The sequence below is a fragment of the Dermacentor variabilis genome, chromosome 10 (genome assembly GCF_050947875.1).
Source record: "Dermacentor variabilis isolate Ectoservices chromosome 10, ASM5094787v1, whole genome shotgun sequence".
Classification (NCBI taxonomy): domain Eukaryota; kingdom Metazoa; phylum Arthropoda; class Arachnida; order Ixodida; family Ixodidae; genus Dermacentor; species Dermacentor variabilis.
This window is the reverse complement of record NC_134577.1, coordinates 31,175,218-31,319,396: the sequence shown is the minus strand read 5'-3', so window position 1 is coordinate 31,319,396 and position 144,179 is coordinate 31,175,218. Positions and strand designations below refer to the sequence as shown.

At 48.6% G+C, this 144,179-nt stretch overlaps 1 protein-coding gene across 2 annotated transcripts; it reads right to left on the bottom strand.

Annotated features, from left to right (window-relative positions):
* Positions 1 to 81,037: 81,037 nt before the first annotated feature.
* On the bottom strand, positions 81,038 to 141,670 carry LOC142559474 (uncharacterized). Of its 2 annotated transcripts, XM_075671070.1 has the most exons (4): positions 141,332 to 141,670; positions 101,908 to 102,030; positions 89,238 to 89,448; positions 81,038 to 81,145 (listed from the first exon to the last, which is right to left on the bottom strand). In XM_075671070.1, the coding sequence occupies exons 2-4, from the start codon at positions 102,006 to 102,008 to the stop codon at positions 81,128 to 81,130; spliced, it is 330 nt and encodes a 109-aa protein (XP_075527185.1). In that variant the 5' UTR covers positions 102,009 to 102,030; positions 141,332 to 141,670; the 3' UTR covers positions 81,038 to 81,127. The 2 variants fall into 2 exon arrangements, with proteins under 2 accessions (XP_075527185.1, XP_075527186.1); XM_075671071.1 differs by lacking the exon at positions 81,038 to 81,145 and having other exon boundaries at positions 88,841 to 89,448; positions 101,818 to 102,030.
* Between the last annotated feature and the right edge of the window lie 2,509 nt (positions 141,671 to 144,179).

The window sequence follows — 144,179 nt, the reverse complement described above, 5'->3', positions numbered from 1 at the left end:
ACGACAACTGTATGGAAATGCTCGTACGGGGACAATGTAATGCTTACGATGGAACCACGACGGCCTAGTAGCCGTGGCATGAAGACGACAGAATGACCACAGCTGCACGACGACGACAGCAAGATGTCGATTGCCTGTTACGAAGGCACCACGACTCCGTGCTAACGGTGTGAAGACAAGATGGTAATGATGACATGGCGATGGATAAGTGACGGCGAAGGAATGACAATGGTAGGATAACGATGATGCAGTGGCGGCGACAGAGTGGCGACGGTGGTGTGTTCCTCAGGTATGTTCCTGAGGACCACGTAGAGACGACGACGGAATGACGAAAGCTGCATGACGATGGCAGCACGCCGGCGACTGCGTAATTACGAGGGCGTGACGACTACAAAAGGCGTGAAGGCGTGGGAATAATTAGGGCGGCATGACTACGACGACGAAGTGATCACAACGGCATGTGATGAATGAACCACAACAAAGAAATGACGACGACGAAATAACGATGGTGGAGTGGTGACCACGGAATGGCGACGAAACAGTGACGACAGTATGATGACGGTGGTAAGTTCCTAGGCACCACGGCACGCCGACGACTAAATAATTACGCTGGCGTGACGATTGCACGACGGCATCACGATGGCAGAATGGTAATGTTGACAGTGTGATGTGATCTGTGTTGACATGATGTGAGGAGATACGATGGCATGTGTCGAAACTAACGACTGCATAATTACGACCGCGTGATTACCGCACGAGGACGTGAAGATGAAGGAATGATCATGATGCGGGGACGATGACAAAGATATGACGATGGTGGAATGAAGATGATGAGTGACGACGACCGAATGTGACGATGGAACAATGAGAACAGTATAGCAACGAACGCACGACGACGAGAACGGCAAAATTATCCCTGGAATGAAGGCGAAGACGTAAGGGACGAAAGTGTATTCGTGTTGGAGCTCACGCCTACACTTGCAAAGATCATCATCGGCAACGGGCCTCCTCACGTTGCACTATGTGCGGTAGCCATCTGCAGAATGCCCGAGTGCCAAATGAATGACAGCGACGACGTGACGATGAAAGTGCGTTGATATGGTGGCTCACATCAGCGCTTGCGCAGATCGTCTGGTGCCCCGGGCCGCCGTGGTTCGCGCGATATCCGGTACATGACCGTGCCGTATACCCCGGGACGGCAATCGCCCAGGACAGCAGACAACACCCGACATATACCCAGCGGGACCTACACAGCACCCCAAGCTGTATGTTTAGCAAGGCATCAGCAGCCAGTGCCCGAAAAGTGGGTGGAAGGAGCTAAGAAAGCTTTGCTCTAAAGGACTGTCACCCGCGCTGCAAGGATGGACGGATGCTCCAAGAAAGCGCTGCATATTTTGACTCAAAAGCACAATATTCGAGTGCTCAGTGGCTATGCCGTTGGGCTGCTGAGCACGAGGTCGCGGGATCGGATCCCGGCCACGGCGGCCGCATATCGATGGGGGCGAGAACAACCGTGCGCTTAGATTTAGGTGCACATTAAAGAAACCGAGGTGGTCGAAATTTCCGAGGTCCTCCACTACGCGTGCCCCATAATCAGAAAGTTGTTTTGGCACATAAAACAGCAGAATTTAATGTTAAGGGATGACCTACAGCGCAGCCTGTGACAACTCTGCACACATGGAGAATATCGGCCAAATCTCGTGCCAGCGCATAAAGTTCTGTCTGCAGAAATCACCACTTCACTATTCGCTTTGCTTAGCCCATTTAACGGCTGACGTCGGTGGGAAGAAAACTCTGCGATATGGATGGGACTCGCTATCGCACAAACGGCAAACATAAGTTATCATTTTGCGATCTAGTGGCACAAGCGAAAGCTCATGATGCGAACGTTCTCGCTCCTCTCGCCGTCGGCGCCATCGTGATGTCCTCCTATCGACGGCGCACGTGTGGCGCACGTGAGGAAGCTTATGCTCACTGGCAACTATCTGTGGCTGTGAAGGGAAAGCTATGGAGGCAAAGGGGGCACAAGTGAGAGCGCTTCTGAAAAGAGTCCCTCTTTTTATTCCACCTTAAGTCAGAACGGGGAAGAGAAAACATAAACACATTACTAGCAACAGCTGGGTAAGACAGAACATATCACTGAGTGTAAATATTTGCTTATTTTCCGGCTTCTCCCTTCCGCGTCTGGGGTAACGCGAGAGCGCCGCACATGGAACCTGCGTCGATTCGGCGTCTATTCCCGAAGCACTATCAAAAGCTACCGGACTACTTGGTGCGGTAACACATGAGCAGCAGCCACGCGCTGTTGCGTTTCGCCTGCGACACGCGGTTTTGCCGGCGCGACTGCGGCGGGGCGGCAGACATTTTGGCCCGTTCGGCGTCGCCGCAACGCTCCCCGCCAGGCGTTTCCAGGCGTTTCCAGGCATGTTCCGATGCCACGTGTCTTCATGTGCGTGTGTGAGTGTATGTGCCATTGTGCCCGAACCAGGCGATGCGACAGCAGGGATCACCCTCTCATTCCAGTCATTGTGCCCGACCGGCAGCGCTACGACAGTGTGCGTCACCATTAGCCCATTGTACATTCACGTGCTCGTCTATTGAGGGGTTCCTTCTTGCCCTCAACTGCGAGAGTATAAAAACAGCTGCCCCCGGACGCCAATGGAGGGCTCCGATTTCTTCTGTTGAGTAAAGTGCTCTCCCGTCTCTCTACTTCGGTCAACCTGACCGCCAACTCTTTGCGATGTTAAAATAAACAAGTTGTTTTGTTGTTACCAGTCGACTCATGCTTTGCCGGGACCTTCGGATGCTTCCAGTTGTACCCCAGGCCGCCAGGCCAACGCTACCCTTGGGGCTTGCGACCCAAGTACAACCACGGGCGTCAGCGCCGAGTTCCCAACAACCGATGCCATCGGTGGGATCAAAACATCTGGTTGGCAGCGGTGAGATCGCCTCCGACTTCAAACAACTGTCTGCCAGCGGTGAGATCGCGACAACGGAGGCCAGCAGCGAAGAGATGCAGTTGACTGTATGCTGAGCAGCTCATCGACGATCCGGGAGCAGTGCAACGAGCCCTGTGTGATGACTGGTTGCCTGCAGCGGAACGACTGCGCTGGACTCTTGGCTGCGAGGTTTGGTGAGTGCGGGACTTTCTTCTTCTGAGCTTTGCCAGGCTTTTGTTAGTGTCAGAAACAGAGCTGGTAATTGTGGTTGTCGTTGCTGCCGGGTTAGTTTGCGGCAAGACAATAGTAAGCAGTAGAGAAAGCAGCATTGAGAGCAGCCATGGATTTGAAGTCGTTGCGCAAACCGAAATTGTTGGAGCTTGCAAGAGAGTTGGGTCTGGATGTCTCAGACAAACTCAGAAAACCAGAACTGCTAAAGGCTATTCTTGAGTTAGAGGCTGAGGATGACGAGCTGTCGGAATGCCTTGAGACCATTGAAGAGAGGGAGACTGCAAAAGAAAAAGAAGAGCGTGAACGTAAAGAACAGAAAGAGCGAGAGCAACAAGAGCGTGACCGTCAACACGCTTTGGAAATGAAGCGTCTTGAGGTAGAGATGGAACGCGCTCGTAATGGAAGTCAGGCACACGGTGCAGGAGAACGCGTATTGTTCAAAATGACTGACCTGATGCGGCCGTTTAAGCTTGGAGAGGACATTGGTTTGTTCCTGGTTAACTTTGAGCGAACGTGCGAGAAGCAGGGGTTCTCTCGGGAAACGTGGCCACAGCGCTTGCTCACTTTGTTACCCGGCGAGTCGGCCGACGTAGTCGCTCGCTTGGATAGAGAGGAGGCAGAGGATTTCGACAAAGTAAAATCGAGTCTGCTAAAAAAGTACCGGCTGTCTGCGGAAGCGTTCCGTCGGAAGTTTCGGGAAAATGAGAAAGGCAAAAGTGAGTCATATACAGAGTTTGCGTATAGGCTTATGTCAAACATGCAGGAGTGGCTCAAAGAAGAGAAAGCGTTTGGTGACCACGATAAAGTTCTGCAGTGTTTCGGGCTAGAACAGTTTTATAGTCGGTTACCTGAGAACGTGAGGTACTGGGTCTTGGATAGGCCAGACGTTTGTACGGTGGCTAAAGCCGCTGAGCTAGCCGAGGAGTTTGTGACGCGTCGGGCTCGCGGAGCTAAGGACGGTCAAAAGGGTGAATTTGGCTCGAAGTTTGAGAGGCCGAAGTTCACGCCCATGAGATTAAAGGGGGACACGCGTAGTGAGGATGCGAGTGAAAGCAGTCCGACCAAACGTAAAGAGACGGCGGCAGCCAAACGCAGAAAGCGGTTCGAGATGAGGCAAGCGCGCGTTTGTTATACGTGCCAGAAGCCGGGTCACTTTTCGGCGCAGTGTCCGGAAACAACACCAAAAGTTGTGTTTTTTTCAATAGGCAGCACTGACGAGAACATGAAGCTTCTCGAGCCTTACATGCGAGACCTCCTCGTGAACGGGAAAGAGTGCCGAGTGCTTCGCGATTCCGTAGCTACGATGGATGTAGTTCACCCGTCTTACGTAGAACCCCATATGTTCACGGGCGAGTGCGCATGGATCAAGCAAGCCGTGGAAGCTCATAGCGTGTGTCTGCCGGTAGCAAAGGTGCTTATTGAAGGACCTTTCGGAGCGCTTGAGACAGAGGCGGCAGTGTCATCTATGCTGCCCCCCCAGTACCCGTACCTATTTTCAAACAGGTCCGATCACCTCCTGCGCGAGAAGGGGCTTTTGTTTGGTGAAGCTAGTGTTCAGGCCTTAACCAGATCGAAGGTTCGGGAGCTCGCTGCAAAGGCGGTAGTTGCGGGGCCGACGTTATCAAACAACGAAAAAGGGTCAGAGGCGCAGCAAGCTGATATTCAGAGCACGCCCGAACTGAATAAACTTGAGTCTGTAACGTTAAAGGCGCCAGATACTGGAGAGGAAACGCCCGACACGGGAAAGTTAGAAGAGCTATCTACTGATTTGCTCATCGCGCCTACGTCAGACGGACTTGATAGGTTGCTAAAAGTCAGCCGGTCGGCTTTGATAGCCGAGCAAAAAAGGATGGCAGCCTGGAACACGTGCGCTGCAATGTCAAAGAAGGTATCGCCAGGAAAACTGCGCGTTTTGTGGAAAGAGGTGGAGTCCTGTACCAGAAGTATCTAGACCGCCGAGGAGTGGAGTTCGATCAGCTGATCGTGCCTCAATGCTATCGTCAGGATCTGTTGCGCTTGTCACACGGGGGTTCGTGGTCCGGACACCTAGGAGTTAAGAAAACTAAGGACCGTCTCTTGCAAGAGTACTATTGGCCAGGGTGTTTTCGGGACGCAGACCATTTCGTGAGGACATGTGACACTTGTCAGCGGGTGGGCAAACCAGGGGACAAATCAAGGGCGCCGTTGAAATTGGTACCTATCATAACGGAGCCTTTTAGACGGCTCGTTATTGATACAGTGGGACCTCTGCCGGTAACAGTCACGGGGTACAGACACATTTTGACTGTGATCTGCCCAGCGACAAAGTTCCCTGAAGCAGTGCCGCTTAAAGAACTCAGCTCAGTTGAGATAGTTAATGCACTACTGTCCATATTTGCGCGAGTTGGTTTCCCTGCGGAAATCCAATCAGATCAGGGCACAGTGTTTACTAGCGCTTTGACGACAACTTTTCTCGAAAGGTGTGGGGTAAAGCTGTTACACAGCTCAGTGTACCACCCACAGTCGAATTCCGTTGAGAAGCTCCACTCCGTCATGAAGCGCGTGTTGAGAGCGTTGTGTTTTGAACATCGAACTGACTGGGAGCTGTGTCTGCCTGGGGTGATGTTTGCTTTAAGGACCGCGCCGCATGCGGCTACGGGGTTTTCGCCAGCTGAACTGGTGTACGGTCGCTCGCTTCGATCTCCGCTTCGCATGCTTCGAGAATCATGGGAAGGTAGGGGCGACGACCCAGTCGTGGTGGAGTACGTACTTAAGCTCCTCGAACGCTTAAGAAGGGCACAGGAGTTGTCAGGTGAAGCAATGACAAAGGCCCAGCAGAGGGCCAAGGTTTATTATGATCGGACAGCCAGGGCCCGTCGTTTTGAGGTGGGCGATGAGGTCATGATATTGCGCACATCGCTAAACAACAAACCAGACGTGCAGTGGGAGGGCCCAGCACGAATTGTTCAGAAACTGTCGGACGTTAACTACGTGGTAAGTCTGCCAGGAAAGCGGAAAGCACAGCAAGTTTACCACTGTAATCTGCTCAAACCTTATAGACAAAGGGAAGCAGTGGTGTGCATGATGGTAAACGTTCCTGAAGAGCTTCCGGTCGAGCTTCCGGGACTAGGCTCAGTGACGAACAGGGAAGACACCGGTCAAGTCATTAGTGACCTTATCAGTAAAGCACCGCTGTCGCCCGAGCAGAAAACCGAACTACACCGGCTATTACAAGAGTTTCAAGGTCTGTTCTCTGAGAGGCCTGGTAGGACTTCTGTACTTACTCATGATATAGAACTTACCTCCCCAGAGCCAGTACGATCCAAGGCGTATCGGGTGTCACCCCGCCAGAGCGATATTATGGAGGCTGAGGTAAAGAAAATGCTACAGCTCGGTGTTATTGAGGCAGGTGAGAGTGATTATACCTCCCCTTTGATTTTAGTTGAGGTACCGGGCAAGGAACCTCGTCCTTGCGTCGACTACCGCAGGCTTAATTCCATCACTAAGGATCAAATTTATCCGATCCCTAACATCGAAGAGCGCCTTGAGAAAGTTAGTAGCGCTCAGTTTATTTCCACCCTAGATCTTGTCAGGGGTTATTGGCAGGTTCCACTTACAGAAGAGGCTAGTAGGTATGCGGCGTTCATTTCACCAATGGGAACATTCCGTCCTAAAGTGTTGAGTTTTGGTTTGAGGAACGCGCCATACTGTTTTTCAAGCCTCATGGATAAAGTGTTGCGGGGACAGCAAGAATTCGCTTTACCGTATCTAGACGACGTAGCGATATTCTCCGCATCCTGGTCTGAGCATATGGCACACTTGCGGGCAGTGCTAACCCGCCTGCGCGAAGCGGGCTTGACAGTCAAGGCTCCTAAGTGCCAGTTAGCACAGGCCGAGGTTGTCTACCTCGGTCACGTGATTGGTCAGGGTCGTCGCCGCCCCTCTGAAATAAAAGTGGCCGCTGTGCGAGACTTTCCGCAACCGCGCACGAAGACCGATATTCGGTCGTTCTTAGGTGTCGCCGGCTACTATCAGAGGTACATCCCCAGGTACTCTGATATCGCGGCTCCCCTGACGGATGCTCTAAGAAAGTCAGAGCCTCAAACAGTCGTCTGGGACGAGACAAAGGAAAGAGCTTTTAGCGCCCTAAAGAGTGCCCTAACAAGCCAGCCTGTGCTACGATCGCCAGACTATACAAAAGGGTTCGTTGTTCAGTGCGATGCTAGTGAGCGAGGCATGGGCGTTGTACTGTGCCAACGGGAAAATGGAGAAGTAGAACACCCCGTCCTGTATGCTAGTCGTAAGCTGACCAGTCGTGAGCAGGCGTATAGCGCCACCGAGAAAGAGTGTGCATGTCTCGTGTGGGCCGTTCAGAAATTGTCATGCTATCTAGCCGGCTCGAGGTTTATCATTGAGACGGATCACTGCCCTCTCCAATGGCTGCAGACCATCTCTCCCAAAAATGGCCGCCTCCTGCGCTGGAGCCTCGCTTTACAACAATATTCCTTTGAGGTGCGTTACAAAAAGGGGAGTCTCAACGGTAACACCGATGGCTTAAGTCGAAGCCCCTAACGTAGGAATCAGCCTAAAAATTGTTTGTTACTGATGTTTTTCTTCCTGAGGCAGGATTTTTTTTTAACATATTGCTTTTGTTTAGTGTTTCAAAGTGATGATATGCTTTCTAGTGCAATTTTTCAATTTATGGACGCGTTCTGAGTGATGCTAGACTACTGTAAGGAACTAGGCAGTGGTATAAAAAGGGGAAAGAGCCTGGCAGGGCTTAGTGAGGGTTGTGCCGTACTTGCTGACTGAGCGGTTGAGTTTCAGCGTAGTTCTAACGCTTGCCGGGAACGAGAGCAAAAATGTGAACTCTCCCGAAGTCACTTTGCAGTGTCCCGTGCGAACCTGAACGAGAGAACGAGGCCTTCTCTGTGCGCTGCGCTCAAGAAACGTCGAGGGACGCCCGACTTCGGTTATGAGCATCATCGAGCGACATCCCTCCGGACAGCGGATGCAGTCCCCTGTCCATCGGGATCTCCTTCCCCCGGCGGGGCGGTCTGTTGCGTTTCGCTTGCGACACGCGGTTTTGCCGGCGCGACTGCGGCGGGGCGGCAGACATTTTGGCCCGTTCGGCGTCGCCGCAACGCTCCCCGCCAGGCGTTTCCAGGCGTTTCCAGGCATGTTCCGATGCCACGTGTCTTCATGTGCGTGTGTGAGTGTATGTGCCATTGTGCCCGAACCAGGCGATGCGACAGCAGGGATCACCCTCTCATTCCAGTCATTGTGCCCGACCGGCAGCGCTACGACAGTGTGCGTCACCATTAGCCCATTGTACATTCACGTGCTCGTCTATTGAGGGGTTCCTTCTTGCCCTCAACTGCGAGAGTATAAAAACAGCTGCCCCCGGACGCCAATGGAGGGCTCCGATTTCTTCTGTTGAGTAAAGTGCTCTCCCGTCTCTCTACTTCGGTCAACCTGACCGCCAACTCTTTGCGATGTTAAAATAAACAAGTTGTTTTGTTGTTACCAGTCGACTCATGCTTTGCCGGGACCTTCGGATGCTTCCAGTTGTACCCCAGGCCGCCAGGCCAACGCTACCCTTGGGGCTTGCGACCCAAGTACAACCACGGGCGTCAGCGCCGAGTTCCCAACAACCGATGCCATCGGTGGGATCAAAACAGCGCTCATAGCTTTCGCTTCATAGCCACTGAAAGTTGTCCACGAGTAGAGTGGTTCTCCACAGAAGTGCAGAGCGTTTGGCCGCAAGTGCGGCAAATCCATAAAAGATGGGCAGTCACTTTAGTATCATTACGAGGTTTGAATGCGAAAACAATTGACTTTTCTAAATAATTGGCTACGTCTATGATACGTGACGTCATACATTGTCCCGTGCCCTTCACAACCATGCCTTAATATACCTTGCCTTCATTGCAACACTTGAAGCTTGCTATCGCTGTCGTTGTTTGGCCTTATTCAGGCGGATCGAAAGGTCAATCAATGGGAAGAATTCTTCGCTCCATTCTTGGGACTTTGCGGAAGGTAAGTACCTGTCCGGCTTCACCTTAGTGATGAAATACTACGGTTTCGCTATAGGGCCAAGCAATGAATGCGACAGCAACATGTTAGAATATTGCACGAAATGTAAGTGTCCTAGCTCTAGCGGCAGTATGAAATAAAGTAAGTGTAAGCTGACTGAGTAAAAACGAGCTGTTGTGCTAGGAGTCCTCGCCGGAATCCTGCCATCGCACAATTCCATTTATGTTTATTAAATAAAGCCAATGTCTATTAGCAATTTTGACATCACCTTCCCGTATCGGCCATGTTTCAAGCCTCTTTTTCAGGCTCAAACATATAGAGGTTCTGGCATGCAAAGCTCACAAATTTAATTCATTTCTCATGTTGGTGGCATGTTTCGGGAGCGTTTCGTGAGTGACATTCTGTGTTACATTACATCTTTCATCCTTTTTGCGAACTTATACCCTGTTTTTGAGTTATGTGACACTGAAGTAGAAGTAGACATTTCTTGAAATGTCCGAATAAAAGCGACAACGAGAACGAGAACTAACGTAGAAGCCACGAATTACGTCATTCGATCAGAAGCGCCACCAGGCGAACGCTCGAGGCCAAGACCCGCGTGGCCCCTTTTCGCACCATTCCAGAGCCACGTATACAATATTGTTGATTTGATTGTGAAATAATGCTTTGATCAACCTGAATTTGCGAGAATTTGAATTTTTATAATCACAGTTCATAAGGACGCTTAGGGAGAGAGGATGTTACAAATATAAGTATATCAAACATTTACCTGAATTGGGAACGACTGTGCACGGCAGAGTATGTTTGCGAGGCTCCCAAGGTATTTTCTCCAGCAACAATTTCGTTCATGAATGCTACTCGAAGTTCACTTTCCTGGCACGTGCTGAAATAAATATGCGTTCCCTGTCGCACTTTCTCCATACAGCCGGTCCCGAGCGTGTCAATGTCGTTCGAATGACACTTGTCAAGAACTCTAGCGAGTGGCTTCGACACCGTTTGGGCTGTTTCATTCTCGAGCATTTCAAAGGCATGATCTGAAACGCAAGGAGCGAAGGTTCCTTCGTACAAATTCTTTAACAACTGCTCTGTTGTCAGGATCTCGCCCATAAGCCCTGGTAAGCTCCTGGAAGCAGTGATGCTGCTCTGCAAGTAGTTTCCGACAAAGAACGTCGCTAGCAACCAGGCCACAACACCCAGCCTTGCCGCTGGGGTACCAACGTTTAAACCGTGTGGACTACGGCCCAGAAATGTGCTCACAAAGAACATGATAACACTAGACAACCGAATGTGTTCCATCGGGCAACGGAGGCCTTGGGCGTGAAAAATAGAAATAATTACGAAGCAGAAAGGCGTCAAGCAAACGAAATAAAGGAAGAAAGAGAGCCACACATCAGAAAAAGACGGCGGGACAGACACACGAACACGGACGTAGAAACAAAGCGACAAAGGGTGATAGAGTGCATATCTGTACTCGGCGAAAGAAGTCGGCTTCTTGTGCAGCGTTGAGTGGAGGATAAAATCGATGCGCCTTTCTCTGAGAAGAGCTTCACCGGAGTTCCGATCAGCGCAACGCAAATTAAGAGTAGAGTTGATAGTGGAATAGGCCCCTAAGAGAGCAAATGCTTCGGGAAGCCTCAACGGGAAATGGACATATGTTCTTACCCTTAAAGCCCCAGGTGTCAGATAGTGGCAGTCATGCGTAGTTTTCTTACTGTCGAGCGTGTACGCAAAGCTGCCATCCCTTGGGTATGTTCCTCTGGGTTTAATGGGTTCCACCAAGGTTTTCCATTCCAGGGTAGAAGTCATCACTCGATTGTTGCAAGACTTGTACCCGTTCGCAGCGATGCTGACGTCTTTCGCAGTCACTGTGACGACCTGACAGGAGTGATTTGGAAGCAACCCTAACACGTCCGAGTGTTGATCGACAGCGAAGATCCAGTACACGTTTGGGTCGAGATTGTCGAGCCGTCGAACCTCCTCGACGATGCCTGCAGGCAAGCCGCCGTGCCACGGTACGATGACGAACCTGGGCCTCGGAAAACGATCAGACTGCGTGATGTAGCGAAGAAAGGATTGGTAGCACGAACTGTTCACGCCATTACATGTCCACATCGTTAAGGAAATGGGAAAGCTGTGCTGAACATCGATGGAGAGGCTGTCTCCTTGTGCGATGAGAGCAACCGGCGAGTCTGGGAACTCCTGGATCGACTTCATCGCGTGGAGCAGGCCCTCCCTAACCGTTGCTGTGACTGAAAGGAGGCGAGGCAGGCATGTAAGGAATAAAACGGCGAAGAGACCTCTCTTGCCAACAGTTGTCGACATAGCTGCGTGGACTCCACTGCGGTGAGCCCCGTTCTGAGGTTCGAATTCGCCGTAAAGTGTGCTTTATGGTAAAATAGCGCAGCACCCTGTGTTTTCGTCGCCGTCGTGCTACAGGTCAATATTGTCAAGCAGCATTAAACGAAACGGACTTCTGAGAGTCTTGTGTATTGATTGCGATAGTGCTGTTTGCTTGGCACTCATTGACGACACATATCTCCGTGGCAATGTCGTGTTCAATTCGAAGCGATGAACTCGAATGCATACAAAGTGAGCTCTGAAAAAAAAAAAAAAAGAAACAGGTCTGCCATAGATTTCACGCCTAGGTTCGTGATTGTAGAAACGTCGGTTGTGCAAAGTGTGCTGCGATGGTGCAAGTGGTGTTATGAGTTCGCAGAAGCACCTAGCGCGTCAGTCGTTTTACATCGCGATAACGTATCGACTACACGAGGCCCACTGCGTGAACTGATACTCTCATTCTTAATGTAGGCTCTTTGTTTACTAGGCGCTACTCACACTCCGTACGGCTGTCGATAAGAGATGGAATAAGACATACAGCTTTTACTGTTTCCGGACGTTTTGATCGTTCTGTGGACGATTTGTACAATACCACGCTTAGAACGCCCCAAAGCCCCGCGATTGGATAAAGCTATGGTATCTCTGCCACTTTGAATTCTTGTTATGCATTAGGTCGGCGAGTAAAAGAATGAGAAGAAATGCACTCTGGGAAATGGCCACCATTTCACGCTTATCTTGCTCCCCCGAACCTTGCCAGCATTTTTCTTTAGTTCGATTTAATCAGGAAGCCTGCCTTTAGGCGAAGTACTACCAAGCTGTGTTTACACGTACAACAACCGATCTGCTTTGTACAGGAAGTCTATAGACAATGAGAGGGGCTTACGAATCAAGTCTTTGAGGCCCCTGGGGCGCCTTGTGGGAGGCATGGCGCACGGTTTCGCCAAATACTGGGTTGTTGGAATCAGCACCAATCCATAACAATTGGTATCATGCTTTAAATAGCGCGGTGTTACAAAACGGTGACCGATGATGGGCTCACTGCACTTCCCTGTCACAAACCGCGTGCCTTTATCAGCGTGACATGGCGTTCCGTGGAGTAAAATAACGAGGGTGCGGTGTTAAAAGTCAGAACTTGCAATAATGCCGTATTGTTTCGGGAGACGAAAAGCCTCAAAGGATGAAAATGTTATAAGGCCCCCGTGCCGCAAGAAATCCTGTATCGGTATCGGCGCCAGCGGCGACCACATATTCCGCATTAAAGAAAGAAAATATTCTGAACCCCACATCCCTATCCACGCAGGCCATCCGCGCGGCGCAGAGGGGTTAGTGAAATAATTTGAATTTCTCAACGTAAAATGCGCCCGAAAATTCGCAAAGTTTGACTTGCTCACAACCTACAGACACGATAGCGTCGGATTGTAATTTGAATATACGAGAAAACATAACACCGTTGCTCGGAAACACAAACCCAATTTACAGCGGTCGTTTGAGGGCTGTCTTACTAAGAGCGGTCGCCTCGCTCAATTCCTTGCAACACCATCAAGACGGTGTTCACTCGCCTTCGTGCGTAGCGCTCGTCGCCGGCGTTTCTAGAAAAAAAAAATAATTATGGTTACTTAAGCGCCAGTTGGCCTGGAAGCGCTGTGTCCTCGTCTCGCCACTGTCTTTCGTCCCTTCTCGTGCGCTGAAAAACCTCAGTTATGGCATACCAACACGCTCTAACCTACGCTCTTTCACGTTAGAGAAAGTCAGGGATCTTTGAATGCTATCGCGTTCTGCTCCATAAGGCGAAGCTTATAAAGCGTCCTGCCATTTGCGCCAAGAGCGGAGCTGCATGTGTCGAAGCAGTGTGTTTCCAGGAGGAGTGCATTAAGAAAAAGTGCTGCAAAAACAGCGACAAGCATTTTAGCGCAGACATCTCGGAATCGATGACGACCAAATAACTTTGCCGTGGTGATTTTTATACTGCGATGTTATAATGTATTTGTGTGTGAAAAACTTTTTTTTTTTGCGTTAGCTGGTTCGAACCAGCGGTTGCTAGTTTCCTGATTTCATCATCCCGCCTAATTTCCTGCCATGCACATCTGCGCTTCCCTTCCCTTGGCTCCCACATCCTGTAACTCTGATGGCCTAACGGATATCTGCCCTACGCAGGACCTTCCAGCTCCATATAAAAGCGAAGCTTTCTTGCTGAGTTCGAGGCACATTTTCGCACTTATCTCGCCTCTAACACCGAACGCGTTTAACGGGATGGTGGCGCCATCTGGAACGGCAGAGCGAAGTAATTTACGAGTTAACAGTTTCATGCATGGAGTTTCATTCAATAAATAGTCCAGGAAAATGGCGCTAGTGTCTATGAGAACTGCAAGCAGGGCGATTCAGCCAGCACAGGTATGATGGTTTGTACATGGAGTTGTCTCTACACTTCGTCCCTTTCGCTTCAAACGGCTTTCTGACGTTACAGACCAGCCAGTAGCGCGATATAATTAACTAAACAAGCAGTAATAAGATTGTCCGATGGCAGGTTTCGAACCCAAGACTTCTAAGTACACAAGGCTGTTATTGAACCTATTATGCCCCGGACACATGTATCGACAATCGACATGTATCGACGCACGGTGCGCCCTCCTCGCGCTTGCGCAGTGCCGCGTGGCGCCGCAATCGTAAAGGCGCCTTATCGTTATCGTTATCGGCGCGCGGGCGAGCGTCGTTAGACGCCGTGGGCGTCGGAGCGCGTGGGCCTGGTTGGCCGCGTCTGCTTACGTTGGCGGCGCCAGTGCGTCGAACCATGGGTCGAACTATAGGCACTGTTGTTCTCCCCAAAGTGACGTAACGAGTGCGCGCGTTCACGCTACGTCAGACTATATTTAGGCCTTAAATGCAGCAGCGGACGCACACGGCGGCGGCGCGTCTGCGGAGACTGCGACGTCACACCTCTGGAAAGCGACGCAGTCGGCGGCGGCGAAGGTGAGGCATGCGCAGTATGGAAGGCGCACACGCACGCGAAGCTCGGCTCCAACCCGCGTAGTGTAGCTTTAGCTACAAAAACAATTGGAGGACGCTTAAGCTTCGCCTTCAAGAGTGGAACGCGACAGCGTTCCCGTCGACCCGCCAAGGGGTGTAAGACAATGGGCTACGGCGCAGCGACTACGCGCCCCACATCGGACGCGGTGAGCGTCGAGCAACGCAGCGTTCGGCGCGACAACGAAATGTGCGCCTGAGCAAGCGACGCACGCCTGAGCCGTAGAAACAACTCGTTTCTAAGGCAACACCGCGTTCACTAGAGGCGCTTTTGTACCGCTTTGAAGCATCGAACTCGTGGCTCAGTATTCTCCATTTAAGAAAAAAAAAAAAACTCGTGGCTCAGTGGTAACGTCTCCGTCTCACACTCCGGAGACCCTGGTTCGATTCCCACCCAGCCCACCTTGGAAGTTGCTTTTTATTTATGAAGTGCCTGCCGTGATTTATCGCTCACGGCCAACGCCGCGGACGCCGACGACACCGGCTTTTCTTGGACACGAGCTCCTTAACGCTATCGCGTTAAAACCCAGCGGTTGCCGCATGGAGTGTTGGGAAACGGACCGTATAGGTCAATGCCGACGCGGTCGAACGCGCGCGCGGGGCATGGTAAAGGTTGCAAGGGGCCGGTCGCATGCTGAAGTAGCGTCTTGCGTCGTTGGCATATGCGGCATGACCGGACATACTGGCGAATGAAACGGTACATACCGCGCCAGTAGTACCGAAGCTGGAGGCGAGAGTATGTCTTTAGTACGCCAGCATGGCCGCATTGTGGGTCGTCGTGGAACGTGGCGCAGATGTCGGAGCGGAGGTGTCGGGGTATACAAGCAACCACTTGCGGTCGCTTGAATTGTAGTTGCGGCGGTACAGGAGGTTATCCCGAATGAAAGTGCGCGGCTTGACGAAGGAGCGTCCGAGAGATCGGCGCTTGCGACTGGCTAGACAGGAAGTCAATAAGCGAAGAGATCCATGGGTCTTTGCGCTGCTCTGATGGCATGGCGGAAATGTTGAGCTCCGTAGGTGGAAAAAGACGAGCGGACAGGACCAGAGGGCAGGGGTGACCGGGATAGAGTGTCAGTGCCTGAATGCTTTCGGCCCTAGCGATAAACAACGCGGATGTCGTACTCTTGTAGGCGCAATGCCTAACGGGCGAGCCGACCAGTTTGATCTTTTAGTGAAGATAACCAGCATAGGGCATGATGGTGGGTCACGATGTCAAATGGGCGCCCGTACACATAAGGTCGAAATTTTCCGATAGCCCAAATGATGGCCAGACATTAATTCTCAGTAACCTAGTAGTTCGCCTCGGCTTTGGTAAGGGTGCGGCTGGCATACGCGATGACGTACTCTTCGAAGCCATCCTTGCGTTGTGCGCGTCCGCATGGATCTCAGTTGGAGCAGAGGGATCGAAGTGTCGCAGTACTAGAGAGGTGAGAACGCGTCGCAGTTCTTGGAATGCGTCGTCGCACGCCGGGGGCCAGGATGATATGTCAGAACTGCCGGTGAGAAGCTGCGTCAAGGGGGCGATGATAGAGGCAAAGTTATGGATGAAGTGTCGGAAATGCGAGCACAGGCCGATGAAGCTGCGAAGCTCTTTCATGGAGGTTGGTTAAGGGAACTCAGATACGGCGCTATGTTTCGCGGGGTCCGGGAGGGTATCGTCTTTTGAAACTACATGGCCGAGAATAGTAAGCGTGCGAGCGCCGAAGTGGCATTTCTTCAAATCTAGTTGCAGTCCTGCAGTGGAGAGGCACGCAAGGACTTGCTCGACGCGGCTGAGGTGCGACGCACTGTCTGTGGAAAAAAAAAAACGCAATGTCATCTAAATAACAGATGCACGTTTTCCACTTTAGCCCTCGAAGAATGGTGTCTATCATTCGCTCGAAAGTGGCAGGCGCGTTGCAGAGGCCGAATGCCATGACGGTAAATTCATATAGCCCATCAGGCGTTACAAAGGCTGTCTTTTGGCGATCAGTCTCTGCCAATGGCACTTGCCAGTACCCGGAGCGTAGATCCAGCGAGGAAAAGAATTCCGCTCTCTGCAGACAGTCCAAGCCATTGTCGATGCGCGGCAGAGGATATACATCTTTGCGCGTTATTCGGTTAAGGCGGCGATAGTCGACGCAGAACCAAATGAGGCCATCTTTTTTTAACGAGGACAACCGGAGATGCCTAGGGACTGTTAGAAGGCTGGATGATGCCACGTTCCATCGTGTCGTCAACGTGCTGGTCGATGATACGGTGTTGAGCGGCCAACACACGATACGGACGCTGGCGCAATGGTGTTTGTTGACCGGTGTCCGGAGTTTGTTGACCGGTAAATGACTGCGGACGCTTGGCCCAAGGATGTTTGGTCAATGTGAAATGAGGAACGAAAACGTTGGAGGAGCTTGATGATTTCTGTGTGCTGCGCAGGTGCGAGTTCTGCGCCGACGGCACAAGCGAAGACGTATACAGGGGCATCGGTTGCGGCGGCAGGAGTGACGGCAAAACTCGGAAGTGATGCCGCATCACCAAACATGATGGTTGGGAGAACGCAATCGAAAGCTACAGAGGTGCCCAGGCACTGGCCGCGGAGTAGTAATGATGGGCAGGCGGACGGATTGCACACGTAAAGGGCAGCAGAACCTTCGCAAAAAGTGACGACAGCAAACGGAAGCAGAAAGGTCCGGCGGAGCGCACAAGTTGCCGACGGCGTAAACAGAACATATGAGTTCGCAGCAGATTTACATGGCACAGGAACCAGAGCGGCGGAGAAAGGTAAGATATCGATGTCAGAGGCGGCACCTTTAGGAGAATTATGGTTATCAGGGTCAAAGCACGGCACTGATAATGTAAGTTCGGCACGAGCTCAATCGATAAGAGCTTTATTGACAGATAGCAAATTCCATCCAATAACAACGTCGTGCGAGGAACGAGGTAGGACGACAAATTCGATAACATACATAACGCTTTGAATGACGACCCGGGCTGTGCACGACGCTGAAGGCTGAATGCGACGCGAAGTTACCGTACGCAGAGAAAGGGAGGTAAGGGGAATGATCACTTTGTTCAAATTGCGGCTCCTCACTAATAATAGAAACGGCGGCTCCGGTGTCGGTAAGTGCGTGTACGGTGACGCCGTCTACGGACAGTTCAATTTCGTTCGCCGGGACAGAATGAGAGCTTGAGATGTTCGACGTTCAAGATGGTTGCCTCGGGAACTGCAACTGTTAGTTTTCCTGTCGGGCTGGGCTGGGTCCGCGAACCATCGGGGAAATGGATCGGCGACGTGGGGAAGGGGACCGGCGTGAATCGAAGGGGAGGCTAGTGTAACACGAGTCCGGAAGGAAGGTTAGATGGGCCCTGATGCGGAAGTCGAGCAGGCCTGTATAGCTTGAGGCGCCCCCACTGTCAAGTAAACGGGGGCTGCGACGGCGGCAGAATCGTGATACGTGGCCCGCAAAATGGCAGGAATAGCATATTGGCCGGTTATCAGGCGTACGCCACGGGATGACGACAGGGGCTCCCGCGGCAGAGTAAGGGACGACAATCGGACGCGACAATCGGGCACATGGAAGATGCCGGTGGGCCGATAGGCATCACGAGCCGGAGGAGTGCAAGGCCAGGCAACAACGTCAGCGTAAGTTAGCGGTCCAGCTGCAGGCTGCGGAGGTGGGGCAGATGGCAGCGCCGCGGCAACTTGCGTCTGAATGGCGTGACGAAGCGAAGGAGCCAAGGTTCTCGACGGCTCGGGTGTACTATTCGCCAGAGAGAGTTGGCTCGCGACTTCCTGACGGATGAACTGCTTTATCTCCGGCATTAAAGCAGGGATGTCGGCAGCGTAGCGGCCGAAATCCAACGGAGATAGATCCGCGGTGTCCTGCTGAGCAGCGCGACTTGACGCGCGCTGCTTGGGCAGCTCGTCGTATACTGCTGACAAAGCTGTATGACCTCGGAAATTCTCCGGGGACTCTTCGCGACGAGCATCTGGAAGGCATGGTCATCGATACCTTTCATGACGTGCTTGATCTTGTCTGCTTCGTTCATAGATGAGTTGACGCGCTTGCAGAGCGAGAGCACGTCCTCACTATAAATGATGAAGGTCTCGTCCTGGTGTTGAGCTCGACCACGCAAGCGCTGCTCAGCGCGAAGCCGGCGACCGGCGGCAAGGCCGTGGACCTCAGCCAAAGTTGTCGTGAAAGCCGACCAGGTGGTAAAATCGGCTTCATGATTGCGGAGCCATGGTTTGCCGCATCAGTCAAGTAAAACGTGACATTTGAGAGCTTGGCGCGGTTGTCCCACTAACTATAGGCGCTAACGCGGTCATATTCGGCGAGTCAGTCTTGCACGTCGTGGTCGTCTGTGCCGCTAAATATAGCCCGATCACGCTGCCGGATGACGCCAGAGCAGACGATGGCCGGGGGCACGGGAGCAGCAGTCTGGGACGGTCCTGTTTCATCCATTGCAACAGCTGGTGGTAGTTGTCCGACTGCGGAGTTCCAGGATGTCGAAGAGAAACCCAGCTGCTCCACGAAATGCAACGGGAGTCTCACCTAGGAGCACTCGTTCTAGGCTGTAGCGGTAGGCTTAAACAGGTCGGCGCTATTGTTGTTGTTGTTGTTGTGGCCTGTGATGCATGTGGCTCCTACCCACGATGGGGGATTGGCCAAGAGATGGGTGGATTATTCGAAATTATTATGGAGCATAAATTTCCTAATAGTTATTGAAATAGCATTGAATAGCGCAGAAATATATCGAAATGGCGAAGCAAGCACTTCTCGTTGTCTTCTTCTCTTTCACCAGCACCATGCCCACTGCCCATTGCCTTCAGTACAGTATATATGTATATCTGTGCGTGTGCGGCAATGTTACCTGCAAATATATTTAGGTTTTTCAATGTAGATTTGCTTAAATCATAAATATATATCCACACATCCTGTGCGATCTAACTATTATTGGACTATAGGCACAGCAAAAGGGAGCTATGTCTATCTTCCACCATCCGTAGCATCCGTCGCACGTGGCCCTATGTGGGGAGAAGCAAACACAATCGGAATGTGTGTGAGCATCCCTTTGACAATCCGGTTGAAGTGTTCACGGTAAAGGTGTCCTCCTCACCCACCACTGAGAGTCCCGGGGAGAATGGTGGTGTGCAGATTCCACTCGCAGGCGGGTTTTTATCGATGCCCTATATCGACTGAGCGTAACCCCGTACTGTGAGGGGTGCATTTAATTCTGCTGATACCAAATATTTTCTCACTATATTACCTAGAGGGAAATACGGCGCTGCTGCGCTATGGTATGCATGCGAATGCCGCCATATTGTGACTTCGGACTGGCACCATTCTCGGAGGGCCAGGACACCTTGAAGACCCGCCTGGCAAGCACCGTTCCGTCTTTCTCAATGATTCATTTTCTACTAATGCAGCATGTAAAAAGCTCCTTTAGCTTTATTGTTACACAAAGACATGTTTTGTTTAACTATGAAAACTTGTTATTGCATGTACAATTATATGATACGTAAAAAGTATCAGCGGGCCGCTAAAGTAGGAGGACACACGACAAGATTCGCGCTCGGTTTAAAGCAGTTTGTGGTTTGTTCTTGCTTTTCCTCGCTTGGTCATGCATTTAGATGAGTAAAGATGGGATACGCTTGAATGGAAACATTATATGAAGGTTTTACTTTAAGAACGCGGTATTTGTGTAGCCATATCCACGTTTTAGGCGAAGCCTCTTACAACACCAGCCAACACAAGCCTCGCAGATACATATACCGTCATTCCAATGACGGCACAGCGCCCCTTAGGAAACTCGCATAGACGGTGGCGCCAGATTTCCCTCTAGGTCTTATAGTGAGAAACTGTATGGCGGAAACAGTATATGACCGGGCAGCCAGGATAGTGCTGCCGCACGGGCGGAAGCCTGCCTAGAAATAATTTAGACAGGCTTGGCTGCTCTTTAGAAGAAACAACATGGGAGATTTGCATCGCCACTCTGACTTTTTTATTTGTCCCAAACGTGCATCAAACAATGTGACTCCAGTTGAATATTGGTGGAAAGAGATAGAAATAGCCGAAATATTTTCCAGTTGCTCAGAAGAAAAACAATGTGACACACAAGAAGGAAAACCCGGGGGTCGGTTTTGTTAATGACGATCATATAAGGCCAACAGACAATAAAGCCAAGAAACCCACCAGGGAAATTAACCGTTGTAGAAATATGAAATGAAAAAAATAATATAGAAAAGGGAAATGCAAGTGGACGAAATGATAACGTATCGCAGGTAGGAGCCGAACCCACAACTTCCGCGTAATGCGTACGTTGCACTACCAATTGTGCTACGGCGACGGGTATCAATACGTCCACTAACTTGGGTGTCTTTATGTTTACTATAGTCAGTTTCATACATCAGGTGCAACGTTGCGGAATCTACACAAGAAGTCCGGTCACCAAAATTTGTTACTCCGCGCGTTTCCGTCTATGCTTCGCAGCGTGCCAGCGGCGTTTCCTCGTGCGAGCATGCACATGAAGCTGCCGCGACGGGCTGCAATTAAAAAATAACGAAAAGCAAATTCATTTAAAACAACGTGTTAGCAGCAGTATAAGTACATGGATTGTTTCTTCGAGTAAATTTCCTCTTTTATTCAGAACAGAGCTTGTATAAAGAAAATTTTCGCAAAAATCGGGTCAAGAAACACCGAAATCTTTCTAAGGGCGAACGCAGCCACTGCCAAAAGTATCTCTCGTCCACAGCGTTGCACCTCATCTATGAAACGGAGTATATATATATATAGCTATGGGAATGTTAGCCATTGACACTCCGAGCCAAACCTGCAGCTGTGATGCCTTCCCGTAGCACATGCAGCTTTATTGACCAGTTGCCTTCACCAAGAAAGTTCACGTAGACGTGACACCTGCGGCAGAAAGGATGTTCCACATCCGCCGCCTCCGAGGCCATGAGTGGTGGCGCTGGCTAACACTCCCTGAGTTAGTTGTAGTAGACAAGCATAGATACTCCAGAACGCGAAGGGAAAACGTCGTCGCGTTAGCTCAATCGCTAAAAGCATCACATGAGTAATGCGAATACGTGCGTTCGTATCCCACCTTCGGCCCCTCGGTTTCCTTTCTTCTCGTTCATATAAGTCACGTAGAGCCAGTCCATGGCTGTTGACTAGCTCTGAATAGACTCCAATTATGTTGAAATGTTATTTCGCGGAGAATCACAAAAATGTTACTGACACGAAAAAATCATTCCGACATTATAGTGCAATAAAACTGACACCAGAAATAGTACACAGGAATATCCACAAAGCATTATTAGGTCAATGTCTACAACGAAATCGCGCATGGCTTCTGCAGTTTCTCTTCATTGATTGTGATATGATCAGGGTCTAAGCCGTCTCTTTATAGAAGACACCCATATCAGGCGTTGAGGTGTTGGTGTAATGGTCAAATTTTTGTGGGTATTCGCCGATGACGTGCTCTGCAGAAATGTCTACAAGAACGTGCGACACCTCCGGGGCCTCTATTCCGCATGCGAAAAGGAAAGAGGGGAATGTCAACATCGCTTTGGTAGGTGAACACTTTGACCATCCTGTATACCTATTGGCTGTGACACTGGTGTAGGAGGATCTCCAGCGCTAATGCCGCCAAAGAAAGCGGGAGTCCAACATAAAGGACAGCTAGATACTCCTGCCAAGGAATATCGAAAGACACTTTGTCCGGCTTCGCTGGTCGTAAGCTGTTCGTGACGGGGGAATGCAACCAGATTCCAGATTCGGAGACCGCCATTAGGAGTCGTCTGTGCTGGTACCTGCAGAAAGGCACGAAACCAGACGCCAATTAGGGATCACGTAAACACGAATCTCAGAGACGCAAATCAGAGAGAGAAACAGAGAGAGAGAGAGAGAGAGAGAGAGAGAGAGAGAGAGAGAGAGACAGAGTGAGATAGACGATGAAAGTCAGCGAGGTTAGCAACACGACCTTCGCGCGTACTCGGCAAAGAATAGGCATGCTTCTTACCTGCGCTTGTAAAATAATCATCTATGAGATGGCGTAGTCGAGGACTCCTGATAAAATCTGAACACATGAGTTTATGCGACTCGAAGGCGGCCCTTCAGCGCTCAATGTCAGAAATGACACGAGGTTCGCATGAGCAATTAGAGTTTGACATCACTGAGAACGTACGCCCCTTGGATGATTAGGGACCCCGGATCATAATTCCGTGAATTTCGGAATATGTCCTTGTGGCATTAGGGGTGTTGAACGTTGCGATGGAGAAAGAGAGAGAGAGAGAGAGAGAGAGAGAGAGAGAGAGAGAGAGAGAGAGAGAGAGAGAGAGAGAGATGAAAGATAGATAAAGCGGAAAGTCAACCTGACGAGTCCACGGTTTGTTACCCTACACCGGGGTAAAGGGAAAAGAGGAAAAGTAAGTGGTGTGTAGGGACAGAGCGAACCAGACGTGCACGCGGAAGGATGCACAGGGCTGTAAACAGTCACAGAAGACGTTAAAATTAAATTATGGGGTTTTACGTGCCAAAACCACTTTCTGATTATGAGGCATGCCGTAGTGGAGGACTCCGGAAATTTCGACCACCTGGGGTTCTTTAACGTGCACCTAAATCTAAATACACGGGTGTTTTCGCATTTCGACCCCATCGAAATGCGGCCGCCGTGGCCGGGATTCGATCCCGCGACCTCGTGCTCAGCAGCCCAACAGCATAGCCACTGGCGGGTACAGAGGACGTTGCACTTGAAGAGCAGCACTCGAACCCAAATGCTTTATTGTGCCAGGGACGGATGTGCGCAAGCTCGCAGCATTTTTGACCCAGCAAATTGTAGGGCCTCCCGCTGCTTTAAAGCTGTCTCAAGAGAGAGGACGTTGGAGGCGGATCGGAGTAGAGGTGCAAAACAGGTGCTCGTGACGATGAACCTGCTCTATCGGTTCACGGTCTATCCCGCGCTTATGTAGGAATTGGAGTTATGCGAATAGTTGCTTGATGTTCGCGCAAATTTGAAAGCAAACGCTATGCAACATCACGCTCATCACCGCAACGTTTGCACTAAGTGGCGCAACTGAAGTTTTTCTTTTACGCAAAGGCAATGGTAAAGAGACTAAAGACGCAAGTGCAATGATACGTTTAACCAAACTTAATGCAGTAAGGCAAGTAAAACCTAAGCGTGCAAATGTTACCAAGTTATTTAATGTTTGACTCTGGCAATGTTTAATGGATAATGAGCTTGTGCATATTCAGCAAGACGCCAATAGCCGGACCATCCGACCGGGTGGGACCTATATTCCCCTATGCTGGCGGTATTACAACGATATCATGACGACGACAGCATGACGACAATTGAATGGAAATGCGCGTATGTGGACAACATAATGATTATGATTGAACCACGACTGCCTAATAGCCATGGGATGACGATGACGGGATGACTGCAGCTGCGTGACGACGATAGCAAGCTGTCGACTGCCTGTTACAAAGGCACCACGACTCCATGCTAAAGGTGTGAAGACGACAAGGTGGTAATGATGACATGGCGATGGCAAAGTGACAGCGAAGGAATGACAATGATAGGATAACGACAACGGAGTATACCTTACAACGACGATGCGTCGTTGCTGGAGTGTTTTGAAGGGCCGTGCATGCCGGTTTCCGTGGCGTTAGAGTGAACCGCTTTATTACATCTGGTCGCTGCTCACATGGCCGCATTGCGCGACCTAATGCCTGCGGGAGCCGTTTGTCTATGGCGTAACCGGTACGATGCAGTTGTCACGGGACATCGTCGCCGAGCTCTGTTTCCGATTCTGGAGAGGCTCTACTTTGAGCTGCTGTCGTTTCTCTCAGAGTTGTTCTTTCTTGGGGAAGAGGAGTTCCTTCGAGGGTGGTCATGCCGTTTCCTGTCAGGGGCTGACGGGAGCGTATTGCTTAATTTCCGACCAGCCTGGTTCTTGTAGCGAGGCAATCAAAAGTATTCACTGAATATGCATGTATGTAGGTTCCCGTGATTTACGTGTGCTACAAAACTATGTAAAGTCACATCATCATTGTACGTAACCATTGTGTACACTGCATATATTGAACAATATTATGTGTAATGTGACGATTAGTTCATGTGTAACTGTGCGTTTCCGCGGGTCAATGCGGTTATACGTTAGTGAGTGTGGACTCGGTCACTACTTTCAGAACGTGTCATGTATACAATGCTTCGTATTTTGTAGATGTTATCGTCCTGGTGGAATTGTCCCATCATTGTGACTCAGTGTTTGTATCACCTTTTGTTAAAATAAACTTTTTCTATACACCTCACTGCAACGCCGACGGCGACTTATACAATGCTTCGTATTTTGTAGATGTTATCGTCCTGGTGGAATCGCCCCATCACTGTGACTCAGTGTTCGTATCACCTTTTGTTAAAATAAACTTTTTCTATATACCTCACTGCAACACCGACGGCGACTTATACAATGCTTCGTATTTTGTAGATGTTATCGTCCTGGTGGAATCGCCCTATCATTGTGACTCAGTGTTCGTATCAACTTTTGTTAAAATAAACTTTTTCTATACACCTCACTGCAACGCCGACGGCGACTTGTACAATGCTTCGTATTTTGTAGATGTTATCGTCCTGGTGGAATCGCCCTATCATTGTGACTCAGTGTTCGTATCACCTTTTGTTAAAATAAACTTTTTCTATACACCTCACTGCAACGCCGATGGCGACGGCAGACATTAGCTAGCAGTGTCCATATAATTGCTATCTCAATAAGATAAAATAATGTGTTACCGTTATGGTGGAATCGAACCTCTACCATCAAGAACAGCAGCCCGGTGCTTTCACCACACGATCACAAGCATACTTCTCTCGTTCCGAAGGCAACTATCTCTTTGGAACACTCGACTTTCTCGTCGTCTTTCCTTGCGACAACTCGCACTTTGAGGAACCGTGTTAGACTGAGCAACCTCCGGGACTGGCCCATTTCTCTCCCGTAATTTCCTGTTCCCCAGTGTTTCCCTGTCTGACGTTGTACCAACTTCATGATCACCCATGTTCGTCATTTATTATATTTCTTTAGCGGAATACAAATGCCCTCGTCGTTTTAACATAGTCCACATGACCTAGCCATAGGTACGCATGATTGTGTAACATGTAGTTGCTCAGCACATCACAATGCGCGTTCATCTAGCTCACGCTTTTCTACAATCTATTTAGAACCCAACAGTCGTCATGCCGTATGCTCGCGTCGATCGGCGGGCGTAGAAATGAAGCCTTCTATGCCGTACCATCGGCTTCGACACGGTGCTGCTGTCGTAACACGCGCATACTCTCGGGACCGGCGCACACAACTACTCAATTTATACAAACACGCTGATTAACCTCGCAATGGTTTTCAGAACACCAAACATAGCTGGATAGCCAGGTACCTGCAGAATGCTTCACATAATATCGATTCCCACAATGCCGTCAGACCTGCACAATTTCTCTCTCTCTCTCTCTCTATTACTGAACCATTTTCGCTCATACTTAGGCAGGGCAGCAAACCGCTTCCAACATTTCTTTTCTTTCTCACTCTGTCTGTTTTGATCCCATAATGTTCAGTACCATGCTCTGAAGTAAAAGTTCACAGGCGCTTTTTCTATCCAAAGGCAGCTATCGAACGCTATAGTGATCCAGCCGCTTAAGCCAGCTGCGCACGAGGTCGTGGGATCAAACCCGGCCACGGAGACCGCATTTTGATGGGGGCTGAACGCGAAAACACCCGTTTACTTAGATTTAGGTGCACGTTAAAGCACCCCAGGTGGTCCAACTTTCCGGAGTCCCCCGCTACGGCATCTCTCATGATCAGATCGTGGTTTTGGCACGTAAAACACCTTAACTTATATTATTCAGCCGCTTAAGCCAGCAATCTAGCCTATGCCTCGTGGCTTTTAAGCGAAGAAGTCGCACTCATTATTATCTCGTGGCACTCTACAAGGTGGCGTAGTGGCTTTGCTGTGGCGCTGCTAAATCCGAGGGCACGGCATAAAATTCCTGCCGCGGTGGCCGCATTTCTATGGCGCTGAAGTGCAAAAACGCCCGAGCACCATGCATTGGGTAAAATTTGAAAAACCCCAAGAGGCTAAAATTATTCGGCAGTCGCCCACTATATACAGCCTGACTGAAACATATCGTGGTTCTGGCAAGTAAAGCCAAGGAATTTAATTTATTTCTCGTGTTGGCGGCATGTTTCGTGAGCATTTCGTGAGCGGCATTCTGTCAGCATTGCATCTTTCAACCTTTTTGCGAACTAATACCCTGTTTTTGAATTATGTGACACTAAAGTGGCAGCCACGAGTTACGTCATTCGACCAGAAGCGCCACCAGGCGAACGCTCAAGGTCCGGTGCCGCGTGGACCCTCTTCGCACCATTCGAGTGCCACGTTTACAATGATGTTGACTTGATTGTGAAGTAATGCCTATCAAACTGAATTAGCGAGAAATTGTACTTTTATACTGAGAGTTTATAAGGGCGCTTAGAGAGAGAGGATATTCCAAATATAAGTATATCAAACATTTACCTGAATTGGGAACGACTGTGCACTGCAGAGTACGCTTGCCAGACTCCCAAAGTATCTTCCGCGGCAACAATTTTCAGCATGAATGCCAGTCGACGTTCGCTTTCCTGGCACGAGCTGAAATAAACATGCGTTCTGCGATGTACTTTCGAGAAACAGTTACGCCCGAACGCGTCAATGTCGCTCGGCTGACACTTGTCAAGAACTCTAGCGAGCGGCTTCGACACCGGTTGGGCTGTTTCATCGTCGAGCATCTGAAAGACATGCGCTGAAACGCAAGGAGCAAGGGTCCCTTCGTACAAATGTTTCAACAACTGCTCTGTGGTCAGGATCTCGCCCGTAAATTCTGGCACGCTCCTGGAAGCAGTGATGCTGCTCTGCAAGTAGTTTCCGACAAAGAAAGTCGCCAGCAACCAGGTCATAACACCCAGCCTTGGTGCTGGGGCACCGACGTTCAAGTCTTGTGGACTCCGGCATAGAAATGTGCTCGCAAAGAACATGATAACATTAGACAACCGAATGTGTTCCATCGGGCAAACGAGGCCTTGGGCGTGAAAAATGGAAATAATTACGAAGCAGAAAAGCGTCAAACAAACGAAACAAAGGAAGAAAAAGAGCCACGCATCGGAAAAAGAAGGCGCGGCAGAGACACGAACACGGACGTAGAAACAAAGTGACGAAGGGTGATAGAGTGCATATCTGTACTCGGAGAAAGAAGTCGACTTCTTGTGGAGCGTTGAGTGCAGGATAAAATCGATGCGGCGTTCTCTCAGAAGGACTTCACCTGAGTTCCGATTGGCGCAATACAAATTAAGAGTAGTGTTGACGGCGAAATAGGCGCCTAAAAGAGCCAGTGCTTCGGGAAGCCTCATCCGGAGAATACTGTGTGCTCCCGTCCCAAGAGCCATATAAGTCTGATCGACGCATTTAGTCTGAGTTTCCTTACTGTCGAGCGTGTACGTAAAGCTACTGTCCCTTGGGTATGCTCCTCTGGGTCTCATGGGTTCCACCAAAGTTTTCCATTCCACGGTAGAACTCATCGCTCGTTTGTTGCAAGACTTGTGCCCGTCTGCAGCGATGCTGACGTCTTTCGCAGTCACTGTGACGACCTGACAGGAGTGATTTGGAAGCAACCCTAACACATCGGAGTGTTCATCGACAGCGAAGATCCAGTACACATTTGGGTCGAGAATGTCCAGCCGTCGAACCTCCTCGACGATGCCTGCAGGCAAGCCGCCGTGCCACGGTACGATGACGAACCTGGGCCTCGGAAAACGATCAGACTGCGTGATGTAGCGAAGAAAGGATTGGTAGCACGAACTGTTCACGCCATTACATGTCCACATCGTTAAGGAAATGGGAAAAGTGCGATGAACATCGATCGAGAGGCTGTCTCCTTGCGCGATGAGAGCGACCGGAGAGACTGGGAACTCCTGGATCGACTTCATCGCGTGGAGCAGGCCCTCGCTAACAGTTGCTGTGACGGAAAGAAGGCGAAGCAGGCATGTAAGGAATAAAACAGCGAAGAGACCTCTCTTGCCAACTGTTGCCGACATAGCTGTGTGGACTGCACTGCGGTTTTCGTTTCCGTCGTACGACAGCTCAATATTCTCAAGCAGTACTAAACGAAGGAGGCTTCTAAGAGACCTGTATATTGATTGTGAGAGTGCTGTTTGCTTGTCACTGATTGACTACGTACATTTCCGAGGACAGTCGTGTTCAATTCGAAGCAATCAACTCGAACGGATACAAAGCGAGTTCTAAAAAAAAGTTCTCCCATAGATTTCGTGCCCAGTTCCTCAGTGGAGAAAGATTGGTTGTTTAAAGTGTTTTGGGGTGGTACATATGGCGGTATGAGTGCGCAGAAGCACCTAGCGTGTCAGTAGTTTTACATCACCACGTACGACTACACGATGTCCACTGCTCGAAATCATACTGTCATTCCTAATGTAGGTTCTTTGTTTACTATGCGCTACTCCCACGCCTTACGGCTTTTGATAAGACAGGGAAACGACACGCATATTTTAAGACATACAGCTTTTACTGTTCCGGACATTTTTATCGTTCTTTGGACGATTTGCTATGCATTAGATCGGTGAGTAAAAGATTGAGTAGAATTGCACTCGAAGAAAATGCCACCATTTCACGCTTATCTAGTTCGATTTAATCAGGAAGCCTTCCTTTAGCGAAGTACGCAGATGTGTTTGCACGTACACAAACTGAGCTGTTTTGTACAGGAGAGCGATAGAGATGAAGAGGAAAGGCAGGGAGGTTAACCAGATATCAGTCTCTGGTTTGCTACCATAGACGGGGATAATATATAGGGGTTAGAAAGATGGCAGAGAGGAAAGTGCTAAAAAAAAACAAAAAAAACACGCACACATGGCGACACACACGCACACACACACACACACACGCACACACGCACACACACACACACACACACACACACACACACACACACACACACACACACACACACACACACACACGCACACACGCGCACGCACGCACGCACACACACACACACACACACACACACACACACACACACACACACACACACACACACACACACACACACACACACACACACACACACACACACACACACACACACACACACACACACACACACACACACACACACACACACACACACACACACACAGGCCGTTCCAGTTAAAGACTTTCGCAAAGGACGGTAGATCGCAGAAAGCGCAATAGCACTTGCACGGCCTTCTTCTGTGACGTTAGGTCCCTTCGGTGGTGTAGAATTCTTTTCCGATAGCAGTTGGCCGTCCAGTTGGTCAAGTTCGTGGCGAAGGCATTCCCTCTGTGGACTGTACTGCGGGCAAGCGCACAAAATATGGTCAATTGATTCGTCATGGCCGCAGTGGTCACAGGTTGCGGTGTCGGTCATCCCTATGCGGAATGCATAGGGTTTGGTGAAGGCAACGCCCAACCACAGTCGATACAAGAGCGTGGCGTCTCCACGGCGAAGCTGTGATGGCGCTCGGCGACTTAATGTCGGATCAAGGGAGTACAGTCGAGTATTTCCTAAATGTGGCTCATTCCATTGCGACGTGGTGCACTGCCGAGCAAGCAGGCGGAGCTTCCGTGCTGCGTCAGTTCTAGAAAGTGGAATTGGCACGTTGTGCTCCTCAATATGGGCTGAGCGGGCAGCTTGATCGGCCCGTTAATTGCCGATAATCCCGCAGTGACTTGGAAGCCAGTATAAGGTTATTTCATGGCCTGCATCATTTATATGGTGTAACGTTTCTGTAATGTGAAATATTAGCTGCTCGTGCGGTCCACGTCGTAAAGGTGACAGTAGAGACTGCAATACCACCTTCGAATCGCAGAATACCGTCCACTTGTGTGGCTGTTCATTAGCGATGTAATGAAGAGCAGTAAAGAGCGCTGCGAGCTCTGCTGCCGTCGACGTTGTCGCGTGAGTCGTCTTAAATTTGATTGTTGTGGCTGTCGTTGGTATCACGATTGCAGCCACGAAGCTGTTTGGCAAGACAGATCCATCAGTGTAGATATGTGTAGAGTCACGGTAGCTCTCGTACAAAAATGGTAGTGTGAGCTGTTTAAGGGCTGGTGATGATAGATCAGCTTTTTTCGTGATGCCAGGTATTGTGAGGTTGACTTTTGGCTGAATGAGACACCATGAAGGAATCGAAGGTCTCGCAGCCGGAGTGAAACAAGGTTCATCAGGCAGTGATTCATCATGTGCGGTAAACGTTTGGCTGAAAGATGTTCGACATCTGTCCGCTGGTAGAGAGGCTAAGTGGTGAGGAGGAGTCCTGGTTAGATGCCTTATATGGGTCCTGAGCACTTCAAAGTCAATGTGGGTATTGACAAGGTGGTCTCTAGCGATTGCTATCGTAGTCACTGTTGATGCACTCCGAGGCAGGCCTAGACAGATCCGGAGCGCTTGAGCCTGAACACTTTGTATTGTGCGTAGATTCGTTTTACCTGTGTTTGTTTTTGCTGGCAAGCTGTATCGCAGAAAGCCCAGAAAGAACACCCTGTACAGTTGTAACATGGCACTTGTCGACATTCCCGAAGCCTTGCCAGTGAAAAACTTGAACAGGTGGCAGATGCCTATCAACCGTTTTTTCACATACCATACGTGAGGGCTCCATGACAAGTCCCTGTCAATTATGACGCCTAGAAACTTGTGCGATCGAACACGTGGTATTATTTGGCCATTTATCATTACGCTGTAGTTTGTCGTGGGTTTTCGTGTAAATGGCACGAGTGTACATTTCTCGGAGGAAATTTGCAGGCCTCGATTACGGAGGTAGACAGCAGTTTGGGTGGCGGCTCTCTGAATTCTCGCTGGCAACTGTAGGCGTGTTACTGCAGGCGTCCATATGCAGATGTCATTCGCGTACATTGATAACCAACCTGACTGTGCTTGGCACGTGCTTAAGGAGAGCAATTAAAGTTAGATTAAATAACGCAGGCCTAAGTACACCGCCCTGGGGGACGCCGCGGCAGCTATAATGTAGTGAAATATGGCCTTCCTCGGTGCTTACAAAAAAGGATCGCATGGAGAGATAGCACCGTATCCATTGAAACATCCGACCACCCACTCCTACGTCTGCGAGAGCAGAGAGGATGGCTTCATGCGTAACGTTGTCATACGCCGTTTTGACGTCGAGGAACAAAGAAGCGCAGAGACGCTTACGGCATTTCTCATGCTGAATGTCGGTGAACAGGTCGACGACGTTATCGATCGAACATCGATCACGTCGAAAGCCCGCCATGGCATCCGGGTAGGTGTTGTGGTACTCCAAGTACCACTCCAGGCGTCCTAGGACCATCCTCTCCATTACTTTGCCAGCACAGCTCGCCAAAGCGATCGGGCGATATGACGAGAGTTCCAACGGCGACTTGCCAGGCTTCAGCAGTGAAACAAGGCGACTTGTTTTCCAGCTGGTTCGTAGCGCACCATCTGTCCAAGATTCACTGTACAACTCAAGAAGAGCACCTCTCGCTCGCTCGCCCAGATGACACAAGCTCCGTAGTAAATTCCATCAGGTCCTCGCCCTGATGCACGGCCACACAAAGCTAATGCTGCCTTAAGTTCGTGAATTGAGAATGGTAAATCCATACGGTGATCACGTGGTGGCGGACAACTCCTCGAAGGCGTTGGAATGTTGGGAGCTGTGAGTTGGCCGGATAACGTGGCGCGAAATCTTTTGCCACGTCAATCTCCGGTCTCTTTTGAGAGAGGGCAAGAGCCTTGAATGGGAACCGCAGTACGGGGATTGTCCGGAGACCGCGCACCGTTCTCCATAGTTGCGATAAAAGCTTGCGTGGATCTAGCGACTCACAGAATGCACTCCAATGTTGAGATTCGAGCTGGCCTAACCGGCGCTGGATCTTCTTTTGCGTGCGTCTGGCGGTCCGTAAATCGTCCACTGTACAGGAAGTCTACAGAGAATGAAAGGGGCTCACGAATGGAGTCTTTGAGGCCGCTGGGGCGCCTTGGAGGGAGGCATAGCGCACGGCTTCGCCGAATACGGGGTTTATGGAATCCGTACAAATCAACAACAAGTCGTGTCATACTTTAAATAGCGCGGTGTTACAAAACGGTCACCGATGACCTGCTCACAGCGCTTTCCAGTCACGAACCGCGTGCTTTTATCAGCGCGACATGAGATTCCCGAGGGGAATCTAGCGAGGGTTCCACGTTAAAAGCCAGTACTCGCAAGAAGAATGCCGTATATTGCTTAGGGAAACAACAAGCCCCAATGGTTGAACATTTTAGCAGGACCCCGTGTCGCAAAAAGTCCTGTGTCGGGGTCCAGCGGAGCGGTATGAGTCGAAGTAGTGTGTTTCCAGGACGAGTGCATTAAGATAAGATGCTGCAAGGGCAGTGACAAGCATTTTAGCGCAGACATGTCGGAATCGATGACGACAAAATAAAAAATTTCGCTGTGTTTTTATACTGTCATGTTGTAATGTATTTGTGCGTGCAAAACTATTTTTCTTGCGTTTTCTCGTTCCAAACCGCTGCTGCAAAATTCCTAATTTCACCACCCCGCCTAATTTTCTGCCATGCACGACTGCGCTTCCCTTCCCTTGGCTCCCACGTTCCATAACTCTGATGGCCTAAAGGATATCTGCCCTACGCAGTACATGGCCCTTCCAGCTCCACTTAAAAGCGAAGCATTCTTGTCGAGTTCGAGGCACAGTTTCGTAGTTATCTCGCCTCTAACGCCGAACGCGTTTAGCGGGATGGTGGCGCCATCTGAAACGGCAGAGCGAAGTAATTTACGAGTTTACCGTTTCATGCATAGTTTCATTCAATAAATACTTCAGGAAACTTTGGCGCTAGTGCCTACGGGAACTGCAAGCAGGGCGATTCAGCCTGCACAGGTATGATGGTTTGTACATGGAGTTGTCCCTAAACTTTGTCCCTACAGCTTCAGACGGCCTTGCGACTTTACAACCTAATCAGTAGCGCGTTATGAATAATTAAACAGGCAGTAATAAGATTGTCGCATGGCAGGTTTCAAACACAAGACTTCTAGGACACACGCCTGTTATTGAACCTATTATGCCCCGGACACATGTATCGACAAGCGGCATAGAACACCGTTTTGCGTGGACAAGTCAGAGCAATGAGGTCCTTGGCGCGTACCGATTTGGCCACCTCTACATGGGCTATTGGGGGCGAGCTCCAGCAATGGAAAAGCTGGCGCCACCGTCGGCGTGACGTGCATGAGGGATCACGTGGGCACAGTGGCCGCGTCGGCTGCTTCTGAAGCGCCGAGGCAAGCTGAAAACGAAAGTTTGAAGTCCCACCTGCGCCGCGGCTCTGATTAAGTGGTGAGGCTTTACCGCCTTGGGTGTGTGCTTGACAACATTTGAAAGTACTATAATAGGTAGCGGCTGCCTTTGGAGGCGTGCAGCATGGTAGGCTACTGCTCGGTGCCGCAGTGCCGGACGTACGCAACTGAGCCCGGTGTCCGCCTTATTCACACGTTGCCGCACGGCAAGGAGCTGCGTGAAGCTTGGCTGGCGAAACTTAGAACCGGCAGACAGCCATCGGCTACAACTCGGGTATGCAGCAAGCACAAACGCGAGGGAGATGTTTGGTGAGTAGCAGAAAACGCGCACTGAGACGCTCGCCCGCGCCCGGCCAATGTCATGATGGTTTGGTGTATGAACTTGTTGATGCTAGATACTGGCAAGTTCAGTGGAACGGAAAGGGAGCGGTAAGACGCACATTAAAAAAGGCATGGCATATAGTCATGTATGTGTTATGAATTAATGCACTGGATTACGAAAAAGAAGCAGGGGGAAATCGCGCGCTGAGAAGACCGATAAGCATACAGTGCGACGCAACTTGAGGAATAATATTGAAATGTCCAAGAATTTAGATGACAAAAGAAGATTGAATCGTCGCGAACGCACATCACAGTCGCCGTAGGCGTCGAAGTCTCTGTAACGAAATTATTTTTTGAACACTTCTGATAGCGTCCACGCAACAGTGGTTGCTAGTGTGTTGTCAAATGCTCATATGCTACGGCCTAAAGCTCACGGCTTTGCATTGTGCGCGGATATGCATGCAGACGCGCAGTCGGTCGCTACGAACCCGTGCGATCGCTACATTGAGGCTTCATTCTGTTATGCCTCATTGGGTTATACAGACAGCCCACTATAAGAACATATTTCACATAGCTTACTTTTAGCATTTGCGTACCTTTCAAGCAAGAAGCCGGTTCGGGAGACACCATCGCGGCGACCTCGCGCAGTGGCGTTCACTGTACGTATTCGGTAAAGAGATAGCGTCTGTAAACGATTCTTTGCTTTCAGTTTGCCCAAGATTATTATATCGACAGTCAAAAACTTTCCTCGTATTGAGAGTAGCTACATAAATGTCCAGGAGGGCTGCCGCATGGTGTTTTTATTGAGCGCCGTAAGAGAAACCTATGAGGGGCACGCAGCGTGATCCCTCACACTACGCAAGGAGGCGCTTCCGACAGATGGCGACTCCGTAACTCCTCGCGCCCATTGGCACTGCAGTCTGCAGCGATTATGAACGTTCGCAGTATTATATTGCCGTGCGTATTTAGAAAAGCATATGTGGCTTCGAAATCAAAACCAATTACGGCAGATAAAGCATAGCAAACAAGCATGCTGCTTTTTAATATAATATTTACACCACCAAACCAGACATGATATACACACACTCATGGTTCACATGCCAATCACATCAAGAATGCTTCGCTTTGCATAGATGTCGACAGGAGTTTAGTCTGCCTGATTGCTTTATTGCGATAACGATTATATGGACCCTCCAAACCAAATTTCGACATCGCCGTCACCGGGGGGGTCCGCATATATTTAGGTATATGTATGCTATATGATTATCGATGCCGTAAATGCTGCTTATATTGCTACACTCTTCAATTACTTAAGTTGTCCATGCCAATTAAGTTCTCGACTTAATTTTTCCTCAGAATTATGAGAATGGCAGCTGCGAAAACAAACGTCGTGAATCATAACATTCAGACATCATGCCCGTTATCCTAATTTTCTCAACCTATCAAATATTTAAAGTGCAAAACAATGTGAGCGCTTCAACCAGAAAGTGATGTAATTTTACAGGCGTGGCTCTTTGCGGGTGGCGTAATATCGCATGTGCGATGTCATTACAGGCCATACACACGGTGTTAAAGCCTTTAAGGGTACCAGAACCCTGCATATGTCGAGTCTGCGTTTGTCGCACTCACGTACAGTTAGGATACAGTCTCAGAAGTTCACGTGCAACGTTACAACTTGGTATCACAGTGAGTGGTTCGCCCTGCGGACGAAATTGCCATTTCTTTTTTCTCTTAATATTACCTAGAATATACGCTACCCCCGCTCGCTCTCAGATCCATACCCCTCTCTTCCTGTATTTCAACGTTACGCCTTACACTTTTGGTTGCGTCCGTCTTTGCCCAGTCCTCAAATTGTTTTCAAGTTTTTTTTTTGTAAACCTCCAAGTTTCTGTCCCATATATGTTAGTACCGATATAAGGCAACGACTGTATACTTTTTTTTCTATGACAGCAGCGAGCTCTCGCTGTCATGTTTTGTTATTGCCTGGTGTAAGCACTCCAACCAATTTTTATTATTCTGTAAATTTCCTACTCATGCTCAGAGTCCCCTGTGGGTGACTGACCAGGATAAACGTACTCCTGCGCATATTCTTGAAACTGACTGCAAATCACGAATTCTTGATCCCTCGTCAGAGTAATTGGGCAGGGGCAATTCAAGATCACGGGCAGAGGCTTTCGTTGTTTTTTTCAGTGGAAATAATTTTAATATAGGCTGACGAAGATGGTGATGATGATGAAATTATTTTTCAACTTGTTCTCCTACACAAACTATATACAGAAGTATATATATGGGGCCGTACCGGCTGTTCTTGAGTCATGTGTAGGAACCAGAACGGCGGAGTTGGAATTCCAGAATAAATACATATTTTCGAACATCCGGATAGAAATAGCAGTCGAATAATGGCACTAATCGGGCAGATGTAATGTGAATGGAATGGAAGCCCGAGATATACTCAAACAGTACTTAACAAAATGCATCCTCATTGTTTATTGAAAAAAAAAAAAACCCGTTTGCTTCTCACCAACTGTCTGTACATATAACTCGGCGGTAAATTCAAGTTCGACTCTTCATATAGGCGGTGATCCTTAACGTATACAGAGCCCACAAAAAATAAAGGTAGTTCCACAAGAATGAAATTGGTTCCTCCGTTCTTAAGCTGAGAAAAGTTGATTAATATACGGAGATATGGCGTGGCAGAACTTTACCTCACGATAGTGCCTCGACTGCACAAAGGGCATTGCGCAAAATTACGCATTTAATCTTGACATGAGTTTCTTGTTTGCTCGTTGGTAGTATGCTAATAGCCATCTTGCCATAAAATGTCACCGCCCAAGCACTACGTACAGATCGTTAACCAGCGAAGCCGAAATGTGGGGCTCCGCTGTTTATCACTGGTTTAAACACGATGGTTCATTAAACGACGGCTTGGTCGGCTGCCCGATTTTCGGTACGCAGTTGCTGCTTGCGCTCGTCTGCACGAGCCTATCCTTGTGCCCGGGCCGCAGCATCGGCACGGCGTAGATGATCTCGTTCCCAGTTCTGCTTCTTGAAGCGTTGCTGATCGAAAGGTGCTTGCTCCTAAGGAGTACGTATGACGCGTGGTCTACCCATTTGGGAGCCGGAGAGAAACTTCTACGCGCGCGCTCGGTTGCAACGGAGGGGAATGACGTGACTACTCCCGAAGCGAATAGTGCGCTGCTCCACCTCTCTTTCTTTTCTTTCTTTTTGCGCATGCGTATGGGTTTGCGCCGGAGGAGTTTTCGGCGTAGACGCGACAGAGAGAAAGACGGACAGAAAGAATCGGCTAGCCATATACAGCTTCGCTGTATAAGCCAGGGAAACGATAATGAGGATCTAAGACGTGTTCTTTGCTGTTGTGGACGTTCTTACCGCTCACATGTTTACTAGGATTTCTGTACTGGAACGATTAAAAGCCCCGGCGCACCCGTGAATGAAAGACATGTGTTATCTCTGACGCGTTGTTTTATCCTTTTAGAACAGGTTCAAGAAATATTTGTGGTCTATGAAGCTGTTGTCCTTCCAAAAGAAACATCGTCAGATCTGTCGCGTTCATTTGTTTTGCTTTTGTTACCAGGGTAAAAAAAAGGAAAAGAAACTGTACTGTTCAATCACGAATCACATGTGCGTAGCGGTGGGAGGTGCTACCACGATCTGAAAACAGTGAGCGCAGTACGTTAAGAAAAGAAATTGCCCGCAAGATAGATGGTGATTATTGTTCGGGTTTTTCAGACCCAAGAAGTGAAAATTCTTTGCTGCACAACTAAATTTCTGAGTGCATAGAAAGGAATTTATGCGGCCTGATTGAGAAGCTAAATGCCGAGGGACAGCTACTACCAATTAATAATTCGTACCTTCTGGAAGTACTTATTGGTTCTCAAGGATTCCTAACGCGCCGGTTAAGGCTAAGAGCTCTGAACTCATTAGGCCCCGTTTCAAGTGTATTCCAGCGCCCGCAAGATTCCCATAGTGGCCTAGCACAGACCATTCGCAAAGCGCAATTGAAACTTGCAGGCTAGTTAACAGACACAAAGGAAAATTTGCCGGTCTCGAAAGTATTTATTTAAATTATGTCTACTTGAGGTCACAAACCGTTATGCTTAACGAGTGCAGGTGGCTTTCTAAGTCACGATGTTTTAGATTATTGTTGTACCCGGTGGCCGTACAGAGCGCGGATGTCACCCCTGGGAAATGCTGTTGTCACGCTTCAGGCTACGATTCTTCACACCTGTCAGCAGCCCAAATTGGCCTGTCCCCGCCGGAGTGAAGGTCCGTCCGAGGCTACGCTTCTTGTGAGCTCTCAGCCGCACAAACTAGTATGACCACGCCGGGGATCGGAGTCAGCGTGCGTTCCGCATACTTTCCCTGTTTGAGCCCAGTGATGTGCGTGCGTTTCTGACCGGGCTCACCGAAAGGGGCACCCAGCTCACCAACGCCGGGATTGATCTCCTGACGCCATCGGTCTGCTGACGACGGATTGGTGGAAACCACGAACAATGACGACGCAGGCCTAAAAAGCGGATCCAGACGGCGGAGGAAGAAGAGGACGCTCGGAAACAGTGTGACTCGGACATGCTAAGACGCGACCACAGTGTGCTCCGATAGTGGGAGCCGTTTTGTAATGTCAAGCATGTACCTTTTTGAATATATTCTGTTTCCTTCATTCTCTTAAACGCTCCTCGGAACCCTTTCTCCGGGCAACTGGCACGGCACCATCGATGGAAACTTCGTTGGCCGCACGGAACCCCGACTTCGCAATAGTGGTAGACAGCTGTGAGATTTACCTCACGGAGCTTGGGACGTCCTGACAATCGCAACACTATAGGGATATCTTTTTTTTTTTTTTTTGGTAGAGGTGCTGTGATTGTGGTAAAAATGGCGTCTTTCAGAGGAGTTTCCAGACCAGAAGCACGTGCTAACGAGCGAACAAGTAATGTTTACAAAATTTAATTAGTAACAAATTTCTACGTAACTTCTTTATTAGAACCTATAGCAGGAGTTATTTGACAAATTCTAAGGCAGCCACATTCCATTGCAACTTTATTATTTTTAAAGGTATCTTGAAAAATCTACCTGATTCCAGATATTCACCATCCAATCGCAAAGCTATTCCAGGTAATGCTGATATTGAGAGTGCAGGGAGCACCGAAAACTCATTCGAGCTATAGTACGTCTGACAGAAACGCCCTGTGACGATGAGGGCGATGAAGTTTCAAACTGAACGACGTCTCGCCAGATACTGACAGCACGTTTTGTCTAGCAACCGTCAGTTGCGAGTGCCGTAGCCAGTACCTTACGTGACGTGCGATCATTGAAACTTCGTCAAGCACTTCGTCACGGAGTGCTTTCGTCATACGTAACACCGGTGCTGCCTTTCCTCCACTTTCGGCACACTCGCTATCTGTAATACCAACAGTGAGCGTTGAAATTGGATGAATAAAATCTAATAATAAGAATAATATTTGGGGTTTTACGTGCCAAAACCACTTCCTGATTATGAGGCACGCCGTAGTGGAGGACTCCGGAAATTTTGACCACCTGGGGTTCTTTAACGTGCACCTAAATCTAAGCACACGGGTGTTTTCGCATTTCGCCCCCATCGAAATGCGGCCGCCGTGGCCGGGATTCGATCCCGCGACCTCGTGCTCAGCAGCCCAACACCATAGCCACTGAGCAACCACGGCGGGTGATGAATAAAATCTAGAATAAGGTGGTATTTTCACAATTAGAACCAATGGGAGTGCATCAAAATGGTATTGCCTCTAAATTTTCCACGTAAACAACTGGCTACAATGTTCAAATACCTAAATAAAAATTGGCGTTAACTAGTTTTGCGAAACCTACGTCATTAGCAGCAAAGTATGTACGTTTTGACTACCGACTCCTCTGCATAAACACCAATTTCGCTGCGTTCAAGGTCGTTTTATATAAAGAAGTATAATAATAAAAATAGAATTTGCGAACAGGTCTTTGGCAGCCGTGGCTGTTGCCTGTATGCCTCGATGGAAGAAACGTGACGTGATAGTATCTTGTTTTATCCCGTGTGAAGCAAGCATGCACAGAAACAAATACAGCTGGATTATCTCTGTGAAAGTACTCATCATCCCACGGCTTTCTTGATCATACTTCATGGCGGGTATACTTGCGGCAGAAGCCTCAAAGCAGGAACGAGAGGCTGCTCCAAGAGCCGCTGGTCAGTAAACATTAGTGGCTGACTGTACGTCCACAAACAAAAAGGAGCACAAAAGCAAACTTTGCGAGCACGCGTGACAACAGCGAAAAAAAAAAGACAAGAAAGACAGCTTCGGTCGCGGCGAACGAGAAACCGTTTCGTCCCCCACACCGGAACCCATATGGGCCGCACCGTTGAAACACGTTGAACCACCTTGTAACGAACTTCATTGAACGGCGCAATTTGGTGCACAGACGCACAGCATAGAGAAATGTGTGTCTGAGGAATACTTATGCTAGCAAATGAAAGAGCACCGCCATAGAATGATCTGGCAGGGTGACCCGGTTTGGATTATAGCAGCGACAGGCGACGTGTCGCCATAAACGGCACCGTTGGCGACGCGCTTGCGGCATTAGTATGGTAACACCCCCGGCAGACATTTGAGCACCATTGTTGCCAAATGCGTTGTGCACACTCTCGGCGTTCATACCGATATTTTAGAAGAATTGTCAGATTAGTTATTCATAGCGAATGCAGAGCTGTATGCAGCTATAAAATCAGAACCTCGCACTTGTTTAATCAGAAATTCCACGCTTCTGGTAACACGTGCATGGAGGAGCGACAACCTCTACCGACTCTGAACTTTTACGCACTAACAAAGCCGTTAACATGCTCAATTGTGACAATGCGCACGGATTTTTCTTGTTCTTGGTGCATTTAAGTCAGCTGAAACAGTACGTGACCGGGCAGCTAGAATAGTGCTGCCGCACGGCCGCAAGCCGGCCTAGAAATAATTTAGACAGGCTCCGCTGCTCTTAAGAAGAAACAACGTGGGAGAATTGCGTCGTCACTCTGACTTTTTATTGGTCTCAAACCTGCATCAAACAATGTGGCTCGTGTTGAATATAAGTGAAAAGAGATAGAAATAGCCGAAATATTTTCCAGTTGCTTAGAAGAAAAATAATGCGACACCACACACACACACACACACACACACACACACACACACACACACACACACACACACACACACACACACACACACACACACACACACACACACACACACACACACACACACACACACACACACACACACACACACACACACACGCACGCACGCACGCACACGGATATATATACATTGATAAAATTTACGCCACAAATATTACACAGGAATATCCACAAGGCATTATTAGGTCACTGCCTACAACGAAATCGCGCATGGCTTCTGCAGTTTCTCTTTGTTGATGGGGATGTGATCAGGTTCTAAGCCGTTTCCTTATAGAAGACACCCACGTCAGACATCAAGGTGTCGCTCTAGTGGTCAAATTTTTCGGGGTATTCGCCGACGACGTGCTCTGCAGAAGTGTCTGCAAGAACGTGCTCAGCATCCGGTGCCACTTTTCCGCATGCGTTATGGAAAGAAGGGAATGTCAACACCGCCTTGGTGGGACACTGCGACCATCGTATACCTTTTTGTTATGGCATCGGTGTACGATGATCTCTAGCGCTAACGCCGCCAAAGATAGCGGGAGTCCAACGTAAAGGACCGCCAGGTATTCCGGCAAAGGCATATCGAAGGACACCTTGTCCGCCTTCACTGGTCGAAAGGCGACTTTGTGGGGGAGGTGCATCCAGATTCCAGATTCGGAGATCGCCATTAGGAGTCGTCTGTGCTGGTACCTGCAGAGAGGCGCGAAGCGAGCCCCAATTACGGATCACGTTAACACGAATCTCCGAGGTGCAAATCAGAGACACAGACGGAGGGGGGGGGAGGTCAGATATAGAGACGATGAAAGTCAGCGAGGTTAGCAGCTCGACCTTCGCGCGCACTCGGCCAAGAATATGCATGCTTCTTACCTGGGCTTGAATAATAATCACTTCTGAGATGTCGTAATCGAGGACCCCGGATAAAATCTAAACACATGAGCTTCTACGACTGAAAGGCGGCCCTTAGTGCTGAGCATCAGCAATCACACGCGGTTCGCATTAGCAATTAGAATCTCACATCATTGAGAACGTACGCCACTTGGATGATTGGGGACACCGGATCATAATTGTGTGAAATTCGGGAAGTCATTGTGGCATATTGAGTTGTGAACGTTGCGATGAAGAGAGAGAGAGAGAGATAAAGCAAAGATAGATAAAGCGGCAAGTCAACCTCACCAGTGTATGGTTTTCTACCCTACACCCGTGTAAAGAGAAATGAGGAAAAGAAAGTAGCGTGTAGGGACAGATTGAAAGAGAGGTGCACGCGGAACGGTGCACAGGGCTGTAAAATGTCACAGAGGAAGATGTACTTGAAGAGCATAATCATCATCATCATCATCATCATCATCATCATCATCATCATCATCATCATCATCATCCTGGGTACGCCCATTTCAGGGCAAAGGCCTCTCCCATGCTTCTCCATCTACCCCAGCCATGTACTGATTGTGACCATGTTGTCCCTGAAAACTTCTTAATCTCATCCGCCCGCCTAACTTTCTGCCTCCCCCTGCTACGCTTCCCTTCCCTTGGAATTTACTCCGTAACCATTAATGACCATCGGTTATCTTCCCTCCTCATTACATGTCCTGCCCATTCCCATTTCTTTTTCTTGACTTCAACTAAGATGTCATTAACTCGCGTTTGCACCCTCACACAATCTGCTCTTTTCTTATGCCTTAACGTTGCACTCATCATTCTCCTTTCCATAGCTCGTTGCGTCGTCCTCAATTTAAGTAGAACCCTTTTCGTAGGCCTCCAGGTTTCTGCCCCGTACGTGAGTACTGGTAAGACACAGCTGTTATACACTTTTCTCTTGAGGGATAGTGGCAGGCTGCTGTTCATGATCTGAGAATGCCTGCCAAACGCACCCCAGCCCATTCTTATTCTTCTGATTATTTCAGACTCATGATCCGGATCCGTAGTCACTACCTGTCCTAAGTAGATGTATTCAATTGCCGCTTCCAGTGCCTCGCTACCTATCGTAAACTGCTGTTCTCTTCCGAGAGTGTTAAACATTACTTTAATTTTCTGCAGATTAATTTTTAGACCCACCCTTCTGCTTTGCTTGTCCAGGTCAGTGAATACGCATAGGAGTTGGTCCACTGAGTTATTTAGCAAGGCATTATCATCAGCGAATCGCAAGTACTAAGGTGTTCCCCATTAACTCTTATCCCCAATTCTTCCCAAAACATAAACATAAAACATAAGAAGATAAAACACAAACGCATTACTAGCAACAGCTATAGGTAAGACAGGACATATCACTGAGTTTAAATGTTTGCTTATTTCGCGGCTTTCCCCTTCCGCGTGTGGGGTAAGGCGATACCTCCGATCATGGAAGGTGCATCGATTCGGTGTCTGTTCCGAGCAACCAAAGCACTATCAAACGCTGCCGTACTGCTTGGTGCGTTAATACATGCGCAGCAGCCACGCGCTCGTTGCTTTCACTTCATAGACAAGAACGGCACCGCGAGCGGCGCTGCTGCGCCGGCGTTGAGAGCGCTCCAAGCGGGGCAAAAGTCAACTAGCGGGTGGTACGCCTGCGCAATCTTTCGTTCGCACTGCCTTGACTGCGCCTTGCACTGCGCGTGTTTTGGCACGTTTCGTACCGCGCGCGGTGTGTGCCTACGAGTGTGTGCGTGGACTTTTTATTCGAGAGACGATGTACAGTCTGCTTCACACCTAGGGAAAACTTGGAGCGCATTGCATCGCGATGCGGCGAGCGCTTGAGTCAGGCAACGGCAGCGGCTCGCGCAGGCGCAGGTGCTCGAGGGTCGGGGTCTTGAACGGCGTCGTCTGCTACGGCGGCGCGCGCTGGCCGCATTGTCGGGAAGCGTTCTACTGTCAGTTGCAGTGCGCAGATCTCATCGTTATTGCGTGAAATGAGCTAGTATTCTTTACTAAGCGTTGTGCGACGCCCACTGATACGCCCCGAAGGTAAGTTCATCGCTGAAAGGTGCAGGGCAGTCATAGACGACGTTGTGATTCCATACATTCTTGACGGCCCGTTCCTGGAAGGCGGCTATATATTTTAACGCGATACGCCGCCGATCCACAGTGCTCGTGTTGTGCAAGAACTGCTGGAAGAGCGCGCCGTCACTCTCTTGGAGTGGCCGCCTCCATCCCCGGGCGCCAACATCATTTAAGATGTCTGGGGCTCGGTGAAAGTATCGCTGGCGCACCATCCCCTTTATCAGTCGCCCGAGAATATATGCTGCGATCCAGCATCGTCAGCGACTGAGATGTGCTGCGAATGAACACATCCCTGATCAAGTCATTCTACACATCACTGCCTTCCAGGATGAGCGCTGTCATCGCTGCCGCTGAGGACATGACGAGATACTAACTGAAGTTCGGAGCGTGACGTGTCCGATTCCCCGCCGGCAGGCAGGGTCTATCTGGTGTAGTGAATGATTGTCGAGAAAAATCACTTCCAGGTCACTGTCTTAACTTAAAACATTCCATTAATCGTATCCGTTTGTTTCATCGTGTTCGACCTCCATATCTATCATTGTTGAGTGCTTTGTTTTCCTTTCGAGTCAAATAAAGACTGAACACGTTGCGCGCACATCTTGGTGCGTCTTGTCGCTGCTTATTACGGCAGCACACACAGTGAAGAAATATACGTGCACGCGCTCAGTACCTCGGCCTTTCGAAAGAACAAACGAAGCATGCTGTCAAAAGAAGTTTGTGGAACTTCATTATCGCCAATGAAGGCTCAGAGTTTGGCGTCGCACAACGTTTAGTAAAGAATATCAGCTCAGTTCCCGCAGTATCGGTGAAATTGTTGCATTGCCCCTGACAGTAGCACGGTTCCCCACAATGCGGCCAGCGCGCGCCGCCGTAGCAGACGACGCAGATCACGACACCGCCCCTCGAGCGTATGCGCCTGCTCGAGGGACGCCGCACGACTCCATTGCTTGCCGCATTGCGATGCAATACATTCCGAGTTTTCCCCTAAGTGCGAAACAGACTGTACACGCTTCTATTTGCCTTTAAGAAGATAGGTACGCTTGGCGATTACTTTTATGGCTGCAATGCGGCGAAAGGGCAGCGTCTGCTTAGCCATGTAAGTGACGCAGAGTTCCCTTTACCCCTTTCCCCAGCGCAGGGTAGCCAGCCGGTACTTGCACTGGCTAACTTCCCTGTCTTTCGTCCCCTTTGTCTCCTCTTCCTGAGTAAGTAATTGGAAACGACATCGTATGTGCCGCCGGAAAATCGATGGCACATACGATGCGGCACATACATACGGCACATACGAGCTAGTCATTTTTGTAGTTTCTCACAAAATGTTTGCTACAAATCTGTGTTGTCTCTGATGGCGACAACGGACTTCCATCGACACTGTGCGGAAATAAACAAAATATATCACCGTATAGCACAAGAACGACATGCGCACACAACTTTAACTAGTACGTCTCCTACAATATAGAATAGAGGCAGCAATGTAAATAGCTTGGCCATATGTTAACAGTGCTCAAGAGACGGAAGTTGAAAATATTAGTAATCATTTCTGCTTCAGAAATACCGGCGCGACCAAGACGCGGGCGTGTATCGTCCAGTAACTCGATCGATCAGTGCAGTGGTGATGCAAGAATGAATTCCGGTCATGTTCAATGCATCGTGCACATATTCAATTTCTCGGAACGGGTGAACTTCGGCCACTGCTAGCGCATACAACAGAAGTGGTTTCCATTCTTGGGCAGCGCACACGCAAACGAAACACGAGAAAGAAGACAGGACAAACTCTGGTCGAACAACTGAAAGTTTTTATACGAATGAAAGGATTATATACCGAGTCATTATTAAATTCATGTGGGTTACATATAAAAACCGTCATACACTAAGGAGTGATCAATGAACGAGCTCGCTTCGTTTGCCAGTTGTTTACTTCGTTCGGCGCACCGCAGTAATCCATGCCTGTCGTCTGCTTTTTTCGTACCATTTTCACTAGGCAGAATTTCACTAGTGGCATCAAACCTTTCGTGTTTACATTGCTGCTGTGACAGTTAACAACGCAATAATAATTTCCGGTCATCCGAAGAGGCGCCGTCCCAAACAAGAGACGTTGCGCGAACTGAACGCGCGCGCGACTGTCAAGGGAAGCGGCGGCGGAAGCCTACACCCGTTGGAGATGGAATCGTTCCTTCAGGGGAGAAACGAGCGCTGCCGTCTAGGATGAAACTTGGCGTGCGGACGTCCATAGCCAGCCTTAGGGATCCTTTAACAAATTTGTTGGGTCACAGAAGTGTCTACTTTGCAATTGTATACGTTAACGACGCTAAATAAACTTTCAAACTTCAAAGTTTCAAACAGAATGTTGCCCGCGAGTACAGTAGTTCTCCAGAGGCGTGCAGAAGAGCATTTGGCTGCAAAAGTGGTTAAGCCAGAAAGAATTGGCAGTCACTTAAGTATACTTACGTGATTTGAATGCGAAAACATTTCACTTCTCGAATTAATTGGTTACGTCCATGATACGTGAGGTCATACAGTGTCACGTGCCCTTCCCAACAGTGCCTTAATCTACCTTGCCTTCAGTGGAACGCTTGAAGCTTGCTATCGCTGTCATTGCTTCGCCTTCGGGCGGATGGAAAGGCCATTCAATGCGAACAATTCTTCGCCCCGTTCTTGGGGCTTTGCAGAAGGTAAGTACCCGTCCCGCTTCGCCTTAATAAAGAAGCACCACGTTTTCGCCAAAAGGGCCAAGCAATGAATGCGAAAGCACATGTTAGAATATTGCACGAAATGCAAGACTGGTAGCTGTAGCGGTAATATGAAATGAAGCAAACGTAAGCTGACTGAATGAAAACGAGCTGTTGTGCAAGGAGTCCTCCTCCGAATCCTACCGTCGCACAATTTCATTTATGTTTATTAATTAAAGCCAACGTCTTTCTAAGCAACTTTAACATCACCGTCTCGGGTCGTGTATGTCTCAAAGCTCTTTCTTGGAACCATCCCCGAGGTAGTGCACCGCAGCGCGAATAGAATTACATCGTTTTCAGGTTTCAGCTGTATTATTGTTTAGCCGTTTTAATATTTAAATCTGAGAAGATTTAGGATAAAAGACATGTGCTGTCGGAGTTTGACAGAACGTGGTGGTGTAGTGGCTTTGTTGTTGCGCTTCTAAACCCGAGAGACCTGGATCAAGTTCCTGCGGCGGAAGCCACTTCTCAATGGAACTGAATTGCAAATACGCTCGTGCACTATGCATTGCGTAGAAGGTAAAAACCCCTGGAGGCTACACTTCTTCCGCAATCGCCCGCTATACATGTGCAAGCGTGGCTCTAACATATAGTGGTTCTGGCACGTAAAGCCCAGAAATATAATTAATTTCTCATGTTGGTGGCATGTTTCGGGAGCATTTCGTGAGTAACATTCTGTCAGCATTACATCTTTCATTCTTTTTGCGAACTAATACCCTGTTTTTGAATTATGTGACACAAAAGTAGAAGTAGACATTTCTTGAAATGTCCGAATAGAAGCGACAACGAGAACGAGAACTAATGTAGAAGCCACAAATTAGGTCATTCTATCAGAAGCGCCACCAGGCGAACGCTCTAGGCCCAGAACCGCGTGGCCCCTCTTCGCACCATGCCAGCGCCACGTATACAAGAATATTGACTTGATTGCGAATTATTGCTTTGATCAACATGAATTTGCGAAAAGTTGTATTTTTAAACTGAGAGTTTATAAGGACGCTTAGAGGGAGAGGATATTCCAAATATAAGCATATAAGACATTTACCTGAATTGGGAACGACTGTGCACTGCAGAGTACGCTTGCCATACTCCCAAAGTATCTTCCGCGGCAACAGCTCTGTACATGATTGCTTCTCGACGTTCACTATCCTGGCACGTGCTGAAATAAACATGCGTTCCGCGACCCACTTTCACCAGACAACCGAGCCCGAAAGTGTCAATGTCACTCGACTGACACTTGCCAAGAATTCTAGCGAGTGGCTTCGACACCGTTTGGGCTGTTTCATCCTCGAGCATTTGAAAGGCATGATCTGAAACGCAAGGAGCAACGGTTCCTTCGTACAAATGTTTTAACAACTGCTCTGTTGTCAGGATCTCGCCCATAAGTGCTGGCACGCTCCTGGAAGCAGTGATGCTGCTCTGCAAGTAGTTTCCGACAAAGAAAGTCGCCACCAACCAGGCCACAACACCCAGCCTTGCCGCTGACGCACCGGTGTTCAAACCTTGCGGACTACGGCCCAGAAATGTGCTCACAAAGAACATGATAGCACTTGACAACCGTATGTTTTCCATCGGGCAAAGGAGGCCTTGGGCGTGAAACATGAAAATAATGACGAAGCAGAAAGGCGTCAAGCAAACAAAACAAAGGAAGAAAGAGAGCCACGCATCGGCAAAAGAAGGAGGGACATGCTCACGAACACGGACATAGAAACAAAGCGACAAAGGGTGATAGAGTGCATATTGTTACGTTTCGCCTACGACGCGCGGTTTAGCCGGCGCGACTGCAACAAAGCGGCAGACATTTTGGCCCGTTCGGCGTCGCCGCTACGCTCCCCGCCAAGCGCGTCCAGGCATGTTCCGATGCCACGTGTCTTCATGTGCGTGTGTGAGTGTATGTGCCATTGTGCCCGACCGGCGGCGATACGACAGCAGGAGTCACCTTCTCCTCCCAGCCATTGTGCCCGACCGGAGGCGATACGACAGTAGGAGTCACCTTCTCCTCCCAGCCATTGTGCCCGACCGGCGGCGATACGACAGTAGGAGTTACCTTCTCCTCTTTGTGCCCGACCGGCGGCGCCACGACAGTATGCGTCACCTTTTCCCATTGTACAATCACGTGCTCGTCTATTGAGGGGTTCCTTCTTGCCCTCAACTGCGAGAGTATAAAAGCAGCTGCCCCCGGACGCCAAAAAGAGGGCTCCGATTTCTTCTGTTGAGTAAAGTGCACTCCCGTCTCTCTACTTCGGTCAACCTGACCGCCAACTCTTTGCGATGTTAAAATAAACAAGTTGTTTTGTTGTTACCAGTCGACTCATGCTTTTCCGGGACCTTCGGATGCTTCCAGTTGTACCCCAGGCCGCCAGGCCAACGCTACCCTTGGGGCTTGCGACCCAGGTGCAACAACGGGCGTCAGCGCCGAGTTCCCCACAGGTCGTACCATCGGTACGACCACAACAACCGTTGCCATCGGTGGGATTCAAACAACTGTCTGCCAGCGGTGAGATCGCGACAACGGAGGCCAGCAGCGAAGATATGCAGTTGACTGTATGCTGAGCAGCTCAACGACGATCCGGGAGCAGTGCAACGAGCCCTGTGTGATGACTGGTTGCCTGCAGCGGAACGACTGCGCTGAACTCTTGGCTGCGAGGTTTGGTGAGTGCGGGACTTTCTTCTTCTGAGCTTTGCCAGGCTTTTGTTAGTGTCAGAAACAGAGCTGGTAATTGTGGTTGTCGTTGCTGCCGGGTTAGATTGCGGCAAGACAATAATAGGCAGTAGAGAAAGCAGCATTCAGAGCAGCCATGGATTTGAAGTCGTTGCGCAAACCGAAATTGTTGGAGCTTGCAAGAGAGTTGGGTCTGGATGTCTCAGACAAACTAAGAAAACCTGAACTGCTAAGGGCTATTCTTGAGTTAGAAGCTGAGGATGACGAGCTGTCGGAATGCCTTGAGACCATTGAGGAGAGGGAGACTGCAAAAAGACAAGAGCGTGAACGTAAAGAACAGAAAGAGCGAGAGCAACAAGAGCGCGACCGTCAACACGCTTTGGAAATGAAGCGTCTCGAAATAGAGATCGAACGCGCTCGTAATGGAAGTCAGGCACACGGTGCAGGAGAACGCGTATTGTTCAAAATGACTGACCTGATGCGGCCGTTTAAGCTTGGAGAGGACATTGGTTTGTTCCTGGTTAACTTTGAGCGAACGTGCGAGAAGCAGCGGTTCTCTCGGGAAACGTGGCCTCAGCGCTTGCTCACTTTGTTACCCGGCGAGGCGGCCGACGTAGTCGCTCGCTTGGATAGAGAGGAGGCAGAGGATTTCGACACAGTGAAATCGAGTCTTCTAAAAAATTACCGGCTGTCAGCGGAGGCGTTCCGTCGGAAGTTTCGGGAAAATGAGAAAGGCAAAAGTGAGTCATATACAGAGTTTGCGTACAGGCTTATGTCAAACATGCAGGAGTGGCTTAAAGAAGAGAAAGCGTTTGGTGACCACGATAAAGTTCTGCAGTGTTTCGGGCTAAAACAGTTTTATAGTCGGTTACCGGAGAACGTGCGGTACTGGGTCTTGGATAGGCCAGACGTTTGTACGGTGGCTAAAGCCGCTGAGCTAGCCGAGGAGTTTGTGACGCGTCGGGCTCGCGGAGCTAAGGACGGTCAAAAGGGTGAATTTGGCTCGAAGTTTGAGAGGCCGAAGTTCACACCCATGAGAGCAAAGGGGAACACGCGTAGTGAGGATGCGAGTGAAAGCAGTCCGACCAAACGTAAAGAGACGGCGGCAGCCGAAGCCGAACGCAGAAAGCGGTTCGAGATGAGGCAAGCGCGCGTGTGTTATACGTGCCAGAAGCCGGGTCACTTTTCCGCGCAGTGTCCGGAAACAACACCAAAAGTTGTGTTTTTTTCATTATGCAGCACTGACGAGAACATGAAGCTTCTCGAGCCTTACATGCGAGACCTCCTCGTGAACGGGAAAGAGTGCCGAGTGCTTCGCGATTCCGCAGCTACGACGGATGTAGTTCACCCTTCTTACGTAGAACCCCATATGTTCACGGGCGAGTGCGCATGGATCAAGCAAGCCATGGAAGCTCATAGCGTGTGTCTGCCGGTAGCCAAAGTGCTTATCGAAGGACCTTTCGGAGCGCTTGAGACGGAGGCCGCAGTGTCATCTATGCTGCCCCCCCAGTACCCGTACCTATTTTCGAACAGGTCCGATCACCTCCTGCGCGAGAAGGGGCTTTTGTTTGGTGAGGCTAGCGTTCAGGCCTTAACCAGGTCGAAGGTTCGGGAGCTCGCTGCAAAGGCGGTAGTTGCGGGGCCGACGTTATCGAACAATGAGAAAGGGTCAGAGGCGCAGCAAGCTGATATTCAGAGCACGCCCGAACTGAATAAAATTGAGTCTGCAGCGTTGAAGGCGCCAGATACTGGAGAGGAAAATCCCGATGCGGGAAAGTTAGAAGAGCTATCTACAGATTTGCTCATCGCGCCTACGTCAGACGGACTTAATAGGTTGCTAAAAGTCAGCCGGTCGGCTTTGATAGCCGAGCAAAAGAAGGATGGTAGCCTAGAAAACATACGCTGCAATGTCAAGGAAGGTATCGCCAGGAAAAATGCGCGTTTTGTGGAAAGAGGTGGAGTCCTGTACCGGAAGTATCTAGACCGCAGGGGAGTGGAGTTCGATCAGCTGATCGTTCCTCAATGCTATCGTCAGGATCTGTTGCGCTTGACGCATGGGGGTTCGTGGTCCGGACACCTTGGAGTTAAGAAAACTAAGGACCGTCTCTTGCAAGAGTACTATTGGCCAGGGTGTTTTCGGGACTCAGACCATTTCGTGAGGACATGTGACACCTGTCAGCGGGTGGGCAAACCAGGGGACAAATCGAGGGCGCCGTTGAGATTGGTATCTATCATTACGGAGCCTTTTAGACGGCTCGTTATTGATACAGTGGGACCTCTGCCGGTAACAGCCACGGGGTACAGACACATTTTGACTGTGATCTGCCCAGCGACAAAGTTCCCTGAAGCAGTGCCGCTTAAAGAACTCAGCTCAGTTGAGATAGTCAATGCACTACTGTCCATATTTGCGCGAGTTGGTTTTCCTGCGGAAATCCAATCAGATCAGGGCACAGTGTTTACTAGCGCTTTGACGACAACTTTTCTCGAAAGGTGTGGGGTAAAGCTGCTACACAGCTCAGTGTACCACCCACAGTCGAATTCCGTTGAGAAGCTCCACTCCGTCATGAAGCGCGTGTTGGGAGCATTGTGTTTTGAACATCGAACTGTCTGGGAGCTGTGTCTGCCTGGGGTGATGTTTGCATTAAGGACAGCGCCGCATGCAGCTACTGGGTTTTCGCCAGCTGAGCTGGTGTACGGTCGCTCGCTTCGGTCTCCGCTTCGCATGCTTCGAGAATCGTGGGAAGGCAGGGGCGACGACCCAGTCGTGGTGGAGTACGTGCTTAAGCTCCTCGAACGCTTAAGAAGGGCACAGGAGTTGTCAGGTGAAGCAATGGCAAAGGCCCAGCAGAGGGCCAAGGTTTATTATGATCGGACAGCCAGGGCCCGTCGTTTTGAGGTGGGCGATGAGGTCATGATATTGCGCACATCGCTAAACAACAAACTAGACGTGCAGTGGGAGGGCCCAGCACGAATTGTTCAGAAACTGTCGGACGTTAACTACGTGGTGAGTCTGCCAGGAAAGCGGAAAGCACAGCAAGTTTACCACTGTAATCTGCTCAAACCCTATAAACAATGGGAAGCAGTGGTGTGCATGATGGTAAACGTTCCTGAAGAGCTTCCGGTCGAGCTTCCGGGACTAGGCTCAGTGACGAACAGGGAAGACACCGGTCAAGTCATTAGTGACCTTATCAGTAAAGCACCGCTGTCGCCTGAGCAGAAAACCGAACTACACCAGCTCTTACAAGAGTTTCAAGGTCTGTTCTCTGAGAGGCCTGGTAGGACTTCTGTCCTTACTCATGACATAGAACTTACCTCCCCAGAGCCAGTACGATCCAAGGCGTACCGGGTGTCACCCCGCCAGAGCGATATTATGGAGGCTGAGGTAAAGAAAATGCTACAGCTCGGTGTTATTTAGGCAGGTGAGAGTGATTATACCTCCCCTTTGATTTTAGTTGAGGTACCGGGCAAGGAACCTCGTCCTTGCGTCGACTACCGCAGGCTTAATTCCATCACTAAGGATCAAATTTATCCGATCCCTAACATCGAGGAGCGCCTTGAGAAAGTTAGTAGCGCTCAGTTTATTTCCACCCTAGATCTTGTCAGGGGTTATTGGCAGGTTCCACTTACAGAAGAGGCTAGTAGGTATGCGGCGTTCATTTCACCAATGGGAACATTCCGTCCTAAAGTGTTGAGTTTTGGTTTGAAGAACGCGCCATACTGTTTTTCAAGCCTCATGGATAAAGTGTTGCGGGGACAGCAAGAATTCGCTTTACCGTATCTAGACGACGTAGCGATATTCTCCGCATCCTCGTCTGAGCATATGGCACACTTGCGGGCAGTGCTAACCCGCCTGCGCGAAGCGGGCTTGACAGTAAAGGCTCCTAAGTGCCAGTTAGCACAGGCCGAGGTTGTCTACCTCGGTCACGTGATTGGTCAGGGTCGTCGCCGCCCCTCTGAAATAAAAGTGGCCGCTGTGCGAGACTTCCCGCAACCGCGCACGAAGACCGATATTCGGTCGTTCTTAGGTGTCGCCGGCTACTATCAGAGGTACATCCCCAGGTACTCTGATATCGCGGCTCCCCTAACGGATGCTCTAAGAAAGACAGAGCCTCAAACAGTCGTCTGGGACGAGACAAAGGAAAGAGCTTTTAGCGCCCTAAAGAGTGCCCTAACAAGCCAGCCTGTGCTACGATCGCCAGACTATACAAAAGGGTTCGTTGTTCAGTGCGATGCTAGTGAGCGAGGCATGGGCGTTGTACTGTGCCAACGGGAAAATGGAGAAGTAGAACACCCCGTCCTGTATGCTAGTCGTAAGCTGACCAGTCGTGAGCAGGCGTACAGCGCCACCGAGAAAGAGTGTGCATGTCTCGTGTGGGCCGTTCAGAAATTGTCATGCTATCTAGCCGGCTCGAGGTTTATCATTGAGACGGATCACTGCCCTCTCCAATGGCTGCAGACCATCTCTCCCAAAAATGGCCGCCTCCTGCGCTGGAGCCTCGCTTTGCAACAATATTCCTTTGAGGTGCGTTACAAACAGGGGAGTCTCAACGGTAACGCCGATGGCTTAAGTCGAAGCCCCTAACGTAGGAATCAACCTCAAAATTGTTTGTTACTGATGTTTTTCTTCCTGAGGCAGGATTTTTAACATATTGCTTTTGTTTAGTGTTTCAAAGTGATGACACGCTTTCTAGTGCAATTTTCCAATTTGTGGACGCGTTCTAAGTGCTGCTAGACTACTGTAAGGAACTAGGCAGTGGTATAGAAGGGGAAAGAGCCTGGCAGGGCTTAGTGAGGGTTGTGCCGTGCTTGCTGACTGAGCGGTTGAGTTTCAGCGTAGTTCTAACGCTTGCCGGGAACGAGAACAAAAATGTGAACTCATCCGAAGTCACTTTGCAGTGTCCTGTGCGAACCTGAACGAGAGAACGAGGCCTTCTCTGTGCGCTGCGCTCAAGAAACGTCGAGGGACGCCCGACTTCGGTTATGAGCATCATCGAGCGACATCCCTCCGGACAGCGGATGCAGTCCCCTGTCCATCGGGATCTCCTTCCCCCGGCGGGGCGGTCTGTTACGTTTCGCCTACGACGCGCGGTTTAGCCGGCGCGACTGCAACAAAGCGGCAGACATTTTGGCCCGTTCGGCGTCGCCGCTACGCTCCCCGCCAAGCGCGTCCAGGCATGTTCCGATGCCACGTGTCTTCATGTGCGTGTGTGAGTGTATGTGCCATTGTGCCCGACCGGCGGCGATACGACAGCAGGAGTCACCTTCTCCTCCCAGCCATTGTGCCCGACCGGAGGCGATACGACAGTAGGAGTCACCTTCTCCTCCCAGCCATTGTGCCCGACCGGCGGCGATACGACAGTAGGAGTTACCTTCTCCTCTTTGTGCCCGACCGGCGGCGCCACGACAGTATGCGTCACCTTTTCCCATTGTACAATCACGTGCTCGTCTATTGAGGGGTTCCTTCTTGCCCTTAACTGCGAGAGTATAAAAGCAGCTGCCCCCGGACGCCAAAAAGAGGGCTCCGATTTCTTCTGTTGAGTAAAGTGCACTCCCGTCTCTCTACTTCGGTCAACCTGACCGCCAACTCTTTGCGATGTTAAAATAAACAAGTTGTTTTGTTGTTACCAGTCGACTCATGCTTTGCCGGGACCTTCGGATGCTTCCAGTTGTACCCCAGGCCGCCAGGCCAACGCTACCCTTGGGGCTTGCGACCCAGGTGCAACAACGGGCGTCAGCGCCGAGTTCCCAACAGGTCGTACCATCGGTGCGACCACAACAACCGTTGCCATCGGTGGGATTCAAACAATATCTGTACTCGGCGAAAGAAGTCGACTTCTTGTGGAGCGTTGAGTGGAGTATAAAATCGATGCGCCTTTCTCTCAGAAGAGCTTCACCGGAGTTCCGATCAGCGCAACGCAAAGTAAGAGTAGCGTTGATAGTGGAATAGGCGCCAAAGAGAGCAAATGCTTCGGGAAGCCTCATCGGGAGACTGACGTATGTCTGAACCCTAAAATTACTAGGTGTTGACAGAATGCGGCAATCAATCATAGATTTCCTACTGTCGAGCGTGTACGTAAAGCTGCTGTCCTTTGGGAATGTTCCTCTGGGTTTTATAGGTTCCACCAAAGTTTTCCATTCCAGGGTAGAACTCATCACTCGTTTGTTGCAAGACTTGTGCCCGTCTGCAGCGATGCTGACGTCTTTCGCAGTCACTGTGACGACCTGACAGGAGTGTTTCGGAAGCAACCCTAACACGTCCGAGTGTTCATCGACAGCGAAGATCCAGTAGACATTTGGGTCGAGAATGTCGAGCCGTCGAACCTCCTCGACAATGCCTGTGGGCAAGCCGCGGTGCCACGGTACGATGACGAACCTGGGCCTCGGAAAACGATAAGACTGCGTGATGTAGCGAAGAAAGGATTGGTAGCACGAACTGTTCACGCCATTACATGTCCACATCGTTAAAGAAATGGGAAAGCTGTGCTGAACATCGATGGAGAGGCTGTCTCCTTGTGCGATGAGAGCGACCGGAGAGACTGAGAACTCCTGGATCGACTCCATCGCGTGGAGCAGGCCCTCGCTAACAGTTGCTCTGACGGAAAGGAGGCGAGGTAGGCAAGTAAGGAATAAAACGACGAAGAGACCTCTCTTGCCCACAGTTGGCGACATAGCTGTGTGGACTCCACTGCGGTGAGCCCCGTTCTGAGGCGCGGATTCGTCGCAGAGTCTGCTTTAGAGCAGTACCTTATGTTTTCGTTGCCGTCGTGGCACAGGTCAATATTCTCAAGGAGTACTAAACGAAAGGGGCTGCTAAGAGCCTTGTGTATTGATCGTGAGGGTGCTGTTTGCTTGTGACTCATTGACTACGCATATCTCAGTGGCAATGTCGTGTCGAATGCCAAGCGATGAACTCGAATATATACAAAGTGATTTAAAAAAAAAGGCTAAGTTCTGCCTAAAGATTTCACGCCTAGGTTCCTGAGTGGAGAAACGTCAGTTGTTCAAGGTGTGCTGCGGTGGTACAAGTGGCGTTATGAGTGCGCAGAAGCACCTAGCGTGTCAGCCGTTTTACATCGCGATAACGTATCGACTACACAAGGGCCAGTGCGCGAAATGATACTCTCATTCTTAATGTCGGTTCTTTGTTTACTATGCTCTTCTCATACGCAGTACGGCTGTCAATAAGAGACGGGAACGAGTCGCATATTTTAAGTCACAGAGCTTTTACTGTTCCGGACATTTTGATGTTTCTTCGGATGATTTGTGCCGCATCACGCTAGAACGTCTCAATGCGCCGTGATTGGATAAAGCTATCTTATCTGTGCCGCTTTGATTTCTTATTGTGCTTTATGTCGGCGCGTAAACAATGAGAAGAAATGCACTCAGAGAAGTTGCCACCATTACACGCTTATCTTGGCCCCCCGAACCTTGCCTGCGTTTTACATTTGTTCGGTTTAATGTCTTTAGGCGAAGTACAAAGATGTGTTTACACGTACAGAAACCGATCTGTTTTGTACAAGAAGTGTATAGAAAATGAGAGGGGCTGACGAATCGAGTCTTTGAGGCCACTGGGGCGCCTTGGAGGGAGGCATGGCGCATTACCTGGCGCATTACCTGGCGCACTATTGTTATCGCAATAAAGCTGATTGCTTTATTGTGATAACAATTATATGAACCCTTTAAACCAAATTTCGCCGTCGTAGTCACCGTGGGGCTCCGCATATATTTAGGTATATGTATGCTATATGATTATCTATGTGATAAATGCTGGTTGAATTGCTACACTATTCAATATAATTACACTATAATTCCTCAGCATTATGAGAATCAGCCAACAAACAAATGTCGCGAAACATAACGTTCAGACATCGTGCCAGCTATCCTAAATTTTCTCAAAGTATCAAATATTTAAAGTGCAAAGCAATATGAGCGCTCCAACCTGAAAGTGATCTAATTTTACAGGCGTGGCTCTTTGCGGGCGCCGTAATGGAACCTGTATGATGACAGTACAGGCCATCCGCACGTTGTTAAAGCTTTAAGGGCGCCAGAAACGTCGGAAGGCGCACCCCTGTATATGTCGAGTCTGCGTTAGTCGCACTCACGTACAGGTCCGGTTCTAACCCTAGGTCCAGGTCCCGCTGCTTCTCTCACCCCCGGCCTCACTTTCGGTCGCCCAGACGGCGATCTCGTTCGACGCCCAAGCAAGAACAGCAGGCAGCACCGACCACCGCGGCACTCAAAGACAAGGGGCCCCAGCAGCACCAACGAAAGACCAAGGAAGCCTCACTCGAGAGCTCTACCACCAAAGAACACGAGGTAAGCTGGTCAGCAGTAGCCTCTCCCTCGTATAAAAAACCACAGACCCCACCATCTATGAAATTTGAACAGGGATTCGCGACCATGCGCGCACAGATACAAACACTCACACAAGAAAACAGACAACTCAAACAACAAGTGATACAACTCACACAAATACCACCAGAGATGGCTCCACACAAGGCCATCATTGACCTACAAACCCATGTCGGTGCCATCCGCACCCAGATGCAAGCCTTCATGGACGCCACACGCGCCCAGTTGGAACAAATAACACAGACTGCAATACAACGCACAGAGGCAGCAATAAAACACATAGAAGCCACTGTAGACAGCAAGCTTAAGAACCAGCTTCACTCCATAAAACTACGAAAGACACTACGACCGAACCTTTACAAGGCCACATCTGTAGCAGGACCGAACCACACCGTAACATCATCGACCACAACATCGAACAACGCCTAGACCATACAGGCAAGTCAAAGAAAACTTAGAAATTTGGCCATGGAACTGCCGTGGGTACCGAACGAAGAAAGGGCTGCTGACACAATTGATCGCTTATTCCACAAAGCCACCGGGGGTCATAGCCCTTCAATAACTCGGTACCCAACCAATACTACATGGTTACGAAGAATACCACGCAAGTCAAGACGACAAGTGGAAGGTAGCCACACTAGTAGATATAACCATCACAACCATACAACACAAACCCATAGACAACGTGGACGTGCTACGTACTTCTCGAAATAGTATACAAAGGCAACCAGAAACAGAGCGCCTTCGTCCTCAACATTTACTGCCCCCCGCCCTCCAAGCCAAAGGCGGGCAAACATAGGAAAACTCTTTGGGGACACCCTCCGCCTCGCTAAAGACACTCCAGTGCTAATCACAGGCGATTTCAAGGCTCAGAACACGCTTTGGAGGTACCAGAGGCAGGATTGGAAGAGTCTCCAGCTAGAAACACTAATTGAACAGAGTCACCTCACACTCATCACAGACCCGAACATACCGACGAGGGAAGGGAACAGCGTCACACGCGACACCACTCCCGATCTTGCCTTCATCACTCAAAGCACGCGAGCTCAATGGCTCTACACACTCGAAAACTTAGGCAGCGATCAGTACTTATTAAAGATAACACTACAGACTGGACGCATACGCAGGCAGATGAGCACAGATAAACTCACTGACTGGCGAAAAATCAGGGAAGCCCAAGAACAGGACGCCGACACAACTACGAATCTAGAAGACTGGTGCGACAATCTCCGTCGACATAAACAACACCCCACAAAGGAAACCGCCAGACCGGAGGAGACCCCACAGGTGGATCCCCACTTACTACAACTGTGGGATGCCCAACGGGGCCTCACCCGCCGCTGGAAAAACAGAAATACAACAGGAAACTGAAGAGGCGCATAGCAGAAATAACAGCGGAAGCAGAAGGATATGCCATGCAACTCGCCTCCGCGAACTGGTATAGATTCTACGACTCCTTCGGTGGCACCCTGGATACGGCCAAGACGTGGCACATCCTCAAAGCCATCCTGGACCCCACCAAAACCAAAAGAGAAGGACACAGGGCCCTGGAGTGGTTACTACACACCTACTCAGGTAGCCAACAAGACTTCATCGATGCGATCAAGACCAAGTTTGAAGTTTGAAGTTTCTTCATTACAGAAAGAGGAAACAAGAGCTATAGGCCATTTGGCCTGACAGGGGCTCTTGCTCCTATGTGCGTTGGACTTACATGATGATCCAATGCACGAAAAAAGCAAGTACGATGTAGAAAATACAAATAAACCAGATAATGTGTACATTATGTAATGACTATGTGAAAGACATTTATGCTTCAATTTTTGTTTGTGCATTCACATTACAGCGTAGGTTAAGGAATACATATATAGTACACAAAAATTTTAGCGCTATAGCATTTTATGTATAAATAATTTGATTGTGTATCAGGTTTTTTATACATTGCTTAAAATTAGGCAAGTCATTAGGCAAGAATTAGGCAGCGATCCCGCTCCCACACAACCATGTAGAACACCTTACACAGGACAACCCAACCCACTAAGGGACGAACCTATCACAGAAAACGAAATGAGAGCGGCCGTCGCAGTCAACACCCGTAACACAGCGGCGGGCATGGACCAGATCACGAATTCCATGATCACAAACCTGAGCGACAGGTCCATCTCGTGCTCACGGCCTTTCTCAACCAACACTGGGAACAAGGTGCGGTGCAGGCGATGTGCAAACACGCACGAATAATCATGATCCCCAAAGCGGGCAAGAAATTGGCAATTGAAAACCTCAGACCCATCTCGCTCACGTCCTGCCTCGGCAAGGTGTACGAGAAATACGAGAAAATTATAAACAGGAGACTACAGAGACACTTAGAAGATAACAAACACTTGCCAGGCACCATGTTTGGCTTCCGCGCAGGCCTGTCTACACAACATGTGCTACTCCAAATCAAGGAAAAGTCCTCAGCAATGTTTCCCGCAGCGGCGAGCACTTCCTCCTAGAAATCCACATCAAAGGGGCTTTCAGCAACGTCAGCCACCAAGGAATCCTAGAAGGGCTGGCCAACACCAACTGCGGCGAGCGAACGTATAAGTATGTTCAGTTCACAGCTTCCTGAGCCACCGCACGGTGGAGCTGAAGATGGGAGAGATCCAGACTCTAGTGTACCACCCTCCCAACAAGGGTACACTACAAGGTGCTGTCATCTCACGCACGCTGTTCAACGTCGCCATGATCGGCCTAGAAAGCAAATTGCATGACATAGAAGGTCTTCGGCACGCAATCTACGCAGACGACATAACACTCTGGACCACAACAGGGTCCCTCGTTGAAAAAGAAGAACGGCTGCAAACTGCAGCAAATCTTATCCAAGAATACATCGGCCAACGAAGACTACAATGCTCCTCCGAGAACTCTGAGCTCTTACGAGTCTGACGAGGCCGGGGTAACCACACAGTCCCCACAGACCCAACAAGAAAACTCGAGGTACGCCTCAACGGGGGCCTCATACCAGAGAAGCCATTGCTCATGGTACTTTGGGCATGTGGCTGCAGTCAAACCAGCGGGCTACACACATCCTTACACTCCTCAAAACCAGTGTCAAGGCGATATCACACATGATCTCCCGCGTAACGTCCAAGAACAGAGGCCTGAAGGAAAGGGACACCGTCCGACTGGTCAGAAGCCTGGTGGTGAGCAGGATCACATAGAGACTGCCCTACTACCATCTTACACAGTCCGAGACGAAGCAGGTCGACACACTTTTGAGGATGGCTTTCAAGACCGCTCTCCGCCTGTCGATGAGTAAGTACATCGACAGAAAAATTATTGGCGCTAGGGTTGCACAACACGCCAAGCGAGCTGACAGAAGCCCTTTACGTGTCGCAACAGAGACTTGCACGGACTGACTTTGGCCGGCAGGTCCTACAAACCTTGAGGTTCCCAGCTATAACAACACGAACCTAAGAAACCTGCCTGATACTTCGTCACGTCCAGTACAGGTTTCACGTTTCTCCGATACCACGCAACATGGACGCCAACCTGCACTCCGGGAGGAGGAGAGCAAGGGCCCAGTGCACGGAGAAAGCATTCAGGTTCAATACCACGGCCCGTTTTACGGACGCCGCCATGTATTGGAAAAAACAACAAGGGCGCAGTGGCAGTGGTATGCGACCACCGAGGCCACGTTACCTCCGCTGCATCGACCCACCCCTGCATGATTACGGAAGCAGAAGAGCTGGCCATCGCGTTAGCCATCCGCGAAGGCCTACACGCAAACCAACCCCTGACGATCCTCGCGTATTCCCAGCAGTCCTGCCTCAACTCCCAACAGGGAAGAATTGGAAGATGTGCTGCACAAGTCCTAGCCCAAATACTCAAGGAGGACCCTGAGTACTTCAGCACCCAAACCATCATCTGGATACCGCGCCCCACTGGCATCAGGGGCAACCTGCAGGCTGACAGAGCTGCTCGAGGATTCCTACATAACCGAGCACTCATCACGCCGACTGCAGAAGACCCGGACCCTGTGGACCTCGACTTTTCAGCCATCGTGAACTACCCTAGAGGGCGTCATTTGCGTTATCCACCACCCCATCGAAATCTGAAGACAGAGGACACCACTGCCTGGCGTAGGCTCCAGACAGGCACTTACACGAACCTACACATATTACATCGCATACGCACAATTGGCCGTGGTGTGGGGCCACGCCAACCCTATACCACATTACGTAGGAGTGCACACTACACAACATGAAAAACCTCGACATGAACACCACGAGGGAGCAATGGTGCGGCACTGCTGTCCAGCTCGGCCCTCGTCGACGAGCTCAAGCTGATACAGAGAGCTGAGAAGATGGCTCTCTGTATCAGATAAAGAAAAGAACTCCGCTGGCTCTTGCCAGCGGAGTTCAGGACAAGGGGCCCCGACCATTAGTAGTTTTTGTCATCATTCTTTATTAAAGTGTATCTATCTATCTATCTATCTATCTATCTATCTATCTATCTATCTATCTATCTATCTATCTATCTATCTATCTATCTATCTATCTATCTATCTATCTATCTATCTATCTATCTATCTATCTATCTATCTATCTATCTACACAGTGAGTGCTTAGCGCTGCGGACGAAACTGCCATTTCTTTTTTCTCTTAATATTACCTAGAATATCGGCTACCCCCGTGCGCTCTTTGATCCATACCCCTCTATTCCTCTCTTTCAATGTTACTCCTAACATATTTCGTTTTGTCGGTCTTTGCGCAGTCCTTAACTTTTCTCAAGTTCTTTTTTCTTTTGCCTCTAAGTTTATCCCTCATATGTTAGTACCGATAAAACGCAATGACTGCATACTTTTTTTTCTATGACAACGGGGAGCTTTTGCTGTCGTGTTTTACGTAATGCCTGGCGTAAGCACTCCAACCGATTTTTATAATTCTGCAACTTTTCCCCTCATGCTCGGCCCCCTGTGATTAACTGACCATGGTAAACGTACTCCTGCACATATTCTTGAAGCTGACTGCAAATAATGAATTTTCGATCCCTTGCTAGAGTAAATAGACAGAGCTAATTCAAGATCGCGGGGACAGGCTTTCGTTGTTTTTCAGTGGACATAAAGATAGGCTGATGACAATGATGATGATGAAATTATTTTTCAACATGTTCTCCTACAGAAACTATATACAAAAGTATATGTATGGGGTCGTACCGGCGGTTCTTGAGTCATGTAAAAGAACCAGAACGGCTTAATTAAAATTCCATAATATTTAGGTATTTTCGAACAGCTGGATAGAAATAGCAATCAAATAATGGCACTGATCGGGCAGATGTAATGTGAATGGAATGAAAGCGGGAGATGTCTTTAAGCAGTATGCAACAACATGCATCCTCATTATTTAATGACAAAAAAAAACAACTGTTTCCTTCTCACCAAGAGTTTGTATATATAACTCGGCGGTAAATTCAAGTTCCACTCTTCATATAGGCGGTGAATCCCAATGTCTCCAGAGCACACAAAAACTAAAAGTAGTTCCGCAAGAATAACATTTCTTCCACGGTTTATCAGTTGAAAAAAGGTTTATTAAGAAGTGTACATTTTGGTGGCAGAGGTGGTCGATATGAGTGCAAGGGCATATAGCGTGGCAGTACTTCTACCTCTCGATAGTGCCCCGACTGCGCGAAGGGCACTTATTCTTGACATGAGTTCCTTGAATGATGGTTGTTAGAATGCTAATCGCCATCTCGGTATAAAAAATCACCGGCCAAGCACTCCATACAGATGGTTAACCCGCGAAGCTGAAACGTGTGGCGCCAGTGTTTATCACTGGGTTAATCCCGACGATTCATTAAACGACGAGAGAGAGAGAGCTCTTTATTAGAAAAACAGAGAATTTAGCCGGCGCGTATATAACCGCTGGTATGTTAATCTGTATAGGGATGGGGAATGGGATTAAAAGATTCCAGAAGAGAGTGGGAGAAAAAGAGGAGAAAAATAAATATGAAATGTCCGATTGGACCTGATACTAATATTTACAGGCGACATGGCGGGTAAATTTAGGCTTTTGTTATGAAGGGTGCAATTTTTAAAGCTTTCCGATTAGACCAATTTCTGATAGGTATTTGAACAATAAATCCAAAACCCGTCGCTGTTTTGAAAGGCCGGGCATTGGACCTAAGATGCTCGGTAACGTTAACGGTTCGTGGCAAATCATGTCCATTTGTTGCTCAAGAAATTGTCTCTCGTCGCGGTACGCGGGGCATTCTAGTAATATGTGCTCAGTTGTATTGCTCAATTGGATTGGTAGGCTGCCCGGTCCTCGGTACGCAGTTGTTGCTTGCGCTCGTCTGCACGGCGTAGACGAGCTCGTTCCCAGTTTTGCTTCTTGCGGTGTTGCTGGTCGAAAGCTGCCTCCTCCTAAGGAGTACGTATGACGTTTGGCCTACCCATGTCGGGGCCGGAAAGAAACTGCTGCGCGCGCGCTCAGCTGCGACGGAGATCAATTACTGGTCTACTGACACAGGTAATCGCGCGCCGTTTACTCTATATCTCTTTCGTTTTATATTTTTGGCGCATGCGTGTTGACTTGTACCGAAGAGGTTTTGGCATACAGACGACAGAAAGACGGACGGATGAATCAGCTAGCCATATACAGATTCGCTATAAAAGCCAGCGAAACGATAATGAGGATCTAAGACGCGTTCTTTGCTATTATGGACGTTCTTACCGCTCGCATATTTACTAGGATTTCTGTGCAGGAACGCTTAAAAGGCGCAGTGCACCTGTGAATGAAAGATACGTCTTATCTTTGTCAAGTTGTTTTATCCTTTTAGAACAGATTCAAGAAATATTTGTGGTCTATGAAGCTGTTATCCTTCCCAAAGAAAAATCGCCACCTCTATTGCGTTCATCTGTTTTCCTTTTCTTACCATGGCAACAAAAGGAAGAGAAACTGTACTGTTCTATCACGAATGACGCGTGCGTAGCGGAGGGAGGTGCTTCCACGATCTGCAAACAGCAAGCGCAGTACTTTAAGGAAAGAAACTGCCCGCAAGTTAGATGGTGATTATTGCTCTGGTTTTTGAGACCCAAGAAGTGAAAAATTCTTTGCAGCACAACTATATTTCTGAGTGCATTAAAAGGAATTTATGCCGCCTGATTGAGAAACTAAATTCCAAGGGACAACTACTACCAATTAATAATTCGTACCTTCTGGAACTACTTATTGGTTGTACAGGATTACTAACGCGCCGGTTAATGTGCTAAGAGCTCTGAACTCATTAGGCCCCGTTTCAAATGTACTTCAGCGCCTGCAAGATTCCCATAGCGGCTGAGTACGGACCATTCGCAAAGTGCACTTGAAACTTGCAGGCTTGTTAACGGAAGCACAGGAAAATTTGCCGGTCTCGAAAGCACGCTACGATTCTTCACACCTGTCAGCAGCCCAAAATGACCTGTACCCGGAGTGAAGGTCCGTGCAAGGCTACGCTTCTTGTGAGCTCTCAGCCGCACAAACTGGCATGACGACGCCGGGGTTCGGATTCAGCGTGCGTTCCCCAAACTTTCCCTGTTTGTGCCATGTGATGTGCGTGCGTTTGCGACCGGATTCACCGAAAGGGGCAACCAGCTCACCGATACCTTCTGCGCACCGGAAGGGGTGACTAGCTCACCAACGTCGGAATTGTTATCCTGACGCCATCTGTCTCCTGACGCCGGAATGGTGGAAACCATGAACAATGACGACGCAGGCATAAAAAGCGGATCCAGATGGCGGAGGAAGAGAAGGGCTCTCGGAAACAGTGTGCCTCGGACATGCTAAGACGCTCCCATAGTGTGCTCCGATAGTCGGAGCCGTTTTGTCATCTCAACCATGTACCGTTTTGAATATGTTCCTTTTTCCTCATTCTCTTAAACGTTGCTCGGAACCCTTTCTCCCGGAACCCGGCACGGCACCATCGATGGAAACTTCGTTGGCCGCATGGACCCCCCCGACTTCACAACAGAGGTAGTGAGCGGTGAGATTGACGTCACTGAACTTGGGCCGAGCTGACAATAGGAACACTATACGGGCTTCCTTTTAACGCGACAGCGTTAAGGAGCCCGTGTCGCAGAAAAGCCGCTGTCGTCGGCGTCGGTGTCGGCGGCGTTGGCCGTGAGCGATAAATCCCAGCAGGCACTTCATGAATAAAAAACAACTTGCAAGATGGGCTGGGTGGGAATCGAACCAGGGTCTCCGGAGTGTGAGACCGAGACGTTACCACTGAGCCACGAGTTCGATGCTTTTTGTAGAAGTGCTGTGAGTGTGGCAAACATGACATCTTTCAGAGGAGTTGCCAGACCAGAAAGACATACTAATGCGCGAACATGTTTACAAAGAATAATTAGTAACACATTGCTACGTAACTTTATTAGAACCTATATCGGGAGTCATTTGACAAATTTTAAGGCAGCTATATTTTATTGCAGCTGTATTTTTTTAATATATCTTGAAAAACCTCACTTGATTCCAGATATGCACCATCTAATTGCAAAGCTCAATCCAGGTAATGCTGATGCTGAATGTGCAGGGAGCACAGAAAACGTAGTCGAGCTATGTAGTAAGTGCGACGAGAAGGCCCTGCAGTGACGACGAGTGCGATGAACATTCAAACTGAAGGACGTCATACCAGATACTGACCATACCATATACATACCAGATACTGTTTTGTCTAGCAACCGTCATCTATGGCGCGCCGTACCAGTATTTTACATGCCGTGCTATCATTGAAACTTCGTCAAGCACTTCGTCACGGGGTGTTTTCTTCTTACCTAACAGCGGTGCTGCCTTTCGTGCACTTCCGGCACACTCTCTCTCTGTGATATGAACAGTGAGCGTTGAAACCTGATGAATAACATCTAGAATAAAGTGGGTTTTTCACAATAAAACAAATGGGAGTGCATTAAAATCATACTACCTCTAAATTTTCCACGTGGACAACATGCTACAATGTTAAAATACATACCTAAATAAAATTTGCGTTAATTAGTTTTGTGAAATGAACGTCATTAGCAGCAAAGTCCGCACGTTCTGACTACCGACACCTCTGCAAGAACACCAGTTTTGCTACGTTCAAAGTCGGTTTATATAGAAAAATATTATAATAAAAACAGAATTTGCGAACAAACTTTTTGTAGTCATAGCTGTTGCCTATATGCCTCAATAGAAAAAACATTCTGTGATATTTGCTTGTATTTTTTCCCGTGTTAAGCAAGCATGCACAAAAAAATTCAGTTGCATTATCTCTGTAGAAGTACTCATCACCCCCACAGCTTTCATTATCATACTTCACAGCGGATATACTTGCGACAGCAGCGCCAAAGCAGGAACGAGAGGCTGCTCTAAGAGCCGGCGGTCCGTAAAGTTTAGTGGTTGACTGACCGTCACGATAGAAATATCGCTGGATTATATCTCTAAAATTCATGATCACACAACATCTTTTATGATCGAACTTTATGACCAGCGTGCTTAAAGCGAACAAATCGCAACAGAAAGAAGTGTTTACACATCATAAAAACGGAGACGCTTTTCACAGTATTTGCGAACACGCTATCGCAGTTGCTCACCCGAGGATGAAATGAGCATTGCGTCATGCGCGAGGGGAGAATCGATATCTATGGCAATTGTCTGCAATTTTCACAGGAATGCCGCCGTTATCTTTCTGAGGGATTCCAGTGGCAAGCTTTTGCCAATTAAAGGGACACTGAATGCAAATATTATATCGACTAGGACTGTTTAAACACCATTGCAGAAACATCGCAGCGCATTTTCTTGACAAGAAAAGACTAAGTTTAGGAGAAAATTGCATCTGAAGGGTCCTAATACCCTTTTCGAAATTCATATCTCCCGCCACCCAACCGGGGGAGTGGTGACGTTGCATAGGCCATCACCACCCTCTGCTGCTGTCGGCGAGTAAATCGACACCCGACAGACAGCGGCACCGAGCCAAGACAGAGCAGCGGATTCGCCGCTGCAGCTTCTATTTGGTCAGGTGCCGTAGAACGTTCGGGTATCCCGCGACATCACATGGATGTTGAATTATCTGCTACTTGCAGTTTGTGCAAGTTTGTGCAAGCAAAACCTGCGCAGCGCTACTTGATCAGGAAAGTATTGAAACGCGAAAGCGTGGGCGGCGCAGAGTCGAGCGAAAATGAAACCTTTCGACAGCCCGCGTCGTTGTCAACGGTAATTTCAATGAGTTCTTTTTTCTGAAAATGAAATCGAACTGGACAAATAGCGTTTTATTTCATCTTGTAATACAATACGAAGATGTTTTTTGCAACGAGTAGTTGAGTGCTAGAGACAGAATTTACCTGAGGAGTGCTTTCGTCATCGAGCAAGCGCTTGTCTATCCCGGGGGAGTCTCTAATCATGCTCTGCTTATGGGACTTCAGCCCCCTCCGCCGAAACTTTTACGTGTTAAATATGCACCGCCGACTAAAGCAACCCCCGGTGCCGGAAATCATTCTGGATATTGTGTAGAATGTCTTTCATGCTCGACATTTCGCCGCGAACATAGCAAAGTCGGGCTGGATTTCGCAGCAACGCCCATGTACCAGGAGTCACATAGCGCAAGCAGCCCCATCCGAGCACAAAGTTTCCAGGTCGTTTTGATCACAAACGGACTCGGAATCCACGGAGCGCGTGGATGTCAATTCCTAAACTTAATCGGTATGAAGTTCTCATTAAACTTTTGATGTGAAATATGCATTGACATTTCCAAAGTTGTGCTTTAGATTTTTAATTGTGGGACTTTGTTGGTTTAATATTGTTTAAAGATTTGACGCCAAAGGTGCATTGACTTTTCTGAAGCCTTACATAGGAACATACAAAGAGACAAGCCAAATCAACACACTATTAGACAAGTTGACAAAGCACGCAGCGAGGTCCGGTGAGACGAAGCGTTGTGGTAGTTCATTTGTGGCGTCATGGTGGTTCACTTTTTTTTTCCACCTACGCCATAGCGTCCATGTTAGGACACTAAAGTCAGCCAAAGTAACTACGTTCTTATTTAGTTTTGCTGCTTCGACTTTTACTCGCGAGGACACATTGAGCGTGTTAAATTTTTTTGTTCTCGCTACCCTATACCCGCGGGCTGCCAGAGCCAGCCAGAGCGCATACGTTTTTCTCGTCCTGCCCCGACCACCGAGCGGCGTACTTCGGTGCGCATTCGTTTTTCTCTGGCCGAATGAATTTTCGCCTGGCAGAGTTTTGGACGCTTTCTGGCTAGCAGACAAGAAAAGGAAACAATAGTCGCTCGCCGCCATCACTGTGGGGACTCAACGGATTGCGCTGCGTTCACTTGAGCGCAACCTCTCCGAAACGTCTTGTCTCGACGGTGTAGGATACCGAGAGCAGTATGTGTATGGTTCTTCGTGGACCAAGCGTCTCACGTTTTTTTTTTCGATATTGCTTCGGTAGCCACATTAGGTGCGCAAAGTAGGCATTCTATTGTGGCCAACATATTTTCCTTTGCGTTTTTTCATTCCCGTGCCCCAGCCCCAAAGAAGGGAAAAAAGTACATTGTTGCGGCGCAGCGAATTGCCGCATGGTGAAAGTTCGATCTTGTTACTTCTTCCTTTGCGGAAAGTAATGGGCCACGGGACGCTTCAGTTTCCGGATAGTCTTATTATATTATTGCGATAGCAATTATATGGACACTTCAGGCGCATTAATGCCGTCACCGTCGCCCTCATGCTTCGTATAAAGTCCAAGGGCGATAACATCGTTAGCGAGCCCCCCATGCTGTATGTGCGAGTGAAAGCGTAAGGGGAGAGGGGGAGGGGAGGGGGCTCGAACGGGCGATCCGACGATGGTGACTCAATCTTATGTGCGCAAAGGAGGAAAGCGGAGAGCAACCTAGCCGTCTTCCGGTCGCGCGCGATACATCGGGGAGAGTGGTAGGAATGGGAGCGGTATTCTAGGATACTGTGAATCTGTGATTGCGCAACGTATCTGCCTTGTTTGACGCATTATATACCGTTACTTTTTCATAGATACTCAGACTTATTGCGAGACTTATACGTATATTTAAATATCTTGTTGCGAGGTTTTGTGTATACGTGCAGTGAACTTTGTTTTCAGTGATACTTTTTTGCCCTTTATCAAGATCTATCTTCGCATTTGTATATCCCATTGTATCTTCGCAATTCTAATGTACGAGGACGAGTCAAATGAAAGTGAGCCTACCCACCCCGCGCAATAGTGGTTCGGCTCATTATCTGCGAGGCATGCGCGTAGCAGAGAGGCATCTCTCATTTACAAAAGTGACACGCAGGTGTGAGGACAAAGGTTCTGTAATGCTATCATACACTGAATTGAACATGGTTGCGTGACATAATGGAAACTCCAAAAGTTGAACAGCGTGGTGCCGTGAAGTTTTTGCCTGCTGAACGTATTTCCCAAAAAGAAATTAGTCGCCATATGGCTGACGTGTACGTTGAACATCGCATTTCACGGGCCACTGTGAAGTGTTGGAGCAAACGGTTCAAAGAAGGACGTGAAAGTTGCAAAGACGATCCAAGAGGGGGGCTAAAGCCATCGTGAAATTGCCCTTAACAAAATTGCTAAGGTTTTGATAAGCTGATGAGACAAGAACGGAGGATAAGCATCGATGAACTGGCAGAGCGTGTGAACATCAGTCATGGTTCGGTTCACGCCATTGTTCATGAACATCTCTGTTATCGGCTTTTGTGTGCGGAATGGAGGCCCAAGATTTTTAACCACCGCCAGAAGATGGAGAGGTTCGGCGCTGCCTTGACTCATCTGATCCGGTGTCACAATAAGAGTGGCGACTTCTTGTCTGCAGTTGTGATCGGGGAGGAAACATGGTGCCACTCCTACGAGCTTAAAATACGACGGCAAAGCTTACAGTGGAAACATTCGAATTCCCCACGCACAAAGCAAGCAAAGGCCGTCATTTCCGCCGTAAAGGTGTTGACTTTTTGTTTTCGATCGTGAGGTACCATTACAGATAAAATTTGCTAAATCTTGAGAGACTATCAATTGTTTCCGATACTGTGAAATGCCGGAACGGCTGCGTGTTGCAATCAAGAACAACGACGCGGAAAACTGACGAATGGGGTCATCTTGTTCCACGACAATGCCCGTCCCCACATCGCTGATGAGTTTAATACAAAACTGGCAATGTTCCAGTGGGAAACGCTGCAACATTCGCCTTACAGCTCAGACCTGTCGCCATGCGACTTCCATATTTTGGGGCAACCGAAAAAAGAACAGCTCAAGGGAACCTCATGATGTCGGGCGATGACGTGAAAGAGTCAGTTGCAGACTTTTTGAAGCAGCAACCCAAGGAATTTTCTGAGACCGGAATCACGCGACTCCTTAGTTGATTGGACAAATGCCTAAACGCTCATGGAGCCTACTTTTAAATAATGTACCCCGTTTGTCATATATTCGCATTGGCTCACTTACATTTGACTCGCCCAAGTCTATTTTGCAGAACTGCTTCTTATACGTGCTCTCAGTTGCGACTATAATTTCGGTGCAATTACTCACGATACACGACCGGTGACAGCTGCTCCGGCGTAATACATTAAAATAAATGCCAGCGTCATTGAGCTTTTCCACTGGCCGTTGCATATGTACAAGAATGGGAACAAGGTTCTTGAATGACAAATTTTCATTAACACATTTGTCTTCAACGCGTTCATTTCATAGCCATTACATTTTTCATATCAGCGACATGCACTGCTTTGCTGGTTTCGAACTGATATAGCTCTAAAATTCGTGTGATATTTTATTCACCTATTGAATGGATAAAAGACATGGAGACATTGATAGAAGTTATTTTGGACACAATTTTTGGCACGTACGAGTATATTCTTTTATGAAAAATGACATATTTTACTTGTTTTCACAGTACGTATCGTTCAAGAATTAGGTTGCAGCATCTTTGGCAATGGCAGTGCAATTATTATTCATATATTTGATCCCTCGACAAATTGTTTAAGAGGAATCTTTAGCTCGGGCCCAATTCCGACGCGGCCTATTCAAATACATGTAAAACGCAGAAACGTTTTTCTGAGATAACCTGGATTGCTTTTAATGAAATTTGTTGCATTTGAGAGAGAAAGTTAAATTCTAGTGTCTGTTGGAAGCGGGATCTCGATTTAGGGTCTGAATATTATTTAAAATATTTCGAAAAATTCTAAAAGTTTGAAAGAAATAGAAGCACGACGTTTAGAAACTAATGAATCTGCATCAAAAACAGACATCGCGGTTCTATCAACGGAATCTATTATAACAGACAACGCGGACAAATTTATTATGTCAATTTCTATTTTACGTGAATTATTTACGTTGTGTACAAGGGTTTTGCAAAAGTCGTATTTCCATAATACTATATTTTTTTACATTCATCTGTAACATATTGATTTTGTCCACTGTAGATGTGCTATTAGATGAAATTCACAGAGTTGTGATATCATTTTTTAATTGTAGAGTTACAGAGCTTTAAACTTGATAGTTTCGTTTCCTGAAAATTTGCCACCTTGGCCCAATCTTTAATAAAACATTGACAGCCTAATGAAAAATTCGAAACAAGCGCTCACTAGAAATCAAATTTTTCTTTTAAATGCAACAAATCTCGGCAAACTTGGTGCAGTGGTTGCCGAGAAAAACGAATTCCCCTTTTACATGTATTTAGATAGTAGCACCGAAGCTGAAGCTTCCTCTCTCTTAAGGAGGACGCCAAGCAGCAACGTGAGCCCCCCCCCCCTCACCCGTACGAGATAACTGTCTACGCCACTGCAACCGATTCTGCGTTTTAACGCACTAATAAAGCAGTTAACATGCTCAATTGTGACACTGCAGACGGATTTTGCTGTTTCTTTGGGCCCTAGCAGTTAAATTTGTCTTCAGTTTCATTACATGTCAAGTCACTCCATCATCTCGTGAAAATATAATAATATTGTGACTCTATGGAATAAGTATATCTTTTACAACTTTATCCAAACGAATAATAGCATTCTACGCGATCTAACTAGTACTCGACTATGGCCAAAGAAAAGCGGCACTGTGTCCATCATCCACCATCCAGCACATCCGTCGCATGTGGCCCTACGCGCGGAGAACCAAACACAATTGGAATGTGTGTGAGCAACCCTTTGGGAATCCGGTTAAAGTGTTCACGGTAAACGTGTCCTCCCAAGCCACCAAGGAATGTCCCGAGGAGAATCGTGGTGTGCCGATTCCACTCGCAGACGGGTTTGTATCAATGCGCTATTTCGACTGAGCTTAACCCCATACTGTGAGGGGTGGATTTAAGTCAGCTGAAACAGTACGTGACAGGGCAGCCAGGATAGTGCTGCCGCATGGGCGCAAGGCGGCCCAGAAATAATTTAGACAGGCTCGGCTGCTTTTAAGAAGAAACAACGAGGGAGAATTGCGTCATCACTGCGACTGTTTTATTATTCCCAAACCTGCTTCAAACAATGTCATTCGCGTAGAATATAGGTGGAAAGAGCTAGAGATAGCCGAAATATATTACAGTTGCTTAGAAGAAAAGCAATGTGACACACACACACACACACACACACACACACACACACACACACACACACACACACACACACACACACACACACACACACACACACACACACACACACACACACACACACACACACACACACACACACACACACACACACACGGATATATATACATTGAGAAAATTTACGCCAAGAATATTACATAGGAATATGCACAAGACATTCTTAGGTCACTGCCTACAACGAAATCGCGCATGGCTGCTGCAGTTTCTCTTCGTTGATAGGGATGTGATCACGGTCTAATCCGTTTCCTTATAGAAGACACCCACGTCAGGCATCCAGGTGTTGGTCTAATGGTCAATTTTTTGTGGGTATTCGCCGACGACGTGCTCTGCACAAGTGTCTGCAAGAACCTGCGCAGCCTGCGGGGCCACTTTTCTGCATGCGAAATGGAAAGAGGAGAATGTCAACACCGCCTTGGTGCGACACTGCGACCATCGTGTACCTTTGTGCCATGACATCGGTGTATGAGCATCTCTAGCGCTAACGCCGCCAAAGATAGCGGGAGTCCAACGTAAAGGACAGCCAGGTATTCCCGCAAAGGCATATCGAAGGACACCTTGTCCGCATTCACTTGTGGTAGGCCGTGTTTGGTGAGTGTGTGCATCCAGATTCCAGATTCGGAGATCGCCATTAGGAGTCGTCTGTGCTGGTACCTGCAGAGAGGCGCGAAGCCAGCCCCAACTACGGATCACGTAAACACGAATCTCAGAGGCGCAAATCAGAGACTGAGAGAGAGGCACATAGAGAGGCGATGAAAGTTACCAAAGTTAGCAGATTGACCTTTACGCGTACTCGGCAAAGAACCACGCGTGCTTCTTACTTGGGCTTCAATAACAATCACTTATGAGATGCCGTAGTCGAGGAGCCCGGATAAAATCTAAACACATGAGTTTCTGCGACTGAAAGGCGGCCCTTAGTGCTGAGTATGAGCGACGACACGTGGTTCGTTTAAACAATTAAGCTTGACATCAGTGAGAACGTACGAAAATTGGATCATTAGGGACACCGGATCACAATTCCGTGAAATTTCGGGATGCCACTGCGGCATTACGGGTGGTGAACGTTGCGATGAAGAGAGAGAGGGGGGAGAGAGAGAGGGGGGGAGCAAAGATATCAAAAGCGGAAAGTCAACCTGACGAATGCACGGTTTTGTACCCTACACTGGGGCAAAGGGAAATGAGGAAAAGAAAGTAGCATGTAGCGACAGATTGAGCCAGACGTGCACGCGGACGGATACACAGGGCTGTAAACAGTCGCATAGGACGGTGTGCTTGAAGAGCAGCACTCGAACGCAAATTCCTTATTGCGCCTGGGATTGATATCTGCAAGATCGCAGTATTTTTGACTCAGCCAATTGTCGGGCGCCCCTCTGCTTTAATGTTGTCTCAAGAGAGAGGACGCTATAGACCGTTTTTTCGTAGGCGCCGCCATATTGTGAACGCAGTGGCGCCGCCTATGAGCAGCGCCATACTGGCTTGGGTGAAAGCGGTCTTTCGCATGGCACGTATACGCTCGGCGGTAGGTTCTGGCGTTTGTTTTCGCGGCCGTGCGGTCTGTTTAGTATGACGCGCGTATTCTACGTGGCAAACGGTTCTGTGAGACGTGCTGAAGTGGTTTAAGGCGTCATGGCCGGAATTTCTGCTGGCGTTGAGGTGGACGGAACACGCAGCGCGATGTGTGCGCGCACATTTGAGCCTACAATCAGCCTCGGAGATCAATTGTATATTTCTGAATTTTCCAATCATTAATGTGACCTTATTGCTGTATTATCCTCCATTTCCAAGCTGCGGTTTAGGAGCCATGAAACATACGCGACGATCGTAACAGCGTGGGTACCGTTCTGCTACGATAGGAGCTGTGATGTTATACTTTGACAAGCGTTCAAACTGTTCGCTGCAGGTTACATTGCGTGACTACTTGGTTCGATGGATGAGGTTTCCGCCCCTGAATAAAATAGTTTTGGCAATAGCAGCATACCTTACAGTCTGAAATAAGCTTGTCCAGCAAATGGACTGTTTACGAACTGCGCGAGCGTCCTAAGCAGTGGTAGGTGCTGGATTACATATTTCTTTGTTCTATATACCGCATGGTCCAAGCAAACGGCATCAGCGGTTATATATCTATAAGCGTTGTGCGGCGTGACTATGCGAGGTCCTATTGCGGCGTTAGCTCATTTTCTCTTGCTTTTTCGAGAAAGATGATGATAACCGATTTTTTTTTCGGTTGTGTTCGTTCCGTTTTCTACGACGCACTCACACGTATTACGGAAATTTTGTCCTAAATATAGGCATCGCATTCTTTTTATGCGATCCCTCTCATATATTATGGCTGTATGCAGGCCAAAAAGGCAATGTCGAAGCGCACAGCTTACATATGTATCGTGCTGGTTCACCAACCGCAGTGACCGCTGTGTTGAGCAGCGCCATCGGCCTCATGCAGGAAGGCTAGCGTAGACATATGGTAATTTGAAGCCTACTAGACTTGAAATGCGCGAGAACGATGCCAGTGCATCACAAATATTTGATAGCGCCTGCCGCTTAGGTGTTTCGTGGTTGCCTTAGGTTGGCCGTGCACGAGCATGCGCTCTTATGCTTTATGTTTTACTCCCTACGCCAAGCGATTCGATAGTGAGCAGATTTACCATTTCATGCTGCTAATACAGAGACACCGGTTTTCTTTGTTGAATTAAAACCGATATAAGCAAAATAGTTCACAACACATACACACACCGCGACTGATAATGTGCGTACACCGCGTCTGATACAACGCGTCACATTTTTGAGCCCCCAAGAGATATTTCCGCCTACTTTAGTTACCGATGCACCGAAAGGCTTCCCTGACGACCTTATATGAACGGACATGGCGTAAATTTCCCAAAGTACCATCTAAAACATATCGAAATCGTTCCGCAGCACGCGACAGCAATACTTTCAAGCAGCGTCGCGCCGGATCGCCCAAGCCAGAGAGGAGAAAAGGCTCTCCGCGCGCCCTATCCTCCTCGCCCGATGAAACGGTCTATAGGCGGTTCTGAGTAGAGGTGCAAAACAGGTGCTCGTGCCGATGAACCTGCTCTTTCAGACCACGGTCTATCCCACGCTCATTTGGGAATCGGAGTTATGCCAACCGTTGTTGAAGTCCGTGCAAATGTTAAAACAAACGCTATGCAAACATCCCGCTAATTCCCGGAATGTTTGGACTAAAGGGCGCAAACGAAGTTTTTCTTTTACGCAAATGCAATGATAAAGACGCAAGTGCAACGCTACCTTTAACCAAACTTAAGGCAGTCAGCCAAGTAGACAATAAGTACGCAAATGTTGCCCACGTCGTTAATTTTTGACTCTGGTAATGATTAATGGGTAATGAGCTTTTGTATATTCAGCAAGACGCCAATAGCCAGACCATGTGGCCGAGTGGGGCCTGTTTTCCCCTATGCTGGCGGCATTACAACGACATCGCGACGATGACAGGATGAGGACAATTGCATGGAAATGCTCGTACGGGGACAAAGTAATGATTACGGTGGAAGCACAACGGCCTAATAACTATGGCATGACGACGAGGGAATGACTACAGCTGCATGAGGATGATAGCAAGCTCTCGACTGCCTGTTACGACGGCATCATGATTCCATGCTAACGGTGTTAAGACGAAAGATGGTAATGATGGAATGGCGATGGCAAAGTGACGGCGAAGGAATGACAATGATAGGATACCGACGACGGAGCGACGACGATGGAGTGGCGACGGTGGTATATTCTTGAGGTATCTTCCTGATCACGACAGCATGTGATGAATGAATGACGACAAACAAATGACGACGATGGAATGGTCCCGACGTCGTGGCGACGAAAGAGTGAAGACAGTGTCATGACGGTGGTATATGTTCCTGAGGTATGTTCCTGATCACGATAGCATGCAATCAATCAATGACGCCAAACAAATGACGACGATCAAATGACGATGATGGAATGGGGACGACGGAGTGGCGACGAAAGAGTGATGATAGTGTCATGACGGTGGTATGTTCCTAAACACCACGGCACGACGACGACGGAGTGAGGAGGGCTGCATGGCGATGGCAACACCGCGACGACTAGATAATTACGATGTCGTGACGATTGTAGGAAGATATGACGATGACAGAATAATAATGTTGACAGCGTGATGTGATGTGTGTTGACATGATGTGAAGAGATACGACGGCATGTGAAGAAACTAATTACGACGAAAAAATGACGGCGACAGATTGACGAGGATGAAATAATGATGACGGAGTTACGACGAGTGCACAATCCCGACCGTTTTATTACTGCACGAGGACGTGAAGACGAAATAATGATCAGGATGCGGAGACGATGACAAAGATATGATGATGGTGGAATGACGATTATGAGTGACGACGGCCTAGTGGCGACGACCGCACAATGACAACAGTACAGCAACGAAGGCACGCCGATGACAACGGAATAATGATCGTTGGAATGAAGGCGAGGACGTGGGGGACGAAAGGGTATTCGTGTTGGGGCTCACGCCTACACTTGCGAAGATCATCATCGGCGCCGGGCCGCCTCGCGTTGCACTATGTCCGGTAGCCGTCTTCAGAATATCCGGGTGCCAAATGAATGACAGCGACGACGTGACGATGAAAGTCCGTTGATATGGTGGCTCACATCAGCGCTTGCGCAAATCGTCTGGTGCCCCGGGCCGTCGCCGTTCGCACTGTATCCGGTACCTGACTCTACCGTGTACCCCGGGGCGACAATCGCTCAGGACAGCGGCCAACACCCGATATATAGCCAACGGGACCTACACGGTACCCCAAGTTGTATATTCAGCAAGGCATCAGCCGCCAGTGTCCGGAAAGTGCGTGGAAGAAGCTGAGAAACCTTCGCTCTAAAAGACTGTCACCCCCGCTTCAAGGATGGACGGATGCTGCAAGAAAGCGCCGCACATTTTGGCTCCAAAGCAAGATATTCGAGTTGTAGGCGCGTACTTGGGGCATTCCTGACTGTATCCGCTTAACTGTACCTAAAGCATTCGTCTACTACGAGCCCAGCACCGAAGACACGCGACTATATTGAGCAAGCTATGGTTGGGCAAGGCGTCCGCCAATGCATATATCTTCCGCATAGAGATCCCCTATACCACAGCCTGTGACAACTCTGCTGACATGGCGACCAAAGGGCACATCCCGAGGCAGCGCATAACGTTTTGTCTGCAGAAATCACCAGTTCATTATTCGCTTTGCTAAGCCCATTTGACGGCTGACCTCGGTGGGAAGAAAGCTCTGTAATATCGACGGGACTCGCTATCACACAAACGGCCAGCATAACTTATCATTTTGCGATCCACTGGCACAAGCGAAAGCTCACAATGCGAACGTTCTCGCTCCTCTCGGCGTCGGCGCCATTGTGATGTCCTCCTATCGACGGCGCACGCCCGGCCCGCGTGCGGAAGCTTATACGCGCGGACAAATTTCGGTGGCTGTGAAGGGAAAGCCATGTAGGCAAAGCGCGCACAACTGAGAGCGCTTCTGAAAAGAGTCCCTTATTTTAATCAGCGTTTAGTTAGGATGGAAAGGAGAAAACATAAACGCACTACTAGCAACAGCTAGGTAAGACAGAACATATCACTGAGTGTAAATTTTTGCTAATTTTGCAGCTTTTCCCTTCCGCGACGACGTAGCATCCATGTGCGGCGGTTTGCACATGGAAGCTGCGTCGATATCGGCGTCTGTTCCGAGCAACCAAAGTGCTGTCAAACGCTGCCCGACTACTTGGTGCGGTAGTCGGTAGCCACCCTTAGGGACCCCTTAACAAATTTGTTGGGTCCCAAAAGTGTGTACTTTGCAATTGTATACGTTAATTATGTTAGATAAACTTTCAAACATCAAACTTTCAAACAGAATGTTGTCTGCGAGTACAGTAGTTCTCCAGAGACGTGCCGAGCATTTGGCTGAAAATGCGGTGAAGCCAGAAAAAAATTGAGTCACTTAAGTATCCTTAAGTGATTTGAATGCGAAAACAATTGACTTTTCTAAATAATTGGCTACGTCCATGATACGTGACGTCATACATTCTCCCGTGCCCTTCACAAGAATGCCTTAATCTACCTTGCTTTCATTGCAACATTTGAAGCTTGCTATCGCTGTCATTGATTCGCCTTATTCGAGCGGATCGAAAGGCCATTCAATGCGAAGAAATCTTGCCCCATTCTTGGGACTTTCCGGAAAGTAAGTACTTGTCCCGCTTCAGCTTAGTGAAGAAATGCTACCGTTTCGCCATAGGGCCAAGCAATGAATTCGACAGCAGCATGTTGGAATATTGCACGAAATGTAAGAGTCGTAGCTTCAGCAGCAGTATGAAATGAAGTAAGCGTAAGCTGACTTGAGTAAAAAACGAGCTGTTGTGCTATGAGTCCTCGCCGAAATCCTGCCATCGCACAATTTCATTTGTGTTTATTAAATAAAGCCAACGTCTTCCTTTGCAACTTTAACATCACCTTGCCGTATCGGCTATGTTACAAACCTCTTTCTTGGACCGATCCCCGAGGTAGTGCACCGCCGCGCGAATAAAATTACATCATTTTCAGGTTTGAGCTGTATTATTGTTTAGCCGTTTTAATATTTAAATGTGAGAAGATTTAGGATAAAAGGCATGTGCTGTCGGAGTTTACCGGAACGTGGTGGCGTAGTGGCTTTGTTGTTGCGCTGCTAAACCCAAGAGAGCCGGATCAAGTTCCTGCCGCGGAGGAGAACTTCAATGGAGCTGAAGTGCAAGAACCCCCCGTGCACCACGCATTGCGTAAAAGTTAAAAAGCGCCAGGAGGTTGTAATTATTGCACAGTAGCCCACTACAACGTGCCTCAAACATATCGTGTTTCTGCCACGTAAGGCGCAGGAATTTAATTTATTTCTCATGTCCGTGGCACGTTTCGTGATCATTTCGTGAGTGACATTTTGTCAGCGTTGCATCTTTCAAACTTCTTGCGAACTAATACCCTGTTCTCGAATTATGTGACACTAAAGTAGGAGTAGACATTTCTTGAAATGTCTGAATAAAAGCGACAACGAGAGCTGATGTGGAAGCCACGAATTACGTCACTCGATCAAAAGCGCGCGAACGCTCGAGGGCCCGTCCCACGTGGCCCCACTTTGCACCATTCGAGCGCCACGTATACAATAATATTGACTCGATTGCGAAATAGGTCTTTGGTCATCCTGAATTTGCAAGAAATTGTGTTCTGATACTGTGAGTTTATAAGGACGCTTTGAGGGAGAGGATATTCCAAATATAAGCATACAAGACATTTACCTGAATTGGGAACGAGTGTGCACCGCAGAGTACGCTTGCCAGACTCCCAAAGTATCTTCCGCGGCAACAGCTCTGTACCAGACTGCTTCTCGACGTTCACTTTCCTGGCACGTGCTGAAATAAACATGCGTTCCATGACGCACTTTCTCCATACAGGCGTATCCGTACGTGTCAATGTCACTCGACTGACACCTGCCAAGAATTCTAGCGAGTGGCTTCGACACCGGTTGCGCTGTTTCATCATCGAGCATTTGAAAGGCATGATCTGAAACGCAAGGAGCAACGGTTCCTTCGTACAAATGTTTTAACAACTGCTCTGTTGTCAGGATCTCGCCCATAAGTGCTGGCACGCTCCTGGAAGCAGTGATGCTGCTCTGCAAGTAGTTTCCGACAAAGAACGTCGCCACCAACCAGGCCACAACACCCAGCCTTGCCGCTGAGAAACCGGCGTTCAAACCTTGTGGACTACGGCCCAGAAATGTGCTCACAAAGAACATGTTAGCACTAGACAACCGAATGTGTTCCATCGGGCAAAGCAGGCCTTGGGCGTGAAAAATTGAAATAATTACGAAGCAGAAAGGCGTCAAGCAAACGAGACAAAGGAAGAAACAGAGCCACACATCGGCAAAAGAAGGAGGGACAGACTCACGAACACGGACGTAGAAACAAAGTGACAAAGGGTGATAGAGTGCATATCTGTACTCGGAGAAAGAAGTCGACTTCTTGTGCAGCGTTGTGTGGAGGATAAAATCGATGCGCCTTTCTTTGAGAAGAGCTTCACCGGAGTTCCTGTCAGCGCAACGCAAATTAAGACTAGAGTTGAGCGTGGAATAGGCGTCTACGAGAGCAAGTGATTCGGGGAGCTTCGACGCTAAACTCGCGTATGCCTGAACCCTAAAATTCTCAGAAGTTATCAGAAAGCTGCAGTCAATCATAGTTTTCCTACTGTCGAGCGTGAACGCAAAGCTGCGATCCCTTGGGAATGTTCCTCTGGGTTTGATGGGTTCCACCAAGGTTTTCCATTCCAGGGTGGAAGTCATCACTCGATTGTTGCAAGACTTGTACCCGTTCGCAGCGATGCTGACGTCTTTCGCAGTCACTGTGACGACCTGACAGGAGTGATTTGGAAGCAACCCTAACACGTCCGAGTGTTGATAGACAGCGAAGATCCAGTACACGTTTGGGTCGAGAATGTCGAGCCGTCGAACCTCCTCGACGATGCCTTTAGGAAGGCCGCCGTGCCACGGTACGATGACGAACCTGGGCCTCGGAAAACGATCAGAGTGTGTGATGTAGCGAAGAAAGGATTGGTAGCACGAACTGTTCACGACATTACATGTCCACATCGTTAAGCAAATGGGAAAGGTGCGATGAACATCGATCGAGAGGCTGTCTCCTTGTGCGATGAAAGCGACCGGAGAGTCTGGAAACTCTTGTATCGACTTCATCGCGTGAAGCAGGCCCTCCCTAACCGTTGCTGTGACAGAAAGAAGGTGAGGCAGGCATGTAAGGAATAAAACGGCGAAGAGACCTCTCTTGCCAACCGTTGGCGACATAGTTGTGTGGACTCCACTGCGGTGAGCCCCGTTCTGAGGCGCGGATTCGCCGTAGAGTGTGCTTTATCGTAAAACAGCCCAGTACCTTATGTTTTCGTTGCCATCGTGCGACAGCTCAATATTCTCAAGCAGTATTAAAGGAAAAGGGCTGCTAAGAGCCTTGTGTATTGATTGTGACGGTGGTGTTTACTTGTCACTCATTGACTACGCATATCTCCGTGGCAATGTCGTGTTCAATTCGAGGCGATGAACTCGAATGTATACAAAGTGAGTTCTAAGAAAAAAATAAAGTTATGCCAAAGATTTCGCGCCCAGGTTCCTGAATGGAGAAACGTCGGTTGTTCAAAGTGGCGTTATGAGTGCGGAGAAGCACCTAGCGTGTCAGTCCTTTCACATCACGATAAGGTGTCGACTACACGAGGGCCACTGCGTCAAATGATACTCTCACGCTTAATGTCGGTTCTTTGTTTACTGGATGCTACTCAAACGCCGTACCGCTGTCGATAAGAGATGGAAACGACACGCATACTTTAAGGCATACATCTTTCACCGTTTCTGGACGTTTTGATTGCTCTTTGGACGATTTGTGCGATACCACGCTGGAACGTCCCGACCCACCGTGATTGGATAAAGCTATCGTATCTCTGCCACTTTGAATTCTTGTTATGCATTAGGTCGGCGAGTAAAAGAATGAGAAGAAATGCACACTAAGAAATGGCCACCATTTCACACATAACTTGCCTCCCCCCGAACCTTGCCTGCATTTTTCTTTAGCTTTATTTAAGCAGCAAGGCTGCCTTCAGGCGAAGTACTACCAAGATGTGTTTACACGTACACAAGACCGATCTATTTTTTTACAGGAAGTCTATACAGAATGAGAGGGGCTCACGATTCGAGTTTTTGAGGCCCCTGGGGTGCCTTGGGCCTTTGTTGGGCCTAGTAAGCCCACCTGACCGCAGCCATGGCGGATACAAACGTGGAAGATGAAGATTTTACTGGACATGAAGGAAACAATGGTGAGGACGACTACGGCTGGCAAGTAGTGGCTGGCCGAAGATCACGAGCTAGCACAAAGGCTGTGGATCAGGACAGCACATTGCCACGTAATCAGCGAGAGCATGCAGTCAAGGGAACCGCCGTCGGTGGAATGATCAAGAATCGGATTATCAAAGCTTCGAGGATGCCTCAACTGCCCGAGGAGCACAGAAAAATCATTATACGACATCGAGGATGGCTCAATTTGAACAAGTTGAGCACCACCGCGATTGGTACCGCAGTCATCGAGGCGTCCGGCCTAACGCAAGAGGAGACCCGTAAAGATGTTGTCTGCCCGAACTTTACTCAAAATATCATCGTAGTCAGCACATCTAAGCCCGAACATGCTGCGAAGTACGTTAGAATCAAGTCTTTCAAGATTATGGAAGCGGAATACGAGGCAAATGCATACGAAGCGGCACCACATGCCACATGCAAAGGCGTCATCCGAAGAGTGGACATCAGAGACTCGCAAGCTATAATAACAAGAAACATCGTGCATGACTTGAACCCGCTTGCGCTGGCTGCCAAGCGCATCAAGACGTCGGGATCGGTCATCGTACTTTTCGATGGACTCAAAGTGCCCAATTTTGTCAGGTACGGATCCACACTAGTGAGATGCTACCTCTACAGGAAGCAATTCGACGTCTGCTTCACCTGCGGAAGGGTCGGGCACCGCCCTGATGTGTGTCCAACACCTGACTTTGTTCAGTGCAGGGGATGTGGAACTCGCAACCCAGGAGATGAACATGTGTGTGTACCTAAGTGTAAGTTTTGTGAAGGCGATCACCCTACCGGCGACAAGTTTTGCAAGCAAAGATTTCAAATCCCTTACGTCGTACGACTTCGTCGGGGAGAGCGCAACAGGACTCGGACGTCAACAAGAGTGCAGTCGGAAGCGCAACAGCTGGCGCCCAACCATCGCCCCGAGGACGGGGAGCACTGACGCGATATTTGCTATTTTTGCCGTGTTAAACAAGCATGCACAGAAACAAATACAGCTGAATTACCTGTAAAAGTACTCACAACCCGACAGATTTCATGATCATACTTCATGGCGGGTGTACTTGCGTCAGAAGCGTCAGAGCAGGTACGAGAGGCTGCTCTAAGAGCCGGCGGTCCGTAAACATTAGCGGTTGACTGTACGTTGCCAAACAAATATTTGTAGATTATATCTCTAAAATTCATCATCACACCACAACTTTCATGATCGCACTTTATGACAAGCGTCCTTAAAGCGAAAAAAAAAACACAGCAGAAACGTGAGTTTACGCGTAATAAAGAGCTTTTCACAATATTTGCGAACTCGCTATCGCAGTTGCGAACCCTTGGATCAAATAGCACCCTTGAATCAAATGAGCATTGCGTCATGCTCGAGGGGAGAATTGATATCTATGGCAATTGAGTGCAATTTCCACGCAATCGCGTTGCCGTCTTTCTACGGGATTCCAGTGGTAAGTTTACACCACAACACAGCCGGCTGACACACCGCCGTGTCAGCGGCCGTGTGTATAGAACCACTTCATTTTCAATTCTACACCCACGCCGCTAACACACCTTCGGTCATTGCCTCACCCAGCCGCATTACCCGCTTTCTCCTTTAGGAGGACCTTACCCACATATACAGTGCCAATTAAAGCGTATATCGCCTTGAAAAAAGACAAGTCCTCTTGTCGAAACGGCGGCTCCCACTTTTACCTCGTTCTCGTTTTGCATATCCTCTTGAATTTCTCCGCCTTCCCCGTGTTTTCCCAAGTTTAAACCTAGACAGGTGCACATCTGTCGTTACAGTTTCACAAGTGTACGAGGGCGCAGCCGCGGACAGCGTCGGAACACTGCGGACGCGTGATAGTGGTGGAAATACGTTAAACCGCCTTGTAACGCACTTCATTGCACAGTACAACTTGCCACAGGGAAGGGCAACATAGACAAATGTGCGTGTGAGGAATATTTATGCCAGCAAATGAAAGAGCACCGCCATAGAATGATCTGTGAAGGTGACGCGGTTTGGATTAGAGCAGCGACAGGGTAACGTGTCGCCATAAACGGCCCCGTTGGAAACGCGCTCACGGTATATGCAGAGTATGGTGACACTCCTGGTACAAATTCGAGCACGTTTCCTGCCAAATTCGTGCTGCCGACTTTCGGCGTTGATACCGATATTATTGTAAGAATTGTCAGATTAGTTTTTCATAGCGAGTACAGAGCTGTAAGCAGCTATATAATAAGAATCTCGGGCTTGTATTCTAACAAGTTTTACGCTTTTGGTAACGCGTGCACGGATGAGCGACAAACTCTTCCGACTCTGCACTTTTACGCACTAATAAAGCAGTTAACATGCTGAATTGTGACCATGAGCGCGAATTTTTCTTTTTCTTTGGGCCCAAGCAGTTCAATTGCTTTTCAGTTTCATCACATGTTACTCGGAAAAATTATACCTCAGAGTTTGCTCTATTAGTGGTCGAAACCGACGTTAGTCTAGTAATTGAAATTTCGTTGTATAAATCCATCGACTCATGAAAATATGATAATATTGTGACTATATGGATTAAGTATTTCTTTTATAACTTTATCGAAAAGAGTAATAAGTAATAGCAGCACAACTGATCAATGCACGTTAATGTTCAGTACAGGACCTATATATACATATATATATATATATATATATATATATATATACCCGTACATCCTGCGCGATCTAACTAGTACTGGACTATACACCAGAACACCGTGAATTCAAAGCGCGCCGCCATATTGATGAGCGCTGGTCGGGCCATCTATCCCAAGCGCCGCGAAGTAGCAGGTCTCGGCTGCCACGCCAGGAGATGCGACCCGGCGCAAAAGCGAAACTTGGGTTTTTCAGCTGGCCGGAAGGCGTGTGTCGCGTATTTTCTAACCTGTCATTTTCGCTGTCTCGATCCAATCAAACTTCAAGACCTCATGCAAGTCCGCAATGGCCACACTGAGTGCTGTGCAGGCTGCAGAAGCGAATACATCGGGCAAGTACGCTATTACGTTTGTACAAACCGCGCGCTATATGCTAGAACACGTGTGAGCTGTAATATCTCCGCATTTTTGGCACGTAACCTGTGAAGAAATATACAGCACTGTGTTGGTGCCATATATTATTAAAGCACGCAGAACATTGTCCTCTGCACTTTCAGTTTGGTCTTGTTTGTCATGTTCACTACTGGGTTGGCCGCGTTTGGCAACCAACTGGCGAGGTCGTATGACTGGGCTTATAGACTGCCTGATTAGCAGACGCCTGCCCTTCACCACCTGCACATTGAAAACAAAATATATGTTATAGTAAGAACAGCTGTAGTTCCCATGCCATCACTGTTGCGAAGATATAAAGTCCTCTCAAAATGAAAAATACACCAGGCCAATTGTATCGTGCAACCACTTAAGAGTACAACATTCAGAACACAAGCCTACAGCACTCGAACAAGCAGCATACGAAGCTAAACCTGCACTCAATGGAAAATGAGGAACTACAGTAGTTATAATGCTAAACTACATGTGCAGTCAAAGCCCGTATACCAGGGTGAGCATGACAGATGCAGGTATTGTACAGCTGCTGCAAAAACCATGACAGTGCACATAAAATTACCATCCCTACTTAAAGCTGCATCATCAGGGACCCCTTTGTACAATACAACAACCGCACCTGCAATAAATTAGCCCCACGAACTGCAGCTACCTGGTATCAGACCTGTTTCGCCTGTGCGAGGCCATATCGGATTGTTGGCGCTCCCTTAGAAAAGAAAACAGTAAAAAAAAAAAAAAAACTGGCGAGAACGAGCAAAATTTTGTTACAAAATACAACAATAACTAACCACCTTATTTTCCTCGCTATACGAACGGAAAAATCTTGCGCTTTACCCCGCATAACAGCCCGCACGCAGTTTAGAGCTCAGGAAGCTCAAATGAATTCGTTACGAATGACACCTGCAACACCGGCTCGTAAAGACAGGCGCGCTGCACGAACACCTTCGGCGACGAGCAGTCGTCGTTTACGTTTTTGTGGACGCATGCTACGTGACGAGCGGACTTCGGTTTACTTTCATAGCAGTAACGCTCACCAGCAGGGCATCATTCTATTGCCTACAACTTGTCGTTCACGCTTAATGGTCATGCCGTGCACCAGCTGCAAGTATAGCTAAACGCAAACTCAACTGCTCCGCTTAACCGTCGGGAGCTCAGCATGACTGAAAACACGAAAAGGCTTGTCCTTTTGTTATAGCCAAGGCGAAGCACCGGGACGGAATTCTGCTCTGTAGGCTTGTTGTCCAGAAAGTGCTCGGAGCAAACCTGCGTGTTACACATATTACGTTCGTAGGGCGCAAAGTTGAACGTGGCACCAAAATATACAGAGATCGAATACTCACTCGTGCATTTTCACTGGGTTGGCAGTTCTTCCTATTCACTGCAGCTATGCACCGGCGGCGCAGCTTGGCATTCTTCGTTGCGGATGGAAATCGGTACAGGCTGAAAACACCGCACCGGCACGATTCCCTACGTGTGTTGTGCTCTTCGCAAACAGCGCTAAGCAACCTGCTCCTTTTGCGCTGGTTGTTTTGGCATCCAAACACGACGCAATGATGCCCAGATGACTTCTTGTACTTTGGATCCGCGTGAACGGGCACATTTCCGCACTTTGGAGGCCTAGAGCTGACGCTTGCCATGTGCGCCGGTCGCCGGCGAACACACTTTGGCAGCCCAGTACAAGATGGCGCCGGTCGACCGGGCAACCCGGGTGCGACAGTATGCGTTCGGTCAGTCTGGGTGCGAGGCTATCGTGTTCTGGTCTATAGCCAAAGAAAAACGGCACTTTGTCCATCATCCACCATCCAGCACATCCGTCGCATTCATGTGGCCCTACGCGTGGAGAACCAAACACAATCGGAACGTGTGTGAGCCCCCCTTTGGGAATCCGGTTAAAGTGTTCACGGTAAAGGTGTCCTCACCAGCCACCAAGGAATGCCCCGGGGAGAATTGTGGTGTGCAGATTCCGCTAGCATACGGGTTTTTATCGATGCGCTATTTCTACTGAGCGTAACGTTATACTGCGAGTCGTGCATTTAAGTCTGCCGAAACCGTATATGACCGGGCAGCCAGGATAGTGCTGCCCCACGGGCGCACGCCAGCCTGGAAATAATTTAGACAGGCTCGGCTGCTCTTAAGAAGAAACAACGTGGGAGAATTGCGTCGTCACTCTGATTTCTTTATTTGCTCCAAACCGACATCAAACAATATGACTCGTGTTGAATATAGGATATATATATATACATTGACGCCACAAATATTACACAGGAACATCAACAAGGCATTATTAGGTCACTCTATACAACGAAATCGCGCATGGCTTCTGCAGTTTCTCTTCGTTGATAGGGATGTGATCAGGGTTTAAGCCGTTTCCTTATAGAAGACACCCACGTCAGGCATCAAGGTGTTGGTCTACTGGTCAAATTTTTGTGGGTATTCGCCGACGACGTGCTCTGCAGAAGTTTCTGCAAGAACGTGCACAGCCTGCGGGGCCACTTTTCCGCATGCGAAATGGAAAGAGGAGAATGTCAACACCGCCTTGGTGGGACACTGCGACCATCGTATACTTTTTTGCCATGGCATCGGTGTATGAGGATCTCTAGCGCTAACGCCGCCAAAGATAGCGGGAGTCCAACGTAAAGGACAGCCAGGTATTCCCGCAAAGGCATATCGAAGGACACCTTGTCCGCATTCACTTGTGGTAGGCCGTGATTGGAGAGTGTGTGCATCCAGATTCCAGATTCGGAGATCGCCATTAGGAGTCGTCTGTGCTGGTACCTGCAGAGAGGGGCGAAGCCAGCTCCAATTACGGATCACGTAAACACGAATCTCAGAGGCGCAAATCAGCGACTGAGAGAGAAGCAGATAGTGAGGCGATGAAAGTTACCAAAGTTAGCAGCTTGACCTTCGCGCGTACTCCGCAAAGAACATGCTTGCTTTTTACTTGGGCTTCAATAATAATCACTTATGAGATGTCGTAATCGAGGACCCCGGATAAAATCTAAACACATGAGCTTCTACGACTGAAAGGCGGCCCTTAGTGCTGAGCATCAGCAATCCCACGTGGTTCGCATTAACAATTAGAATCTCACATCATTGAGAACGTACGCCACTTGGATGATTAGGGACACCGGATCATAATTGTGTGAAATTCGGGAAGTCATTGTGGCATATTGAGTTGTGAACTTTGCGATGAAGAGAGAGAGAGAGAGAGAGAGAGAGCGAAAGCAAAGATAGATAAAGCGGAAAGTCAACCTGACGAATGCACGGTTTTGTACCCTACACTGGGGCAAAGGGAAATGAGGAAAAGAAAGTGGCATGTAGCGACAGATTGAGCCAGACGTGCACGCGGAAGGATGCGCAGGGCTGTAAACAGTCACAGAGGAAGGTGTACTTGAAGAGCAGTACTCGAACGCAAATGCCTTATTGCGCCTGGGATTGATATCTGCAAGATCGCAGTATTTTTGACTCAGCGAATTGTCGGGCGCCCCTCTGCTTTAAAGCTGTCTCAAGAGAGAGGACGTTGGAGGCGTTTCGGAGTAGAGGTGTAAAACAGGTACTCGTGCCGATGAACCTGTTCTATCAGACCGCGGTCTATCCCACGCTTATTTGGGAATCGGAGCTATGCCAACACTTTCTTGAAGTTCGTGCAAATGTTAAAGCAAACGCTATGCAAATATCACGCTAACTACAGGAATGTTTGTACTAAATGGCACAAATGAAGGTTTCCTTTTACGCAATGCTAAATACGCAAGTGCAATGCTACGTTTAACCAAACTTAACGCAGTCATCCAAGTAGAACATAAGTGCGCAAATGTTACCGACGTCTTTACCTTTTGACTCTGGCAATGATTCATGGGTAATGAGCTTGTGTATATTCAGCAAGACGCCAATAGCCGGACCTTGCGGGCGAGTGGGACCTATTTTCATCTATGCCGGCGGTATGGCAACGACATCGCGACGACGACAAGATGATAACAATTGGATGGAAATGCTCCTGCGGCGACAACGTAATGGTTTTGACTGAACAACGACGGCCTAATAGCCATGACATGACGAAGACGGAATGACTACAGCTGCAAGATGACGATAGCAAGCTGTCGACTGCCTGTTACGAAGGCACCACGACTCCATGCTAAAGGTGTGAAGACGAAAGATGGTGATGATGGAATGGCGATGGCAAAGTGACGGCGAAGGAATGACAACGATGGGATAAAGACGGCTAAGTGACGGCGACAGAGTTAAAAGAATAAAATTAAATTATGGGGTTTTACGTGCCAAAACCACTTTCTGCTTATGAGGCACGCCGTAGTGGAGGACTCCGGAAATTTTGACCACCTGGGGTTCTTTAACGTGCACATAAATCTAAGTACACGGGTGCTTTCGCCCCCGTCGAAATGCGGCCACCGTGGCCAGGATTCGATCCCGCGACCTCGTGCTCAGCAGCCTAACACCATAGCCACTGAGCTACCACGGCGTGTGGCGACAGAGTGGCGACGGTGGTATGTTCGGTAGGACCACGTAGGGACGGCGACGTAATGACGAAAGCTGCATGACGGTGGCAGCACGCCGTGGCGACTACAAACGACGTGAAGGCGTCGGAATGATTAGCATGCATGACGACGACGACGTGATCACGACAGCATGTGATGCATGAATGACCACAAAGAAATGACAACGATGCAATGACGATGATGGAATGGTGACGATGGAGTGGCGACGACAGAGTGACGACAGTGTCATGACGGTGGTATGTTCCTAAGCACCACGGGACGACGAGGACGGAGTGAGGACAGGTGCAGGTCGATGGCGGCACGTCGACGACTAGATAATTACGATGTTGTGACGATTGCAAAACGATATGACGAGGATACACTAATCATGTTGACAGTGTGATGTGATGTGTGTTGACATGATGTGAAGAGATACGACGGCATGTGACGAACCTAATTACGACGAAGAAATGACGGCAATGGAATGACAACGAGTGCACAATCACGACCGTGTTATTACTACACGAGGACGTGAAGACGAAAGAATGATCACGATGCGGGGACGATGAGAAAGGTATGACGATGGTGGAATGACGATGATGATTGACGACAGCCGAGTGCGGAACAATGACAACAGTATAGCAACGAAGGCACACCGATGACAACGAAATAATGATCGTTGGTATGAACGAGAGGACGTGAGGGTCAAAAGTGTATTCGTGTTGGAGCTCACGCGTGCACTTGCGAAAACATCCTTGGCGGCGTTGCACTATATCCGATAGCCGTCTGCAGAATATACGGGTGCCAAATGCATGTCACCGACGACTTGAGGACAAAAGTGTGTTTATATGGGGTTCACATCAGCGCTTGCGCCGATCATCTGATACCCCGCGCCGCCGCGGTTCACACTACATCCGGTACCTGACCGTACCGTGTACCCTGTGACGGCAATCATGCAGGACAAAAGTCAACACCCGATATATAGCCAACGGAACCTACAGAGTACCCCAAGTTGTATATTTAGCAAGGCAACAGCAGCCAGTGCCCGAAAAGTAGCTGGAAGAAGCTGAGGAAGATTTGCTCTAAAGGACTGTCGCCTGCGCTGCAATGATGGACGAATGCTGCAAGAAAGCGCCGCACATTTTGGCTCCAAAGCAAGATATCCGAGTTGTGGGCGCGTACTTGGGGCATTCCTGACTATATCTGCTTAACTGTACCTAAAGAATTCGTCTTCTATGAACCCAACACCGAAGACACGCAACTATTTTGACCAAGCTATGGTTGGGCAAGGCGTCCGCCAATGCCTATTTCTTCCGCATAGAGATCCCCTACACCGCAGCCTGTGAAAACTCTGCTGACATGGAGAGCAAAGGCCAAATCGCGAGGCAGCACATTAAGTTTTGTCTGCAGAAATCACCAGTTCATTATTCGCTTTCCTCAGCCCATTTGACGGCTGACCTCGGTGGAAAGAAAAGCCTGCGATATCGACTGGACTCGCTATCACACAAACGGCAAGCATAACTTATCATTTTGCGATCCACTGGCACCAGCAAAAGCTCACAATGAGAACGCTTTCGCTCCTCTTGCCGTCAGCGCCGTCGTGCTGTCCTCCTATCGACGGCGCACTCGCGGCCCACGCGCGGAAGCTTATCCGAGCGGACAAGTTTCTGTGGCTCTGAAGGGAAAGCTATGCAGGCAAAGCGCGCACAAGTGAAAGCGCTTCTGAAAAGAGTCCCTTCATTTAATCAACATTCTGTTAGGAAGGGGAAGAGAAAACATACACGCACTACTAGCAACAGCTAGGTAAGACAGAACATATCACTGAGTGTAAATGTTCGCTAATTTTGCAGCGTTTCCCTTCCGTGTCGACGCAGCATCCATGTGCGGCGGTTTGAACATGGAAGCTGCGTCGATTCGGCGTCTGTTCCGAGCAACCAAAGTGCTGTCAAACGATGCCCGACTACTTGGTGCGGTAACACACGTGCAGCGTTACGCGCTCGTAGCTTTCACTTCATAGCCACCCTTATGGACCCCTTAACAAATTTGTTGGGTCCCAAAAGTGTGTACTCTGCAATTGTATAAGTTAATTATGTTAAATAAACTTTCAAACTTTCAAACAGAATGTTGTCCGCGAGTGCAGTAGTTCTCCAGAGACATGCAGAGCATTTGGGTGCAATAGCAGTGGGGTGAGAAAAAATTGACAGTCACTTACGTATCCTTACGTGATTTGAATGCGTAGATATTTGACTTCTCTAATTAATTGGTTACGTCTATGATACGTGACGTCATAGAGTGTCACGTGCCCTTCACAACCCTGCCTTAATCTACCTTGCCTTCAGTGCAACGCTTGAAGCTTGCTATCGCTCTCATTGTTTCGGCTTCGGCGGGATCTAAACGCCATTCAATGCGAAGAATTCTTTGTCCGATTCTTGGGACTTTGCGGAAGGTAAGTACCTTTCCCGCATCGCCTTAATAAACAACTACCTCGTTTTCGCCATAAAGTCCAAGCAATGAATGCGACAGCAACATGTTAGAATAGTACACGAAATGTAAGACTGGTAGCTGTAGCGGCAGTATGAAATGAAGTAAACGTAAGCTGACTGAGTGAAAACGCTGTTGCGCTCGGAGTCCTCGTCTGAATCCTGCCATCGCACAATTTCATTTACGTTTATTAATTAAAGCCAACGTTTTTCTAAGCAACTTCAACATCACCTTCCCGTATCGGCTATGTTTCAAACCTCTTTCGTGAACCGGTCCCCGAGGTAGTGCACCGCAGCGCGAATAAAATTTTACATTTTCTCGTTTGAGCTCTATTATTGTTTATAACTTTTAATATTTAGATCTGAGAAGATTCAAGAATAAAGGAAATGCGCTGTCGGAGTTTGTCGGAACTGTCGGCGTAGTGCCCTTGTTGTTGCGCTGCTAAACCCGAGAGAGCGGGATCAAATTCCTGCCGTGGAGGCCGGTTTTCAATGGAGCTGAAGTGTAAGAACGCGCCCGTGCACCACGCACTGGGTAAAAATTGGAGGGCGCTTAAGCTTCGCCTTCAAGAGTCGAACGCGATAGCGTTATCGCACCCCGTTCGCGCCGCCCACTCATTCGCTCGGCATGCGCTTGAGTCACACAAAGACACGCGGTGAGCGCCGAGCAAAGCAGCGTTCGGCGCGGCAAGGAAAGGTGTGCCTGAGCAAGCGGAACGAACCAAATAACTCTGGGTCTCGGAGGGACAAACGATCTACGCGAGCCAAACGTCGGGATCGGCACGGACAGCCGGGCCGCGACGTGCCGTGAAGGCGGACACGATCATGGGGCTGATGCCTCGATGGGATCGTCCTCTATCTCGCTTGGGAGCACCACGCAGACGCATGACTCCTCGCCAGCAGCACGGCACACATCGCAGGGGACGCTTTCCCACCAGATGCGCTACGGCGCAGCGATCACGCCAGAGGCGTCCCGCATCGGACGCTGCAGCTAGGAATCGCGCAGTGAGAGCGGAAAGAGGAGCCGCGTCGCCTAAACACGAGGGTTCGAGTGACGCGCGCTGGAAGTTGGAAGGGGAGAGAGTGAGAAAACTTATTAAACGCAAGGGTATTGGGGCATCCTCGCACCGGTCCCCGCACGGCCCCAATGCGCTCAAACGAGACGAAGTTGAGAAGCGGGCGAGTGCCCCGCCACCTGTCAGGGCAGCGCCGTACATGGCGAGGAGGGGGTCTTCTGTGTTTGCCGCAAGAAGCTCTGCGAGTGCGCCAAGCGCAGAAGAAATGTAGCTGAAACGTACTTCGCTACCCGTTTAACTGCGACTTCTGTAATTTACATGCTCATAATTAACTATATACACCGCAGTATAACTTTCTAAGGCAACACTGCATTCACTAGGGGCGCTTTTGTCCCGCTTTGAACTATCGAACTCATGGCTGAGTCATTGCGTCTCCGTCTGCCACTCCGGAGACCCTGGTTCGATTCCCACCCAGCTCATCTTCCCAGTTGTTTTTATTTATGAATAGCATTCCGCCATTTTTCGATCACGGACGCCGCCGCCGACGATACCGGCTTTTCTGCAACACGAGCTCCTTACCACTGCCGCTTCAAAAGTTATAAAAGTAAAAACCACTATATACAGCGTGGCTCAAACATATCGTGGTTATGGCACGCAACGCCCAGGAATTTATTTCTCATGTTGGTGGCATGTTTCGCGAGACTTTTGTGAGTGACATTCTCTCATCATTGCATCCTTCAACCTCTTTGCGAACTAATACCCTGTTCTTGAATAATATGGCACTAAAGTAGCAGTAGACATTTCTTGAAATGTCCGAATAAGAACGAAAATGAGAACAAACCAGTGTAGATGCCACGAATTACGTCGTTCGATCAGAAGCACTGCTAGGCGAACGCTTGAGGCCCAGTCCGGCGTGGCCCCACTTTGCACCATTCGAGCCCCACGTTTACAATAATATTGACTTGATTGCGAAATAAGGCTTTGATCATCCTGAATTTGAGAGAAATTGCATTTTTATACTGTGAGTTTATAAGGACGCTTTGAGGGAGGATATTCCAAATATACGTATATAAAACATTTACCTGAATTGGGAACGACTGTGCACCGCAGAGTATGCTTGCCAGGCTCCCACAGTATTTTCGCCGGCAACAAGTTCGTACCAGAATGCTACTCGACGTTCACTATCCTGGCACGTGCCGAAATAAACATGCGTTCCGCGACGCACTTTCTCCATACAGCCGATCCCGAAAGTGTCAATGTCGCTCGACTGACACTTGCGAAGAACTCTAGCGAGTGGCTTCGACACCGGTTGGGCTGTTTCATCCTCGAGCATCTGAAAGGCATGATCTGAAACGCAAGGAGCAACGGTTCCTTCGTACAAATGTTTTAACAATTCCTCTGTTGTCAGGATCTCGCCCATAAGCACTGGCAAGCTCCTTGAAGCAGTGATGCTGCTCTGCAAGTAGTTTCCGACAAAGAACGTCACCAACAGCCAGGCCACAACACACAGCCTTTCCGCTGAGGCACCGGCCTTCAAACCTTGTGGACTACGGCCCAGAAATGTGCTAACAAAGAACATGATAGCACTAGACATTCGAATGTGTTCCATCGGGCAAAGAAGGCCTTGGGCGTGAAAAATGGAAATAATTACGAAGCAGAAAGGCGTCAAGCAAACGAAATAAAGGAAGAAAGAGAGCCACACATCAGAAAGAGACGGCGGAACAGACACACGAACACGGACGTAGAAACAAAGTGACAAAGGGTGATAAAGTGCATATCTGTACTCAGAGAAAGAAGTCGACTTCTTGTGGAGCGTTGAGTGGAGGATAAAATCGATGCGCCTTTCTCTCAAAAGAGCTTCACCAGAGCTCCGATCAGCGCAACGCAAATTAAGAGTAGCGTTGATGGTGGAGTAGGCGCCTAAGAGAGCAAGTGCTTCGGGAAGCCTCAACGGGAAACTGACGTATGTCTGAGCCCTAAAATTACCAGGTATTGTCAGAAAGCGGCAGTCACTCATAGATTTCCTGCTGTCGAGCGTGTACGCAAAGCTTCTGTCCCTTGGGAATGTTCCTCTGGGTTTGATGGGTTCCACCAAGCTTTTCCATTCTAGGGTAGAACTCATAACTCGTTTGTTGCAAGACTTGTACCCGTCTGCAGCGATGCTGACGTCTTTCGCAGTCACTGTGACGACCTGACAGGAGTGATTCGGAAGCAACCCTAACACATCCGAGTGATCATCGACAGCGAAGATCCAGTAGACATTTGGGTCGAGAATGTCGAACCGTCGGACCTCCTCGACGATGCCTGCAGGCAAGCCGCCGTGACACGGTACGATGACGAACCTGGGCCTCGGAAAACGATCAGAGTGCGTGATGTAGCGAAGAAAGGATTGGTAGCACGAACTGTTCACGCCATTACATGTCCACATCGTTAAGGAAATGGGAAAGGTGCGATGAACACCGATCGAGAGGTTGTCTCGTTGTGCGATGAGAGCTACCGGAGACACTGGGAACTCCTGGATCGACTTCATCACGTGAAGCAGGCCCTCCCTAACCGTTGCTGTGACTGAAAGAAGGCGAGGCAGGCATACAAGGAATAAAACGGCGAAGAGACGTCTCTTGTCAACAGCTGGCGACATAGCTATGTGGACTCCACTTCGGTGAGTACCGTTCTGAGGCGCACATCCACCTTAGAGTGTGCTTTATCGTAGAACAGCCCAGTACCTTATGTTTTCGTTGCCTTCGTGCCACAGGTCACTATTTTCAAGCAGTCCTAAACGAAAGGGGCTGCTAAGAGCCTTGTGTATTGATTGTGAGGGTGCTGCTTGCTTGTCACTCATTGACTACGCATATATCCGTGGCAATGTCGTATTGAATGCTAAGCGATGAACTCGAATGTATACCAAAGTGATTTCTAAAAAAAAAAAGTTCTGCCAACGATATCGCGCCTAGGCTCCTGAGTAGAAAAACGTCGGTTGTTCAAAGTGGACTGCGATGGTGCAAGTGGCGTTATGAGTTCGCAGAAGCACCTAGTGTGTCTGTCGTTTTACATCACGATAACGTATCGACTACACGAGGGCCGCCGCGCGAAATGATACCCTCATTCCTAATGTAGGCTCTTTGTTTACAAGGCGGCACTCACACGCCGTACGGCTGTCGATAAGAGAGGGAAACCACACGCATATTTTTAGACATACAGCTTTTACTGTTCCGGACATTTGGATCGTTCTTTAGACGATTTGTGCTATATCACGCTTGAACGTCCCAGTTGGCGCCCCGTGATTGGATCTCTCCCACTTTGATTCCTTGTTGTGCATTAGGTCAAAAAGTGAAAAAATGAGAAGGAATGCACTCTGAGAAATTGCCACCATTACACGCTTATCTTGGCCCCCCGAACCTCGCCTGCATTTTACTTTTGTTCGGTTTAGTCAGGAAGCTTGCCTTTAGGCGAAGAACAAAGATGGGTTTACACGTACGCAAACCGATCTGTTTTGTACATGAAGTCTTTAGAGTATGAGAGGGGCTCAGGATTCGAGTCTTTGAGTCCACTGGGCGCCTTGGAGGCAGGCATGGCGCATGGCGCATGGCTTCGGCGGAAATGAAGTTTATGAGATCCGTACCAATCCATAACAAGTCGTGTCATACTTTAAATAGCGCGGTGTTACAAAACGGTCACCGATGATGTGCTCGCTGCGCTTTCTAGTCACGAACCGCGTGCATTTATCAGTGTGACATGACGTTCCCGAGAGGAAACTAACGAGGGTGCGGTGTTAAAAGTTAGGACTTGCAAGAATACCGTATATTGTTTGGGGAAAGGACAAGCCCCAAAGGTTGAACATAATAAAAGGGCCCCGTGTCACAAACTAAAATTGGCAGTGGCTTAGCTCAGCTATGCCAGAATATACATAGCGTAAAGGTACGGTTATGTTTGGTTAATTTTCCAGTCTTTTGCGCTCACTGGCAGCGGCTCGACTCTCCTTAACCTCCATGTCGAGCGCGCTGCATCAGCCGTCTCTCCCGCGCATGCGCAGTGCCGCGCGGCGCCGCAATCGTAAAGGCGCCTTGTCAGACGTTATCGGTGCGCGGGCGAGCGTCATTAGACGCTGTGGACGTCGGAGCGCGTTGGGCGCGTCTGATTACGTTGACGGCGCCAGTGCGTCGAACCATGGGTCGAACTATAGGTGCTGTTGTTATCGCCAACGTGACGTAACGTGTGCGCGCGTTCACGCTACGTCAGACTATATTTAGGCCTTAAATGCAGCAGCGAGCGCACGCGGCGCCGGCGCGTCTGCGGAGACTGTGAAGTCGCACCTCTGGAACGCGCCACAGTAGGCTGCAGCGAGGGCGACGCAGCTGCGTCTCTCGTGACGCCACGCGGCGGCTCTCGCGCATGCGCATTATGGCAGGCGCAGAAGCGCGCGAAGCTCGGCTCCACGCGAAGCTCAGCTCCGACCCGCGTAGTGAAGTTTTACGCTACAAAAATCCTGTGTCAGGGTCGGCGTCAGCGGCGACCACGTTGTCCGTATAAAACAAAAATCTCAACCACGCATCCCAACCCACGCAGGCCGTCCGTGTGGCGCAGAGGGGTTAGTGAACTAACTGAATTTCTCAAAGTACAACGCGTCAGAAAATTGACAAAGTACGACTTCCACACAACCTCCAAACATGATAGCGTCGTATTGTAACTTGAATATGCGAGAAAACATAATTCCGTTACGCGGAAGCACAAACACAAACCCATTTTCCAGCGGGCAGTTGAAGGCTGTCTTACTAAGAGCGGTCGCCTCGCTCAATTCCTTGCAACACCATCAAGATGGTGTTAGCTTGCCTTCGTGCATAGCGTTCACCGCCAGCGTGTCCAGAAAAGAAAAAAATGAAACATTACGGTTACTTAAGCAGCCGTTCCAGGGTAGCGTTGGAGAAACAGGGATCTTCGAATGCTAACGCTTTCTGCTCCTAAAGGCGAAGCTTAAGCGTATTCCAATGTTTCCAAGAGAGGGGTGGTAGGAGTCGAAGCGGTGTGTTTCGAGGAGGAGTGCATCAAGATAATATGCTGCAAGAACAGTGACAGGCATTTTGGCGCAGACATGTCGGAATGGAGAAGGACAAAATAACAATGTCGCGCTGTTTCTTATACTGTCATGTTGTAATGTATTTGTGCGTGCAAAACTGTTATTTTTTTTTTCGTTAGCTGGTTGTAACCCGCGGTTGCAAACTTCCTAATTTCATCATTCCACCTAGTTTTCTGCCATGCACCACTTCGCTTCCCTTCCCTTGGCTCCCCCAATCCGTAATTCTGACGGCCTAACGGATGTCTGCCCTACGCATTACACAGCGCGTGCAGCTCCATTTAAAAGCGAAGCTTTCTTGCCAAATTCGAGGCACATTTTTGTACTTATTTCGCCTCCATCACCGAACGCATTTAGTGGTATGGTGGCGCCATATAATATGACAGAGCCAAGTGATTTACGAGTTTACCCATAGAGTTAATATAACCAACTGCAGAGGAAAAGCAGCGCCGAACAAGGGGAACCGCTAGGGCGCCGCCCTGTTGCTACTTCTCAATGTGGCCAGCGATATTACGATTGAAAGGGTTGAAAACACGTAGAGGAAGCATTATGCTTTGATATTATAAAACGCATTCGTGATGGCTTTATGAAGGCGATGTGTGAATAATAAGTTTAGAAAAAGCGCTCGCTCATTGCGTAATTTATGTAAATCACGATGCACGCATTCATTCAATAAAGCATGGCGCGAATTTCGGCTTCGAATCTGTGTGTTTTTGGATGCCCAATAGCTTCGTACAGTTTAGGTTTGACACGTGATCGCACGACATCGGACGCCATGGCACCTTCGTGGCTTTTGTGCAACACCCAAGCCCCGAAGGGCCCTGGCATTTGCTTTCACATGTAAGTAAACGAATGCACCTTCTTCAGCACATCCAGTGAGTACACAGCTCTCGTGATGCATGACAATTGTTTGAGAAGCGTCACAGTTGGCCATTTTCTGCAAGCGGAGCGGAGTTTTTATTTGCAGGTTTTCCTTCAGTAATAGGGAATTGCTGGACACGTGGATCAGCACTACCGGAATTGTACTGGTGAATCTACAAGCAAGTCAAAAAGTGTGTTTAGTTGTTGCACTTTGAACAATCATGCTTCTACAAAGGTCACAGCAAGAAGATAGCCTGACGGTGTGTCGAGTATTTCTGTGCCAGGAAGTGATCAAAAGGCGAGTGCCTAATATGGACGAAATCGAGTGCATGAACCCACACATTAATAGTGTAGGCATTTCCTTATCCGTGCAATATTTCCAACACTTAATTGTTTGCCATTTCATGTGACATATGTTTTCTGGTCACAAACATCTGCAGCGAAACTATTTGCATGATCGCTGGGCCTGTGAAACCGTTTACTTGCACTTGATGCTGAGTGTTTTACATGTACCCATAAACTGCAGATAGTCACATCACATACCTACGAGCGTTTTCGAAACTAAATTATTTTAGACAACACGCACATATGCAATACTGGCATAATCTCATATACCACTAAGCAGCTGGGACACACATTTTTGTTGAGAACAGTCGCAGGTAAGTGGTTGGCTGCAGCTCCTTTTCCTTAAATCAATGTCTACAAGGCGTATGCAAAAATAACCTTTTTCTCCGCCACGGAATTGCTGTATTATTTTCTCCGCCACCGATATTGCTGTATTAAAAAGAGGTCCCACCACATTAGCGTGTAACATATATGCTGTACATCACAGTAATACGAGATTTAATTTCCCAGGAGAGACGAGCTATTTTTGTGGCTCAGTCAGTCAAATCACACTGCAAGCTGCATTCATCAATCTTCTGGTGGATATTGAAAATGTTGGATTGGCAAGCGGCATAATGTGGGAATAAAATTAGACGCAAGCATGGAGGCTTCTTTCACGCACATACTACACCAGTGAAATGCGAAGTACACTGCATTGAAGCATCGTTCATAGTCGCAAGACTTCGTAACTTAGTATGCGCAAAGTGATTTCGGTGACACGCTTTAAACGCCAGCTTCTCAGCCGACACGCTACACTGTGCAAAAGCCGTGGTTTTAGGAGCGAGCAGGCAAGCAACAGAGCTATCGCGCTGGCGGGTGCGATCGTTCGTCGTGAGTCATCTCACTCTCACTAGCCCCCATATCGGTGCACGAGGATCTCTGCCGCCAGGGCCACCAGCGAAAGCGCGAGTCCAACGTAAAGAACCGCCAGGTACTCGTGCAAGGACATGTCGAAGGACACGGTGTCTTCGTCCACCGAGGGCACCGGGTAACGGGAGGCGAAATGCATCCACATTCCAGATTCGGACACCGCCATAACGATCCGCCGGTGCTGGTACCTGCGGAGAGGCGCGAAAGGCCAACGAACGCCTGTTTAGTATCACGTGTAAGCATGCATGTGTCAGAGAAACGGAAACGAAATAAACAGAGAGGAGACGCGGAAAAAGGGAGCATAAGCAGACTGGTTGTTTTGTTGGGTATATCCTGTACAGGGGTGTGGGGGGAGGGCGTCGTCACTTTCCCGCACCGGACGGTAAATGGCGGCGCCCATATAGCACTGTTTCGTGCACTCTTAAACAAAATTACACCCTTTGGGTCGTATCATTCCGCACGACAATAATCGTCATCTGTCTTGTCCGCATTTCCTTTCTTTAACGCTGCGAGCCCGGCACTTCCAAGTCACGAACGCCATGCGCGTTATCAGCATGACAGAGCATCTTTGACAAGACCGTAACGAGCGCAGCGTTTTCAAGAAAGGAAACGCAAGCAAAACAGATGACGATTATCGTTGTGTGGCATATGAACGCCCCATTTGGCGTACATTTGTTCAAGAGTGTAAATGAAACCAACTTTCTTTTCACAAGTTCACTCGAATGCTTTCTCGTGTCCTACTCCCCTATTACGGACTTCCCAGCTACTGCAAATATCAGACGTCCCCACGCCGTCCAATCTACAGTCAGCCCGCAAGACCATCACGACCTATAGAGACGTGGCTGAAAGGCACCGTCATATCATTCGCTACTCTCTTACATTTGGGAGGCTGGTATGGAGTCCCTTTTGGGAACAGAAGAGCGCGGTAAATTCTCCGAATCCCCTCGCAAGCCTTGAGGCCATCCCTTCAACATAGACGTTTACTTCTGTACAGGGCAGTTTGGTAGAACTACTCAGCTGGCCTTTGCTACTGTATATATTTGGCAAAGGATGACATCTTTGTTTTCGTGCCTCTACACCAGTAAGGAATGACTGAATCAATTAGTCAATTTTATTAACCTGCCCAGGAACAGCACTATAAAAGCACAAGAAAATTCGGCAGGGACGCTTAACACAGTTTACGTGTACGCATGCGAAAGCATTATACCGCTTGTAGACCTCGGAACGTCTTGAACGCGCTCACTTCATATACTGACGACGTGGCGCGATCTCCTCCCCATTGGCTGCGCCATCACGTGCCCAATGACGCACGCATTGGGCCCACCTTTAGTCAGCCAGAACTGTGGAGCCGCCATGGCGTCGGGGACGCGTGTACGTGTACGTCTCGCCCACCAGGGGCTTGGGTTCAAATCCCACCCAGAAATAAATGTGTTAATAAATTTTCTTTTCAAAGGCATTAAATTTATTTCTTTACAGTAACAGCCCTGACAAAGTTGACGTGGCTTCGAATATTCTTTTACGTGTTTCTTACTCTTTCCGCCGCGGCCATTTTTGGTATCATCTTTCGGTCACGCCGACTACCCCCAATTTTCGTTCGATGGGCATATAATGCTTTCGCATTAAAAATATGAAATAAAAACTGACTATAATGAAAAGGAAGAGTTTAGGTAGATTAAAAAAAAGCCATACTGAATTCACAACACAAAGATGGAGAAGAACACGAACAATGTGTGAGAGTCAAAAGTGATTTAATCTATCCAGCCTTTATAATAGGTGCCCATGGAAAACCATGAGGTTTTAATACTGGCATACAGGTAATTAACTAAAATATAGCGTACACCTTTAAAAAAAATAAAGGATGGATGTACACAAAAGACATCTGGACATGATACTGGCACACAACAGAGGACAATGAAGGTTGCTAAAAGAAGCTCTTATCTATTGACAAAGAGAAGGCAAATCGAAAATGAACGGATTAGTGAGCAAGCACAATGAAAAATGAAAATTTACAGCCAAAGACACCAACGTAAAGTAAAGTGAATAAGGGGAAACGAGTCATGTAAAATACATGTAAATTCAACAAGAACATTAAATGTGCGAGAAAAAAAAAACACTGGAAGAGTATACACCTCGTCAGGCAAGCTGAAAGTCTAAGTCACAGGGCCAAAGAGAGCACCTACACCGAGGAGAGAGAGAGAGAGAGAGAGAGAGAGAGAGAGAGAAAAGGATGAAGGATCCATAGAAAGGCAGGTATGTTAACCAGAGAGGGGGGGAGAGAGAGAGAGAGAGAAAAGCCCAAACAAACCGCGTACACAACATATAAAGCGTTAGGGGGCGGCGTACTGAAAGTATTCTGAAGGCTGCCAGACCGCAGGAACCTTCGTAACGCGAGTAAAGCCTTCACTGCGGATGTTCTTAAGCAACACTGACCTAAATCTTTCAGTTCTCACAATGGAAGATTGTCCAACTGGTCCAGCACTCTGCACATCACTTGTCTCTGGGAACTATATCGCGGAACGGACACAGATAAATCGTGCGAACGTCTGATCGCTGCTGTATTTGTCGCACGTGGGGCTGTTGGCCGTTCCAATAAGGAAGGCATACGAGTTCGCAAATGCCACGCCTAGCGACAGACGGTACAGCGTAGTCTATTCACGTCGTAGTAGATGCAACCGTATATACGTAGACAACAAACGTAAACGACAGATTGTGAACACGTTCGCGTTCCACAGGGGCAAAGTACATCCACGAGACATCAATAGCAGCCCAGCCGCCGCTTCAGTTCGAGAAAGCGGAATCAAGACACGTTGACCCCTTTCATGGGCAGATCGGGCGGCTTCGTCGGCGTGGTCATTAACGCGGACGCTGCATTGTCCTGGAAGCCATTGAAAGATTATATCTGTCGAACTTCTGAGGCCAGTTATTCATCGGGTCCGTGGTGCATTGGGCTTTGTATGCACTGAAGGGCTGCGTTGGAGTAACTAAAGGCTTTCCATTGTTGCGGTGGTTCCTGATTAATAAAGACAAGTGCAACACGGAGTGCTGCAAGTTCTGCACCCGTCGATGTGGTCACACATGGTTTTTAATTTGATTTGGTCAGACTTTGCCGGGATGATGTCTGCAGCAGCAGAGCTCTTGAGTTTTACCGAGTCATCGGAGTGGACGTGTTACCGGAATCTGTGCTCGTTGGCAACGTGTTCCAACGTTGCTTGCTTCAAAGCTTGCAACGGTGATCCAGCTTTCTGATGCCCGGAATTGTCAGTTGCACTTCCGGCCGGTACAAACACCACAATGGGTCTGATATTCGTGTAGCAGGCGTGAATTGTGGTGGAAAGTAGGACTGATGTCTTACAACACTTTTTTGTTGTGTCTTCAAGTACGCAGCAGCCTACTTGCAAGAACACATGTTTATTGCCACTTGCAATACAACGGAAAAGAACCACAAGGCACTTACGTGGCCGTCTTATATAGCTATACAGTGCCACTAATCAGTGACACCACAGACACACACACACAAGCACGTGCGCTCTATCTAAGATACACAATTCAAGACTTCAGTGACGTCAGAGTGCCACTGCAGGTTCTATCTAAGAGGTGATGACACAACACTTTTGGCAAATGTTGAATGTGGCCTCTTTGCTGGCAGGCAAGCAAAATAGTGTGAGGGAATCCGAGTGAGGTGTCGGATGTGCTCTCAGGACATCTGTAGCAAGGCAGACTGTCAAAGGAGCGTCTCTGGCAATGGCCACTGTCGCAATCGATGACGTAGTTTTAGCAGACCGAGACAGGTTCCGAGTGATTGGGCTTAAACACTCTGGAGTCTGCGGACATTCGTAGTGCAAGTACTCGTATTTCCTAGTGCAGGTAAACTGGTACCGCACGAAGCCCAAAAATAATGCTGTATACGAGGTCTGTTAGAAAAGTATCTGACCAGGCAAGCTGACAGTCTATTAAATCACAGGTCCAATGAGAGCACCTACACCGAGGATATATATATATATATATATATATATATATATATATATATATATATATATATATAGAGAGAGAGAGAGAGAGAGAGAGAGAGAGAGAGAGAAAAGGATACATAGAAAGGCAGGTAGGTTAACCAGAGATGGGGAGATGGAGAGAGAAAAGCACAAACAAACCGCGTACACTACATATAGAGCATTAAGGGGCGGCGTTCTGAAAGTATTCTGAAGACTGAAGGCATGAAACAAGCGCGCTTGCATCAGCCGACCTTGAACCTTCGTGCGCATGCGCAAATTTTTTTCCCCCGTGCCGATAGCGTCAGTCGCTGGGACGCAGCATTTAAATAGGGTATTGCAAGGAAAATGGCGAAGCGACTTGAGCAGCGCTAGTGCATCAAATTTTGCCAGAAACTAGGCGACAGCCAAGTGCAAGCCATTAGGAAGATTCAGACGGCTTTCGGTAACGCTGCTATGAGCAGCACACATATGAAGGAGTGGTACAACCGTTTTAAAGACGGCCGCACATCGGTAGAGAGCGAGCCACGCTCCGGTCGGTCATAAATACGCCAAAATGGCCAGGTAATTGCCGAAGTGAATGCTGTGGTGATGCGGGACCGTCGTGTGACCATCCAAGAACTTGCGGAAGCGGTGGGCATCAGCACTTTTTCTGCACATTCCATTATGACTGAAGATTTGGCCATGAAGAGAGTTCCGGCGAAATTTGTTCCGAAGCTGCTCACGGTGGAGCAAAAGCAACTTCGTGTTGAAGTCTCACAGGACATGCTGGATGCCACAAACAGTGACCCCGACTTCATGAACTCCATAATCACTGGTGACGAGTCTTGGGTGTACGGGTACGACTCGGAAACCAAATCCCAGTCCTCACAGTGGAAGCATTCCACATCACCAAGACCAAAGAAGGCCCGCCAAGTGAGCAGAAACGTGAAAGTGATGCTGACTGTTTTCTTTGACTCCCGCGGTGTGGTACACCACGAGTACGCACCACAGGGTCAAACAATCGCCAGGGAGTACTACAGGGATGTCCTCCGTCGCTTACGTGATGGTGTGCGGCTCAAGAGACCGAAGCTGTGGTGAACAGCAAGTTGGCGCACCCATCACGACAATGGTCCTGCACATTCCTCGCACTTGATTCAGACTGTTTTTGGCGAACGACCAGACTCCTGTATTTCAACAGGCTCCTTACTCCCCCGATGTGGCCCCCTGCGACTTCTGGCTGTTTCCCAAAATCAAGATGCCATTGAAAAGAGTCCGATTTCGGACAAGAGAGTACATTACGGCGGAAAGGACAGCTGAGCTAAACTCCATTCCGAAAGATGCCTTCTCGGAATACTTCCAACGATGGCAGCACCGCTGGGAGAAGTGTGTGGAGTCCAATGGGGACTACTTTGAGGGTGATTAGGTTTCCAGCGCTCCAGTTATGCCACTTTTTCTTCTTCGGTCAAAGGTCGGATACTTTTCTAACACACCTCGCATAATTGCATGATGAACTACATTGTCGTAGGCCCCTTTAACATCAAGGAATAAGGCCGCAGCGATTCGTTTCAGATGTTTCTGGTGCTGTACATACGTTCGCCTCGATAGCTAGCCAATACCTCTGGACAGACGGTGAAAAATTACCAGTACCATAGTAACCGTGTAAGAATCATTCTCTCCATTACCTTGCCGACAGAGCAGGCCAGTGCTATTAGGCAGTAAGATGACAATTCTAGTGGAGATTCGCCACGCTTGAGGAGCGGAGCAAGGCGACTGGATTTCCACGTGCTAGGGACCAGGCCGTCATGCCATGATGCGCTGTATAGGACAAGAAATGCATCTCGGGCCTCTTTACCACGGTTTGCAAGGGCAGAGTATGTGATGCCATCAGGTCCTGGTGACGAAGAACGCCTGCACACAGCGAGCGCAGCCTCCAGTTCTTCCATTTAGGAAGGAGCGTCTATAGGGAATCTCGGGAGCCAGGGGGGCAATAGGAATAGGTGTGCAAGGCTTGATCATCGGGCCCGCGATCCTTGCGCAGTAATTTTTTGCTACATTGGCTTCCCGTGTCCTTGAGAGAGGGCTAGAGATTTAAATGGACGGCGCTGTTGAGGAGCTGAAATCCGCGGACAGTTCTCCAGACAACCGAGAGAGAGAGAGAGAGAGAGAGATCCGGAGACTCACAAAAAGATTTCCAGCGTTGATTTTGCAGTGCAGCAAGGCGACGTCTGGCCTCTCTAAGGTCGCAAACCGATTTAGTCAATCTGTGCCGTCACTCCGCTCGCCGGCGGATTGCACGGAGCCTCTGTATTTCCGCCTCAAAATCCGTGTATTTCTCCAATGGCCGAAATCAACGTACAGCATCCTGCATGGCCTTGGCGATCTGAATTTCTAGTGCGGTCTGAAAGCCTTCTTGGCATGCGTCTTCAATAAGTGACTTAAACACAAGCCAATGTATTGTATGTTTACAATTTGATGAAACCTATTTGGTTAGGCCTTTTACATATTCAGGTAGGTAGGAATGTGATAGCTTTCGTGGGTTTCTATATCTGCGAACCAATGAACACACCGAGTGAGGCATCGCGAGACAAATGCTAAGTCTAAACAACTACTGTACATCCGGCCGCGCAGAAACGTGGAACAGCAATCATATAGACAGAAAAGTTCATGGTCGCAGGTAAAGGAAACCAGGTTTCTTCTTTTGGAATTTACCTTGATGGTTCCCCACATGAACGATGTGCCTTAAAGTCCCCGAACACAATCCATCGACCAGGAGTCGTATCTAAAATGCTACTCAGTCTCTGTCTGTCGAAGCGACTTGATGGAGAAAGGTAAGCGCCCACTATAGTTAACGAAAGTTTGTGTTCTTTCACGGTGAAACAGTCATACTGATCACTGTCATGAGGGCGCTGTAGACGGACAACATAAGTCAGCTCACATCGCATGCAGACGATCACCTTGCCAATGTCATTACAAGTCGATGACATATAAGGTTCATAGCCTGAGAGTCGGACGGGTTTCTGTAGGTTCTCTTCATAGACGACAATAATGGGCAATCGACTGGCGAAAACGTAATGGTGAAAATCAGAAAAATGGTATTTCAGTCAACGGGCATTCCATTGCAGAATAGATGCTTCCTCGACTTGCTGGAGAACGGATGAGGCGGTGGAGCCATTGTGCTTGCGATTCGAGGCTAGCAAGAACCGGATCCAGACCGTCCAGCACTTGCAGTGCACCCCGAGCAGATGGCATTTACCAACGCACCAAGGACTTTCATTAGCGACTTGATTATTTTAATTACTTGCTTGTTTTGACCTCGCATACGATTTGTGCCGTCATTGGTAAGTCGGTAGTCCACTGTCGATCTTTCTTCTGCTCGAAGACTTAATGTCGGAAGTGCATGCCAGGCGTTTGCAGTAGGTGTATTCACTGCCTCCCCAGACACCGTGTTGTCAGTGCGGTATTCCGGCTTCAGAGGACCAGTTCCAGGATGTAGCGTTTTTTCTTACGACGGTATCAGTATTTCTAGCAGACGAAGATCGTCTGCGATGGACACGACGCCGTCACACTATGCCGGCGGCCTCTCTTTGCGTTGAGTTATCACTCACCATTTGTTTTAAGACTTTCAGCTCTGTCTTCTGTCTCAGTTAGCCTTTCGACGATGCGTTATGGGGACCAGAGCGATTGGCACACTTGAGGTCAGTCGCACGGCAAGCATCAACGCTGTGCTGCTCAGAGCATTTAGGTCACACGGTCGAATTTTTGCATATGCCGCTAACATGCCCGATCTTCAAACAATTACGGCACTGAAGTGCTCTTGGAACGAAAGGTCGCACTAGCGACGGAAAAAATCGAACTTTCACTAGTGACGGCAAGCTTCCTCCCTTGAAGGTTATCTTCACACAACGTGATTCTCCTAGGCGACGGATTTCATAAATAATTACATCTGCTTTAGCGGGTCTAACCAAAATAGGCACGTCGTTGTCGTCGATTCACCCAACGACATCATAAATCACGCCTGATGAAGCATCGCTGTCGTGTGACATCATGCTGCCAACATTTTTCTTGGCCAGCAGTTTGACTACTCAAGATATCGAGCGCTGCTCTGGTCCTGACATCGACCACCAGAATGTTCTTCGGGGTGTTAATTCTCACGTCTGTAATCTCATGCGGAACAAGAGCCTCTAGCGTGACACACATATGGCTTGCCTGCTTAGCCGATTCTGGCCGCCGGTCGGCGTCTCGGACAAGAAGAGGATGGTATGAGCCGGGTCATGGTTCTTTGCAATCGCAATCGTCCTTGTTGCAGTTACGCTTCGCCTCCTCCCTTTTTGTCTCACAACTGTCAAGTAGTTGCCGTCATCCGACACATATTCTGAAGCAAACTAGTACAACAGGGTGTCCTCGCTGCCTGTGTCGCTCATGAGGTGATTGCGCTTACTAGGAGCGCTTGACGCTGTGATGTCTCTCTCGTCCAGACATCTAACTCTAATCGTCGAAGGTCTCGCGAGCGGCGCCTCCTGAAAACACGCAAAAATACTCATAAAATGAGATAAGTGGAAAACGGGGTTCTACACAAGAGCCACTTCTTTGTCGTCCTCCCACACTGAGAAAAATAGCACACAACAATGTGAAGGTGTGGACAGAACAACTAAAGTGACGGATAAAAACTATCAAGATCAGCAAAATAAGTGCTATAGAGATTTGGTATTCTATACATACCAGGATGTTTGCTTTGACAAGAAGGAACGAATAATGGTCAATGCCCCCTTGTGACCTTGTGCGGTATCTGAAGTGTGACATAATTAAGCAGCTCTGATCAGTTAAGGTTTCCGTGAAGGAGCGTATATACAAAAACAGAAAATCTGCTGCAATAGGTCGGCAGGTTAGGAACCCTAGTGAAGGTAAATTGCAAGCTCTGCAAGATGTACTAGAGCCAGCTCAAGAACGATGATGATAAATTGCAACAAACTTTTTCGGCACTATTTCTAATCCATCACAGTGGGACCTACTATCGATCTATGCCTGAATGACGTTGCGCCGATCTGAGAGTTGTTTATGACTTTATCCAATTCAGTCACGTAGATACTATAGTCTCTACAATGCTTGTCCCTTCTGACCAGTTTCAAACATTCACTACGTGCCTGTTCACCCTGACCCTCGTGCTACATAAAGCGAATGGGACAATAAGTGTGTCGCCATATGTTGATTTCCACATTGCAAATAAACACACTTTCGTTTCCCAAATGTGTAAGCATGTAAACACGTAAACAATGTAGAACATTTACCTGAACGGGGAGCGAATATGGACGGCTGAATATGTTTGCCAGGCTGCCAAAGTGTTCTCCCCGACAACCAGTCCATACTTGAATATCATGAGACGTTCAGTTTCTACACACGTGTTGAAATAAATGTGCGTTCCCTGGCGTGTTCCCTCCATACAACCGAACCCGTACAGGTCTAGGCAGTTCGGCATGCATTTGTCAAGAGCTCTGGCGAGTGGCATGAACACCGGCTGGCTTGTCTTATCCCCGCGTACCTCATAGCTATACCTTGCAATGCACGGAGTCATGGTCCCTTTGTGCAAATGTTGCAGCAACTGCTCCGTGTTAATCTCGGCCGAAAGTGCCGGCATGCTCCTAGAAGCGGTCATGCTGCTCTGCAAGTAGTTCCCGGTAAAGAACATGGCCAGCAACCACGTTATAACCACCAGCCTTGGTGCTGCAGCACCGACGTTCAAATCCTGTGGACTCCGACCCAGAAACGTCGTCACGAAGAACATGATGACGGCGGGTAACGGAATACTTTCACTTGGACGAGTGGCGCCTTCAGCGTGAAATACTAACACGATTGCGAGGCAAAAAGGGGTCAAGCAAACGAAACACAAGAAGAAGAATATCCAGGAGTCATCTAATGAAGGTGGAACAGGGGCACGAGCACGGACGTAGTAACAAAGTGAGGAAGGGGTGAAGAATGCGTGTTTGTACTCGGTCAAAGATGCCGACTTCTTTTTGAGCCAGGAGTAAAGGAGAAAGTCGACGCTCTTTTCTCGTACGAGCGCTTCGCCAGAGCTCCAATCAGCGCACTGCATAATAACTGTAGTGTTGACGGCGTAATATGCGTCTAAAAGAGCCGCTCCTTCGGGATGCCGCAGCTGGAGGGAGGGAAGTGCCATATTTACAAAAAACAGAGGCCCCATGTTTGTGCAGTCAGGAGGAATAGTTCCTTTCTCGTGCAGCGTGTACGTAAGGCTTCTGTCCCTCGGATACGTTCCTTCGAGTTCCGGGGATCCCAGCAAGGATTTCCATTGCAGGGTTGAACTGGTCACTCGTTCACTGCAAGACCTGTACCCATCGAAAGCCACGCTAATGTCGTTCTCGGCAACGGTGACTACCTGACAAGAGTGATTCGAAAGAAGCCCGGTCACATCCGAGTGTTCATCGACTGCAAAGATCCAGTACACGTTTGGGTCGAACCTGTCCAGCCGCAGTACCTCCTCGAAGATTCCCTTTGGCAAGCTTTGGCGCCACGGTGCAATGACGAATCTGGGCCTCGGAAAATTATCAGACGGCGAGATGTATCGCAGAAAGAACTCGTGGCATCTGCTGTTCACGCCACGACACGTCCACAGCGTTAAGGGAATGGGAAAGGTGCGATGAACGTTGCTCAAAACGTTGCCCGCGTCTCCCGCTGCGATAAGAGCGACCGGAGAGTGTGGAAACTCTCGGATTGATTTCATCGTGTTAAGCAGGCGTTCACTAACACTTGCCGACACAAAAAGATACCGAACTAGGCATGTAGTGAAGAAAATTGCCAAAAGACATCTGCTGCCAAGAGCCAATGACATGGCGGTGCCACCTCGTCCGTCGTGAATTGAATTCTATGGCGTAGGTTCGGCGTACAGTGTGTGCCTGAATGCAAGATCGCGCTATACCGTCTGATGTCGCTGCCTTAATGCCACAGTTCAATAATCCCAACCAGTACTAAACTAGATGAGTTTCCGAGAGCCTTGTTCTTTGATTCAGAAAATGATTATTTCTTTTCTGCCGCTAACTTCGTACAAATGTGCGGTAAATAATGATTTGGATTCGAGCTAATAAGCGTGTGTGTATAACAATTAAGGAAATTCTAAACAGCACGGAGTTGCGAAAAGAAGAAATTCGCAGCTCGATCCCAGTATAGAGCTAGCTAAGAAAAGCCGATCGAAGTGCATTAGAGTGGTAGTGGTTGCGATATTGTTAATGAACCAGGGCGTCTAGCATGGCAGTCATGTTACTGCACGCATAACTGCACCTAGTTCATAGCACGGAATGATGCGTGTACTGCTAATCTACGCTGCCAGTTTACCGAGGACTAACTCGCCGCTAGCTGACGTGCTCTCGATAAGGGTGCGAAAGGACACCCAGGTTTTAAGAGCGCACTGCATTTACTGACATGCACGTGCTGTTTGTTCTTCCTCGGAGAAAACGCGGTGGTCGCTATGATTTTTCTTTTGTGTGTGTGTGCGCGCATTCGATTTAGAGGATGCTTTAGCTCGGGTGCTCCTATCTAAATACATGTAAGAGGAGAATCCGTGTTTCTCGGCCACCCCTGGACAAAATTCGACGAGGCTTGCTGGATTTAAAGGAAAAACTGAAGATCTAGTGACTATTGTTCCGAATTCTTAATTTAAGTCGTCAGTTTCTTACAAAAAGTTGGCGCAAATCGGAAATTTTCAGAAGAAAACAAAACTAGCAAGTTTACAACGCTTAAATCAGCAATATAAGATGATATTACAATTATGTGAATTCCAGCTAATAGTACATCTAAAGCGGACAAAATTGATAGGTTGCACAAGAATCTCAAAAAAATTTAGTAATATGGAAATACAGCCTTTCCGGAGCCCTTGTACACAACGTAATGAATTCACGTAATATATAAATTGACATGTTGAATATGTCCTCTTTGAATTATGTAATGGACGCCGTTTACAAAACCGCGATATCTGTTTTTGATGCAGAGCTATTAATTTGTAAAGTTCACCTTTCTATTTGTTTTCTTTCGAACTTTCCAATTTTTGAAAATTCTTTTGATGAAATACAGGCCCCAAATCGAAACTCCGCTTCCAACAGTCACTACAATTAACCTTTCTTTCTCAAATGCAACATACTTCATTAAAATCGGCACATGGGTTATCTCAGAAAAGCGTTTCTACGTTTTAGATGTACTTAAATAGGCCGCGGTGAGACGCAAAACACACCCGTGTCCAGTGCATTGGGGACGCGGTAAAATACCTACAGATGATCGATATTAAGCCGGAGTCTCCCCACTACGGCGTGCCTCAAAATCAAATCGCTGTTTTATTATCAATATCAATTTAAAAGGATAAGAGGAGGAGAGATTAATTTTCCTTCGGTATCTTTACATAAACGGGGACAAGACCAAAAGGCACCGAGGCCTGACAGAGGTTCCTTCAACAGAGGCTTGACAGAGTCTCCTTGGCCCGTAAAACCCGAGAAATGGAAGTGAATTCGTGAGCGGATTAAAATAGTATGCTGAAAAACAGCGATAACCATTTTAACGCAGACGCGTGCGAATCGGCAACAACACAACAATCTCGCTTCCTGAAACAGGGTTGCTTGGTAAAAGCGCATGTAACGCAAACATGTTACATTGCTATCCCTTACGACTTTGCAACCGTACTAGCCACGCGCCTTACTTTGGTATCATTGTGTATAGGCAAGAATTCATTACTCTATCGTGCAAGTGTCGTGAGCACAGATGGGTCTGTTGTCGCGTCATGTACGACGCAATCGGCGTTTGACCCTCCTCCGACGTTCAGAGACGCATAGCTTGGCACAAGGTTTGTTCATCGGAGCGGGAGTAATTGCGCTTGAAAGAACTCACTTGGATATATAATAGGCATATTTCATACAATACAAGCCTGTGCTCATCAGGAGTTATAAAGTCTACGAGTCTGCAAATTTTTGAAGTTGACGGTTGCTTGGCTATGACGCCCCCGAATGGGACACATAGAGCCCGGAAATGGTGTGAAGAGAGCAAGATAGAAGGATTCGCACCGACCACCTATGACTATAGGCAGACCCGGTAGAATCATGGAGCGAGCGCGATTGCAATATTGGACGGTACGCGCCCCTCTAGCAGTATTATAAGTTAAGCATGTAAGCTTCCTAATCTGCGAATAAATGTAGTGCGCTTTAGTTTTAAGACGTTGTGTACAGGAACGAAACCATTACTCGATCATGCATGCGTCACGTGTGCAGATCAAGCCGTTATCGCGCTGCGCATGACGTATTCGGAGCCTTAAAGCACGTAAAATTCACCAAACTCAAACTGGTGTCCACCATGAGTTATAGGGCCTACAAGTGTGCAATTTGTGGTAGACATTTTCATTCCATTTAACCACGTTCAGGGCCATTCAGGCATTGCAGAATAGTGTTGAGAAGAGCGAAAATAAACTAACAGCAAAAGCAATAACAGCATGTTTACTACAGCTGATAACAAATTGGAGACTTGAACAATGTGGCATCTTGTACGGAAACGATGGAGAGCGGGAAGGTGATTCTAGAATACCTCCCCCCCCCCCCTGCCTTCATCTGTTATTGTTCGGATTAAACGATTCGGAATGCAGGTTTGTTCTCGATGCTGGAACGCCAACTTCGTGTCGATGGTGTATGTGCGGTGACACGTAGTTAGGAATTATTAGCAATGTTTTCTTTTTAAGATTTTCATCAGTGTCACATATTCTGTAAAATCCACATCAACGAGAAATTTGACGGCGTAGAGATAGGTCAGCAAGATTTAACGCTTTAATGCTTTCTTTAGGTCAAACGCTAGCAGTATGGAGTAATTCTGTCCAATAAACCTTGCAGGAGCAGTTCAGTATACTGGGCTAGAACAAGGACGCAAGAGAATTAGTTAGTGTACGGGTCTTAAAAACCTGGCGCGTACTCTAGTTTAGGGTGCGTGAAATTCTTGTGCAGTAGTAGTTTTAGTGATATAAAACAAGATAAAAGTTATGACGAAAATGTTGGCATTATCTATAAAAATGTCACATACAGAGTGTCCCGCATAATTTGAACCAAACATTAATTATGTGCAAATGCCACGTAGCTAGACAGAGCCAAGGTAATGTTGTTTGCCGTCGCTTGGAAATACTCATTTTTCTTCATTCCGCCTATTTAGATAATTAGCCTTAATTAATTATTCAACTTCTCAAATACTATATTCAGATTAATAGTGTCAATGGGCTTCCGGAGGAGATACTCCTTCGGCGCTCCCCGAGTGCCGGGAGGGTAATGAAAGGCTTGGAAATGAAAAGGTGATAGACATGCTTAAACAGCTAGTAAACACTATGCGTATATTACTCTCCGGATTGGCAACGCCAACTGCACTATGGGTCGTGAAGGCGTTAGATGCTATGGAGCCGCTATTAGCGGCTCTAAAATAAGGGCGTTAATCATGGCTCTCACGATAAAACACTGGACATTGGAACAGAAGATGCATCATTCTGTTACAATGCAATGGAATGCTCGAGGTCTATGCGGCCGCATGTCTGACTTTAGGCAACGAGTCTTCAAATACCGCTTCCCAGTGATCGTGATATGCGAGCCAAATCTCACGTCGGAATTTCGCCTTTCCGGATATGTTAAGTTCTGGTCACGTGAAGATGGACACAAGAGCAAAGTGTTAATGTGTATACGCAATGACATGACGTTTGTGCGCAACACGATCACTCCACATGACAGCAATGAATATGTGAGTGTGACACTAAAACATAAACTACATGTGTTTTCGATCATCGGCGCCTACATACCTCCTAGACAAAGACTTGAACTCTCTTATCTATCCACTGTGTTACAAAGTTCCCCAGGCCCTCATGTTGTTATTGGAGACTCCAATGCTCATCATCCTTACTGGGGAAGTGCTGCAATGAACTGCCGGGGTAGGAACTTGATAGACTTCATAGACACTGAAGGTCTGGCTGTCATCAACGATGGATCTCCAACTTACATCCGCGGCACTACCTACGGAAGTTGCTTAGACCTCACTATTGTATCTCAGAGCCTCCTGCCCTTAGTCAACTGGTGCTTGGACATAGAAACGCATGGGAGCGATCATATACCAACATATGTGCAGATGAAGTGGTTTGTGCAATCAACTGCATCTGCTGTACACTGCACTGATTGGTCCACATTCTCTACATCTGTCGAAGAGTACTGCGGAGACATCACTTCACCATCTGATATAGAAGACATTATTGTATCATCAGTGCAGAAGGCAACTAAGTTCATCAGTGAACCTACATCCAGAACGGCGATTGATATTGAATATGAACGGCTCCGAGCGATCCGTCGTAGAGCGGAAAGGAAGGTTAGGCGAACTCAATCGTCATTAGACCTTGTCTTATGTCGACGAGATCAACGAAAAATACGGCGTCACCTTCAAAAAATGGGAAAACAACGGTGGAGGACCTTCTGTTCGTCTCTGGATCCTCGAAAACCACTTTCTAGGATCTGGCAGATAGTACGAAGCCTTCGTGCCCCTCCTCAGCAAAAAGATCCTTTCCGTGCTCTAGCACTTCACCAATCTCTGACGGAAGTGCAGGTTGCCGAAGACTTCTGTAAGAGAGTCACCCGTACCGATGTTTCAGCATCGGTACGGGTGACGCCATCCCTTATCGACATTACCCGATTTACGGCCGGACTCCACTTTTTCAAGAGCCGTTAAATGCCAAGAATCTGCGATACCAGCATACTTTGCCCCGGCTGACCTTCCACATATGCCCCCATGGGTAATGTCCAAAATACCGGTACGTCTATCCATTTCCGGAATTTCTAAAAAATCGCGAATACCTACCGTCGGCCTCAGACATCTAACACTTGAATATATGTCGAAAGAATATGGCTTTTCGGAGAGCGTGTATACAGACAGATCGGTCTCGTCGTATGCGTCTGGTGCGGCTTTCGTCGTGCCTGCGCATCAAGTCATTCGACGGTTTCGTCTGTATAACAAGACGACTACAACATCTACGGAACTAGTGGCAATCAGACAGGCCGTTCAGTATATTTCGCGACAGCCTCCTCAAATATGGACAGTCTTCAGTGACGCAAAATCGGCTCTTCAACTACTTAGAGTGGTGTTGAAAGAAAGCGATTACAGAGTGTTGGCTCTTCAAACTGCCGAGCTCTACACTTTAGCGCAAGAAAACGGCCACCACATCACATTTCAGTGGATTCCCAGTCACTGTGGTATACAGAGCAACGAACTGGCCGACGCCGAAGCGAAGAAAGCACTCGAAGAACGAGAGTCACTGCTTTCAATTCCTTTTTCAAGAGCGGACGCCAACTGTCTCCTCTCCAGTGTCATCCGAAAATGGACAGCAAAGCACTGGGACAATCCGGATAATCGCCACAGACGACTCCAGAGATTGGACCCTACCATGAATTTTAGGCTACCACCGAAAATTCAACGAAGCTGAGCCAGTCTTCTGCACAGACTAAGGCTGGGGGTAGCGTTTACGCGCGGATACGTGCGCCTCATGCCACGCACCGAGTCTCCACACTGTTAGGTGTGCAATGTGACTGAGACTATAGGTCATGTGCTTTGTGACTGCCCTAAGTACGTGGAAGAGCGTGAAAGGTTGGACAACAACCTTAAGCGTCTCTACAGCGCACCGTTGTCGGAGGATGTTATTTTAGGCCCTTGGCCAGATGCTCAATCGAGTTTGAAGGCCATCCAGGCATTACTGAACTTTTTAAAAATCACTGGCCTGGATTGCAGACTTTGAGCATGCCAAATTGCTTGCCATATCTTCTACATCTTCCTTCTATCGTCATCGTCACCCATCATGCACCTTTCTTCCCTCTTTCTTTCCCTCTTCCCTTTCCCCCAATGCCGAGTAGCTGGCTAGAGGAATATACCTCAGGCCGACCTCTCAGCATTTCGTATCATTAAACTTCTCTCTCTCTCTCTTTTGTAGAGCAACAGAAAAAACTCCCGATACAGCTTTCTATTGCTCATTACGTGCTGCATAATACCGTTTTCCGAGAGTGAAAGGAGTGCGCGAATACACGCAAAGTGCCTCCCTCGTGCGGCCAGTCGCGCCGCAGTTTTGCGTGCATTGTGGGCTTCTTTCACGCTCGCAGCGACCTCGTAGATTTCCAGACAGGAAGTGCAAACAAAACAGATTATTGGTGTTTCGGTACAAGATAAGCCTCAGAGGTTGTCAACATTCTTTAGTGCATAGAAGTAGACACCGAAACAAAATTTTTGAAGAAGGGGTCAGGACATCGCGTGCTGGGCGGAATAAAAAATGCTTTATGCGTCGTTAGAGCTAGTTGCGCAATGCGCAGATTTCTTGATTTGCTTGTTAGTTTGTTCTTTCTCCATGCAACTATCAGCAGATTCCCAACCTCTATACACAGTAAACAATATTGCACATATAATTGCGTTCCGAACACTTAAACACTTTTCGCCATTGCCCATTTATGGTGCAGAGAAATATGCTTCAGAAGAACTTCTGTTTGGCCTAGTTGGTGTTTACTGCATATGATATCGACCGCAAATAAAGACGGAGACAGCGGGAGAGAACACATAAACAATACCGCTCGTGTTGTTTACGTGTTCTCTTCCGCTGTCCCCGTTTTTATTTGCGGTGAATATGATATGGTGCAGAGAAGTTTGCCTTACGAAAACGTCCCTTTCTTTTCAACGAAGGCGTTTCCTTTTCCGAGAACACTAGTATGGGCGCTGTGGCGTGTTAGCGTGTTCGGCGCATCTTCTGGAAATAACGAGACTACTCGTCAAGCACGCGCAAACACAATAAATGTTAATGGCGATGCTCAACTGCGTTTCGGCATAACCCGCCAGTGTAGCTCGTGGCTTCGCTGTTGCGCTGCTAATCACGACGTCGCGGTATCGAATCCTGGTCCCGGCGACCCGCGTTTCGATGGGGGCGAAATGCAAAAACGCTCGTAGTAGCGCAGGATGACGGCGACCCAACAACACGAACAGTGTCGGAGACATCAGTTGGAAATTTCACAAAATTGCTCTGCCGGATTCAACCACTATATCTTTTTTTTTCTTTTATTATTACATATTCCTCTAGACTGGCGCCATGCATGCTCTCTATACCTTATCTGCTCGATTAGTGATCCTGAATCCACAGACCACTTTTTATCGACCTGTCATCGCGTTTTGCACACCAAAGCGAGACATTTTCTGAAATTTTGTTCCGAGAATTAGGGTCTATTTGAAATTGTACCTACACTTCTAGCTGCTTTTTTGAAGTTTTACCCGCAGGGATCTCGCAGGGGCCCCTGCGTTGATCTTCAGCCACAAGAACGTGCACATGGTCATGTGATCATATTCGTCACACAAGAAGACCACAGTGATTTACTAAAGGGCGAAAAAAGCAGTGGAACCCGTCTCACGACGACTGTCGGTGCTAATGCGTTTAGCATTGATTCAATATAGCGACACAGCGTATTGCCACCGTCAATGCCAGGCATGTATAAGGCGCGTCCTGCAGAAGGGCTCCTCTTTCGCGCTTGCGCAAGAACATTTGGCGCCATCTAGCGGCGGCGCCGCGAAGCCTGCACGTGTCCTCTGAGATGCATGGCGCACCGGTGCGCGCAAAGCGCTGAGAAACGTGTAATGCGGCAACCTCGGATTCTCCCTCACAATTCTTTCTAGGAACGCTGCGCCTGCACTGCAACAAGTCCGCGTGCGGCCTCCGAGACTAGAAGCGTCGCCGGCGAGTCCGTGCGCCTGCGAACGCCGAGATTTGTTCCCTCGCGTGCCGCACACTCAGTGGCACATATTGAGTGGACAAAGTTGGTGAGAGGTTCACTGAAGAGTGGCACATGTCCAGTGCACTTATGGTGCAGCTGGTTAAAGCGTTGGCGTGAATGGAGTTCATAGAAGGCAGCCCAGGCCCAGCGCACTTGTGGCGCAGCCTGCTAATGCGTCGGGTTGCTGTCCTTAAGGAACGCATGGGACGAGGGTTCGATTCTGTTCAGCATCGAACGAATCTGAGGGATCTTTTTCGCAACTGTAAAGCGACACAGTGGCACATACCTAGTAACCGAAGTAGGCTTCAACAACGTTTATTGAAGAGCGGCACGTATATACACGTCGGCATTATTCAATGACCAAAGTGATCCGAAGGTTGGTTTCAAATCCTGTTACCTCAGAACAACAGTTCCATGCGCTACTTACGCGACCACGGACAACCTAGGTAGGGGGTAAACTGTTAAATATATAGAAAGAAACATTGATATATACACAGCAGCCGGGAAGGGCATTCGGTACCCTAGTAATGTTAACGCATTAGAAATGAACCTACGCCGTCGAGAGATCACAGCGAACAAACATTTAAGACGTCTCCCGCAGAGAGCCTCGCTCACAAAAATTCGTTTCTAAGCAAGCACAAGTGCGGGGCTGAGAGCGTCTTGTCTTTTCGTGCAAAACTTAGGTTGGTGTAGGGCGTATTTTTCAACCCTTAGCAGGCTTGATCCCTGAAATATCGGCTGGTAGCCTCTACGTCTCCCTCACTAATATTAGTCTGTTTATGATAGGAAAATTTGTCATCCACCTGTTTGTAACACGAAGCTTCAAAGGCAAACCATGCGGGTTTCTCAAAAACAAAGTTTCGTAGTTGAGGAACACTTCGTCCTGGTCAGCAATATTTCCTCAACTACGAAGCTTTGGCTTTGAGAAAACCGTATCGGTTTCCTTTGTAGCTTGGGTATACATGCGGGTAGATGGCAGTTTTTCCCTTCATGAACCTTCTTCCACGTTGCGGCTTTCCGTAGAAGTGATTTGCCATGGTCTCTTTGTATGAAATCTTTTTCAAAGATTGCTTGTAGAATTTCTACTTTTCGGCTTAATTTCAACTTAGCCAACGAACACAGCCAAGGATGTAAGCCAACGCAGAGCGCCACAGGAGATAAATGTCGGCGATAGCGAAGAGAGCGCGAGGTGGAAACTGGAAAAGGAGGGTATGGCCAAAGCGTGAATAGAAAAGCGCTGTGCTGCGAAAGACGGGCTTTGCGGTGGCGATGGCTACGAAATGGCGCCAGAGTAAAGCGCAGCATGTGGAAATAAAGCGCTCCATAAACAGAGGTCTGTATGTGTCGGCTTCTGTGAATGGCGCCCACACGTCACCCCCGCGTCGCCTCTGACGATCTACTGGTTAGCGAGGCAGTCGTGCCACACTTCCTTTACCTGTCGCACGAGACAGATTGTCCGCGCCAGCATATATATATATATATCGCGATATCAACGCACGTACACAGCTGTGCTCAAATTTAGCATTAGGAATATCGTAACCATCGGTGAATTTTTTTTCCTTCTCTTACTGACTCATTAGGTTTTTCCTGCCTTGCCCCCTCAACACCCCCTCCCCCTTCTTTCTTTTAGTTGATTCGCTTGGGTTCTCACACGGCATAATGTAGAAATGAAATTAGCTGCAAGCATAGAGGCCCGTTTCACTAAGACACAGCAACAGTGACTTGTTAAATGCATCCACCATGAACCACCACTCGTCGTCGTCAAATTTATCATTTTATTGGCAGGCTTTTGGACAATCAGCTGTAATGGGCTAGGGCTATGTCTTAAAAAGCGAGCGAGCGAGCAAGCCACTGAGCTATCACGGAGGCGGGTAGGATTGCCCGTCTGAATCCATCCTATTCTCCCTTGCCGCGACAACGGTGCAGGGGGATCTCGGCCATTAAGGCCACCAGCGAAAGCGCGAGTCCAGTGCAAAGAACAGCAATGTATTCGTGCAACGGCATGTCGAAAGTGACGGTGTCCTGGCTCACTGGAGAGAACGGGTAACGGGAGGCGGAATGCATCCAGATTCCAGATTCCGAGACCGCCATCATGAGCCGCTTGTGCTGGTACCTGCGCAGAGGCCCGAAGGCGAACGCTGATTTTGTAACATGCATGCATGTATACCAAAGACGAAAACCAAAAACAGAGAGGGTCTTGGTTAATGTTCGTATTTTACACTGTCCTATTAGCATTAGAATGACGATTGTTAGCTTGAAGCTTCTACATGTGTGAAGAACTACATTTCCATTTCCTTATTATGTAAGCACGCTTAGGAACAACACAATTTATTTGAAATAAAGGCATATAAATACACTTACCTCAGCGGGAAGCGAATGTGCACCGCAGAGTAGGTTTGTCAGGCAGCCAAAGTACTTTCCCAGACAACCAGTCCATGCGGGAATGCTAGGTGACGTTCCTTTTCTACGCACATGTTGAAATAAACGTGCGTTCCATGGCGCACTTTCGCCATACAACCGAATCCGTACTTTGATAGGCAGCTCGGCTGACATTTGTCAAGAGCTATGGCGAGCGGCGTGAACACTGGCTGCGTTTCCCGGTCCCCTCGCATCTGCAAGGAAAAGCTCGCAACGCACGGAGCCATGATACCGTCGTGCAAATACTTCAGCAACTCCTCCTTGGTCACCTCGGCTGAAAGTGCCGGCATGCTCCTTGAAGCGGTCAGGCTGCTCTGCAAGTAGTTCCCGGTAAAGAACATGACCAGCAACCAAGCCACAAGCGCCAACCTCGGTGCTGGGCCACTGACGTTCAAGCCATGTGGACTGCTGCCTAGAAAAGTCGCCACGAAGAACACGATGACAGAGGACAAGCGAACACGTTCACTTGGACGAGTGTTACCGTGAACGTGAAATGCGAATATGATCGCGAAGCAGAAGGGGACCAGGCAAATGAAACACAAGAAGAAGAAGCTCCACAAGTCGTAAAACGAAGGTGGAACGGGGGCGCGAGCACGGTCGTAGAAACAAAGTGCTGAAGGGGAGAAGAACCCGTACTTGTAGTCGAACGAAGGGCTTGACTCCCTTTTGAGCCAAGAGTAAAGGAGAAAGTCGACGCTCTTTTCACGTAGGAGAGCTTCACCAGAACTCCAATCAGCGCACTGCATATTAACTGTAGTGTTGATGGCGTAATATGCGTCTAAAAGAGCCGCTCCTTCGGGAGGCCGCAGCTGGAGAGAGGGAAGTGCCATATTTATAAATAACAGAGGCCCCATGTTTGTGCAGTCAGGAGGAATAGTTCCTCTCTCGTGCAGCGTGTACGTAATGCTTCTGTCCCTCGGATACGTTCCTTCGACTTCCGGCGATCCCAGCAAGGTTTTCCATTGCAGGGTTGAACTGGTCACTCGTTTGTTGCAAGACTTGTACCCAACTGCCGCGATGCTGACGCCTTTCGCAGTCACTGTGACGACCTGACAGGAGTGATTCGAAAGAAGCCTAGTCACATCCGAGTGTTCATCGACAGCGAAGATCCAGTACACGTTTGGGTCGAACCTGTCCAGCCGCTGTACCTCCTCGAAGTTTCCTTTTGGCAAGCTTTCGCGCCACGGCGCAATGACGAATCTGGGCCTCGGAAAGCTATCAGACGGCGAGATGTATCGCAGAAAGAACTTGTGGCATCTGCTGTTCACGCCACGATACGTCCACAGCGTTAAGGGAATGGGAAAGGTGCGATGAACGTTGCTCAAAACATTGCCCGCGTCTCCCGCTGCGATAAGAGCGACCAGAGAGTGTGGAAACTCTCGAATTGATTTCATCGTGTTAAGCAGGCGTTCACCAACACTTGCCGACACAAAATAAAGGCGAACTAAAGATGTAATCAATAATACTCCGAGAAAGCCTTTCTTGCCAGCACTAAACCCCATGGCTCAACCACCTCTTACGTGGTGAATCAAATTCTATGGAGTGCGTTCAGCGTTGAGACTGGACTTGAAAGTAAAATCTCGCAAAGTAATTTGTTCAGTGCAATGGGTCAATACTGCCGAGCAGTACTGAAGAAATTGCCTTTCCGTGAGTCTTCTTTAATAATATTTGGGGTTTTACGTGCCAAAACCACTTTCTGATTATGAGGCACGCCGTAGTGGAGGACTCCGGAAATTTTGACCACCTGGGGTTCTTTAACGTGCACCTAAATCTAAGCACACGGGTGTTTTCGCATTTCGCCGTGAGTCTTCTTTATTGATTAGGAAAGTGCTAAGTTGTTTTTTCCCGCTAGCTGCATGCGACGCCGCGGTGATTTCGCATTCGACACGAATTAATGGGCTTGAACGTATGCAGAGCAAATGCTAAGTAAAAAAGAACTTGCGAAAGAAAGTGTGCTTCGAGGATGTCATTACTGCGCGAACGATATGGCAAGGAATGGTGCATTTAGATACATGTTGTGTGTTGCCACTTAAGTGGGAGCAAACAATGGGCCTTGCTGTCTTGCTATCAATAAGGCTCGAAGACAGCACACAGAGGCCGCTTAGTTTGCCCGCTGCTAAGCGCTTGAGTGCAACAATGCACTAAATTTAGTGAGACTTGTTTTTTTTTTTATTGCGATAAAGACTTGCCCTTAAGGCATAATTCTTGGAGCGTATATGTGTATTATATGTGTGCTGTGAGGCCTGTGTTGTGTATGAATCGAAGCAGTGCTTTGTGGAATCTGTTGTCATGTGTGTGTGTAAATGGAAATCAATAAATCAAATCAAATCAAATCAAATCCAGCGGTCATAGCTGGTTGTCACACTGTAGCGGAGGCCGGCTTGCAGTAGGAAACGCCAGCGTTCCGATTGTAAACCCGTACATGTCCATATTAGGTGGTATGGTGGTGGTCCATATGGTGGATATGGATGATCAGTAAAATATGTAGTATCTGTAGCACTAGTGCCTCAGCAAGGCCTTGAAAGCAAGGGCAGGGAGTGACGTAGAACACCAAGATACAATACGACGAAGGAGACGCTCATGAATGCTCGAAGAAAACAGAGCTGATTTTTTCGTGAGCCGCACCTTGGAGGTTTGAAGACAGCATTGCCGGACAGCATCATTTTGGAGAACTCCAGCGGCAGCAGTGGCATTTCCATTCAAGTCAGCGGTTTCATGTTTTATTTGACTCGCGGCTTATCATGAAGTAACGTATGGTCGGCTTCTCACAGAATAACGCATGCCAGATGTTCGTGTTTATCGCATGCCTGTCATTGCGCCAGTTCTCAAGTACATCCGACGTGTCGCCACCATCGGGAATGTTACGGATGGCGAAACGCGTCCCAAACACTGAGCAGTAAACGCAAGTGTATTCGGCGTTGGGTTGAGACTGCGTGACGGACGTGCAATCACCATCGAGTAGCGCCGCAGAATTTCGTTAACGTGTTTTCAGCGTCTTTATGGGGTGTTTTTGGTATTCAGTTCGCAGTAATAATCGATGCCGTCACGGGGTGTGTTCAGAAGACGATCAGAAGAGGAGCCCCGAGCATATATCCTTTAGACTATATTTCGTCTAGATTAAAGCGTACCTGTCGCTTCTGGGCACCCGATACGGGTCTTTGATATCTTTATCGAACCGTGACGGCTGCTTTGTTCCATCCGGATGCCTAACTACCGAAGGCCGGCTCGCTATTGTTACAGTGCTTCATCAACGTCCCGGTACTACGCTAGAAGCCACGGACGGAGTTGGATACGTCTTGTGAGGTCCCCTTGATTATTGCCATTCTCTCAGAGGGCAATGAACGAGTTGCGTCCTCGCAACCCTTTGCTCTCGAAGAACGCCTGGAGACAAAAAAAAAAAAAGCGGGCCATCATCAAGGGACGCTAAGTTGCCGATGGTTTCTCCGACGAAGGGGGAGTGGGTGGGGAGGTCAGTGCCCGGCTCGAACATTCATTCCGCGCATGCGCGTAAGCTGCGACTGTGCTCGAGCCGAGATCAGGGTGTTCCTAAGCGCCACAAAGACAAAAGATGTCCGAGAAAGACGGCAAATGAAGCGACCTGCACGCACAGAGGCGCACGCCCACAGGGCGACAGGTACACACAAACGAGCAAGCTCGCACGAAGCCGCGCGCGCACGCACAAACTCACACGCGTACGCACACGTACGCACACGTGAGCCCGAAACACGCACGCACGAACGGGCAAATACTCTTACAGGAACACACGCTTACAAACACACACGCACACAGACAAACAAACAAGGATAATAGGAGCGAGTCTAACGAAACAGCGTAAGAGGAAAGGAATGCCCGCGCGAAAGCGCAAGTCCAAGCCGTCTTCGCATCGTCGCGTGCAAGCGAAGAGTGCAAGGATTTCTTGCTCACGCAAGCGCAGGCTTTCACGAGTCATCGCTCCGGCCACAAGTATCGGACGCGAATGCCAAATCGCTCGGAAGGGCGCGGCGGTGGAGGGCGTCCGCGTTTGATATCACTGCCGGTACTACTGGCCATTGGCGAGGGCGCCAATTGATGCCCATTCGCTTTCATCTTCGCCACAGAGAAGCGACCCCCTCGGCGAGGAAAGATTGGTCCCACGGAGGTGTTTCCGCGAGTCAGTCGTTACTACTTTGTTCCTTGTTTTGTTCCTTTCCGCTGGCACCGCCGAACGGCACGGAATGCGGTTTCCGAAAGGAGACTTTGGCGTGAGCAGGAATTTCGTTCGTTGGGTCTTTTGCAATTGGTTAGCCCGCCTAAGCATTTCTAAATATGAAGAATATAAAGCGTTCTGAATTTCTTCACCAAACAGGTTTGTCTGCGTCCGTGGAGAAAAGCCGGACCAAATACAATAATGTTCACAGAAGAACCTGTGCGAACAGGAGGTGGTTCGGCGTACAGCAAGTACTCAAATAACTAACTGCTGGCCATAGCATAGAGGAGGTAAACGTGTACCAGCAGGGAAGAGCATGCTGGAAACCTTGATAAAGGAAGAGATTCCCTTCGCATTGCAATGGCATGATATTCAATGTCTTAGCAAAATTTTGGACCTCGCAAAAAGCCTAGCTTGCGATAATGTAGGTGCATAAAAAAGTCTCGGAGCCAATTTTTATGTGTACAACACGAGTGGGCTCGTTAGAAAAGAGAAACCCGAAAATAGACGCTGTAGCAGCAATTACAACCGCAAAGTCCGGCTCAGTCGGTGGTAACAGCTTTCGTAACTTCTGCAGCTTCTCACTCCTCCACGACTGTCGACCATGCAGAGACTGGTTAAAGTATCTTCGTCGTTACACCGGTGTACAATAGTTCTCACTTTACTACACCGCAGTCCAAACAGTACCACAAACGTTTCAGGCAGGCTCACGGCGTGACACATCTCGGTGACATTGCCTTTAAAACGCTTTTATGGGCCAATTATTTGATGAATAAATCACGGCATCACAATGGCCTTCCACCCTTCAACCTTCCGTCGCTAAATTCAGTTGTCTATTGTGCCAACTTCCGCAAAAGCACCGTAACCTTATGACAATGCCGCGACATAATAGAGTCATTGCGGGCTACCGCGGAACTCGTTTACCATGAAAGAATGCGACGTCGGTAGCCGTTATTTTCTCTGACGTGTCAAGCCCATTTCTAGACAAGTGGACCCGCACGGACGCTACATATTTATCTTTCAAGCATTCTGCGGACCGCAGCGTACCTGAATGCAGCAGTATAGGCACAATAGGAGGTGAGGACTTTGGGAACAAAGGCTTACCTGCTACATAAGCTCACAATATCTCTTCCATTCTCCGGAAAAAGCCCACCGACTTCTTACCCGTCGTATGCTCATGAGATTATCTTATGTATTTATATATTTTTTTTTCTTTCAAGCGCAAGAGTGTTACTTCCGTACGCTGGTCATGAAATACTGCGTGTGTTCTTGTGACCCGTAGCCGAGGCTCACTTAGGCTGGTCAAACTGGCGTGCTTAAATAGACCGTTCGTCTCAAGCGCGAAAAGCCACGCCTGAGGTGGCTTATCGTGCCTTCAACTTTAGGCGTTAAACGCTAGCGTTGTCGACTGCCGAGTGCAGCCGTTCCTCTTTTCTTTTTTTTTTTTGCACTTGATACACACATCGCATAGTGCAATTACTTTGTCTACGTTTCGTTTGCTCCTCTTTTCCGTGAAGCATGCCTCGGACTTGTCCGACGCGGCCGGTAAAGCTCGGTTGATGATTTTGGTTGTTCGTGTAAGCGGGCTGTTCTCGTTTAACTGCTCACTATGCCTCGTTGAAGCGAATAATGAGATAAAAGCAGGCGCCGGGTCCTCTGCGCACGAGCCCAAACCGTTGCCGCCGACCGACGATAGCGGAACAAACCGGGAGGAAGAAGAAAGGGAACGAGTTATGCGGAGATTGTCGAGACAAGCGAAACGGAAAACGTGTAGCAAGCGCAAAAGGAAAAGGCCCGCTCCGTGAGCGCCTCAATTTACTCCACGTGCTGTCACGTGCCAGCTAAGAAGGGGAAGTGAGCACCGCCGACGTAGTGCGCACCAGTCAGGAAAATTGAACGCGGATGCTGACTAAGTTTGTTACATAGCAAAATAACCCGCGTGCATCAAGAGTCTTGCCTGCCTCGTACTTTACGCGTCCGCGCACGTGACTCGATATCGCATAGCTAGCGTCGCTTACGCTGAAGTCAAGCTCGCTTCCTTATTAAAGAGATGCACCGCTGTTAAACACGCCGGCGGGCAATGGCTCCATCTGAACTTGACCGACAGGCACAGCGCTGCCGGCCGAGGGGGGGTGGGGGGGGGGGCGTGAAACGGAAGCGACCGAGACTGGCGCTTGAAGCAAGAACTGCACGCTTTGTCGACCTTGCGATTACCGCAGGTCATCCGGTCTTTTTTGTTTTGTTTGTTTTTTGCGTTCGTGCGCCTGCTCCTAACTCGGCGGAAGCGTCGCAACGCTGATTTCTTGACACGTGACTTCTGCGACAAAGTAATTACGTGTCACCGGCGTTGCCCCGACACTGTCTATACCACTTTGAAAATCGTAGTGACCGATTGCCTCCTTGTTGGTAATAACTTTATTGGATTGCCCTGCAGGTTATTGGAAACCCAGCCTCAGGTCTCCCACAATGGGACGTCGAGACCTTGTCTCAGCCCCGCCTCGTGAACCTGCTGGACGGCCCAGAGTTGGTCGCCGAGGCTTGAGATGCGCAGAGTGGCGGCTCACCTGGGCGATAGGGTCTCGGAGTTTAACTCGTTCTTACGTTGGGCGTTACATTCCCATAGCATGTGTCTGAAGGTTGCTGTGTCCTGTTTGCATATCTTATACATGTGTCTTCTTTGTGTACTTCAGGGAATACCCATTTGAGATGATACGGGTATGGGAAGGTATTTGTTTGTAGTTGGCGTAGAGCCACTGCTTGTGCCCTGGTTAGGTCTTTGTGTGATGGCGGGAATGTTCTTCTGGCTTGTTGGTACATCTTTGTGATGTCGATGTATTTGGTCAGTCTGTCTAGTTCGCCTCGGGGGTCTTCCAGAGAGGCCGGCCGGGTGCGGCCCATCAGCTCTCACGCTCTGCGGTGGACTACCTCGTTTAGGTTCGGGGATGCCTGGTCGCCCGTGTTCATGCGGGCGGGGAACCATACCCTTAAGCTTTTTTCTTTTTATTCGTAAATCAGGAGGGGGAGTGCCTTCATACTTCAACGAGCTCTCAGCTATCGGTTTCTAACCTAAGGGCTCTCCTAACACGTTTGCACAAGCACATTTGTGGCTATCCCACGTGGTTCACAATCCCTAAGGTGCGAAGTAGGCTGTTAGGAACAGCTTACTGAGATCTATGGCGTAACTTTGGCGATGTTTATTGAGTTATTTGACGATTAACTAAGCCTAAGCATTAGAGCGTTTCTCTTATCTGGTTCCATCAGAATGCGGCCACCACGGCCCGGTATCGAAACCGCACGGTTTCGATACCCAGCCGTTTATCACGGTTAACAGCAGAAAGCCTTATTGAGTCGCACGATCGATGCAGCAAAATAACATGCAAGCATAAATTGGTATATACAATGCTACGAGCAACAACATTCCTGTAACAACCACTTTGGACTCTAAAGTTTCATTCACGGCTGCCTCTTTTCATGAGCAAAGGCGCAAGAACGGCAACCGGAAGAATAAAATCAACAGATCACTTTTTAGGCAACGTCGCGTTCAATATGAGTTGTTGGACACGTACTATGCTTTGAACTATCGTCGTTCTGAAGGTCGCTGCTGTCTGTAGGGCTTCCATAGGCCATTTGTTTCTTGAAAGCCGCTCGCCAAAAGAATTACACGCCTGCGGCAATCTGCCGTCCAATCTCAATAATACATAGCCACCGATAGAAGCTGCTTGTTACAAACCAATGTGAAGGATGGTAGCCGTCTATCCCTCACGGCCTTGACGTATAGGCCACCGCCTCCAACGCGCCACGCATCTGCAGAGCGATGTGGCTCGTTACAACCCGTTCGGAAAGCCGGTAGCCTTGGCTGGCACGGACGAGATCAATCGGCCACCGCCTTCCGTTGGCCCACTGATCGAACGCACGAGGTCACGGGCACTCAGACGGAGGCGGAACTGTACGGGAGCAGCGTCTGGAAGGCCAGCGGCAATCACTTCCGACAGGTTATAGCTACGAACTCCGGGAGATCGGGGCGTGAAAGGGGGGGGGGGGGTTGACAGTGACACTGCCGCGGGCTGCAGCTCGTCGTCGTCATCGCTCCTCGTTCGAACAAAGCCGGCTGCACTTCCCAGAGTGAAACCCGTCGTCGCCATCTGCTCCAGAGGTCAACGGAAGCAACCAGAGGAAGAACGAGAGGCACTCCTCGACACGGAGCTGGCCGTCGTTTTGGGGTGCATGCCGAGAACAGTCACACATTGGCATGCGGATCGCCTGCTTGCTCGGCATGCGGCTGCTGCCGCCTCGGCGGGGTCTGGACACCACGCTGCGCCTTCACACGGTAGCAGCGCAGGCGGCAGCGGGACTCACCGCGAGGGGGGAACCGTCTTCAAAGTCGAGAAGGTCAACCCGCCGTCGGGGTCACACCGCCCAATGGGGGGTGGGGGCGGCGGGAAGTAAGAGCCGGCCGTCCGGAGATGAAGCCCTTGTAACGGCCGGCAACGTATATGCCCTTCCCAACCACTTCTTCGCCTTTTGACGGCCGCGGTGCTTTTGTCCTCGGCAGACCAGACCTTCGGCCCGCTGCAGCCGGCTCGCGTGTTATGCATACGCGGCGCTATGCTGCGGCGAATTGACCGTTATGAAGGCGATGTGGCTGTCGGTATGGAAAGGAGTGGCTGTGTATAGCACTCGGAAGCTGGCTGCGTGCGCGCAGTGCCATGCGCGGTGTGTTATTGTTGGACGTCGTGCGACCGTTGAGTTTCTTGGGCGCCCCGCTGGTCGTTTGGTTCGCCGGTCTTTGTGGGATTGTTGATAGCGCTGTGGCTAGGACGTTGCCGCCGCTGGTGCTGCTATAAGCTCGTCACGTTCCGGGCTCCTCCATTTCCTTACTGTACGATTCCCACCTGGGCTTTTTATAAGGCCCTAAGTCTCTTTGTCAGCATCGTAGGCGGACACTGTTGCACGGTTAGCAGTGCGGGGGAAAAAAAACGAAATATGGTTTCAGGCACACCATCAATGCGACGTATTTTGATCGACGGTAGTAGGCTGCACCGTTTGCAAAGCACGTTGTGCACCTATAGTACGTAAACGGTGCGAACAATGGCGCAGTTCTGAGAAGTTGTTTGCTCGTTGGGGCTGCATTGCAAACACGACGCGTTCGGGCATTCACCGCGGAAGCAGTACTGCCAACGATGCAGGATTCAGTAAACTATGGTCATATTTTTTATGCAGTCGAACACTGTCACCGGGTATGCGCGTTTGTGTGGGCCGTAAAATCTTGCTTCCGGAGATCCCACTGAATAAACGGAAAATATTCACCGATGTTTTTAACGTCCCCAATCACCACTGAAGCTACGAGAGGCGCTTAAGTGCATCGATTCTGCATCAGTGAACGGTGGTGCATTGTAACCACTTGGGGTTATTTATCATGCAGATCGACTACACGGGTGCCTTCTTTTCTTTCTTTCTTCTTAAGGGTGCCGTGAATGGCTTTACGCGTATGACAGCAAACATGGGATCGCGCGCCACTCGGTGCACGCAGAGCAGTCTTGCGATGCACTGGCGCACACTCACGGCTGGTATACGCTTGGCGGATCTGATAGAGCTCGACCACGCGTCGTCTGCTGCAGTTAACTACTTCACGCCGCCAATCATGTAATGATTGCATTCGTGAAGAGTGGTGTGCCATAACTCTCTTTCTTTATGGGTATTTTAGACGGATCTCGCAGTGTACTTTTTTTTTTTTTTAAATGGAAGCACGTACGACGTTTCTCGTTGGTTTTTCTGTGCTTCACGTTAGGATACCTCGAGCGTAAGCACGCTGAAAGGATGAACAGATGTTTCCTTCGCGCCTATTCAGTGCGCTGTGCTGCAGCCTGCGGGTTCCAGCGCAGCCGGCGCAGAACGGCGTGCTCACCATTGCTTTAACAGCTGCCGCATCTGCATTGTTTATACGCGATTTAACGGCAAAAACGTAAACAACAAGAACATCCCCATCGCCATCACCAACAATAACAACATACGGTGCCCCTCTACGCGATACCATGACAACGTGTGCTTATCACAAATCGAGCAATGCTGCCAATATGCTCAGCTACCGATACACTGAGTGATTCGTGGAAATTCGTTTGTGCTGCAGCATTTCACAATGGTGAAGATGTTTAAATTGAAGCTGCAATCCACAAACTAACAGAATCGCTAACTATAACGAAAGCAGACAAGTGCAACTCTTCTCCGTACACAGCTCCGTTGACCGCTCGATCTTCCAAGTTTCCCGGAGTTCTCGTTCGCGAACGGGCGCACTCTTGTCCTGATGTATGCTTTCTCGCTCAAAGCACTTCTTTCTTGATGCTTCTCCGGGAGACTGCTCTAACCATACCACTAGGCAGACCACTGTGATCGAGAAATCCCGTACGGTAGCCCACTTCAATGATAATCAGCGCCAACACGGCTGATGGCACTCTTTTCTAAGGAAAGCTGCAGTGGCTGTTAGCCTCTAATGCGTTATAAAATAAAGGTCCGAGTAGTGCGTCCCGATACAGCCTTTGACTATGGGACCTCCTTATGTAACTACGCTCATGTAATTCATAATTATGAAATTATGAAAGCGCACAAGAATTCGTCTTTAGAAACGCCATAATCAGCAAAAGAAGGTCGCAGTTTCGCCCGACAGGCGAAGCATCGATTGCAAATTGGTGGGCAGCTATACGAAGTAAGGATATCAGTTTTAACGACCGTAAAAATTTGTAAGCATAGGCATACTAACTAAAGAAACAAGCATTGTGCCACGCGCGCACGAGCAAGCATGAACACATCTCACTCGATGACCGCGGAGACTCGGTGTCGAAACGCTGACGCGACGAAGCGCGGCAGCAGCAGCGAGCGAATTGATCTTCGTGCTGCCGCTCGCATCAACGCCAACTTTGGCGCGAAAATACAGTGCCGCGCGGACTCTGTACATGTCGCCAATGTCTTTCAAAATACAGTGGCTCGGCCGTGTGCGCCCGACTGCCCGCAAGGAGATTCTTAATGGAGGGAGGTGAAAGTTCAACCTCTTAACACAAGTGTATCTTTATTTTTGACGTTTCTATGTTTTGAATGTATACATGAAAAGATGTTCGTAGTTGCCATAACCGTATTTGTTTTTTTACCTTGCATTGTATATTATTTCCACTATTTCAAAATGCCCAGTGATGTAAAGTCGTTCAAATTTTTGTTTTGTAAATGCATCACTTTGCCTGCTGTCTGTATGGCCCCCAGAGCCCCGCAAGTTGTCTGTGACAACTTTTTTTGCCTGGAGGACCCTCAACACTGTGTTGGAGATAAACCGAAGTGAAGTGAAGTGAGATAAAGCGCAGTGCAATAACTGCGCGAGCCGCGATAGCCGGCTCACCCTCGCTAGCTTTCACTTGCAAGTACAACATATGGCGCGCGGCGACGATTTTATCGTCCTTTGACTTTATACGGAAGCTCACGGCGACGCCAACATCAGGAATGCGCATGGACTGTCCATATAATTGCGATCGCAATGAAGCAACACTGGCCAGCCTGACCCGTCTTTCTTCTTCGCCTTGGTTTCGTGTTTACCGTTGGTTCTTTAGTTATATTTCATGAGGACGTTGGCTTCGTCAGAAACAATCTCTAGCGATAGGCTTTGCTTCCAGAGAGTGTCTTACTGTATATCTTGCTAAATACACCGCAACATATTTTTGTAACATACTTTGCAACCTCTGCGTTTCGTGCCGGAGAAGTTACGTGCAGTTGTACGTCGTTCACCGCCCATCGCAAATTGAACGCAAGCATAGGGAGTTATCGCTGAGCCGTCTTCATGTTACTCGATTCTCAAACCGGAAGTGCAGGTGGTAATCGGCGGCGTTATCTCGTTCAGGCCTCACAGCTAGAGAAGTGCCGACTGCAACGCTAACGTAACGCGCGGCATCGATGGTTCGCTGATTAGAGGCGGGCGCACCTGGTTACACTCCCAGATTCGATAGCGTCGCGCGGTAACTGGTAACGAGTGTTCGCTCCCTGTAGGGGGTGGGGGGGGGGGCATCACTGTATGGCTAAGAGCACTTGAGCGCCCAGCTTGTGGGAACCTCGTAGACGAGGCTTCGTCCTGACCGCTGCTGGCTACCGGGTCAGCCGGGTCTGGCGAAGATCCTCGCGGCGCATGCCCGGAAAGCTACGGCAGCGCCCCAAGCGGCCGCGTGAGTGATGTGGGAGTCTGTCCGCTGCGGAAGAAGATGCAAGACAAGCGTTCGCCGCGCCGCCCCCTTCGCTGGGTCACGGAGGCCTTTGCTGCTCTTGTTGCCGCGCTCTTGAGAAGCAACGTTCCCTTCGGCGCGATGTTATCGCCGCGGGACGCCCTATTCTTGCACGTTGCCTAACCACCACTACGACGCTGTTTCTTTTTTTCTTTTTTCTTTCACTAGGGAAGCGCTCGCTTCCGATGTTTCCAGAGAGAGTTTCGCTGCAGAACATGCCGCCTCCAGATAAAGACAAGGGGTAAAAATTACGCGCTTCTTCGCGCTACTTCTGGACAACTTGCTTTGGTGGAGACTGGGGGTGCTGTGTAACTATATTGGGTGTGTGTGTATATATATATATATATCTATTAGACCATACAGAAGTTCTTTTTAAGTCGAATGTGGCAAATAGCATAACTCTAGTCACTGAGCCGAATTACCTAAACAGGTAGACATTACTCGCTCAATAAATCAAAATCCATAACCGACTAATTATCAAAATATTCACTAACTAACGTTTCAAATATTACTTTACGGCACACATTGCAGCTTATGAATTGCAGCCGGTGAGTACGCAAGGCGTAAAGGCTCGGAACAAATTTTCAGGGTGACAGCAGTTTCAAGATCATCATCATCATCAACTTATTTATTAGTACACTGGAGGACGAAGGCCTCTCCTAGCAATTTCGAATTATCCCTGTCTTGGGCTAGCTCATTCCAACTTGCACCTAACTTCCTGCCGTCCTCGACTGCGCTTCCCTTCTCTGGGCAGTCATTCAGTTACCCTAATGGTCCGCCGCTTATCTGCCCTACGCATTACATATAGCCTGACCAGCTCCATTTCCTTCTCCTAATGTCAACTAGACTATCGGTCACCCCCATTTGCTCTATGATTCGCAACGCTCTCTTCCTGTCTACTTAACGTTACGCCTAACGTTTTTCCTTCTATAGCTCTTTGTGCGGTCCTTAATTTGTTCTCGAGCTTCTTTGCTAACCTTCAAGTTTCTGCCCCATATGTTAGCACCGGTAGAATGCAACAATTGTACGCTTATATTTTCAACGACAGTGGTAATCTCAGTCAGGATTTGGTAAGGCCTGCCGTATTCACTTCAACCCATTTCTATTCTTTAGTAAATTTGTTTCTCATGATCAGCATCCCCTGTGAGTAATTGACCTATAGATAAACGTACTCCGGCACGTACTGTAGGGGCTGACTGGCGACCATGAATTCTTGTACCTTTGTGTTCTGCATAATAATATTCAACTATGACATTTTCTCGGTTAGGGTATTCAATCATTTGTTGCAATTCATCCCAAGTGTTAATGAACAGGACAGTGTATGCGCAGTTGTATTCAGATTGTTGAGATATTTGCCGTTGATCCTTACTCCTAAGCCTTCCCAGTCTAGTAGCTTGGATACTTGCTCTAAGCATGTAATGAATAGTATTGTAGAGATTGTGTCTCCTTACTTGACCCCTTTCTGGATATGTAATTTTCTAAGTTTTTTGTGGAGAAGTAAGATAGCTGGGGAATCTTTGCATACATTTATCAAGATGTTCACGTATGCCTACTGTACTCATAGATAACGCAGTGCCTCCACGACTGCTGGTGTCTCTACTGAATCAAATGCATTTTCAAAATCTATGAAAGCCGTATAGAGAGGTTGATAATACCACGGAGATTTCTCAATTATCTGATTGATAAAATGGGCGTGATCCAATGTAGAATATCCCTTCCTGAAGCTCACTTGTTATCTCGGTGAATTGAAGTTGTCTTGTTCAATATCTTAAACAATACTGAAAGCAAGCTAATGGGCCTAAATTCTTTAATTATTTAGCTTCTCCTTTCTTATGGATTAGTATAACGTTCGCATGCCTCCAATTCTCTGTTACGCTTAACCTAGTGAGGCATTGCGTATAAAGGGCCGCAAGCGTTTGCATAGTATATCCTCGATCTTTGATTAAATCCACTGTTAAGGTATGCTCCCCTGCCGCTTTTCCCCGGGACATATCTTGCCAGGCCCTACTCACGTCATAGTTAGTTATTGATGGAGCCTCTGTATATATCCTGTTCACTCCTACTTCCAATGAAGGTTGCATGGCAGCTGTGGGTACACTACAGGTCAGTATAGAATTTTCCTGCTGCTTCTACTATATCATCGAAATTGCTGATTACCCTTTTGTGCTGCGCACATCTTTCCCTGCCCTATGGCAAGTTTTCTTCTCACTGATTTCATACTGCGGCGATTTTTCACTGCTTCCTCCGTCTTTCAGACGTTATAATTTCGAATATTGCTTACTTTCTTCCTCTTTGTCAGCTTTGACAGTTAGGCGAATTCTGTCTGTATATACGATTGAGACGCATTCATGCTTTGTCGTTTCATTACTATATAGGGCCATTTTTACTTGGAAGAGTACCTACTGGCAGCGTTGATGCCTTACCTCCCACTTCAATTCCTGCTCCTTAAATCAGTCTAGTTACGGTTCCACTCATTACCTCTATGTTAGCTTGATCTTCCTGTTCTCAAGCTGCATGTTTATTTGCGAGTACCAACCTCAATTCGTCTGCTTTTACCTTTATTGCGTCTAGGTTGGCCTGTTTCGTCTTCAACAATTTTTTCCTCTTTATCTCTTCAAATTGAGATCGATACTAGACTTTGCTTGCTATTGTTCACTAGGGCTGATGATTGGACGAGTTGGTATTGCAGTTTAAAACTGGTACAGCCCAACATAGAAAGGATGAAACAGGCCGGGCCGGCCAGATGAAAGAAGAGAGCGCTGTTCACGAAATATATAGCTACAAGAAAGCATCAGCACATGTCGTCACAACACTTCACAAAACGTCACACCATCATGAGACACACAACGCGCAATTCTGTCATACACAGTTAAACTGATCAAGAACTCTTACTTCGTGTGAATATGGGCACGAAGATGGCGGGCCTATATACACGTGCTGGCAGCCCTTGCTATGAGATCAGCTTCAATAATCTCCCTTGTAAGTTGTGATCGGTCCTTCTTTTAGCACTTCACACCGACAAAAATTCGGCTGACACCCACTGTCGCGACAGTGAATTCCTAAGTGTCCCTGTATAGCTCGGTGCACATTGTAATCATGTTCTTTTAGCCTTTCATTAAGGCAGCGACAAGTTTGGCCTATATATCTCTTCCCGCATGTTGGTGGAATTGAATAAACAACCGTAACAACGTAAGACCCAAAACGCTTCTTGTGCATGGTCGAACAGACAGCAGTTCGCGGATGGAGCGGATTTACGACCGTGCAGAGCGTGCGTAGCGTATCCGGCACGGAAAACACTACTTCCACGCTGCCCTTGCGGCCAGTCTTTTTTAATCTGGGAGAGACGTTATGCAAATATGGTGTGACTGCAGGTCTCTTTCGTTCATTATTTCTTTTTGGGCTTCTGTGTCACCGTCCTTCTTTAGCTGCTTTAATAGCTTTTCAGTTATAGCTGTCAGTAGTGTAGCCGCGTATCTGGCCCACAAAGGTCGATCGACATGACCTGCAAAACTGCGCTGCATGGCATGATGACAGGATTGTCCGAGGGCATTAGTAAGACAAATATTAGTGATAATTCGCTTAACGAGCTTAGAATGGGTTGCGTCAAATGATAAAAGAGGTTTTCCGCTTCTTGGTTCGTACATCCAGCATACATGGTCACATGAAAGAAGTAAATTGAGGTCTAAAAATCGGAAGCTGTTGTCAGTAGGCATCTCATGGGGTGAACAGAAGCGGATGAAAGCCATCTGTTCAGCGCTCTGTTCTTTCATCTGGCCGGCTCGACTTGTTTCTCCCTTTCTATGTTGCACTGTACTAATTTTAGATAGCTTGCTAATCTATCATCATTGCGCTTTACCCTGCCCATCACTTCTACATCGTTTCACTACACGGGGATCGGCAGAGAGTATGAAATCTACTCCATTTCTTGTCTCTCCATTAGGGCTTTTTCAGGTCCCACTTCCTCTTACTGTGCTTCCCGAAAAAGGTGCTCCTTATTCGGAGTCCAGTCCTTTGCGTTAATTCTCTGCTCGACTGCATGAAACGGTGATCTGTTAAAAGAGCAAGTAGAACAATAGTGCATGCGGACCTCAAGTTTCGTGGCACCATATCTCGAAACCCGCCCGATCCTTAATGTTCATTCCAAATCAATATGCCTTGCAACGTCACCGGCTACAATTCGTAACCTTTAATGTTCCGCAACGCAAATAATTAAACAGTTAATTGGATAAGTTTTGCTAATCAGACGATAATATATTTTAATTTCTCGTGAGAGTAATGTCAACCGCTTCGATAATTACGCTATCCTGCACAGACGACACTTTAAAACTGCGTGCAGTCTAAAAAAAGAAAAAAAAGAGACCCTATGCCAGGATATGTACAATTAACATCACTATACATTGTATACATGCCCTTTGTATTCATATACGTCATAAAAAGACAGCATCTATGATCATGGTCCCATCATTCACACTAATTCCAGGTAATACCTGGCGCGTGCTGATAAATCCCGATGTATTATCGTGCTCAATATGAGCTGCAACACGCGAGCCGTGGCAGCAGCTATGCTTTCGAATAAAAAAAAAAGAGTGGAGAGGTTGTCGCCATTTGAGCAATGCGCATGCTCCCTGCTATCTATGAGTCGTCTGCTTTCTTCCCGGATGATACACTGGCCCACCGAGCTGATATCGCTCCACTGCGGATTAAAAATTGGAGAAAAGAAAAGCAAGAAAAGAACAAGAATAGTTACGAAGCTAGGGCAGCGTACGCCATGACGAAGCAGGCTGCGTAAAGGGCTAAGGACTTAACGGGCTGCCCTGCGGGACAACTGTATTACCGCTCCGCGAAGAAGGCAGACAGCGCAAGGCATGAGGGGTATCCGCATTTCTGAAATGGCGAGGCCTACATTTTTTTTTTTTCTCCAAAGCGTACCTGATGCAACGGCTCCCACATTGCAGCTCACATTGAGCGCGATAGTACTTTGCATTCTTACTGTGCATTACTACACTGAGACACGCGCCCAAGTACGAAGATTGAAAAAACGTACTGACAACGGGACAAACGTACTGGCGCGCTACTCCTCTCCGAACGCCGAGCGCGAGGCTAAATTTACCTCAGATTGCGTCATACTTGAGGCGAGCACAGCGCCATCTGCGCACGACAAAGATACATGGTTTATTTTCTCATGCCGGCTTCTTTCGACCACGCAACGACACCAAAGTAAGGTGTGTGGGTAATGCGGCCGCAAAGATATAAGCGAGAATGGTATAACACGTTTTTGTCACATCGGTTTCAGCGAGCGACCCCTTTTGACCGTTACGAAAGATGTTTCGCGTCAAAAACGTATTCATCAGCACGCGCGAGGTAATGTCGGGAATTCGTGTGAACGATAACCTTCACGGATAACAGAGGCAGGGCGTGCGCACTTCTGAAGGGAAGAGTGCAGCAGACGGCGCTTGCACGGAAGGGCTTTGTGCACGTGCGCGTTTAGTAGATCGTTTATTTAAATATCTATAGATGGACAAATAATGGAAAAAGAAGCGAAGGAAAATAGCTGCTGGTTGCACTAACTGTCTAGCGCACTCTTTTGACACCTTAACCGCGGTCAGCAGAGGAGAGAGGGCAGGGGGTTGAGTAAAACGGCAGGGAGGAAAGATAGAGCAAAGGATAACCATATGTATGTACATATGCACAAGATAGCGACTAGGTAACAACTATCCACAGTTCGCTCGTGAGTGACTTCCACGAGAGAGTTTGTACCATCGCCGATCTCACCAATTCCAAACAAAGCACGCGATACAGCAAATATATCTAACAGATTGTACGGCAAGCTATAATAGCGCAGCTGACCGCAAAATAAGATATGCTCTACTCACTACTGGTCTCAGTAGTTGTCGACGGCGTACAGAACGATGCGACACCTCCGCTCCATTCTTTCACAGCGTGATATTGACTGAGCAGTCAACACAGGCGTAAGAACAGGTCCCTTTGGTCACTAGCACATGTCAATAGACCACGCCGGACGTTTTCTGAAAAGAAAAACCACCTTGGAAAACCTTCGAGGAAATTACACTCGCAGTCTTTGCGTTGCCACAAATAGGCGCCACTTGCGCCCTAGGTTCTGCTGTTCCGACGCTCGATCACGTGACACGTTCGGTCGAGTCCTGGCAAGATTTTGTCCGTAAAACCTGCACAAGTACAGCGGCGCATGCGACTATCTGGGTTTTCATGTTATCTTACTCTGTAACGAAAATGACGAGTCGGCTGACGATCCAGCACGGCTCAGGCCAATCGCGTAAGGCGAAACTCGACACAAAGTGAATGCGCGTTTCGAACAGCGATATCCGATCGCGCCCAACATGCGCAGAGGCGCAGCTACATAGCCACTGACATACCGCGGCGAGTCTTGTGACGATCATCGTGACACAGAGTGCACGCCCGATTAGCTTGATAATGAACGCTGAAACACTGTGCAGCGAAATATCGATCCCTATAGCGCATTGCGAATAACGACAAAACAAGATTTAAAGCACGTGCTGTGAATTTGTACGCCTTCTCGGAATACGCGTACACAGGTAACGTGCCTATAACGTGATATGCGCGATAACTTAGGTATGAGTGGTCCGGCCATTCAGCATTGGAATGGCCGAAAACCCTGCTTGCGAGAACTGTGGCTGCGAGGAGACGATCGAGCACCTCCTCGGTGACTGCCCCCGCTAAAATGCGGCAAGTGCTCGCGACCACGCACGAAAAACTGGACGATCGCCCCTTCACAGAGGAAAACGTTCTAGGATACTGGTCCAGACGGGTTTCGGCACTCAAGGCCTTAAGAGCTCTGCTCAAGTTCTTAAGGGCTTGTGAATTATGCGACAGACTGAAAGTTGTAGAACGTATTGCATAACGTTATTGTGTGAATTTTTGTCATCTTATTTTTCTTCATTTGTTTCTTCTTTCACCTTTATTCCCTTTATCCCTTTCCCCTGCGCAGGGTAGCCAGCCGGCACTTACACTGGCTAACCTTCGTCTTTCCTTCCCTTTTGTTTCTCTCTCTCTTAACGAAGTCATGCAACGGAACGGATTTTTCTAGACCACAGAAAACTATGCTTGTTAGATCAGAATCTCACTTTTTCAATTTATTTTCCTCGCAGCGTGTCCAACACGATAGCACGCTGGCATAAACGCCAGCATTCAGAAGCCTTCCTAATCACCACACCACGACACACCGAGATTTAGTATTAACGCGCAAGCGTTAAGGGCCCCGCGCCGCAAAAAATGCGATGTCGCCGTCGGAGGTCGCTTGGCGCAAAATGAATCCGAACCCCAACCACGCAGGCCCTCCGCGTGGCGCAGGGGCGTTAGCGAGCTAATTAAGCTCCTCAAAGTAAAATCCGTCAGATAAATCCTAATGTACGACCTAAACACAATCTACAGACATGATATTGTCGGAGTTCAATTTGAATACGCCAGAAAAAATAATTCTGTTGCTCAGAAACTCAAACACAAACCCCTCTTCCGAGTGGCGCGGCCTGTTGCGTTTCTTGCAACATCACCACTGCGCTCGCCTCCGCGCAACCGCAACAGAACTGCGGTTGCCAGGAAGTGTGACAAGCAGTCAGGGACTTTTGAAATCTATAGCGTTCCACTCTTAAAGGCGAAGCTTAAGCATATCCTCCGAATTTTTGGTCACGACTGCGCTAATACACTTGGAGCCAACGATTCTACGAAAGGGCTCGTTTTCGTCAGGGCCGTAACGACGACGAAAATCTTCCTTGTCGCAACGGTGACTCCATGTCGAGGATTTCCTTGTTGCGCCACTGTTAATGAACTCACTTCCTCTTTGTTCCTCTGCCAGCCCTTTGGGAAAACAGTGGAAGAGGGGGCTTGTTAACATGCGATAAGGTGACGCAAAACAAGTTCTTTCTTTAATTGCGGCGGCGTGAACAGAGAAGCTCTGTATAAGGAACCCTGGAGATATTTGTCCGGCCATACGTCTCGTTTGCTACTCCAGATGGGAACGACGAGAAACAGAACGACACGCGCAGCCCACGGCCGAAACACAACGCACACGAAACAAATCACACCACGTAACGCGCACACTGACTGAAGTGTCTCCCCGAGACACCACTGTCTCTCTCTCTCTCAGGAAGATTAGAACCGCCTTCGTTGCACAGGATGCAAGGACAGCGCTATAAGACAGGCACGGACAGGCATGAGAGCCTCTGATTGCGGAGCGGTGGGCTCGGGTAACTACTAACTACCCAGACGAAAGAACAAACTATCAGAGCAGCGTGTGAAGACAACTGATGCAGCGTGCGTTCGCTGCGCCGACTCTTTACCTCTCCGTTGTCGCAACAAACACAACTATACAACCGCTACACGCGTGACAGCGGAAGTGGAAGCGAACGTGTGAGGAATTTTTTTCGCCTGGTCCCGCGCACGCGATGTATACACGAGTCGAAGACATTCCGCTCTGCAGGCCGGTGCGCGTCCCTACGTGGCGAGGAGGCCTCGCGCGAGACAACGTCACGAACCGCCGACACGGGTCACAGAGCTAGCGGAGCTGCATTCGAGAGAATCACGCGCAAACGCCCGACAGGCATCGCGGAGCACGGTTTACTGTGCGCGTCCACGTATTGGGGCATACAGTTTCTCACTATAACACCTAGAGGGAAATCTGGCCCCACCGTCTAAGGGAGTTTCCTAAGGGGCGCTGTGCCGTCATGG

Bases quoted from the DNA above. Each gene is read 5' to 3' on its own strand.
- LOC142559474 (XM_075671070.1), bottom strand. From the start codon at position 102,008: ATGGCGGTGTCCGAATCTGGAATGTGGATGCATTTCGCCTCCCGTTAC. The intron at 89,449-101,907 runs GTACCTGGCGGT...CCCTCTCTGCAG, and splicing joins TTCGACATGTCCTTGCACGA to GTACCAGCACAGACGACTCC.